The 140,863-nt window shown below is 34.6% G+C and overlaps 16 protein-coding genes and 2 non-coding genes across 41 annotated transcripts in view; 14 read left to right on the top strand and 4 right to left on the bottom strand.

Annotated features, from left to right (window-relative positions):
• Positions 1-31,747: 31,747 nt before the first annotated feature.
• Positions 31,748-36,445, top strand: LOC110640681 (protein DETOXIFICATION 29). 2 transcript variants are annotated; one of them, XM_021792090.2, is made up of 8 exons: positions 31,750-32,191; positions 32,325-32,866; positions 33,965-34,051; positions 34,316-34,372; positions 35,236-35,474; positions 35,570-35,688; positions 35,964-36,050; positions 36,197-36,445. In XM_021792090.2, the coding sequence occupies exons 1-8, from the start codon at positions 31,862-31,864 to the stop codon at positions 36,278-36,280; spliced, it is 1,545 nt and encodes a 514-aa protein (XP_021647782.2). In that variant the 5' UTR covers positions 31,750-31,861; the 3' UTR covers positions 36,281-36,445. The 2 variants fall into 2 exon arrangements, with proteins under 2 accessions (XP_021647783.2, XP_021647782.2); XM_021792091.2 differs by lacking the exon at positions 34,316-34,372 and having other exon boundaries at positions 31,748-32,191.
• Positions 36,446-36,871: 426 nt separating this feature from the next.
• LOC110640682 (uncharacterized) lies at positions 36,872-40,277 on the bottom strand. 3 transcript variants are annotated; one of them, XM_021792092.2, is made up of 4 exons: positions 39,598-40,277; positions 39,352-39,504; positions 39,053-39,258; positions 36,872-37,259 (listed from the first exon to the last, which is right to left on the bottom strand). In XM_021792092.2, the coding sequence occupies exons 1-4, from the start codon at positions 40,051-40,053 to the stop codon at positions 37,052-37,054; spliced, it is 1,023 nt and encodes a 340-aa protein (XP_021647784.2). In that variant the 5' UTR covers positions 40,054-40,277; the 3' UTR covers positions 36,872-37,051. The 3 variants fall into 3 exon arrangements, with proteins under 3 accessions (XP_021647784.2, XP_021647785.1, XP_058005681.1); XM_021792093.2 differs by having other exon boundaries at positions 37,158-37,302; positions 39,598-40,212; XM_058149698.1 differs by lacking the exon at positions 36,872-37,259 and adding an exon at positions 37,335-37,708 and having other exon boundaries at positions 39,598-40,212.
• A 142-nt stretch (positions 40,278-40,419) lies between these two features.
• On the top strand, positions 40,420-61,645 carry LOC110640683 (retrovirus-related Pol polyprotein from transposon RE1). 6 transcript variants are annotated; one of them, XM_058149694.1, is made up of 6 exons: positions 40,420-40,980; positions 41,184-41,208; positions 41,350-41,470; positions 41,735-41,777; positions 43,366-43,528; positions 43,872-45,242. In XM_058149694.1, exons 1-6 carry the CDS (start codon positions 40,780-40,782, stop codon positions 44,288-44,290), a joined length of 972 nt encoding a protein of 323 aa, XP_058005677.1. In that variant the 5' UTR covers positions 40,420-40,779; the 3' UTR covers positions 44,291-45,242. The 6 variants fall into 6 exon arrangements, with proteins under 6 accessions (XP_058005677.1, XP_058005675.1, XP_058005676.1 ...); XM_058149692.1 differs by lacking the exons at positions 40,420-40,980; positions 41,184-41,208; positions 41,350-41,470; positions 41,735-41,777 and adding exons at positions 60,712-60,772; positions 61,411-61,645 and having other exon boundaries at positions 41,793-43,528; positions 43,872-44,008; XM_058149693.1 differs by lacking the exons at positions 40,420-40,980; positions 41,184-41,208; positions 41,350-41,470; positions 41,735-41,777 and adding an exon at positions 41,793-43,050.
• On the top strand, positions 56,091-56,197 carry LOC131181790 (small nucleolar RNA R71). Its single transcript, XR_009150267.1, has one exon. It is a non-coding gene; the product is annotated as a small nucleolar RNA R71 (small nucleolar RNA).
• A 1,345-nt stretch (positions 61,646-62,990) lies between the features above and the next one.
• On the top strand, positions 62,991-70,309 carry LOC110640688 (uncharacterized). 5 transcript variants are annotated; one of them, XR_009149982.1, is made up of 5 exons: positions 62,991-63,551; positions 63,797-63,844; positions 64,548-64,947; positions 67,551-68,932; positions 69,864-70,309. It is a non-coding gene; the product is annotated as an uncharacterized LOC110640688 (transcript). The 5 variants fall into 5 exon arrangements; XR_002492171.2 differs by lacking the exon at positions 67,551-68,932 and having other exon boundaries at positions 63,069-63,551; positions 69,864-70,227; XR_002492172.2 differs by having other exon boundaries at positions 63,069-63,551; positions 67,551-70,227.
• Positions 70,310-70,663: 354 nt separating this feature from the next.
• On the top strand, positions 70,664-75,111 carry LOC110640687 (beta-arabinofuranosyltransferase RAY1). The gene is made up of 6 exons (XM_058149684.1): positions 70,664-70,801; positions 70,881-71,224; positions 71,356-71,608; positions 71,692-72,462; positions 72,866-73,112; positions 73,440-75,111. Exons 1-6 carry the CDS (start codon positions 70,796-70,798, stop codon positions 73,859-73,861), a joined length of 2,043 nt encoding a protein of 680 aa, XP_058005667.1. The 5' UTR covers positions 70,664-70,795; the 3' UTR covers positions 73,862-75,111.
• On the top strand, positions 73,878-75,135 carry LOC110640689 (uncharacterized). Its single transcript, XM_021792104.2, has one exon. The coding sequence runs from the start codon at positions 74,182-74,184 to the stop codon at positions 74,806-74,808; it is 627 nt and encodes a 208-aa protein (XP_021647796.2). The 5' UTR covers positions 73,878-74,181; the 3' UTR covers positions 74,809-75,135.
• Positions 75,136-75,502: 367 nt separating this feature from the next.
• On the bottom strand, positions 75,503-79,140 carry LOC110640697 (inorganic phosphate transporter 2-1, chloroplastic). Its single transcript, XM_021792124.2, has 3 exons — positions 78,223-79,140; positions 76,779-76,970; positions 75,503-76,532 (listed from the first exon to the last, which is right to left on the bottom strand). Exons 1-3 carry the CDS (start codon positions 78,937-78,939, stop codon positions 75,705-75,707), a joined length of 1,737 nt encoding a protein of 578 aa, XP_021647816.2. The 5' UTR covers positions 78,940-79,140; the 3' UTR covers positions 75,503-75,704.
• A 7,497-nt stretch (positions 79,141-86,637) lies between these two features.
• On the top strand, positions 86,638-90,121 carry LOC110640678 (uncharacterized). Its single transcript, XM_021792081.2, has 4 exons — positions 86,638-86,953; positions 87,109-87,786; positions 88,176-88,236; positions 89,807-90,121. Exons 1-2 carry the CDS (start codon positions 86,653-86,655, stop codon positions 87,537-87,539), a joined length of 732 nt encoding a protein of 243 aa, XP_021647773.1. The 5' UTR covers positions 86,638-86,652; the 3' UTR covers positions 87,540-87,786; positions 88,176-88,236; positions 89,807-90,121.
• A 2,644-nt stretch (positions 90,122-92,765) lies between these two features.
• On the top strand, positions 92,766-96,936 carry LOC110640666 (uncharacterized). The gene is made up of 9 exons (XM_021792056.2): positions 92,766-93,064; positions 93,165-93,274; positions 93,387-93,505; positions 93,583-93,680; positions 95,215-95,302; positions 95,387-95,521; positions 95,704-95,815; positions 96,134-96,276; positions 96,397-96,936. Exons 1-9 carry the CDS (start codon positions 93,003-93,005, stop codon positions 96,439-96,441), a joined length of 912 nt encoding a protein of 303 aa, XP_021647748.2. The 5' UTR covers positions 92,766-93,002; the 3' UTR covers positions 96,442-96,936.
• Positions 96,937-98,173: 1,237 nt separating this feature from the next.
• On the top strand, positions 98,174-105,194 carry LOC110640693 (uncharacterized). Of its 7 annotated transcripts, none has more exons than XM_021792117.2 (12): positions 98,175-98,320; positions 99,782-99,853; positions 99,965-100,354; positions 100,486-100,700; positions 100,827-101,156; positions 101,315-101,522; positions 102,301-102,393; positions 102,498-102,589; positions 103,087-103,204; positions 103,364-103,449; positions 104,025-104,076; positions 104,260-105,194. In XM_021792117.2, the coding sequence occupies exons 2-12, from the start codon at positions 99,845-99,847 to the stop codon at positions 104,782-104,784; spliced, it is 2,118 nt and encodes a 705-aa protein (XP_021647809.2). In that variant the 5' UTR covers positions 98,175-98,320; positions 99,782-99,844; the 3' UTR covers positions 104,785-105,194. The 7 variants fall into 7 exon arrangements, with proteins under 7 accessions (XP_021647803.2, XP_021647809.2, XP_058005665.1 ...); XM_021792116.2 differs by having other exon boundaries at positions 98,186-98,931; XM_021792112.2 differs by adding an exon at positions 98,874-98,931 and having other exon boundaries at positions 98,202-98,320; positions 99,782-100,354.
• A 370-nt stretch (positions 105,195-105,564) lies between these two features.
• Positions 105,565-106,038, bottom strand: LOC110640709 (RING-H2 finger protein ATL39). Its single transcript, XM_021792149.2, has one exon. It carries the CDS (start codon positions 106,036-106,038, stop codon positions 105,565-105,567), a length of 474 nt encoding a protein of 157 aa, XP_021647841.2.
• Positions 106,039-108,020: 1,982 nt separating this feature from the next.
• Positions 108,021-109,902, top strand: LOC110640711 (non-functional NADPH-dependent codeinone reductase 2). Its single transcript, XM_021792150.2, has 4 exons — positions 108,021-108,597; positions 108,798-109,041; positions 109,163-109,342; positions 109,468-109,902. The coding sequence occupies exons 1-4, from the start codon at positions 108,269-108,271 to the stop codon at positions 109,690-109,692; spliced, it is 978 nt and encodes a 325-aa protein (XP_021647842.2). The 5' UTR covers positions 108,021-108,268; the 3' UTR covers positions 109,693-109,902.
• Positions 109,903-112,102: 2,200 nt separating this feature from the next.
• On the top strand, positions 112,103-113,823 carry LOC110640685 (non-functional NADPH-dependent codeinone reductase 2). Its single transcript, XM_058149678.1, has 4 exons — positions 112,103-112,685; positions 112,806-113,049; positions 113,128-113,307; positions 113,448-113,823. The coding sequence occupies exons 1-4, from the start codon at positions 112,357-112,359 to the stop codon at positions 113,670-113,672; spliced, it is 978 nt and encodes a 325-aa protein (XP_058005661.1). The 5' UTR covers positions 112,103-112,356; the 3' UTR covers positions 113,673-113,823.
• Positions 113,824-113,965: 142 nt separating this feature from the next.
• On the top strand, positions 113,966-117,034 carry LOC110640686 (non-functional NADPH-dependent codeinone reductase 2-like). Its single transcript, XM_058149680.1, has 4 exons — positions 113,966-114,970; positions 115,433-115,676; positions 115,801-115,980; positions 116,661-117,034. Exons 1-4 carry the CDS (start codon positions 114,645-114,647, stop codon positions 116,883-116,885), a joined length of 975 nt encoding a protein of 324 aa, XP_058005663.1. The 5' UTR covers positions 113,966-114,644; the 3' UTR covers positions 116,886-117,034.
• Positions 117,035-132,535: 15,501 nt separating this feature from the next.
• Positions 132,536-134,156, top strand: LOC110640710 (ethylene-responsive transcription factor ESR2-like). Its single transcript, XM_058150500.1, has one exon. It carries the CDS (start codon positions 132,556-132,558, stop codon positions 133,891-133,893), a length of 1,338 nt encoding a protein of 445 aa, XP_058006483.1. The 5' UTR covers positions 132,536-132,555; the 3' UTR covers positions 133,894-134,156.
• A 4,105-nt stretch (positions 134,157-138,261) lies between these two features.
• LOC110640679 (uncharacterized) lies at positions 138,262-139,096 on the top strand. Its single transcript, XM_021792082.2, has one exon. It carries the CDS (start codon positions 138,581-138,583, stop codon positions 138,902-138,904), a length of 324 nt encoding a protein of 107 aa, XP_021647774.2. The 5' UTR covers positions 138,262-138,580; the 3' UTR covers positions 138,905-139,096.
• Positions 139,097-140,826: 1,730 nt separating this feature from the next.
• The window catches only part of LOC110640701 (BTB/POZ domain-containing protein At1g67900), a 5,686-nt gene continuing 5,649 nt past the window's right edge, over positions 140,827-140,863 (bottom strand). For all 6 annotated transcript variants that reach the window (XM_021792133.2, XM_058149677.1, XM_058149676.1 and 3 more), the window contains one exon: positions 140,827-140,863. This exon is cut by the window's right edge and continues 696 nt beyond it. The gene's annotated coding sequence lies outside the window, so the exon portion shown is untranslated.

The following is a 140,863-nucleotide window of genomic DNA, read 5'->3' as shown; positions in this document are numbered from 1 at the left end:
CGAAAATGCATAGGGATGATTATTGGTGGCTGCTTCAAAAAGAGTTCTGAAGGAAAAAAAGAAAAGTAGATATGAAAGACAGAGAGAAAAAGAGAGGACATGAGAGTTCCATATTTATTTAGTTTATTAGTTCTTTACTAATCGTAACAACAATGTTATGTTAGTTTTAACTATCCAATTTTAGTTAACAGAAAGTTATTAATTTATTAGTTACTTTGTAAATTGAATAAAAACTCATCTCTTCAATGTTTTGAGAGTGTTTGATTTAATTTATAAAAAAATTAACTTATAAGTAATGCTTATAAGCTAATTTGAGTTTATAATCATTAAAAGTTATATATTATTTAAAATGCTTATGAATAATTAGTAAGCAGTTGATGTGTTTGGTAAAAGATAATTTACAAGTACATTTATTATTAAAATGATTAAAAAATATATTAAATGAAATATGCAGTGAGGTTTTAAAGATTAAATGAGGATAACATATTGAAATATTTAGTCAAATTAACTTATAAGTATCAAAATAAAAAGTTAATTACTCTAGCAGGACGGAACTGCATTTGTGTTGGAGGAGCCATGGCCTCCCCAAAGGTTTTTAAAATGAAAATTTTGCCTATAAAATTTAGTATTTTCTTAAAAAAATTATTGTTTGCCCCCCCAAAACTTTTAAAATTTAAAATTTTACTTATAAATTTTAGTATTTTTTTTTTTAAATTACTATTTGCCTTTCCAATATTTTTATTTTTGTTTTAACCTTTGTATTTTCATTATTTTTTTATATTATCTTATTTTGATCTCGTAATATTTTATATATTTATTTTAATTCTTATATTTTATCAAGATTTTATTTAGTTTCTTTTTAATATTAAATTTTGGCTCTCCAATCTTGAATTTTTAGCCCTTGACCCCATCTTATTTTTTCAGCTTATAAGCTTATATAATGTTCTAAACAAATAGGTAAGCTTAATTTTGATCAAATCAGTTTATAAATTATGACAAACACTCTCTTTGCTTGAATCTTTATTATAGTTACTAGTTTGCTCATGATATCAGAGCAACAACTTGCCTAAGATCTGTTGAAGATCTTACTTCTTCTTCATTTGCTTTTGTTCTCTGGAATCTATAATTGATTTGCGAAGGCTGAGGTTGTGGAGTAAATGGAACCACAGAGAATTCGTGGGAGTGAGAGCTCAGATTTGGGCAAATGGAGATCAGAACTTTAATGGAGATCCCATGTTGGTGCATAGCTCGATCGGACAATCCTTTCATGTAGAGATGATAATGAAATATTAGCTAAAGATTGGAGAATGACCAAAGAATTAAAGCAGTTGATCTATAAATCAAACTCAAAATTAATAAATAAATAAATAAAAATAATGGTGACCAGTTGCGTTGTGGAGCAAGATAGCTGATTCTTGCCTTTAAATGGTTCCAAATTACTAGCCACTTGAGAAAATTATTCCATTTCACAATTGGCATGAAGCTTACTTTTAAAATTCATTAATTGACAAATGCAGTCCACTACATACATTGACGGGAATGTCATTATTTAATATATTTTTTAAAATTATTTCTCAAATTATTATGTTAAGTCCAACAAATTAAAAAAAAAATAGTTTTCAATAAATCTCGTCGAAGAGAAGATTTTTAGTGCAAATGAGACGATTTGAAGGCCTTCTTTTTGGTCTAATCATTTTGATCAAATATTAAAAAAATATATATTAATGATATTATTTTGAATTATTATTTATTAAGTTAAATATTAAAATTAATGATTCATATTTTAATTGAACAAGTAATCCCAATTTTAATTTTAAAATGACACAAATTTTTTATATTATTTTTTAAAATAATTTTATTGTTCATAAATCAATGCTTAAAGAGTTTTATATTAATAAATTTAAGTTAATGGATAGTGTGCGTATTTGCTTACTTACTTATAAGCTATTTGATGTATCGTGTAACATACATGCTTCAAAAAATTAATATGAATAAAGGGGTAAACTTTTAAATAAATATTAATACCCTTAATTTTTTTTATATTATTTATAATATTATAAGTTCTCAATCTAAATTTACAACATGACTATTAATTAAAAAAAAAAAAATCTTGAATAGCTTATAAAGGAAAATAAAAATTTATCCAATAATAAAGTGTTGTTCCAAAATAGTCCAAGAGGGAGGTGAATTGGACTTTAACAATTTTTCGGCCCTTGCTTGTAGCCTAATGAAAAATTGTGGTTTTGTTCAACTAGGTGCTTTTCTATATAAAATGAAAGTAATATATGCTTCAACAACGTGTTCCTATGTTGCAATTCAAGTCTCAATCAATGTATATAGCAATGTTTGACAAAGCATCCATCATACAATATACAACTAATTTTTCAAGTCACTCAATATGTCCATAAGTTTATCAACTCAAACTATTTAACTAACATTCAAATATCATGTATATAAAGAAAAATTTAAATTGCACAAAAGTAAAGAGGTTAAGGTTAGAGAGATCAAACACAATGATTTTTATAGTGGTTCGGCTTAACTAGCCTATATCTATTCTCTCAAAGAACCCTCTTTGAGTTTCTCTCCACTATTTGCTCTTTTGAAGGCAAGAGACTAAAAGCCCTTTACAACTTTTCAACACCAAGCTTTTACCAAGGTAGCTTGAAACATTCACAAGTGCTATCACAAGCACTTTCTCTCTCAAGCTTCAATAGGTGCTTGTACAACCTCTCTTAAATGCAATTCAATGTTGTAACACTCACTCTTACTCAATACAAATCAAACTATAAAGAAGAGATGAGTTGATTTGCCAATGGTAGCTCAAAATCTTTAAAGCTCTTGAATGAAAGCAATAAATGAAAAATCAAAGTTGTAGTTTAAATGTAAGCTTTCATCAAGTGTAAATGAAGTAGAGAATGTGTATTTATAGTTCCAAATCATTTTAGACCGTTTGAAACCCTTTTGGAACGTTATACACACTACCTAAGACAAAATAGCCGTTATTTTGTCCTTTTGTGCGAAGTTGAGCAGCTCTGATAAATTAGCAAACTAATGAAATTTTAGTAGCAATCAGTAAGCTGGTTAGTAAACTAAAGTTTTTAGCAAACTCATTAGCAAACTAAAAAATTTAGCAAACCAGTTAGCAAACTAAGTCAACAGCTGCATGTCTCAACTTGCAATGTAAAATGATTTAGACCTTAAAAAATATTTCAATAGTAGTATCCAAGGTCATGATGAGAAAAAGTAATCAGAAAATAAAATTTCATTTTTGAGCTCCATATGACTAAATTCTCATCCATTCTTTTCACAAAAAACCTAAGACTCAATCTCTAATACTATGCCTTTCATACCTTTTCTTTGAGTCTTGGCTTCCATAGTCTTGTTCTTTTCTCAATTTGGATTTTATCTTGAAATGCCTTTGAGTATCCTTTCTCCTTAGATGCAACCTCAAAGATACTTTAGGAATAAGATAAAGAATCTACACATCACTTTAAAGTTGGGTTAGATAGATTCTCTTTGAGTTTTGTTATCATTAAAATCAATACTCATTTTGAGCTACACGGGGTCAACATAAAGAAAAATAAAAATTATAGTTAAAATAATATAGTACTTTTTTTGTTTGAAATCAATGATATGGTACTTAAAATTGTATAAATTTAGAAATTCGCTATCACGAAAAATTCAAGGTGAAAGGGTTGTTTTTTATAATTTTTGAGAATTTATCTATAGATATATAGTAGTACTTTTTAATGTATATAGGAAAATATTTAATTTTTAAAAAATATATAAAATAATAAAAGGATAATATTTTATTAAATTTAATCTACATAAAAATATTTTTATCACTTATGAAAAATTATTATTATTATTATTATTATTTAAAAAAATAAAAAAATGCACATCTAATATGCATGTTTTAAATATAAATAAAACTTATGAATTGATTGCAAAGTTTATTCTAAATGGTTTGACCAAATACATGATTTTTTTTTCATAAAATCAAATATATTATTTAAATCAATATTTATTGAGAATACATATTATAACCATAAGTAATAAAATTAATAATTTTGATTCTAATAAAATTCTCAATCTAAATACACCATGAATATTAAAAAGAAAAAAAAATCTCAAATAGATTACATAAGAAAATAAAAATATGTCCACTAATAAAGAAAAATAACAATTATAGTTAAAAATACACATAAAATCATAAATCGTAACGTCTCTGTTCTAACCACTAGAGGAATTACTAGAGGAATTACTACTAGAGAAATTATCCATTTTGGCCCACCCCATCTTGAGTCTCACCGTTTTGTCCCATAAATGAAATAGAAAACTTTTCAGGTGATTACCCATCCTAGGATTTCTCTCAAGCGAACACACTTAACTCAATAGTTCTTCTAACTCTCCAAGTCATTCCACTAAAATGTGTCTCTAATAATTAGTTTTTCCCATTTTAATATATGATTCGGTTCATTCATGCTCTCAATTTGGATAAGGGCACCAACGAGTCTTGCCCTACCAGAGGACCGCTCCAGCCGAGGACTTCCCTTTTCACACGGGATGTTACATAAATAGTTTTTATCATTGATGAGAAAATATTAATATTGTAATAAATATTTAAAATACAAATAGTATAATAATAATAATAATAATAATAATAATAATAATATTATTATTATTATTATTATTATTATTATTATTATTATTATTATTATTATTATTATTATTATTATTATTATACTATTTGTATTATAGTTGTTTTTTAAAAAAAAAATCAAAAGATGCAAATTTAATGTGCATGTTTTTAAATGTAGATAACAAGAAGCTTATGGATTGATTAAAAAGTGTAATCTAAATAGTTTTATCAAATACATGAATTGTTTTTTTTTGATAAAACCCAAATGCAAGATTTAAATCAATATTTACTGAGGAATACATATTACCATAACTAATAAAAATTATATAATTCTAATTCTAATAAAATTCTCAATCTAAACCTACACAGTGACTATTAATACAAAAAGAAAAAATTGAATGGCCTATAAATAAAAATTTGTCTAATAAAAAAAGAAAATTAAAAATCATATAGGTTGAGAAATTTGCTATCACAAACAAATCAAGGTAAGAGGAATACTTTTATAATTTTTGAGAATTTATTTAATAGATATATTACTTAGTAGTAGTTTTTAATTAATCTAATATAGGAAAATATTTAATCATTAATAAAAATATATAGAATAATAAGAATAACAATATTTTCTCAAATTTAATCTACATAAAATCATAAATAATTTTTAACACTTAATGAGAAAATATTAATATTATAACAAATATTAAATATTATTATTCATATCATAAATATTATTATTGATTAAGAAAATCAAAAGATGCACATCTCATGCACATATTTTAAAATATAAATAATGAAAAACTTATGAATTGATTAAAATTATATAATTAAATTTATATGTTACCTCTAATTGTGAAATTAAATTTTTATTTATAAAAATTTTACTATTGGATCCTATTTGATTTGCAATTGTGAGTTGTTGACTTTATATTTAGACAATGATTAATATTATCATAAAGTTTAAAATCTATTCAAATCAAATTTTTTTTTTTATTCTTGTAAATCTTTTTATTATATAAATTAAAAAATTAATTTAAATTTTTCTCTCTATCCTTGTCATGACCCAACCTATGGGCCGGACCGGCACTAGGACCTGGGCCAGCCTAAAGCCCCCGAGGCCCGTAGTAAGCCTAACTGTTCATTAACCCAACTCTAAGGCCCATTTGGGCCCAATATCAAGAAAACAAACGGACAGAGTCCGGCCATAAAATGGACTTTCCAACGGGGAGTTTTCGACTCACCCGACTTGTAAACATAATAAATACTCAATTGGGGAGCTCAGCTCACCCTCCACATACTCATAGCATCATAAAAGAAATGGGAGCTCAGCTCCCTCATCCAATCCATCAAACAGACATAGAATATTAAGTTTACAGGTCCCAAAATAATAATTTAGTTTACAGACCCAAATCAAATAAATATTTCTAACACATGCGGAAATTCTAAGATTTAACCAGTTTATACAAACATTAGTAATTGACCTGCGAGGGAGAAAGCAGGTTAACCTCAAAAAATATCCTCCTGTGGCCTGTAAAAATTTTTGAACAGGAGTGAGCGTTCGACTCAGAGAGTAAAATATCAATTTTAACCATAATCCCTATAACTATCTAAAACTAATGCACCCTGTAGAGTGAAATGCAACATCAACAACATTTTCACGTCATAACATCAAAAAGGTAATTTGGAGCACTCACACACCCTGTAGTATCAATCATAACATATGGGAGCTGATCTCCTATACAGCTCTCTTAAATCCAACCTGGTGCCAGCGAATTACTCAGCTCGGACTTCCACTTAATAACCAAATCGAGGGTCCCAGCGAATTACTCAAGCCGTGACTACCCCTCGAAGGATCAAGTCCCAGCAAATTACTCAAGCCGTGACTACCCCATCCTATCCATGTCCACATCACATCACACGCACGCCAACGCACGCACACTGCTCCAAATTACCACAACAACATACATGGCACTTTCACAGTTATGAATGCAACATAAATCGTGCTTAGAGTTTAACTACATAAATATATGCATATAAGTGATGCATGGGCATGCTGAACATATAATAATATCGAAATTACAATTAAAATTAATATTTTACTCACAGACTTGACGACAATCACTGTGGCGGCTGGGCGGAGGAAGAAGGTCATTCGGCTCACCTGACAATTATATTACAATTATTTAATACAATCTGACTCAATACAAACAAAGAAAAAGACCAATACGTCCTAAGTCGTGCCGAAAATCCGGCAGAGTCTCCCCTATACCTAGGACCTACCCAACCTGCAAAAGGGCTCAAAATACACTTCTATACTCACAATCCATATATCCACAACTCAATCACATCACACAGCCCCTCCTGGGCCCATCAAATCAATCATCCATCACAATATGTAAAATTTCAATTTAGTCCCTATAATTGACCATTTTTGCAAAAACTGCCCAAATCAGCTCTAAAAATTCTAAAACTTTGCCCCGCGGTCCTTAGCAATATTACTAAGCTATTGCAAGAAGAATCATAATTTTCTAAGCTACCACGAATATTTTATGGATTTTTAATCCTATTTAAGCACTAGAAAATTATGAAAAAGCAAGGTTCGGGTTTACCTTTGCCGATTCCGACTTCGGGAACGCGCTCGGGACGTCTGACAATGGGGGGCTAGCCAAAACCTCGGTCCAATTCGGAGACTTTTCCGGTAACGGGTCTGTCTGGCCGGAATTTCACAGACCCGGTCAACTGTCGAATTTCCGCGAATCGAGGATACCTACACGAAGCCCATAACACGGGGGTTAGTACATAAATTTTTCAGAATTTTCTAAGCTCATTAAATGCTCGGAAAAACACTACGGTTCAGAGGACCCACCAAAAAGCGGTCGAAAAATTTGAAATTTATGTCGTGAAGCTCTCGACGAATGGAGCGTCTGGTAGCCTCGGTTTTTCGTGGATTCACTTGCCGAGAAATCTAGCCCAAAAGTCGAAATGGGCTAAAAACTTCCCGAGCAAAAATTGGACAAACCGCTTAATGGATTTCGGCGTTCTTGGTGTCTATGAAAAGCTCTCGCCGAGTAGATGATTTTAGACATAAGACCCAGTCCAATTGGTGGCCGGATCGGCCGGATTTGGCCGGGGAAGCCGAAACGCCAAGGCAGGAGGGGCGCGCGCTTTCCGCCGCTTGGGGTCATGGCCTACCGGGATACCGGGAGGCGCGCGAGGTGGGGACGCAGGGGAGGCGGCTGGCCGGCGGCAGGGGAGGGGAGGAGAGAGAAAAGAGAGAGAAAAGGGAGAGGGAACGTCGCGCGCGGGGAAGAAAAAGGGAAGAAGGAAAAGGCCGGTCCGATTCGACCGGTCCGATCCGGTCTGGTTCGATTCGGCCGGTTCGATTCAGAATACAAAATTTTGAATTTTTACTCTGCTTCGGGACCAAAAATGAGGTCCAAAAATTCCGAAAAAAATTCCAGAAAACTCAGAAAAATACATAAACTCCAAATATATTTTTAGTTTTGCCACGTGGTCTTTAAATTAATTTTTAAAAATCATCAAAGTTTATATTTTCGGAAAATCGAACCCGATTTTTAAAATCCGAAAAATCTCAAAAAAATTCCTAAAATTTAAATAAAATTAAAATACCAAAAATGCTCATAAATTTAAAATTTTTGGGGTGTTACATTCTTCCTCCCTTACAGAAAATTCGTCCTCGAATTTTACACAAGGCAGAATAAAGTACATGATTATACATTGAACAAATAAGTGTACTTGCTACGCATGTCCCGTTCTGACTCCCAGGTGCACTCTTCCACTGACTGACTCCTCCATAAAACCTTAATCATAGGGATCTGTTTGGATCTCAGCTGCCTCACTTGGTAGTCCACTATGGCTACAGGCTGCTCCTCAAATGTCAAGTTCTCTTTTAGCTCTATCACATCCAGCTGTAGTACATGAGAAGGATCTGGAATGTATTTCCTGAGCATGGAGATGTGAAACACGGGATGAACATGAGAAAGGTTGGGTGGTAGCTCCAACCGGTAGGCAACTGCTCCAACTCTATCAGTAACCTCAAAAGGTCCGATATACCGAGGTGCCAACTTGCCCTTCTTTCCAAATCTCATGACTCCCTTCATTGGAGAAACCTTCAGGAATACATAGTCGCCCACTGCAAACTCCACATCCCTCCGTCTGGGTCCGTGCATAACTCTTACGCCTCGAAAGTTATTTTCAGTCGTTCTCTGATTAAAGGAACTACCTCTGAAGTGTACTGCACTAGGTCTACATCATGCACCTTCGCTTCCCCCATTTCTGTCCAACACAGAGGAGACCTACACTTTCTTCCATATAGTGCCTCATAGGGTGCCATCCCTATGCTGGAATGGTAACTGTTGTTGTAGGCAAATTCCACCAAAGCTAGCTGCTCATCCCATTGACCTCCAAAATCCAAAACACTCATGCGAAGCATGTCTTCCAGTGTTTGGATTGTCCTTTCGGACTGTCCGTCTGTCTGAGGGTGGAAAGCCGTACTGAAGTTCAACTGTGTGCCAAGTGCCTCCTGCAACTTTCTCCAAAACCGAGAAGTGAACTGGGGCCCTCTGTCAGATATTATGGAAGCCGGAACTCCATGCAATCTGACTATTTCTCGAATGTAGAGCCGGGCATACTGTGCCTGATGCATACATTTTGCATAGTCATTTAGGTCTAATTTCATAACCATTTTATTTGATTATTAGTCATTTTTAGCTAATTTCATTAGTTAATTAGTTAGTTTTTCATAATTGTCGATTTTGGATTAATTTGTAATTTTTACTTTGTTTTGTAGGAAAAATAGTGTTTTTGAAGGACTGAAGAGAAATTTGGCCACTGAGGAGTGACTTCTACAGCCAAAGATGTCAAAAACAAGTTTTCAAGCTGAAATATGCATTGATCAAATTGTGCATAACTTGCCGCATAAGCTATGCAGATCTGCATAAGGAGAAAGATCACTGTTCCAATACCTGCCGAAATGTGCATAAGGAGACTGCATAGCTTATGCACATTCTCGCCTCCCTTATGCACCTTCACGGAATTGTGCATAGCCTATGCACCAAGTCATGCAGTTTCGCATAAGTGACTCAGAATCAGCCGAAAACTGCATAAGGGACTGCATAACTTATGCAGTCCACTTATGCAGTCCCATAGAAAGTTCATTAATGAGCTGGCAGGAGATTCCCTCAAATAATTCCTCCTAGAACATACCATTTTAGGGCTCCATGTCAGAAAAATGCTATAAATAGTCTCATTATCCCATTTTAGAGATAAGAAAAAAAAAAGGGAGCAGAAAAGGAAAGGAGGGGCTGAGCAGAATTTGAAGAGTCACTTCCACCTTCCACACCATTTTCAACCAAGATTTGCAGATTTCTATCTTTCCTTACATTTTTCTACATTTCTAGTGTTTAATTTCTTACTTCTTAGCTTAGATTAAAGCTTTATTTCCATTTAAACTCATCATATCTTGTAAGCATTATGGATAGTGAGTAGTTTACTTTTGATTCTGGAGTAAGGGTTGTAATATTTGAGATATTTTGTGGATTTTGATTGGGTAATCCATATTTTGTGGTCTTAATGAGTTTTATTCATTTCTTGTATGCTTAATGACATGCTTAGTGTAGGATCCCATTAAGTGATGTTCTTAATCCATGGTTGAAGCACCGAAAAGAGAAGGCCTTGTGATAGATAATCAAGAAATTGGACTTAATTAACTTAGACCTAGAAATAGGCTAAGGATTAAGAGGATTCACAGATTAATTAAAGAACTTAATGGGTCTTAATTAATTCTAACTCCACGAAAGTAGGATTAGTTTGATTAAGGCACTCTTTGTCTCACTCGAAAGGGAATTCAAAGGATTTAAGAATTAATCTCCTTAAAACCCATAGGTTTCATAAGATTGGATAACCAATTTAAAATTCCAAAATAGCTCGAATATGAAATCCCGAACTCCGGAATCGCCTTTTTACCATTGTTAATTTTCAATTGAATTTAATTGCTTGCCATTTTCAATATTGCCATATTTGAACTTGCTTATTTCAATTTTATGCAATTTTAGTTTAATGCAATACATTGTTGAATAGAATATTGATTTTGCACGTATAGATTTCACGCTCCATTACCCATCAATTCATTACTTTAATTTCATAAATACTTCGATTTAGTCAACTTTTATATCAAAAATTCAATCATTAACACGACTCCTCGTGGGATCGATATCTTTTCTATACTACTTGTACGACCCGTGCACTTGCGGTAGGGACGCATCAAGTTTTTGGCGCCGTTGCCGGGGAGTTGTTTGTTTAAGATTGAATTCTTGATTATTTTAGTTGTTTTTAGTTTTATTTTGTTATCTTTTCATTTTGTGTTTGTTTGTTCTTTTTCAGGTACTTTTAATCTTTTATGAGAAGAGCTAGAAGCGCAAGTGATACATCCTTATTATTCAACCCTGAAATTGAGAAATTTTGTAAGGCCAACAAGAAAGAAACCAGAAAAAGAAAAGAAGCTTTGAGAGAAACTGAATTAGAAGCAGACATGGCTGATGAAAGAATTAGAATTGGTGTTGGTAATGCTGGAAATGGTCAAAACAATGAAAATGCAGCCCATGGTGAAGAAGTTGTTAATGCTAATCTGCCTAGGGGAAGTATGATGGATCATGCTTTTCCTCGTTTTGATGACTTGAGAGAGAGCATAGCAAGACCAAGAATTGATGCAAATAGCTACAAGATGGATTTTGGAGTTCTTCAAATGATTCAGAATTCTCAATTTGGAGGACATCCTTCTGAAAATCCACACACTCATCTAAAGAAGTTTGCTATGATCTGTGACATGCAAAAACAACCTGGAGTGTCTGATGATGCAGCAAGACTGAAGCTATTCCCATTCTCTTTGAAAGATAGAGCATTGGATTGGCTTGATTCTTTACCTCACAACTCCATCACAAATTGGGAGCAGCTCACTGATGCATTTCTTGCACAATATTTTCCACCTGGAAAAACTCAAGAGTTGAGGAATCAAATGATAGCTTTCAGACCAAGAGAGGATGAAACTCTATATGAGTCATGGATGAGATGGAAGGAATTAGAGAGATTATGCCCACATCATGCCATTCCAAAATGGATGATAAATCAAAATTTTTACACAAATGTCACTCCTGCAATCAGAGGAATTATTGATGCTCAAACAGGAGGAGAATTTATTATTAAGCATGAAGATGAAGCTTATGAGCTATTGGAGAAAATCGCAAAGAATACTCATCTTTGGAGTAGTCCAAGAGGACCAGCTCCAACTCAAAAGAGGCAAGCTGCTGGAATGTATGATCTTGACCCATTCAACATGATTAATGCAAAATTTGATGCACTTACTAATGTTTTGGCTAAGAAGATGGAAGACTTGAGTATGTTGGTTAGTTCAACATCATCAGCTGGAAGTTCACAACAAGTGGCTTATGCAGAGGAAACTACCAGCTGTGGAGTAGATTATGGAGAACAAGCAGCATATGTTGGTAATTATGGAAATAAGCAAATGGGGAATCCTTACTCTCAAACTTACAATCCAAATTGGAGGAATCATCCCAACTTTTCATGGGGAAATCAGCAAAATCAAGTTCAAAATCAGAATTTTCAACCACATCAGCAACAAGGAGTTCCATATCAGCAAAATAGGCAACCACTGCCTAATTTTCAGCAGAAAAATATGAACCCTCCACCAAAACAGCAAGAACGAAATTCCACCACTGAAGCTTTATTGCAACAGATTCTTGCTAACCAAAATAAGCATGATGAGGAGATGAGAGAGATGAAAGCAAGGCTGGAACAGATGCAAACACATAATATAATGTTTGGAAAACCAGATTGCACAACAAGCATCTTCCTCAAGTGCTAAATCTTTTGGAAAACTGCCAAGTCAACCAGAAAACCCAAGAGAGCAATGTCAAGCTATTACTTTAAGAAGTGGGAAAGTTATAAATGATGAGAAGAGTGAAAATGATGAGAAGAGAGAAAATGAGAAAAATACTGATGAGAGTGAAAAACAAGAGAGTGCAGAAAAATGTAAAGAGGAAATTGAAGAGAAGGAAGAGAAATATATACCTCCTGAACCCTACAAGCCACAACTTCCCTTTCCACAAAGATTTCACAAAGCCAAGCTTGATAGGCAATTTGGGAAGTTCTTAGAGGTTTTGAAGAAACTTTACATAAATGTGCCTTTTGTTGATGCTCTTTCACAAATGCCCTCTTATGCAAAATTCTTGAAAGAAATTCTCTCAAACAAGAGGAAACTTGAAGATGATGAAACTGTAGCTTTGACAGAAGAATGTAGTGCTATCCTCCAAAGGAAACTTCCTCCAAAGCTCAAGGATCCAGGGAGTTTTTCAATTCCATGCCACATTGGAGAGTCTTGTTCTACAAAAGCTTTATGTGATTTAGGGGCTAGTGTTAGCCTTATGCCCCTCTCCATTTATGAAAAGCTCAATATGGGAGATCTAAAGCCAACCCATATTTCTCTTCAGTTAGCTGACAGGTCAATTAAGTATTCTGAAGGGATTTTGGAGAATGTGCCTTTGAAGGTTGGGAAGTTCTACATACCTGTTGACTTTGTCATCTTGGACATGGAGGAAGATTTTAATATCCCAATCATCTTGGGAAGACCCTTTCTAGCTACAGCAGGAGCATTGATTGATGTCAAGGGAGAAAAATTAACTCTTAGGGTTGGTGAAGAGCAATTGGTTTTCCATATTAATAACACTATGAAAAAGCATCATTCTGAAGCTGATACTTGCTTGAGAGTTGATATCATTGATGAGCTGGTTGAAGAACACTTCAGAAAGAAATATCCAGAAGATCCACTTGAAAATTGTTTGGTTCATGGAGGAGGCATAGACTATGACAACCCTCATGTAGCTGCATATGCTCAACACTTAGAGGGAAGTCCACCATTCACTTCTGCTCCAGTTTTTCAACTCACACAAAAGGAAAAAGTTGAATTTAAGCAACCATCATTCAAGGAAGAAGATGCACCTAAGGTAGAACTTAAGCAACTTCCTTCTCAGCTCAGGTATGAATTTCTTGGCACTAATAACACTTATCCAGTAATTGTAAATGCAAACTTGAGCACCTTAGAGGCTGATAAGTTGTTAAGAGTGTTGAGGCAATTTAGGAAAGTTTTGGAATACACCATAGATGACATTAAGGGAATAAGCCCACACTTTTGCATGCATAGAATCATTTTGGAAGAAAATTGTAAGCCATCTATTGAACATCAGAGGAGGTTGAACCCAAATATGAAAGAAGTTGTTAAAAAGGAAATTTTGAAGTTGCTTGATGCAGGGATCATTTACCCTATCTCAGATAGTACTTGGGTGAGCCCAGTACATGTTGTCCCAAAAAAGGGTGGAATGACAGTGGTCAAAAATGAAAATAATGAATTAATTCCCACCAGAACAGTGACTAGTTGGCGAATGTGCATAGATTACAGAAAATTAAATGTTGCCACTAGAAAAGATCATTTTCCACTTCCCTTCATTGATCAGATGTTGGAAAGACTAGCTAGGCATTCTTACTTTTGCTATTTAGATGGATATTCAGGTTTTTTTCAAATCCCTATCCATCCAAATGATCAAGAGAAAACCACTTTTACTTGTCCATATGGAACCTTTGCTTATAAAAGGATGCCATTTGGGTTGTGTAATGCACCAGCCACTTTTCAAAGGTGCATGATGGCAATTTTCTCAGATTTCATTGAAGACATAATGGAGGTTTTTATGGACGATTTCTCTGTTTATGGATCTTCATTTGATATATGCTTGGCTAACCTTTCTAAAATTTTGCAGCGATGTGCAGATACTGACCTTGTGTTAAACTGGGAAAAGTGTCATTTCATGGTCCAGGAAGGGATAGTGCTTGGACACTTGGTGTCTAACAGAGGAATAGAGGTTGATAAAGCCAAAGTTGAAGTGATAGAGAAGATGGCTCCTCCTACCAATGTTAAGGGAATTCGAAGTTTCCTAGGACACGCCGGGTTCTACAGACGCTTTATCAAGGATTTTTCTAAAATAGCTAAACCTTTGTCTAATCTGTTAAGTAATGATACACCATTTATATTTGACCAAGAGTGTTTGGATGCCTTTTGCAGGTTGAAGCAAGCTCTTATCACTGCACCAATCATGCAACCACCTGATTGGAGCCTACCCTTTGAAATTATGTGTGATGCTAGCAACTATGCAATTGGAGCTGTTCTTGGTCAAAGAAAGGACAAAAAGGCTTATGCTATTTATTATGCTAGTAGAACACTGGATGAGGCTCAAACAAATTATGCAACAACTGAAAAGGAATTTTTAGCAATTGTCTTTGCATTAGAAAAGTTCAGACCTTACATTATTGACTCAAAGGTGGTTATATTTTCAGATCATGCAGCCATCAGGTATTTGCTCTGTAAAAAGGAAGCTAAGCCTAGGCTCATTAGGTGGATTCTGATGTTACAAGAATTTGATTTGGAGATTAGAGATAAGAAGGGAGCTGAAAATGTAGTTGCTGATAATCTTAGTAGGTTGAAATTGGATGGTGAAGAATTGGATGAAATCCCTATTGATGAGTTTTTCTTGGATGAACAACTTTTCTCTCTTGTTGCTAAACTACCTTGGTATGCAGACTTTGTGAATTATCTATCTTGTGGAGTTTTACCTCTAGGTATGACATGGCAACAAAAGAAAAAGTTTTTGCATGAGGTGAAGTTTTATAGATGGGACGATCCTTTACTCTTCAGGAGATGTTGTGATGGTTTAATAAGGAGGTGTATTCCTGAAGAGGAGACACAGAGTATTTTGCATCATTGCCATGCTTCAGATTATGGAGGACATTTTGGAATCTCTAAAACAGCTAGTAAAATTTTGCAAGCTGGTTTCTTTTGGCCAAATATTTTTAATGATGTGAGGAAATTTGTGCTGGATTGTGATAAATGTCAAAGGAGTGGAAATTTGTCAAAAAGAGATCAAATGCCCCTAAATAATATTCTTGAAGTGGAATTATTTGATGTTTGGGGAATAGATTTTATGGGGCCATTCCCTCCTTCATATGGTAATAGATACATCTTAGTTGGAGTTGACTATGTGTCAAAGTGGGTGGAAGCTATTGCAACTCCAACTAATGATGCTAGAGTGGTAGTGAAATTCTTGAAGAAATTTGTCTTGAGCAGATTTGGAGCTCCTAGGGCTATAATTAGTGATGGGGGTTCCCATTTTTGTAATAAGCAATTTGAGAGCCTAATGAGGAAGTATGGTGTAGTGCACAAGATAGCTACACCATACCACCCTCAAACTTCAGGACAAGTTGAAATTTCTAACAGAGAGCTCAAGCATATTTTGGAGAAAACAGTGAACAATTCTCGGAAAGATTGGTCTATCAAACTAGATGATGCTTTATGGGCATATAGGACTGCCTACAAAACCCCTATAGGAACTACTCCCTTTAGGTTGGTGTATGGTAAGTCTTGTCATTTACCTGTGGAGCTAGAGCATAGAGCATATTGGGCCATTCAAACCTTGAATTTTGATCTTAAGCAAGCTGGTGAGAAAATGTTGTTACAACTTAATGAGCTTGAGGAATTGAGGATGGATGCTTATGAAAGTGCCCGTATTTACAAAGAAAGAACTAAAGTTTGGCATGATAAGCATCTAAGAAAAAAGGAATTCAAAGAAGGTGATTTAGTTTTGTTGTTTAACTCAAGATTGAAATTGTTCCCCGGAAAACTCAAGTCAAGGTGGACTGGTCCATATAGAGTTTCTAAATTTTTCCCTTATGGAGCAATTGAAATTTGGAGTGAAAAATCTGGGAATTTCAAGGTCAATGGGCATAGATTGAAACATTACATAACTGGAGACCTAATAATAGGAGCAAGTTGTTATAAGCTCTCCAATCCCTCACCTCTTTTCAGTGAAATTCATGAAGAGTCCAGCTAAGAACTATAAATTATCCCAAGTCCTTTTATTTTGCTTTTGCTAATTTACTCTCATTTTCATTGATTTAGTTTTTATCTTAAATCTCCCCAAATTCAATTTTTAACATTGTTAAATCTTGTCCCTTGTAGATGTAATTCCATGAAGAAAGGCTGGTGAACTGTTGGGGAAGTAATTCTTAACTTGAGAATTTTGTTCTTCAAAAGAACTGATTTGGTTTTTGCTGCATAACCTTTGCAGGAGCTGCAATCTGGTTTATGCAGAGGAAAAGTACATTCTGCAGCAAAAAGGGTGTCTGCAGCAAATGGCTTGTGTTTTTGGTGAGGTTGGGTGTGTAACTTTTTAATACTTGTGCTTATAATGTTAATATGGTGGTAAGTGAGTCATTTTTGCAGTTTTGAGCTTCTTTGGGTTATAGGATACAAGGTAGAAATGCTGCATTTTCTTGGCAAAACTTGGAGAGTTCATTTCTCATTTGTGGTTAGATGCAACTTCATGCAGATTTTATGGAGTTTTATGTGCTAAATGTTGATTTGCAGAATTTGACTTAAAATGGCATAGTTCTCAAAGGTCTTTTATGTAGGATCCATTTTTACATGCTTGTGTGATGCCTTTTTGATACACTTTGTATATATTGATGTGTTTTTAGTGAAAATTTCTCATGGTTTATGCTTCATGGAATTATATTTCTTCATTTTAGGGTATTTTTCACACTTGCAAATCATGTTCCATTGCAATCTTAATTTTGTTGAATTGTGCATAAGCAACTGCATAACTTATGCAATCCTGCATAACCACAATTCTTGCCATTTTCCACCTTTATTGCAAGTGCATAAGGAGAGTGCATAGCTTATGCAACTCTGCATAACCTCATTTTGTCAAATTTCATATCTGTCAAAACTTGCATAAGGTGAGTGCATGACTTATGCACATTTGCACAACTTCAAATTCTGCATTTTCTCTCTCTGCCGAAGTCTGCATAAGCAACGTGCATGGCCTATGCACTTCTGCATGACCAGAAACTCCAAAAATTCAAACCTGCCGAGGGTGCATAAGCAGAGTGCATAACCTATGCACTTCTGCATGACCAGAAACTCCAAAAATTCAAACTTGCCGAGGGGTGCATAAGGAAGGTGCATAACCTATGCACTTCTGCATGACCAGAAACTCCAAAAATTCAAACTTGCCGAGGGGTGCATAAGGAAGGTGCATAACTTATGCACTTCCGCATAACCAAAAACTCCAAAAATTCAAACTTGTCGAGGGGTGCATAAGCAGAGTGCATGACCTATGCATTTCTGCATGACCAGAAATCAGAAAATTTCAAAAGTTGCCGAGACCTGCATAAGCAATGTGCATAGCTTATGCACTTCTGCATAACCAAAGATTCTGAATTTCAAAACCCACCGAAGAGTGCATAAGCAGAGTGCATAGCTTATGCACATCTGCATGACCACCAACCCAAGTTCCAAAAATTACCGAAGAGTGCATGAGCAGAGTGCATGACCTATGCACTTCTGCATGACCCGATTTTCTGAAAAACCAATTCTGCCGAGAGGTGCATAAGGGGAGTGCATGACTTATGCACTCCCGCATGACTTCATTTCCCAATTTTCAAAAGTTGCCGAGACCTGCATAAGCAACGTGCATGGCCTATGCACTTCTGCATGACATATTTTTCTGAACTTCAAAACAAGGCAACACTTGCATAAGCTGGTGCATAAGCCATGCACATGCACTTTCCCCTTATGCAGTCTTTCACAAAACCCATTTAAATCAAATTTTTTTCCTTTTTCTTTCCCACCTTCACCCCGATAAACCTGTTCACTGCCCTTCTTCTCTCACGATCCTCATTCCGGCATAACTCCTCCTCACGCCTTCTTCTCCATTTCGATTCTCACTACATTTGCCCTAATTCTCATTCTTCTTCGATTTTCTTCTTTCCCCATTATCTTTTCCATCTTCTTCATCGGCAATGGAGTCACCTCCCCACTCCCGTCCAGCTTCTCCTCTCGAAGTCTCTACATTGTCATCGATACCCCCTGCTTCCAATTCTCCTCCACAAGCGACACCCCCACCACCTCACCTAACCACATACAAACGTAAAATCCGGTCCAAATCTGTGCGACCCATGTCCTCTGCCCCTCCTCTGTCCAAACGCAAAGACCCACCCACCCCATTGTCGGAACCGCCACCCAAAAAGCCAAAAGCTCCAGCCTCTATACCCTCTTCCAGCAAAAAGACAATTTCGGCAGCCTCACATGTATCAAAGCTACCCTGGCCTCTTCCTGATACAATTCAAAAGGCAGCTTTTAAGCGACTCAAGGATAGGAGGGTCCAACCCACTAGGTATATATCTGCCGATTCTCTACAATCCCTTAGTTTATTTGACAATGTAGTTGCATATCTTGATGGGATGGGTTGGATGGAATTTGTGCATAAACAGGAGATAGTTTATCCAACTCTAGTTTTGGAGTTTATTTCTTCATTCTCTGCTACCCTTAAATTGCATGATGTAGACCATAAACCAATTATGAAATTTAGATGCTTGGGGCAAAATAGAGAGCTGTCATTGGACCAATTTCATAGCATTTTTGGTTTTGCTATTGATGGGTTATTTAGAGTACCACATACTGGAGTAGAGGTAGCCAACAAGGGCATTTGGAATGCTGCCCAATTTTGGAGAATCATCACAAACCAACCTCAAACTTTCTCTGCTGGAAGATCAAAAACATCCCAAATACTTGACCCTGCACTTAGGTTTATTCATAGGCTGATTGCTAGCACAATATTGGGCAGAGGGACTAGTTCTGGTGCTGTAGGAAAATCTGAACTCTTTATGTTATGGTGTGCATTTCACAAAGTTAAGGTTTCTCCTGGTTATTTCTTTTGTGAGCATGTGCTGCATATTGCCACCAAATCCATAGGTGACATTGTTTTGGGTGGCCTCATCACTGTCATAGCCAAGCATTTTGGTTTTAATCCTACAGAGCACTCAATACCAGCACTTGTGGACACTTTATATTTTGATACTGCACACTTAACCAAAACAGGGTTCAATTTGTCATATTTTGATACTGCCCACCCTGCAGCAGAAACTGAGCCTATTGCACAACCAGAAACCCAACCTTTCACATCAGTCCCACAGCACCCTACTACACCTACCCCACCCCCTCAGCCTGCTCAGGACACCCCAGCAGCCTCTGCTCAGCCCATTCCTCCTACAGCTGAACCTACCTCATCCACAGCCCCTCCTGCATTCAACACTAAAGCCTTATTCACCTACCTTGACAGGCTTAGTGATGATATCTACTTTGTGGATAGGAAGCTTGACACTGGTCTTGATACACTCAAGGATCGTCATGATCACCTATTTGACCTTGTCATGGAAACCAGGGACAAGCAGAAAGAATTGAAGGAAATGGTGAAGCAACTCATGATCTTTTTGGGCATGCCACCCCCACCTCCATCACCTCCTCCAGCACCATCATTTCGACGACCAGAAGACCACCAGTTCTTAGCAACATCCTTGGACAAAGGCAAAACAATAGACATAGATTAGCTTCTGTTTTACTTTTGTTCAATCTTGTAGGACCTTTTCTTTGTAAATATGTTCAAACATTTATAGTTTGTTTCAAATTATGTTTGTTTGTTTTGAATTAGTTTGTTTTAAATTCTGTTTTTCTTGAAGTTTTATTGAATAGCTATTACATTAGTCTTCTTTAATTTTCATTGCACTTATTGCCCTTTTGTACATATTTGCCCATACTCTGTATATATTTCAATACTTCTACTGCTGGTTGTACATTTCCCTTGCCAATTCCCATGCAGCAGCTTTTGTATACACTGCACAGGTTATATTTCCCTTATGCAACTGTTTTGCATAGCCTGTGCAACCCTTTCTGCTACTTATGCAGCCTTTGCATGAGTTGTATTCCCCTTATGCAACTGTCCTGCATAGCCTATGCAACATATATTGCCTCTTATGCAGCACCGCACGGCTTATGCACCTTACTTATGCATATGCTCTGGACAGCACTTAACTCTGCAAAACCTGTGCAGTTTCTTATGCATCCCTTTATCTTGAATTCTCATCTGCTACATACCAGGTAACTCTTTCTTTTTGCTCTTAATCTTTACAATTCCTGGTAATTACCATTTACTTTGACTTTTGATAACACATTGTATGAGACATTGAGGACAATGTCCAATTTTGAGTTTGGGGGTGCACATTCTGATTTTTGCTTAATTTTTGCTTCATTTTTCACATTTTGAGTATAGGAGCATCTCATCCCATTTCATTTACATATATTGTAAATATTTTACATATATTTCCACACATACATATACATAACACATTTACACACACATTATACATCACTTAGAAATTGTACACATTGCATACAAATAGACTCCCTCCATTTAGTTAATGCATTACTCATTTTAGGAATCATGCACCATGCATTAAAATCTTTTGCCAAATCCCTTGAGTTTTGAAAAGTTACCTATGAGAGTGATTTGACTCACCCTTTAGTTGGGTTTGTGGATTGAAAGTTCCTAAGAGGTGCAAAGTTTTGAAGTGTTATCCATTGCCTATATCTTCTTAGCCAAAAAGCCACCCAACTAGTCATTTGGAGATGGAAGTGTTTAGAGGGAGTTATTGGATATAAGGTAGTCAAATGATGTCTCACCAATCCTAGAACAAATTTTCTAAACCTTTCAAGGCGAAATACCAGCTTATACTTGAAAAGAGAAATGATTAAGCATTCTTTGATTTAAACCCTCTCATTTTAAACCTTTGGCCTTTTTCCTAATTAAAATTAACCCTTGCAAACCCCTTTGAACCTTTTTATTCCTAATTTTTCTTGAAACCCTTATTGCTACCTAGCCAATGAACCAAACACTCCAACCCTTTTTCATGAGAATAATATTGAATATTAGGTACACTTTCTAAAAATAATAGAAATAAAAATAAAAAAAGAAGAAGAAAAAAATATACAATAAAAGGGAGAAGAAATGCTTGTCATCTTGTAAAAGTGCTAGTATATGTGCTTTTCACTATTGCCATTCAAAATGAAAGAAACCCACCCAAAGTATTAAAAGAAATGAGTTTGGGGGTGGCAAATTTTAGGGACAATCATCAAAAGAAAATACAAAATGCAAGTTTAAAAAATCAAATGTCCCTCATTTTTATGTGTTTTGTAAACTATGCTAGCACTTGACAATTCTCATTGTGTATTTCTCTCCTCCACTTATATATATATAAAAAAAGAAGAGAAAAAGAAAAAGAAAAAAAAATGTAATAAAATAAAAAGGTGTACCCTATGTTGTCAAAATTGAAAATATTCTCATGCTTTGAACCCTTTTTACCCATTTTTCTTAGCCTCATTTTGAACCCCATGGCCCCATTACATCCCTAAAAAGACCTTTGATCTCTTGATAGTACTTGCTACATTAGTGGAGATGGGAGTAGGGAATTTGCCTATGGGATTGGAAAATTATTCATTCATTTATTCAACTCCATCATTCTATATAGAGACACTTTGGTTATTGATTGTCCATGAATTCCTTTTGAGCATGACTCTCTCTCTTTTGATTGGTTGGTTTGGGGATTTTGAATGATAATTGACTTGATGGCTAAGCGGTGAAAGCTTGGATAAGCATTAGATTCTTTGCATTTTGAAGGATGGGTATATGGATTGTTGGTATGGCTAAAGGTGTGTTTAGCTACTTCAATTGGTAATTTTCATAGCTCTTTGGACAAGGCACCCCTAAAAATTTTGCACCACATTTTAAAGTTTGCTTGAGGACAAGCAAAAGCTTGAGTTTGGGGGTATTTGATGCATACATTTTGCATAGTCATTTAGGTCTAATTTCATAACCATTTTATTTGATTATTAGTCATTTTTAGCTAATTTCATTAGTTAATTAGTTAGTTTTTCATAATTATCGATTTTGGATTAATTTGTAATTTTTACTTTGTTTTGAAGGAAAAATAGTGTTTTTGAAGGACTGAAGAGAAATTTGGCCACTGAGGAGTGACTTCTACAGCCAAAGATGTCAAAAACAAGTTTTCAAGCTGAAATATGCATTGATCAAATTGTGCATAACTTGCCGCATAAGCTATGCAGATCTGCATAAGGAGAAAGATCACTGTTCCAATACCTGCCGAAATGTGCATAAGGAGACTGCATAGCTTATGCACATTCTCGCCTCCCTTATGCACCTTCACGGAATTGTGCATAGCCTATGCACGAAGTCATGCAGTTTCGCATAAGTGACTCAGAATCAGCCGAAAACTGCATAAGGGACTGCATAACTTATGCAGTCCACTTATGCAGTCCCATAGAGAGTTCATTAATGAGCTGGCAGGAGATTCCCTCAAATAATTCCTCCTAGAACATACCATTTTAGGGCTCCATGTCAGAAAAATGCTATAAATAGTCTCATTATCCCATTTTAGAGATAAGAAAAAAAAAAAGGGAGCAGAAAAGGAAAGGAGGGGCTGAGCAGAATTTGAAGAGTCACTTCCACCTTCCACACCATTTTCAACCAAGATTTGCAGATTTCTATCTTTCCTTACATTTTTCTACATTTCTAGTGTTTAATTTCTTACTTCTTAGCTTAGATTAAAGCTTTATTTCCATTTAAACTCATCATATCTTGTAAGCATTATGGATAGTGAGTAGTTTACTTTTGATTCTGGAGTAAGGGTTGTAATATTTGAGATATTTTGTGGATTTTGATTGGGTAATCCATATTTTGTGGTCTTAATGAGTTTTATTCATTTCTTGTATGCTTAATGACATGCTTAGTGTAGGATCCCATTAAGTGATGTTCTTAATCCATGGTTGAAGCACCGAAAGGAGAAGGCCTTGTGATAGATAATCAAGAAATTGGACTTAATTAACTTAGACCTAGAAATAGGCTAAGGATTAAGAGGATTCACAGATTAATTAAAGAACTTAATGGGTCTTAATTAATTCTAACTCCACGAAAGTAGGATTAGTTTGATTAAGGCACTCTTTGTCTCACTCGAAAGGGAATTCAAAGGATTTAAGAATTAATCTCCTTAAAACCCATAGGTTTCATAAGATTGGATAACCAATTTAAAATTCCAAAATAGCTCGAATATGAAATCCCGAACTCCGGAATCGCCTTTTTACCATTGTTAATTTTCAATTGAATTTAATTGCTTGCCATTTTCAATATTGCCATATTTGAACTTGCTTATTTCAATTTTATGCAATTTTAGTTTAATGCAATACATTGTTGAATAGAATATTGATTTTGCACATATAGATTTCACGCTCCATTACCCATCAATTCATTACTTTAATTTCATAAATACTTCGATTTAGTCAACTTTTATATCAAAAATTCAATCATTAACACGACTCCTCGTGGGATCGATATCTTTTCTATACTACTTGTACGACCCGTGCACTTGCGGTAGGGACGCATTAGTGCCACAGAGTATGTAGTCTTTACAGGTAAGAAGTGAGCTGATTTGGTCAAGCGGTCTACAATTACCCATATCGAATCATATCCTCACGTGGTACGAGGCAACCCAGTCACAAAATCCATAGTGATCATTTCCCACTTCCATTCTGGGATAGGGAGCTCTTGCAGCTTCCCTGACGGTCTCTAGTGTTCAAACTTCACCTTCTGACAAGTCAAGCACTTGGACACAAAGTCTGCTATGTCTCTCTTCATGCCATTCCACCAATAGCTATCTTTCACATCATGGTACATCTTGGTGGAACCTGGGTGGACACTGTATAGTGTGTAGTGTGCCTCTCGCATGATTTCATTCCTGAGGTTGTCCACATCGGGCACACATATCCCAGAACCTTGCACTAGGGCGCCATCATTGGCAAATCCAAACTCACCACCTTCACCTTGCTGTACTCTTTCTATAATCTTCATCAGTTGTTGGTCTCTGTGCTGGGAAACTCTAACTCTGTCCCTCAAGTCTGGCCTCACTGAAAAGTGAGCCAACAATACCCCCTCATCTGAAAGATCTAGGATTAAACCTTGATCCATCAACTCATGTACCTCCTGAATCAATGGTCTCTTCTCTACTGAAATGTGCGCCAAACTGCCAGAAGATTTTCTGCTCAAGGCATCTGCCACAACATTGGCCTTTCCAGGGTGGTACTGGATGGTGCAATCATAGTCTTTCAGAAGCTCCATCCATCTCCTCTGTCTCAAGTTTAAATCCCTCTGTTGGAAGATGTACTTCAAGCTCTTGTGGTCGGTGTATATCTCGCACACTTCACCATACAGATAGTGTCTCCAGATCTTTAGTGCAAAGATTACAGCCGCCATTTCCAAATCATGGGTGGGGTAGTTCTGCTCATGCCTCTTCAGCTGCCTTGAAGCATAAGCCACTACCTTTCCATTCTGCATCAAGACACACCCTAGGCCAACTCTGGAGGCGTCACAATACACGGTGTATCCTTCACCACTCACAGGTAGTGTCAACACGAGGCGGTGGTTAGACACTCCTTAAGCTTCGAAACTCACCTCACGATCATCTGTCCAAATGAATGGAACATTCTTCTGGTCAACTTAGTTAGGGAGCCGCTATCACGGAGAAATCTTGTACAAAACGCTGTAGTAGCCGGCTAAACCAGAAAACTTCGCACCTCGGTGGATTGTAGGCCTAAGCCAATCGATTCTGACTTCAAGTTTCTTGGGATCCACTTGAATGCCGTCACTAGAAACCACGTGTCCCAAGAATGAGATGCTTTCTAGCCAAAATTCACATTTTGAAAATTTGGCATATAGTTGGTGCTCCCTCAACGTCTGCAACACCATCCTCAAGTGCCACACGTGTTCTTCCTCACCGAGAGTATACGAATGTCATCTATGAATACGATGACAAAGCGGTCCAAAAATGGCTTGAACACCTGTTCATCAAGTCCATGAAGGTCTTTGGTGCATTAGTGAGTCCAAAAGACATCACCAAGAACTCATAATGACCATATCTTGTCACGAAGCCGTTTTGGACACGTCCTCATTCCCGATTCTCAAGCGATGGTAGCCCGATCGCAGTCTATCTTGAAAAGAATCTAGCTCCTTGGGTGATCAAACAAATCATCGATCCGAGGAAGTGGATACTTGTTCTTCACGATCACCTTGTTCACCTGTCGTAGTCAATACACAACCTCAATGACCCATCTTTCTTTCTTACAAATAGCACAGGAGCGCCCCAGGGTGAAGTGCTCGGGCGTATAAAACCCTTGTCCAAAAGCTCCTGTAGTTGCTCCTTCAGCTCTTTCAATTCTGCTGGTGCCATCCTGTAAGGTGGCATTGATATGGGGTTTGTACCCGGCACAACATCAATGCAAAACTCTATTTCCCTTCCTGGTGGCAACCCTGGAAGCTCCTCTGGGAAGACATCCATAAATTCTCTGACAACAGGAACATTTTCCATGCTGACACCTTCTATAGATGTATCTCTCACCAATGCCAAATACCCTTGGCATCCACGCCTCAACATTTTTTTGGCACTAATTGCTGACACCAAATTATATGGAGCCACGCTCCTGTCACCATCAAAGCTAAACTCTTCCACACCAGGTATGTGAAAATACACCTTTTTGTTCCTGCAGTCTAAAGTGGCATAGTGAGTTGACAACCAATCCATCCCCAGGATTACATCAAAATCCATTACTGGTAGAGGAACCAAGTCTGCTGGGAGGATCTTTCCATCCACTACCACTGGGCTACCCGGAAAAACCATATCTACATCTATGTTGTCACTAAGTGGGGTAACTACTGACAAAGGGCACTCTAAAGTTGTAGGGTTTCTACCCAACCTCATGGCAAACACAGGGGAGACAAATGAGTGCGTAGCACCCGGATCTATTAAAACACGAGCCTCATAAGAACAGACCAGAAGAATACCTGCCACAACTGCATTTGAAGCTTGAGCATCCTGGTGGGTCATGGTGAAAACCCGAGCTTGACCCCTACCCTGAGTGGCAGAACCTTGATACTGACTTCTACCTCCTAATCTGCCTCCAAATCCACGTCCCCCTTGTCCTCGGCCCTGTTGTACTTGGCCCACTGCCATGTTGGAAGTACCCGGATACAACTGGCGAGGAACATTTGCAACAGAACCCTGTGACCCATCTGTGGCTCGCTGAACATGGGGCATTCCCTAGCAAAGTGACCTGGTTGGCCACACCTGAAGCATACTCCTGACCCCATCAAACAAGGTCCTGAATGTCCTCTTCCACACTGTGCACAAGGTGCCAAGGAGGATCCTGAACCAAACCCAGAACTGCTGTACCCCGAACTGTGACCACTGCTGGATCCGTACCCTAGTCTGAATCCTCGTGGTCTGTGTCTAAAACCACTTCTCTTGCTCCTACCCTTTCCTCTGTAATTACTCTGGCCACCACTATCCGGAGTACCCATTTGGGGAACACCTGAAGAACCCTCTGCTCTGTTTTTCTTTGCTCTTCCATTTGTCATCCACAAAGATAGCTAATCTCAATCTGCAGCTCGATCAACCACCACATCAAAAGATCGACTGACATCATGGCCGGTTGCATACCTCTGTCAAGCCCCTTTAGGAACCTCTTCACCTTCATAGTTTACGTAGCTCTGCTGTAGGGGCATATCTGCTCAATTCGAAGTGCAGAGCATATTCATCTACAGACCTGCCATTCTATCTTAGGGCCTCAAAGGCCCACTGTTTCTGATCTCTGAAACTTTCTGGCACAAACCGATTGATGAACAGTTCCATAAACTGAGCCCATGACAAACCCTCCATCCGAGGTAACACGTAGTTATTCATCCATTGTTTAGGCATAGGCCCCATGACATGCTGCATACACTCTATCAGTCTCCTATCAGTCAACTGTAATTCTGTTCCTGCCTGTTTGCAGGAATCCAAAAACCGATATGCATCGTCTGACACATCATAAGTTCCAGGCACCAACTTCTTGAAATTAATTATCTGTTTATAAGGTTCCCCTTTTGGTGCGGTAGACTGCTGCTGCTGTGGAGGGTGTACCATATATTGCGCCATCATATCGATGGTTCTCTGCAGACCAGCTAGAGTAGCTGCCATGGGGTCCATGGGACCCTGTGCCATAAAAGACTGATCCTGTACTGGTGGTAGCTGCTCTTCTACTTGAGCAGCTCTAGGCCTCCTACCCCGCCTCCTCGGGGCAGGTGCCTCATCCTGTGCCGACACCTCGTCAGGCACATCTGGTTCTGGTGCAGTGGCAGCTCTCCTACTTCTACGCATTTTCCTGAAATTCAGCAGCATTAGCCCACAAAATTCAAAACTGCACATTACACAGCTCTATAGACTCATATTTACACACAATATACGAAGCAGAAACTAGAAGCAAAGACGACAATGCAAGACGAATGTGGACCCTATTTTTCCGCATGTGACTTCTAGTAGACTCTTCCCAACACTTTAGACAAACATTCCCTAAGAATCTGGAGCCTAAGCTCTGATACCACATTTGTCACGACCCAACCTATGGGCCGGACCGGCACTAGGACACAGGCGACCTAAAGCCCCCGAGGCCCGTAGTAAGCCTAACTGTTCATTAACCCAACTCTAAGGCCCATTTGGGCCCAATATCAAGAAAACAAACGGACAGAGTCCGGCCATAAACTGGACTTTCCAACGGGGAGTTTTCGACTCACCCAACCTGTAAACATAATAAATACTCAATTGGGGAGCTCAGCTCACCCTCCACATACTCATAGCATCATAAAAGAAATGGGAGCTCAGCTCCCTCATCCAATCCATCAAACAGACATAGAATATTAAGTTTACAGGTCCCAAAATAATAATTTAGTTTACAGACCCAAATCAAATAAATATTTCTAACACATGCGGAAATTCTAAGATTTAACCAGTTTATACAAACATTAGTAATTGACCTGCGAGGGAGAAAGCAGGTTAACCTCAAAAAATATCCTCCTGTGGCCTGTAAAAATTTTTGAACAGGAGTGAGCGTTCGACTCAGAGAGTAAAATATCAATTTTTACCATAATCCCTATAACTATCTAAAACTAATGCACCCTGTAGAGTGAAATGCAACATCAACAACATTTTCACGTCATAACATCAAAAAGGTAATTTGGAGCACTCATACACCCTGTAGTATCAATCATAACATATGGGAGCTGATCCCCTATACAGCTCTCTTAAATCCAACCTGGTGCCAGCGAATTACTCAGCTCGAACTTCCACTTAATAACCAAATCGAGGGTCCCAGTGAATTACTCAAGCCGTGACTACCCCTCGAAGGATCGAGTCCCAGCGAATTACTCAAGCCGTGACTACCCCGTCCTATCCATAGTCCACACCACATCACACGCACGCCAACGCACGCACACTGCTCCAAATTACCACAACAACATACATGGCACTTTCACAGTTATGAATGCAACATAAATCGTGCCTAGAGTTTAACTACATAAATATATGGATATAAGTGATGCATGGGCATGCTGAACATATAATAATATCGAAATTACAATTAAAATTAATATTTTACTCACAGACTTAACGACAATCACTGTGGCGGCTGAGCGGAGGAAGAAGGCTGTCCCGGCTCACCTGACAATTATATTACAATTATTTAATACAATCTGACTCAATACAAACAAAGAAAAAGACCAATACGTCCTAAGTCGTGCCGAAAATCCGGCAGAGTCTCCCCTATACCTAGGACCTACCCAACCTGCAAAATGGCTCAAAATACACTTCTATACCCACAATCCATATATCCACAACTCAATCACATCACACAGCCCCTCCTGGGCCCATCAAATCAATCATCCATCACAATATGTAAAATTTCAATTTAGTCCCTATAATTGACCATTTTTGCAAAAACTGCCCAAATCAGCTCTAAAAATTCTAAAACTTTGCCCCGCGGTCCTTAGCAATATTACTAAGCTATTGCAAGAAGAATCATAATTTTCTAAGCTACCACGAATATTTTATGAATTTTTAATCCTATTTAAGCACTAGAAAATTATGAAAAAGCAAGGTTCGGGTTTACCTTTGCCGATTCCGACTTTGGGAACGCGCTCGGGACGTCTGACAATGGGGGGCTAGCCAAAACCTCGGTCCAATTCGGAGACTTTTCCAGAACGGTGCGTCGCCTAATTTCACTGACACTGTCAATCGAATTTCGCGAATCGAGGATACCTACGAAGCCCATAACACGGGGTTAGTACATAAATTTTTCAGAATTTTCTAAGCTCATTAAATGCTCGGAAAAATACTACGGTTCGTGGGACCCACCAAAAACGGTGTCGGAAAAATTTGAAATTTATGTCGCCGAAGCTCTCGAATGGAGCGTCTTTGGTAGCCTCGGTTTTCTCGTGGGATTCACGGTTTTCGAGAAATCTAGCCCAAAAGTCAAAATGGGCTAAAAACTTCCCGAGCAAAAATTGGACAAACCGCTCAATGGATTTCGGCGTTCTTGGTGTCTATGAAAAGCTCTCGCCGAGTAGATGATTTTAGACACAAGACCCGGTCCAATTGGTGGCCGGATCGGCTGGATTTGGCCGAAACGCCGTGCGCGCAGGGGAGGGGCGTTCACGCGCGTTTCCGGCCGTTTGGGGAAGCGGCCTACCGGGATACCGGGAGGCGCCGAGGTGGGGACGCAGGGGAGGCGGCTGGCCGGCGGCAGGGGAGGGGAGGAGAGAGAAAAGAGAGAGAAAAGGGAGAGGGAACGTCGCGCGCGGGGAAGAAAAAGGGAAGAAGGAAAAGGCAGGTCCGATTCGACCGGTCTGATCCGGTCCGGTTCGATTCGGCCAGTTCGATTCAGAATACAAAATTTTGAATTTTTACTCTGCCTCGGGACCGAAAACGAGGTCCAAAAATTTCGAAAAAAATTTCAGAAAACTCAGAAAAATACATAGACTCCAAATATATTTTTAGTTTTGCCACGTGGTCTTTAAATTAATTTTTAAAAATCATCAAAGTTAATATTTTCGGAAAATCGAACTCGATTTTTAAAATCCGAAAAATCTCAAAAAAATTTCTAAAATTTAAATAAAATTAAAATACCAAAAATGCTCATAAATTTAAAATTTTTAAGGTGTTACAATCCTGACCAACCCTTCTCCATTCTTTTTTCTTGCGACCCAACCTTCAATTTCCTTTAATTGGGCCTTCCATAAGTCGAATGACATTTTGATTTAATTCTTGTCATTCTGTTGTTGATTTATGATATTGGGTGACAAATCCTTTCAAAAATAATGACGAATGACAAATATAAGCAGTGGAACAAGACAGAGGAGAGAGAATTACATTTTAATGAATAAAATATTATTTTTAATTTTAATTTTAACTAATTTGATTAGTTTATTAGAAAAATATGAATTATGTAATCTCAAATAATTTATATTAAAAAATATTTTATTATTTTAATATTTTATGATTAAAATTTATTAAATTTAATTTTAATTATTTTTTAATTTTATCTAATTAACATATTTAAAAACTAATAATTTTTTCAATAATAATTCTAATAATAATACCAAATAAGTTCAAACAATATAATAAGACCACATCTCCATTGTGGTATAAAATCAAATTGATTTAATTTAAAATTAAAAATTATATTGAAATCAATTTAAATCAGGTTAACTAAAATTATATAATTTGATTAAATTTCAGATTAAAATTCAACTTTTATATTTGATTTAAATCCAATTGACTGAAATTAAAATAAAATTAATTAGAATTAAAATGAAAATTAGATAAGCTGTAATCTGACATTAGTGAAACAAAACCACCAATTCTGACTAGGAACCGGGGACCATGGCCAGTGATGCATATCAGAATTTTAAATACTGTACATCTATACGCACATTCTTATCTTAGTCCTGCATTTTTAACCGTCCAATTTTCTTCATTGGAGACAAAATAGAAAATTTCACCAAAACAACCCCAAGGGGTGAGGTAGAAGAGTAGGGTCCTTTCTCTTTAATTGGTAGTCTCCAGTTTGAGCCTTACTTATAGAGTATCTTTAAAATTTGGGAAGAAGGGTTTTATCCCTCTGTGAGCCTATTAGACGAGAATTCCAATAAATTTTGGATACGAGTTGTTTCTAAAAAATTATTTCACCGAAACAGAATTCAGGTGGGACCACGTGGGGCTTTATATATATTAGGCACGGTTCTAAGCAATCCTGACTTCATACTCCTCTGTTTGAAAAAGAAAAGAAAAAGAAAACCATCTCTCCCTCTCTTCGACATGGAGGATTCAAGCCAAGACAGAAACCTATACCATCACCAGGATCAAGACGAACTACACTCACTTGCCATATCAACAACAAACCCTAATTCTTCTGTCCCTGATGCCCATGATATCCCTCCTATCAACACCATCCCCGTTTTCTTCAGAGAATTCTACAGGGAGTCCAAGAAACTCTGGTACCTCGCCTTCCCTGCCATGTTCACCTCCCTTTGCCAGTACTCCATCGGCGCCATCACTCAAGTCTTTTCCGGTCAAGTTGGCACCCTGGCACTCGCTGCTGTCTCCATTGAGAACTCTGTCATCGCCGGATTTTCCTTCGGTGCCCTGGTATTCATATATTATTTCTGTAATAAATGTGCATGCATGTTCACTGGAATTTTCATTTGTATATATAGGTAAGTTTTGGGTTACAAAGTTGCTGTAAATTAATCGCTGATGATTTATAAGTGGTAATAAACAGCTTGGCATGGGAAGTGCACTTGAAACGCTATGTGGGCAAGCATTTGGAGCTGGGCAGCTGGAAATGCTGGGAATCTATATGCAAAGATCGTGGGTCATTCTCGGCACCGCAGCCTCACTTCTCTCCATGCTGTATATATTCGCCACTCAAATTCTGAAGCTAATTGGGCAGAAAGCAGCCATATCAAAGGCAGCAGGGATATTCTCAATCTGGATGATACCTCAGTTATTCGCTTACTCAATTAATTTCCCCATGGCAAAATTCTTGCAGGCTCAAAGGAAGATGATAGCTATGGCCTTGATATCTGCAGCCACCTTGGTTTTGCATGCATTGTTTAGCTGGCTTTTGATACTAAAGTTGAGGTGGGGATTGGTTGGAGCAGCGGTGGTGTTAAATGCTTCTTGGTGGTTTGTTGATTTGTCTCAGTTTCTATATATTGTAAGTGGAACTTGCGGGCGAGCTTGGAATGGATTCTCATGGCAGGCCTTTCAAAACCTGTGGGGTTTTGTCAGGTTGTCTCTTGCATCTGCGGTGATGCTTTGGTAAGTTAGTTTCACCTAATTTCAATTTTTATCTTATGTAGTAGGAATGACATGTGTAAGAATAACTCAGGAAAATCGAACACGCGTGGTCGGCTTGTTTAAGTCAGCTAAGCTTCCTTATGGGGAAATTTCATTTTCAAATGTCATCAAGTTCTGTCATTTTTCAAGAATATACATCTAATTAATTTATAAATTAATAATATATTATTTAAAATTACAATAAATTTTAAATATATTATTTTTTATTATAAATTAAGTAAATATAAATTTTTAAAATTTCTTCATTTTTCAATAAATCAAATATGGTGTGGGCTTCAGCATTATTCATTTAAAAGGAAATGTTTGGCAATGCTTTTGTGATGGTTGTTGTTTGCACACAATTAGAAGAGGGAATAAATTAAAGATGCAAACAAATGAATTAATATGCTTATCATCCTTTTAACATTTTTAGTGATTTCCATGCATGGACGGAAGCCCTAATATGCTTCAAAATTAAATCAATTTATGGAATTTGGTGCGCCATTCTCTCATTCTAAGTAATATATTCTTTAATTTCCTATCAATTAAAGGAAGCATAAATAGCGAGAGAGACAGAGTTTTAGTGGAGGTGAATAAGGTGATGAAACACTTGCAAATTCAAATCCTCCATGACAACTCCTGTTATATGCTTATACCCACTTGGGATTCTACCTAAGGAAAGTTGTCTGTCCAATAATTAATAGTTCCTCACTTATTCCCTTTAGAAACCTGCATATTCCTCATAATGATCATGTTGTTAAATAAATTTTTGAATTTGTTTAAAGTATGAAAAAAAATTAAGAATAATATAAAAAAGTGATTCAATACATGAAACATTTTACGCTTGAAAGAGTTGATATACATAAACTGTTTCCATTGTTCAAACCCGTGACTTTCAACTGAAGAAACTTTATCATCCTTGCAATCTTTGTAGGGCAAAATCTAATAATTTGCCTTCATTGGGTGTATATTTAATTATTATATAATACCTTTTTTTTCTTTTTGCAATTGTTTTAGCTTAGTTTACCAAAAGATCATATGCATAATTTTTAATAACTGCATTCAAACCTGTGTGTGCAGCGTAGAAGTTTGGTATTATATGGCATTAATAATCTTTGCCGGATATTTAAAGAACGCAGAGATTTCAGTGGATGCCTTGTCCATATGGTTAGTTTTTTTTTTTTGTTTCTTGAATTTTAATTTATTATTTTTTTTATGTAGCATCTTTGCTTCAAGAACTGTCTGCGAGTTACAAGATGTATCTGTCGTTCATAGAATCATATTTTAGATTAGACTAGATTTCCTCAGAGAGATTTAAAAAATGTTTTAATTTGAAATCATGATGATTTATATATTCCATTTCTATAAGTTGATTTGTATATTTCTATGTTTTAATATATTCATTGGCATGCATGAACCATTGAATTGCAGCATGAACATTTTCGGTTGGACGGTCATGTTGTCTCTGGGAATGAATGCAGCTATAAGGTTTGTTACTGGTTTATATATAACTTGTGCAATTAACTAATACACGACCCAATTTAGAGATTTTAGAATGCTTTATTTTTATTCACATGGATTCATTTTCTATAATTTTTGGAAGGACTCACACATGAGAGTATAAAAAATACATATCAAATGATGAATTTTTATATATAAGGTGTACATGCACGAGTTCAACCACATGATAGGTGAATCTCATCAGCGAATCGATGCATATGTAGACCCGCTCATATACATATAACTGAAAAATCTTGTACGCACTCGAGTGTATATATCTCCGACCAATAGAAAGTGAATAAATTATAAATATAAGTAGCAGGCCCTATTATGATTTTATGTTTATGGCATTTATAGATATATTGTGTGTACACTCAGATGCCCTTAAGTATTTCCTTGTATACCCAACTAATAAAAAGTGAATAAATTATAATTTTACGTAGGCTCTATCATGATTTTGATCACTATAGTTAAAATCCTATCTCTTTTATTTATATTATTCAGTAATATAATATTTACACTAATATTTAGAGGTTGGGAGAGTGGTTTATTAAAAGTTACTCTCTTAATTTTCAGAGGTTGAATAAACAGTTAACCACTAACAGCTTATTAAAATAGTTAACAGCTATTAGAATAACTAATATTGACGAACATGGCCTTTATATAATGTGTCATTTATAGATTAATTGAGTATATGTAAGTCTTATCTATGCATATGAAAAATGCAATAACTGTAATCCTTCTTAATTAGTACACCGAGAGCAATGAATGAATTCCCAAAATTATTATATGTGCAGAGACACAGCTAGCTATTTCATAATTTATGATATATAGGAAATATGTTGATGCAGTGTAAGAGTATCAAATGAACTAGGCGCAGGTCACCCAAGAACAGCAAAATTTTCAGTAGCAGTGGCTGTTATATCATCCTTCACGATTGGTGTCATCATCTCTGTGATTCTCATCCTCACGAGAAACAAGTATCCATCTTTGTTTTCCAAGGATTCTCAAGTCAAAGAACTTGTTAAAAAGCTAACGCCACTTCTAGCTACTTCCGTTGTTATTAACAATGTTCAGCCTGTTCTTTGTGGTACAACTCATTGCAATGAGCAACTTGTTCTTATTATTTAAACTGTGGATTTCTTTTTATTATTTTTAATTTCTTTTTATATATATATATTTAAGGTGTGGCTATTGGAGCAGGATGGCAAGCTATTATGGCATGTGTGAACATAGTTTGTTACTATGTGTTTGGGATTCCTCTGGGTCTTATATTGGGTTACAAACTTGATATGGGTGTTCATGTAAGTGTTTTCCGATTTCTTACTCTTTCTTTTATGCTCAATTCTTTGAATTAATACTGTTGATAATTTATTTAGTTTCATGAAGACCAAAACTTGGAGAATGCCAGAAGGAAACACATTAAAAAAGAAGAAAATAAAAATCCATTGCTACTTGTTTTATAATTTTTTTATTGTTAAAAAATATATTAAACTTAAATTTAATCTTTGATGTCTTTTAATTCATATATTTAAAATCAATCCTAAATCTGATAATTTTGTTATTTTGGGATTTGCAGGGAATTTGGTTTGGAATGATGTCAGGGAATGTGGTACAGACTTTTGCCCTTTTCTTCATCGTTTATAGAACAAATTGGAGCAAAGAGGTAACTTCCACATTTTACAGTGTAATTCATTTTCATTTGTCTGTACAGTATTTTACATTTTGAAGCTCTGTTGTTGTATATTTATATAATGAATTAACAAAAAATTAAAATCTATTTAATTAAATTTTTGTGTGAAATGAATGCAGGCTTCTGTTGCAGAAGATAGGATAAGGAAATGGAAAGGACAGGTAGTTTCCATAGAGAACAATACTGAAACAATTTTCGCCTAGAAGTGTGAAGGGAAACGCAAGAATTGAAGAAAAAGGAAGAGTTGTCAATGACTTTTAAGTTTCAGGGGAATTATACAATATTATAGGTGTATCAGTTGAACTAATTCCAACCAACCGAAACATTAGTCCTTCTAATCTAGTTGCAGAAAAATTTGGATTCTATAAGATTCTCACAAGGTAAACAAAACTCTGGCACCTGAAAAGCCTATCCCCGCCATAAGAGGCCTGATAAGACTTGAACATAAAACTTTATAAGAGCTACACATAAGCTTTCTACATTTTCAAAATAAAGGCAACTCCAAAAATTTTAGTATATTTAATTTAATGTTAATGTGCATAAGTTGTCTATGCTTTTAATTTTAATATGCAACTCGGATTTTCAATCTCGCATTTACGAATGTTGCAAAACATAGAAATAGACTCCATGATAATCTGGCTAAAGCGGGGCAAACACGAGCTCCTTGACTAATTAAAAAGTAAAAAAAAAATTAAAAAAAAAATTTTTCTCCATGGGAAGGCAGGTTAATGCAGAGCATGGCATAAATAACAATTATAAGTGTGCAGTCCCATCATGGAGGAGTTCATAGCAGATGAACACAAAAGAAAATTACCTTAAAATAGAGGTTCAGGTGTAAAACTAATCAACGACATTTCTTTCTGCTTTATACGTATGGCTTAATGATACTTTGACAACACATAAACAATCGAATGGACACATTACAGCCAACAATTACAACCAACAATTACAATGTAGCGTCTATTTTGTACGATTCATCTTTGTAGAAAGAGGGCAGCTCCAACTAAGCCCATCCATAATGTTAAAGCTAACCAAAACGTTCGGTTTTTCTCAAGTCCAGTTGGAGGCCGCCACACCAGAAAGTCCCCTAAATAGTCCCTTGATGATGGAAGTTGATTGGTTGTTGATCCACTTCTCCTTTGATCCTTGTCCTTGTGTTTGCCACTCCATGTTGCTGCGTAGCTGCAGTATATAAATCCGCATTGCCATTTCTCAATCAGATAAACTGAAGGATATGAGAATTAAGGGTTGTTATTGTTATTAAGACATGGAGAAAAAACAACATAAAACTAAGAGACTAATGCTAGGCAAAACTCAAACCGCAGGAAAGGCAATATGAAGCACAGGCTCTAGGAATAGGAGGGTGCATAGCATAGCTATTAAGAAAAGAGATGAACCATTTGCAACTTGCAGGTGCTTTGAGGCTCTTCAAATGAAATTGAGAAATTCTGGCCTAAACATATTTCCTCCATTGCAGCAGATACATGAAAAAATGGATTTAGAGTTGATGCTGATTTTAGAATGCATGGATCAACAGACAATTCATCAAAAAGCACCCCCGCATCCGTCATTTATTAGGACTTCATAATAGTTTCTAGGCATATCACAATCTGTCTTGCTTTGGAAAAGTCCTAATATGCAATATGTGAAATCAATTCCAACAGCATGATAGCAAACGATGAAGCTACAAAAATACCTTTAAGGCAAGCCCCAGTGAACTATAAATGTGGCGACCCAAAATGACCAAGAACCAAAATATGTAAGAGGGCATAACAGAAAATATGAAAATGGAAAACAAACTAATTATATAAGGCAACATTAATTTGATGCAAATAGATAGAAATCAAAACGGGAAAATTGACCACCACTTGAGTTGACTAGATAAGATGACCGGAACAACAAAAAGAGTAAGAATCTTATATTGTTGAATGCAAAACTATCAATTAAGGTGGAATATATGGGAAAATGGATCAGGGTACTGGAGAAAAGCCCAGGGAAAACAAGTGGAACGTAATATTCTGGAAGAACCAAGCAGCAACACATAGGCAGGGAAATCTCTCAAATACAGGGAGGCAGATCCTATAATAACAGAGAGCAAGGAATGAAGAAGGCATGGCAGTTTGTATTTAGAATTGTTAGCAGCAGCATAGCTGTGGAAGGGTATTTGTCTAGTAATTATCTTGTATTGGAATTATTCTGTTTATGAGTACTGACTAGTGTTTTGAGCGGCTATAACACTGGTGACTTCCTTATTTTTCTGCAGTAATAGCATTGAGATTTGCTCTTTTCCATTTCTATAATCAACTCATAAAATCAGCCTCTCTAGATTCTTTACTCTATCAGAATACTTTAAGCAGTGATTATTCTCTCTATTGAATCATTGGTTGTGTCCAAACAGATGTGACCATGGAAACGTAAACACCCACATGAAGATCACAACCATAAACTAGTAGCAGTTCAACAGCCCCACTTGGATACCAACAAAATTAGACAGGACAGATATCACACCGTCGGCATCCATAGTAAGCGAAAGAATTTTAATATAGAAAGCAAGACCCAACTATGTGGCTCACTCAACAAGCAGTGCAGCCCTCATTCAACTGAAAGGCAAACATAACATTTCTGCCAGCGTTGATAAAAGGGAACTATCGACAGCCTGAAAAGAATTATCAATCTACCACAACGCAGTCTACATAAGAAACTACACGGGAGCTTAAAGATTTACTAAGTGCTGGTTCGGTAAACAGTGATATATTTATAGTACTTCGATTAATATTTTGTTTTATTGCCTTCCACCAAACATGATCTAAGAAGTTGCTAGGAATCTTCAAAATGTATAAATTAAACTGTTTTTAATTCATTTATTATCAATGTGAACAGAGAACCCACTATTCCAGGAACTTTTTAATTCATCCAAACATCATAAATTTAGATGGTTGAACAAAAAAAAAAAAAAAAAAAGCAGCAAAATTCACCTGTCATAACTCGAACCAATCAGCGGAATGGTAACCATCTCTTCCTGGGATATCTTGAGCTTAGGTGCTTGCAAAATGTAGCGAAGATCCGCAGCTTGGCGTCGGATACTGACACTAGGGTGCTGCTTTTCTAATTGCTGATAGAGAGCAATGCAATCTGCATGGCGGTTATTAGCCTCATAAGCCATGGCTAGCCATATTTGAATCTGAACAATCACATAATAACAAAGTTCTCTGATTTAAGTCTGTGATCAAAATATAGTAAACTGTGAATAGATATCGGTCGTTAGAGATCCAACCTCACCACCAAAAAAAGTGGACCTTGGAATGATTGTGAGTGCGGCTTCAAGAAACTCAATGGCCCGTGAATACATGCCCTTTCCATAAGCCTTTTGCCCCAATTCAAACATCAACTGAGCTGTTGCTCTCCTTTCTGCCTGCTCCTGAGCCACCTGCTCTCCCATAATCAACCAAAATCAGCCAAAATGAACTATATTATTATTATTTTTTGTTAAAAGACGATTTTGTATGGATAAAGAAGGAACCTTTTCAAGCTCTTTTCTCACTCTCATCTTCTTCTCTTCTTCAGTCTCCTCTCGATCCTCACTTTCACTGTCCTCCGCTTTGCTTTGCAACTCTTCCGCCTTCTTCTCTAACTCCCTCATCTCCTCAATCTCCTTTACTCTCTTCCTCATCTCCTTCTCCCAATCATACTCCTCTTCTCCCTCTCCGTTCCCATTCCCGTTCTCTTCATCGCTATCGAAATCCACGCCGTTCACTTTGGAATTCGCTTTTGCTCTCGCCACTACTCTTTGACTCCTCGCTTCGCCATCTGATTCGAAGCTCTTGCCGGCCAGAGAAGCAGCATAGGTATAAGGATCCCTCTTCGGAAGGTTCAAAACAACGTCTATAGCTACCGGGCGGGTTTTCCGGTCCGGAATTACGGGTCGAGGCGAAACCACTTCTAGTAATAAAGCTAAATTTCCAAGAACCATAGCCATGGTGGCGCCGCCGGAGATGATAGGAAGAGAGAGGAGAAGTGAGATATGAGGTTCTTCAACGGACAAGACTCCGGTTTAGATATTTAGCGTGTTTTAAATGCGTGATGACTAAAATATCCTTGCCGTAGCCGTAATCATCTAGCGAATCTAAGAGGGTACTTCCGTCTGGAAGATTGTGAACGTGGCGTTATGTAGACGAGAGCCGTATCGGTAACTTGTCGCCGTCCGTGCATTGGCTCACTGAGGCCGAACGTTGATTTTATGTACTTGTGTCAAACACGTCACTACGATATTCTACGGGCTAAACAACGATGCCGTTTCCTCAACTAATCAGGCTGATCAAACAGTTTGCAGTCCGCACCACAGGCACAGGGAGCAGAAAGCAGAGGAGAAGAGAGCAGAAAATGTCGCGCCTCTAACTTTTTATTTATGTAACAACTTGAAGCCATTTGCTTCCTGCTTGTTCATCTCCTCAGAATCCATGGCTCTGCTGCTGTGCAACACACTAGCACAGCGTCACTTCTTGTCTTCGCTTCAGCGCAAAAATCAATAACCTCTCGTCATCCGCTCAGCTGCCAATTCCAAACTCCGATTTTCTCCTGATTTTTCTCGTAGCAATAGACTACGTCGTTTCTGTCCTCTGAATTCTTCTTCAATTAATGAATACTCCGTAGCAAAAAAGGATAATGTATATCATTTTCGAGGAGAACATGCGATAAGGTTTGCATGAGAGAATTAGGAAGTTTTTTGAGTTTCTTCCGTCAATTTTGCCCGGCGGAAATTGATGGAGCTTCTCTGAGGATGTGGAAGTCAAATATTTTGGCCAAACCAGTGACAATGTGGCGGGCGCTTGGTCGGATGTGGCAATTGGTGACCCAGGATCGTTGGGTCATTTTCGCCGCTTTCTCTGCTCTAATTGTTGCAGCAGTGAGTATTCTTTGTGTCTTTGTGCTATGATCCAGTTTTTGGTAATACCATTGAGCCAGCAACTTATAATAGCTGAATTACTGCATATATATATATATATATATATGTATATAATTTCGTTTTCTTGAAACATATGCACCGTACTGGATAGGTTAAATTTTTGGTTGGGTTGAGTAAATTAATAGCTTGCTGTTCTTCTTTAGCTGCTGATGCTGGACTTGCATTGGGGTTCGTACTGCTGAACTTTGAACTAACTTGTGTGGCGAATTTCACTTGGAGATAATGTGTCATAATATAGTTTTCTAGTGATCCCCACTTTTTTTTTTTTTTTTCCAATTAACTTCTTTATTCGCTTGTCTCGGGTTGCAGAGATCTCAATACCACATTTCTTGACAGCTTCCATCTTTTCAGCCCGGAGTATTCAAATTGCCGTAGTCCACCGAAACGTGTGTCTCTTGATTTTGCTATGTCTTATTGAAGCAATATGCAGGTATGGTCAAAAGTGCCCACTTCATATAACTTGTAAGCTACACAGAGTGATGTCTAGGAACAATTCTTTTTTGCTTAAAAACCACTTAAACTTGCTATTTTGCTAAAAATGTAGAACAAGTTAACTTTTATACGCAATATCGTATCATTTTCTGTTCATCGTTTTGTACTTGTGCCGCAAATGAAACGTTTTAAGTTGTCTATCCTTCTTAATGAACTTTGTGACAGCCGTACTGACCTTGTAATCTCTTCGTATGAATTTCAGCGGTCTACGAGGTTGCTTTTTTGGCATTGCATATATGATCCTTGTGAGTTGCACTCTTGTGTTTTACTTATCCAATTAATAGAATTATCATGTGTGTTAGCATAATTACAGTAATTAGTATGATTATAAGAGATTTGTATAGCATAATTACAGCAATTAGCATGATGATAGGAGATTTGTGTAGCATAATTAAAGTAATTATTATTCTTGTCTAAATTAACTCATATTCTCATGTATAAATAGATGTAATATCTCTGTAACTAAGATACAGACAAATACACAATCATTTCTTTCACAACTTGTTCTAGTTTCTGGGGTCTCACTTCTCTCTTTACAACCTGTTCTGGTTCATTCTTTTATTCTTGTTATTATACCATTTTTTTTTTCTTCTCCTCATCTTGTTATCAATGGAGAAATCTAATATTTCAAAACCTATTGCAATAGTTCTGACTAGTTCCAACTATAATCTTTGGGTTCAAAGAATGAAAAGTTTTTTGATAGATCGCAAGCTTTAGCGTATTGTTACCGGAGATATCACTACGCCGACAAGAGAGAACGATGAAACTGATGCAAAATTTGCTGACCGTCTTGAGGATTGGAATAGTAAAAATCATCAGATCATCACCTGGTTTCGCAATACCTCTATCTCGTCCATCCACATCTAATTTGCTAATTATGACTCTGCAAAAAAAATTTGAGATTTTTTGGCTAATGGATATCAGACCACTGGACTTGCCCACTATTATCAGTTGTGGACTACTCTTCATAATCTGAAATAAGAAGTAAGTCAATCTGTGAATGATTTTCTTACCCAGATCCAACCCATTTGGAATCAAATATCTCATGCCAAAATCAGTGAATATCATCTTCATCTCATTCAAGTTCTAATGGCTCTTCGATCAGAATATGAGGCCGTTCGAGCGTCCCTTCTACATCGAAATCCACTCCCATCATTGGATACTGCTATTCAAGAGATTATTTTTGAAGAGACTCGTCTCAGTTTGGATAAAACTCCTCAATTTGAAACTGTTCTTGCAACTACTCGATCCTCACATCAGAAATCTGGCAATCAACTTTGTAAGAATTGTAATCAAATTGGTCATACTTTTGCATATTGTCCTACTATAGAATGCAGATATTGTCATGGTTATGGTCATATTCTTGAACATTGTCCCACACGCCCTCCAAGAACAAAAGGAGGGCATTCTAAATTCAAGAATGTCTCAAAGCCTGGATCTTCCTCTGTCACTGCTGTTGCTGCTACTGAGGGTTCTACTGTCATCACCATGAGTGATCTTAAGGCACTATTCAAACAGGTTATCTCTTCTAATTCTCCTGCTGCCATGTCTGCCACTCCGGGTAATTCTTATTGGCTTTTTTACTTTGCATGTTGTAATCATATGACTACTAATATTAAATTCTTGTCTTCTGCAAAACCTGTATCTTCCTTACCACTAATCCATACTGCAAATGGTACTAAAATGAACATCACACATACTGGTCATGTGTCTACCTCAAATCTTCATCTCCCTGACACCTATTTTATCCCTAATTTGGCACTCAATCTTATTTCTGTTAGTCAGTTGTGTGAAAAAGGACTAAATGTTATTTTTTCTCTCCATGGTATCCAGGTACAGGATCCACAAAAGGGACAGATTCTTGGGGAGGGTCGCAGAGTGGGTCAATTATTTGAGCTTGCATCTTTACATCTTCCTCAGAGATTTGTGTTTGCAGCTACAATCCCTAATTCCTCCATTCACCAATGGCATCTTCATCTTGGTTATGCTTCTGCCGGTAAAATTCAACCTTTAATTTCTCGTGGATTATTAGGATCTATTAAGTTTGAGTCATTTAATTGTTTAAATTGTCAGCTTGCAAAACAACTTGCATTATCTTTTTCTTATAATAATACTACTTCAGATACTCCTTTTGGTTTAATTCATTCTGACATTTGGGGTCTTTCTCCTATTTCTTCAATAAATGGTTTTCGTTATTTTGTGATATTTATTGATGATTATTCTCGGTTTACTTGGATATATTTTTTTGAAACATCGATCTGAGTTATCACAAATTTACATCACATTTGCAAAAATGATTAAAACTTAGTTCTCTTGTGACATTAAAATTCTCCGAACAGACAATGCCGTGGAATATCGAGATTCTTATTTACTTCAGTTTCTTAGTCAACAAGGCACCGTTGTTCAACATTCTTGTCCTCACACCTCTCAACAGAATGGGCGAGCCGAACGCGAGCATCACCATATTTTTGATTCTGTACGTACTTTTCTTCTTTTTGCCTCATGTCTAGAAAAATTTTGGGGAGAAGTAGCTCTTCATGCTGTTTATATTATTAACCGTCTTCCTATCTTGGTTCTTCATAATTTATCTCCTTTTAAAAAGTTGTTTGGACAATCTCCTGACTATTCCATCCTTAAACCTTTTGGATGTGTTTCTTTTGTTCTTTTACAACCTCATGAACATACCAAATTAGAACCCCGTGCTCGTTTATGTTGTTTTCTTGGTTATGACATTGAACACAAAGGGTATCGTTGTTGAGATCCTGTTTCTAATAAGTTACGCATCTCTTGTCATGTTACCTTTTGGGATAATACTATGTTCTCTTCTCTTTTCAAATTTCATCACTCTGTCAATACTGAATCTCTATTTTTCACTGACTCCTCCAAAGAGCTGTTTCCAAGTCCTAATCCAGGTAATTATGATGTGCTTAATATTAGCCTAACTACACCTGCCCCTGTTGAATCTGCACCAGTTGTTGATCCAGTACCTGCGCCTGCATCTCCTCCTAGCACTACTCTTCGTCGTTTTACCCGTGTAAGAGAAACTTCTCATTATCTTTCTGATTTTCACTGTTACTCTACTATTGTAACCCTTTATGAGCTTCGTTCTTATCATGAGGCAAGTACTGACCCTCTTTGGTAGCAAGCTATGACTGACGAACTTCAGGCTTTAGAGAAAACTCATATTTAGGATTTAGTTGATCTTCCACCAAACAAGACCCCTATTGGTTGCAAATGAATTTACAAAATCAAGACCCGTTATGATGGAACTATTGAACGCTACAAAGCTCGCTTAGTAGCCAAAGGGTACACTCAAGAGTATGGTATCAACTATGAAGAAACTTTTGCTTCAGTGGCCCGATTAACATCTATTCGCAGTCTTTTAGCTATTGCTGCAGTTCGTAAATGGAAACTTTTCTAGATGGATGTCAAAAATGCTTTTCTTCATGATGATTTAACAAAAGAGGTTTATATGCATCCTCCTCCTGGTTATCATTCTCCTCATAAGGTTTGCAAACTTCGGCGAGCCTTATATGGATTAAAACAAGCTCCCAGGGCCTGGTTTGCCAAATTTAGTTCCACTCTTGCTCAACTTGGTTTTCTTTCTAGTCCACATGATTCTGCATTATTCACTTGCCGAATTGACAGTGGTATTGTCCTTCTGTTGCTTTATGTTGATGATATGATAATAATAGGAGATGATTCATCTGGTATTTTGGTAACTGTGTTGTGTATCCGTAAGTGCACGGGTCACAGTAGTATAGCTTTAAAAAAAATGATATCGATCCCACAGGGAATTGTGCTTAAATTGGAAATAAAAGTATAAGCTAATTAGAGTGATAAAATTTAAAGATGTAAAATGAAATTTGGAATTAAAATTGGTATTTAAGGAATTAATGCTAAATCAAACAATTAACTAAAATTAATTAAACTAGATTACCAAAAATTAATTTGAAATTTCTATTTATGAAATTAAGAAGAATTAAATCTAAAAAAAAAATAAAGTAATTCTAGATATTGGATTTAAATTGAAATTGCTATTTATGAGATTTGGAGGATTTAAATCTAAATTCAATGAAAATTAAATTGATTCTAGAGATTGGATTTTCAATATTGTTTGCATGTGGTTTATCATTAATTTAGCCAAACACATGAGAATTGCAATTTTGAGGGAAATCAATTCTTAAATTTTTGAAACCTTTTTCAAGCATCTCAAAATTGGTTTTCATTAAATCAAACCCTGTTTTCACGGTATTTCAAATCTAACAAAAACCCAACTAATGCATAAAATTGATTTTTGGAAAATTCCCCTTAATCTTCTTAGCTTATTTCTAACACCAAGAAAATAAAGTTTATTGCAAGATTATCCATCCCCAATATTCACTTTTCAGTCCATCTATTAAGGATTAAAACTTAACTTAATGAGGGCCCATTCATCAAGCAAGGCAATAAGCACACAAGCAATAAATCAAAATATAGCAAATCCCATTTAAATGGCTAAATCAGTTCAAAACCACAATACAAATCAATATTTACAAACCCATCTCTAGAATCTCAATCAACTACTCACAAATCATTGTTTAAAGACAAACCCAAATGAAGAAATGAAGAAATAATGGAAATGTAAGCTAAAGTGGTAGACAAACCAAAGAAATTTGCAGCAGATTCTCACGCACAAAAGTGCGTAAAACGTGATCTGCATTCTTTGGAAAAAGAAATGCAGAAAGTGCTCCCTTCTCTCTTTCTAATCTTGCCAAAAATGCTTCCCTTGCTCTCTATATCCAGATAATGATAAAATGAGACTTTATATAGGCTAAGGGTCTGCCCTAGAATGGGTAAAAGGGGGAAGGTTCCAGAGAAAGTGAGGTAAAAAGCTGGAGTAACGGAAATGCCACGTCAACAATTTCCAGTAAAAACGACATAAGCCGAGTCAGTTGTGTCGCGGGTTGTGTCGCTCTCGGCGTGAATATCTGACGATCGACACAACCTGCGACATAAGCTAATTCGGTTGTGCTGCAGGTTGTGTCGCTCTCGGCCATTTTTTACTCAACTTCAAAATTTTTGCAATTCGACTTTAATCTCCTCCAATTGGCTACTCTGATCAAAATACATCAAATTTCTCCAAATTTACCCTACAAAACAAATAAATTCCAAAAATTAAACTAAGAAGTGTGAAAATTATAAAATTGACTAAATATATACTATTATCTATAATAATAGTTATGAATAAGGGTAAATTATGTGCAAAAATTACTCCTAAATGATGATCTAAAATGCATGCATCAAATTCCCCCATACTCAAACTCTTGCTTGTCCTCAAGCAAAATTTCATTGAAACTCATTTGGAAGGGAATAGAATCAATCTTTGAAAACACAAAATTCACTAATCCAAACTACCAACTTACCTCTAGCCACCAACATTCCAAATTCCCACCAGCAAAAGCACAAAGAATGAAGCAAGCACTCTCAACAATTACAGAATAGCTAAGAATTAACCAATCAACCCAAGCAACAAATACCAACTAGCTACAAGAGTCAATTGTGCCAAAACAAACCTAAATGAAATAGATAGCCAATGTGTCTCAAATAGATGGTGAGTAATGTATGGAAGATTATATTGCCAAACCCATATGCAAGCATAAAAGATCTAACTCTACTAATGTAACAAGCATTTTTCAAAGAATCATTAGGTCTTTTTAAGGGTTGTAATGGGGTCTAATAGGGTAAGATTGTGGTTAACAAAGAAAGGGAATAAGGTAAACAAAATATGAGAATAATATTAATCATGAAACTCAAAGTGCATCCATTTTTTTTTTATTTTTTTATTTTATTTTTTAAATCAAGAGGAAAGAAATTCACAATGAATTTTAAGTGCTAACACAATAAAGGGACTACTTTTATAATATATATATATATATATATATATATATATATATATATATATATATATATTTTTTTTTTTTTTTTTTTTTTTTTGTATGTGTCCCTATTTCACGTCACACCCAAAATTACCTTTGGGATATTTTGGTGACCTTTTCAACTTTTCACAATTACTCTAGCACTTTTCAAGATGTTTCAATCCTCAAAATTTTTTTTTTTTTTTATTTTATTTTATTTTATTTTTATTTTTATATCATTATCATTTTTTTTATGCACTTAATTGCTAAAATATTATTCTCATAGATAGGTGGTAGTGTTTAGGTTTAATGGCTTGGTAAATGATTTGGGTTCCAAAGAAATTAGGGAATTAAGGTTCAAGGGGGTTTTGCAAGGGTTGAAATGAAATTAAGGTAGGTTAAGGCTAAATGTGAGGTTTAAAATATGAAGGAATGCCTAAATTATATTCTTATCAAATGCAAGTTAAAAATTTCGCTTTGAAAGATCTAAAATGCTTGTTCTAGGAATGGTGAGACCACAATGACCATTTTCTTTCTTAAAGGCTTATCCAGACACTCAAAACTCAAAATAATTAATCAGAATCTGTATACCTAGATGAATGTATTAATTTTCAGCTATTAAGTAAGAGAAAGAATAATGCTTAAGACTTTGTACCCAGCTGGAACTTTCATTCCACTAACCATCTAAAGGCAAGTTGGATTGCTTGAATAAGTGGCTTATGGAATTCAAAGACTGGTTTAAAAATCCAAAAATTTTAAATGAAATGCATGAGTGTAAATGTCAAGTCAACCTATATGCAACTAAATATGCGTAACTAAGTATAAGAGGCTATATGCAAGTGTATGTATGTGAATATGTACAAGTATGAGTGTGTCGCTAAATGAAAAAGGAAAAAGTAATTTTTGCAAAAAATTTACCCTCTCCCCCATACTTAGAATGAACATTATCCTCAATGTTAAAAATGTGCAGAAAATGGGTAGCTGATATGTGCATAAAGAATTATTACCATGTTGCATAAGCGAGAGCATAACTTGTGTTGACAGTGACACAAGCTGAGATGAGAATTGTTACCTCATTGAAGTGCAGCCAATTTAATTAGATAAAATTTGGACATTCTTTGCACTCATTGCAAAAGAAACAGTGCAATGGAATCCATTAATTAAATCGATTAATCTCAAAAATTTGGAATAGGGAAGTTAAGCGCAGAAAATATAATTATCAAGTGTAAATTCTGAAGGAGCATATTAAAGCAAGTGAGCAATGTACGAAAGACATAAAAGAAAAAATGTATTTTATGAGGAACTAAAAAAAAACTGAATAAGTAAAGGGTTGAAGTAAAACAACACAAGCAAAATAAGTTCAAAATACTAAGTAATTAAAGACATGAAATGTAAATGGAGAATAAAAGCTGGTCAGTCGGGTACGAGAAGTCCTTTGCCCTTGCCATCTTGTGGAGGCGGTGCTTGTGGTGGCTGTGGAGAGATGATGCTCAAAATCGATGCACGGTTTGTTTCGATCTTCTCCAGCTTAGCTCGCATGACTTTCAATTCATCTTGCATTTCAGCACTTCGATCCAAATATATGTCAGCTAAGTCTCGCAGTGTCTGAAAATTAACATCCGTCATTTGCCGAAAAGAATAGATCTCATCACTGAGATTCTCCATGAATGTCAAAAGAGTTGCTATGGATGGTCCAGAAGCAGGTTGAGCGGCTGGTGGAGCTCGTCTTGGAGGTTGTGTAGAAGGTCGCACAAATGGTCGCCGTAGTCCGAGGATGAACTAATGGCGTGGGAGAACCGTGTGGTTTGTCCGTTAGTGCAGGAATCTCATACTGCTTAGTAGCTTCATTTTTGATACAAAATTTTTGGTTGGCCAGATGAGGTCCATCCAAAAATAACAAACCAGTTGGAAGAGCAGGACACTTGTGCATTTGAGGATTAAACCCAAAATAATGTGCAATAGGTGTGACCAAGCCTCCAAAGACAAGACTACCAGCATTCTAGTGGTCCGCGAATCACATGGCGTGAAATAATAACTGTGGGAAGCCTTTTGCCGCTTTTGCACACCACAAAAAGAATAGATCATACCGTGACATTGTGCCAACACTGGATCCTCTCGCCTTAAATTGTATTTGCAATTAGGCGTCAAGCAATCTCAAGGCATGATTTTCAATTTTGGAGGCCTTACGTGTCCTCGGTTTGAAGTTACTCTTGAAGGGGCAATGCGCTTCAAAATTCACATGCATTATAGTCCCATTGGTTAGTAGGTATTTTGAATGCACCATCAGGTGGAAAGCCAAATATATGGTGAAAATTATCCATAGACAGCACCCTATCTTGTCCAAGGCATCTAAAATGGATCGTCAAGTCATTGTCCAAAGCAATTTTATGCTCATTAGTGGACAGGGAGGCCAGAAATTCCTGCACTAAAATGGGGTAGACCAGTTCCTGTTTATGTGCAAATCGCACCCAACCTAAAGCATCTAACAGAGACTGCATTTCATCATAAATCTTCAAGGTTTTAAGTGTAGACACATCCAAATACCGAGTTTGAACCATTTGTCGGGTTGCAACTTTTGCCTTATTTTTCTTCATTTCGGCAGTAGGTAATATCCAATGTATAGCAGTAGGCGAAGAGGAAGGGAATGCAAGGTTACCTTTAGATGTACCGGGACGCTTAACTGCTGATTTCGGAATGCCACGTCGGCCAAGAAAAGGCCCGCATTGGAGGCGGATTGGGGTTGTTTTGTGGCTTGCTCGTTGTTTCCGCTTGACGCCGCCCGTCGATTTGTGAGGTTTGATACTTTTCGCCTTTTTCTTCTTGAAGGTGGCGATCGGAGCGTCACCAGAATGGGCCGGCGATGGGTCGGCTTGCATGGGTGGCGTGGTTTGGGGTTGTGGCGGCTGTGAGGAGTGGGGAGGTGAGTTTTCGAAGGATAATGGGGAGTCGGACATGGTGAAATGGAGGGGCGTGATCGGAAAAGGAGAAATATGAGAAGAATGGCGCGGTGAAGGCGACGGAAAAATGAAGGTTACGGCAGGGAGGGTTGTGTCGGGGCGATGTCGAGAGGAAGATGAAGGTAATGGGCTATCGGGTTAGGGTCTTTAGGTTTGGGTTGTGGGCTTGGGTATAGGCTTTTGGATTTTGTTTGGATTTTAGGTTTAATTTCGGGCTTGGGCTGGTGGGGTACGGTTTTTAGGGCTTTGGGTTTCTTCTTGGCCCATTCCTGAAGGGAGTTTTTATTCCAAAAAGGTGCCCAGCGAACACAAGCGGCGATACAAGCAAAACCCGGTTATGTAATCTGCTGCCCAATTTGACCAAATTTCATAGCACCTAAAAAAAATTGAAACAAATTAGATTTCAAATAATTAAACCTTCATAACATGAATTCTAATTGTCCAACTTGTTGTGTTCATCAAATACTCGCACAAAATAATTTTTTCAAACACCAATTCACACACCCATATTCAAATAATTTTCTTGTTAAACCAAGATGTTAAAATTTGGAAAAATTTTCTCTTAAAATTAACCAAAAGGGCAATGAATCCAAAGAATATGAACCAAAGAAATATTCAACAAAAGAGAGATGAAAATTATAAGTGAACAAATTAAAAACCTAAAATTTAAAGCTAAAAAATAAAATTTTTATTGCTCATTTGCTTGCAATGCATTGCATCCCATCTGCACAAGGAAATTAGAACAATGTTAGATTCTGAGTAAGGAGTATAGAAAAGCTTAAAATAAATATATAAAAGAAATAAAGAATTAATGGAAAATTATGAGTTATGTACAAAAATGCTAAGTTTAGGTCTTTAGCTTGACCATACTCACTCAAAATTTCATGGAGAATGAGAAAGATAGCAAGTTGCTATTTTCTCAATTGGCTCACCAGCTAAATAATGCCTCAATCTTTGTCCATTTACCTTAAAATTATCAGATTTTTCACCAAAAATTTTCACAGCACCATGAGGTAAAACTTTCACAATTTTGAATGGACCGGACCACCTTGATTTTAATTTTCCTGGAAAAAATTTCAACCTTGAATTGAATAAGAGAACCAAATCTCCTTTTTTAAAGTCTTTTTTCTTGATATGCTTATCATGCCATTTTTTTGTTCTTTCTTTATAGATCCTAGCATTTTCATAAGCATCAAGTCTCAATTCTTCTAACTCATCAAGTTGCAAAAGTCTTTTGTGTCCAGCAGCTTGTAAATCAAAATTGATTGCTCTTATGGCCCAATAAGCTTTATGTTATAACTCTACGGGCAAATGGCATGATTTCTCAAAAACTAACCTATAAGGTGTAGTTCCTATGGGGGTTTTAAATGCTGTTCTATATGCCCAAAGAGTGTCATCTAATTTAAGGGACCAATCTTTTCTGGACTTATTGACGCTTTCCAAGATTTGCTTGATTTCTCTATTTGTGATTTCTACTTGGCCATTTGTTTGAGGGTGATATGGTGTGGCAATCCTATGCTTTACCCCATATTTTCTCATCAATTTTTCAAATTGGTGGTTGCAAAAATGGCTACCACCATCACTGATTATGGCACGTGGGGCACCAAACCTGGTCAAAACAAATTTTTCGTAAATTTTACCACAACTTTTGCATCATTGGTAGGTGTAGCTATAGCTTCTACCCATTTAGATACATAGTCCACCCCTACCAAGATATATTTATTCCCATAAGAAGATGGAAATGGCCCCATGAAATCAATTCCCCACACATCAAACAATTCAACTTCTAATATGGATTGTTGAGGCATCTCATCTCTTTTGGAAATGTTGCCTACCCTTTGGCACCTATCACACTTGCTTACAAAGTCTCTCACATGTTTAAACATTTTAGGCCAATTGATAACTGATGTTATGACTTTTTCAACAGTTTTTGAGACACTAAAATGACCACCATATTCAGAGGAATGACAATGGTAAATAACATCATGCATTTCTTCCTCTGGTATACATCTCCTAATTATTCCATCATTGCATCTCCTAAACAAAAGAGGTTCTTCCCAAGAATAAAATTTAACATCATGCAAGAATCTTTTCTTTTGCTGCCAAGATAAATCAGGTGGCAAGACACCACAAGACAAGAAATTCACAATATCAGCAAACCATGGAAGTGCAGATTTCAACACATACAATTGCTCATTCATGAAAAACTCATCAATTGGCACAATTTCATCATCTTTATTTTCAGTTTTTATCCTAGAAAGGTGATCAGCCACCACATTCTCAACACCTTTTTTATCTCTTATTTCCAAGTCAAATTCTTGAAGTAACAAAATCCATCTAATCAACCTAGATTTAGCTTCTTTCTTGCTCATTAAATACTTTATTGCTGCATGATCAGTGAAAACAATTACCTTTGAGTTGACCAAATAAGAACGGAATTTATTGAGTGCAAATACTACCGCAAGGAACTCCTTTTCAGTTGTAGCGTAATTGACTTGAGCTTCATCAAGGGTTCGGCTTGCATAGTAAATGGCATAAGGTTTTCTATCTTTTATTGGCCAAGGGCGGCTCCAACAAAGAAACTCGCTTGCATCACACATGATTTCGAATGGCAAAGTCCAATCTGGGGGTTGCATGATAGGAGCTGTTGTTAATGCCGTCTTTAACCTGCAAAAAGCAACCATACAATCTTGATTAAAATCAAATTTAACATCATGATTCAAAAGATTTGTTAAGGGTTTAGCAAGTTTAGAAAAATCCTGAATAAATCGCCAAAAACCCGCATGTCCAAGAAAACTCCTCACTCCTTTGACAAAGGGTTGGAGGGGCATTTTTCAATAATTTCTATTTTAGCTCTATCCACTTCAATTCCCCTATTTGAGATCAAATGCCCTAAAACGATCCCCTCTTGGACCATAAAGTGGCATTTCTCCCAATTCAACACCAGATCATTATCAGCACATCTCTGCAAGATTTTAGACAAATTAGTCAAGCATGAATCAAAATTAGTACCATATACTGAAAAGTCATCCATGAAGACCTCCATAATTTCTTCAATAAAATCAGAGAAAATGGTCATCATGCACCTTTGAAATGTGCCAGGCGCATTACACAATCCAAATGGCATCCTTCGATAGGCAAAGGTGCCATAGGGACATGTAAAGGTAGTTTTCTCTTGGTCATCAGGATGTATTGGAATTTGAAAGAAACCAGAATATCCATCTAAGTAACAAAAGAATGAATGCTTGGCTAATCTTTCTAACATTTGGTCCATAAAAGGAAGGGGAAAATGGTCTTTTCTTGTAGCATTGTTCAACTTCCTATAGTCTATGCACATTCTCCAACCTGTAACAGTTCTAGTGGGTATCAATTCATTATCCTCATTTTTAACAACTGTCACCCCACCTTTTTTTGGTACAACATGCACAGGACTCACCCACTCACTGTCAGAAATGGGGTAAATAATTCCAGCAGCTAGTAATTTTAGGATTTCCTTTTTCACAACATCCTTCATTGTAGGATTCAATCTTCTTTGGTGTTCAATGGAAGGTTTACTATTTGGCTCAAGGAAAATCCTATGCATACAAACTGTTGGACTAATTCCCTTTATATCATCAATTGCATAACCCAAAACTCTTCTATATTCTCTCAAAACTCTCAACAATTTTTCATTCTCAATATTAGTCAATGATGCATTAATTATAACTGGATATGTTTCATTCGGTCCAAGAAAAGCATACCTGAGGTTGGAAGGAAGAGGTTTAAGATCTACCTTTGGGGCATCCTCTACCTTTAATGATGGTGGTTTGATCTCCAAGGTTTGCACTTCTTCAAGTTGAAAAATTGTGGCTTCAGGATGTGGTGGAGAACTCTCCAAGTGTTGTGCAAAAGTAGCCATGTTATGATTATCATCATCAATGCTCCCACCATGGACTAAGCAATTTTCAAGTGGGTCTTGTGGATAGCTTTTTCTAAAATGCTCTTGAACAATCTCATCAATAATGTCTACCCGCAAACAAGACTCAACTTCTTCATGTTTCCTTTTCATGGCTGGATTGATGTTGAATATCATTTGATCATCTCCCACTCTAAGTGTCAATTGCTCACCCTTCACATCAATTAATGCACCAAATTTGCCAAGAAGGGTCTTCCCAATAAGATAGGAACTTTTGTGTCTTCTTCCATATCCAAAATGACAAAGTCTACCGGAATGTAGAATTTCCCAACCTTGATAGGCACATTTTCAAGAATGCCTTCTGGATACTTAATTGAACGGTCAGCCAATGAAAGATACATGTTTGTGGGCTTCAACTCTCCCATATTCAACTTCTCATATATTGAAAGAGGCATTAGGCTGACACTAGCTCCAAGGTCACATAAGGCATTTGCCACACAATTATCACCAATATGACAATGAATGGAAAACACACCCGGATCTTTGAGTTTGGGAGGTAACTTCTTCTGGATTATAGCACTGCATTGCTCTCCCAAGTTGATGGTGTCATAATCTTCTAGTCTTCTCTTGTTGGAAAGAATCTCCTTCAAAAACTTGGCATAACTTGGCATTTGGGATAGTGCCTCAGTGAATGGCACATTGATATACAACTTCTTTAGCACTTCAAGGAATTTGCCAAATTGTTTGTCTAGCTTATGCTTGATGAATCTTTGAGGGTAGGGAAGGGTGGGCTTGTAAGGTTCAGGTGGGATATATGGTTTCTCTCCTTCATCTTGCTCACTTTTGCTTTCTTCTTCTTTTTCATTTTTCTTGCTCTCAACTGAATTTTCTTCTTTTGTGCTCTCTTTTTCTTCTCTCTTGTTTTCACTTTCTTGACCAACTTTTTTACCACTTCTCAAGGTTACAACCTTACATTGTTCATGAGGGTTTTGTGGTTGGCTAGGTAGTTTCCCATAGGAATTGCTTCCTGATGAGCTTGCTTGTTGCGCCAATTGAGTCTCCAACATGCGGTTGTGGACTTGTAATTGATCCATGGTTTGTCTCATGTGTTGCATTTCTTCCTCCAATTTGCTATTCATCTTGCTTTGTTCAGCAAAAAATTTCTCCATCATGTTCTCCAAAGATGGCTTCGGTTCATGGGATGGAAGGGATTCTTGTGCTCTTGCTTGATATCCAGGTTGTGGCTGCCTTGTAGGCTGAAATTGAGGCTGAAATTGAGGCCTATTTTGCTGCATAAACTGCTAGTTATGAGCATAATTTGAGCTTTGGCCTTGTTGAGCAAAAGTTGCTTGTGGTCTCCATGTTGAGTTGTTCACATTAGAGTAAGCATTTCCCATAGGTTTCTGTTGATAACCTCCTGCATAAGCAGCTTGCTCCTGCAAATAATCATCACCATAAGAAGAGTAATCAACTCCACAACTTTGGGTTCCATCTGTGAAGGCAACTTGTTGCATAGTTGTAGGAGTTGAGTTTGTTGCCTTAGTGCAAAAATCACTAAGAAGCTGAGTCAACTGATCAAATCTTGCATTCATGTAGCTAACTGAGTCAAGTTCATAAACCCCAGCTTTCTTTGGCTCAAGTGCTCTAGGATTTCCCCATAAATGGGTATTATGAGCAATTTTCTCTAATAGATCATAGCATTCTTCACTTGTCATTCTCATGAAATCTCCTCCTGCTTGTGAATCAATTGTGTTTCTTATGGCTGAAGTAACTCTGGTGTAGAAATTCTGAACAATCATCCATTTGGGTATTTCATGATGAGGACATTGCCTTTCAAGCTCCTTAAATCTCATCCAAGATTCATACAAAGTTTCATCATCCCTTGGTTTAAAAGCTACCATCAAATTCCTCAAATGAGTAGTTTTCCCAGGTGGGAAAAATTGAGATAGAAAAGCTTGAGATAGCTGCTCCCAAGTAGCTATAATAGCTTGTGGAAGTGAGTCATAGCACTCCAATGCTGAATCCCGAAGAGAAAATGGAAATAAGGTGAGCCGAATCACTTCATCAGAAACTCCAGGCTGCCTTTGTGTACCACATATCATCAAAAATTTCTTCAAATGAGAATGAGGATTTTCAAGTGGACTACCTCCAAATTGTGAATTCTGAACCATTTGAATGAGACCAGTCTTTAACTCAAATTGATTAGCTCCAATAATAGGTCTGTTATCTCTCACATTTGCACATCTAGGAAAAGCATAATCTAACATGGATCTTCTTTGAGGATCATTTTGATTAACCACAGCATTTTGCCCGTTTTGCTCATTTCCTCCATTGTTTCCACCAATAGCTCTATTTTGATTCTCCATATTTTCTATTGTCTCCTCTTGCTCAAATATTTGTTGTTCTTCTTTTTCTGCTTCTTTTCTTCTCTTGTATTCCTTTTTGTTAGCTCGACAGAATTTTTCAATTTCAGGATTGAACAACAATTCAGTGTCGCTTGCGCTTTTCGATCGTCTCATAAACAAGAAAAGTACCTGAAAAACACAAGGAACAATAGTGAAAATAAAAGAAAATAAAAATTCTAATTAGCTTAAAACAATTAAAATCCAACTTAAAACAAACAATTCCCCGGCAACGGCGCCAAAAACTTGGTAACTGTGTTGTGTATCCGCAAGTGCACGGGTCACAGTAGTATAGTTATAAAAAAAATGATATCGATCCCACAGGGAATTATGCTTAAATTGGAAATAAAAGTATAAGCTAATTAGAGTGACAAAATTTAAAGATGTAAAATGAAATTTGGAATTAAAATTGGTATTTAATGAATTAATGCTAAATCAAACAATTAACTAAAATTAATTAAACTAGATTACCAAAAATTAATTTGAAATTTCTATTTATGAAATTAAGAAGAATTAAATCTAAAAAAATAAAGTAATTCTAGATATTGGATTTAAATTGAAATTGCTATTTATGAGATTTGGAGGATTTAAATCTAAATTCAATGAAAATTAAATTGATTCTAGAGATTGGATTTTCAATATTGTTTGCATGTGGTTTATCATTAATTTAGCCAAACACATGAGAATTGCAATTTTGAGGGAAATCAATTCTTAAATTTTTGAAACCTTTTTCAAGCATCTCAAAATTGGTTTTCATTAAATCAAACCCTGTTTTCACGGTATTTCAAATCTAACAAAAACCCAACTAATGCATAAAATTGATTTTTGGAAAATTCCCCTTAATCTTCTTAGCTTATTTCTAACACCAAGAAAATAAAGTTTATTGCAAGATTATCCATCCCCAATATTCACTTTTCAGTCCATCTATTAAGGATTAAAACTTAAGTTAATGAGGGCCCATTCATCAAGCAAGGCAATAAGCACACAAGCAATAAATCAAAATATAACAAATCCCATTTAAATGGCTAAATCAGTTCAAAACCACAATACAAATCAATATTTACAAACCCATCTCTAGAATCTCAATCAACTACTCACAAATCATTGTTTAAAGACAAACCCAAATGAAGAAATGAAGAAATAATGGAAATGTAAGCTAAAGGGGTAGAAAAACCCAAAGAAATTTACAGATTCTCACGCACAAAAGTGCGTAAAACGTGATCTGCCGTCTTTGGAAAAAGAAATGCAGAAAGTGCTCCCTTCTCTCTTTCTAATCTTGCCAAAAATGCTTCCCTTGCTCTCTATATCCAGATAATGATAAAATGAGACTTTATATAGGCTAAGTGTCTGCCCTAGAATGGGTAAAAGGGGGAAGGTTCCAGAGAAAGTGAGGTAAAAAGCTGGAGTAACGGAAATGCCACGTCAACAATTTCCAGTAAAAACGACATAAGCCGAGTCAGTTGTGTCGCGGGTTGTGTCGCTCTCGGCGTGAATATCTGACGATAGACACAACTCGCGACATAAGCTAATTCGGTTGTCAGCCGCAGTTGTGTCGCCTCTACCATTTTACTCAACTTCAAAATTTTTGCAATTCGACTTTAATCTCCTCCAATTGGCTACTCTGATCAAAATACATCAAATTTCTCCAAATTTACCCTACAAAACAAATAAATTCCAAAAATTAAACTAAGAAGTGTGAAAATTATAAAATTGACTAAATATATACTATTATCTATAATAATAGCTATGAACAAGGGTAAATTATGTGCAAAAATTACTCCTAAATGATGATCTAAAATGCATGCATCATATTTCAGAGTTACAACATTATCTCAATCAGCATTTTGAAATGAAAGACTTGGGTTCTCTAAGCTATTTTTTGGGTCTTGAAGTTTCTCAAAATTCTGATGGCTATTATCTATCTCAAGCCAAGTATGCATCCGACTTACTTTCTCGAGCAGGCATCACTGATAGCAAAACAGTATCAACCCCATTGGAGCTCAATTGCAAACTTACACCTCTTGATGGCACTCCTCTTGATGATCCTACTTTATATCGACAGCTTATCGGGAGTCTTGTTTATCTCATAGTTACTCGACCTAATATTTCATATGTTGTTCATCTGGTCAGCTAGTTTATGTCTACTCCTCGCTCAACTCATTTTTCTGCAGTACTTCGAGTCTTTCGTTATATCAAAGGCACTCTTTTTCATGGTTTGCACTTTTCCTTTACCTCCTCCCTAGTATTATCTGGCTACTCTGATGCTGATTGGGCTGGTAATCTGACAGATCGTCGCTTTACAACTGGTTATTGTTTCTTCTTGGGTAATTCTCTTATCTCTTGGCGTAGCAAAAAGCAAACTGTTGTTGCACGTTCTAGCACAGAATCTAAATATCGTGCTCTTGCTGATGCTACTTCTGAATTACTTTGGTTACGGTGGTTATTAACTGATTTGGGTGTTACTCATTCTTCTGCCACAATACTTCATTGTGATAATAGAAGTGCCATACAGATTTCTCATGATGATGTATTTCATGAGCATACCAAACACATCGAAATTAATTATCATTTTGTACATCATCATGTTGCTTATGGCACCACATGTTTGATTCCTGTCTCCTCTGTCAGCAAAACTGCTGATATATTCACCAAAACGCATCCTCCCGCTCGCTTTCAGGATCTCTTAAGCAAACTCAAGTTGGCACCTGTGCTACCACCTTGAGTTTGAGGGGGGGTGTTAGCATAATTACAGCAATTAGCATGATTATAGGAGATTTGTGTAGCATAATTACAACAATTAGTATGATTATAGGAGATTTGTGTAGCATAATTACAACAATTATTATTCTTGTCTAAATTAGCTCATTTTCTCATGTATAAATAGATGTAATATCTTTGTAAATAAGACAAAGACAAATACACAATCCTTTCCTTCATTATTTGTATTCTTTCTTCTAACAATGTGATGTGCTGTTTGTTCGCCCTCCCCAATGCTATAATTGTTTGTATTGTTTTCAATCTTGTTTTACATATCTCCAAGAATCTCTATCCTCTTTACTGTTGCACACTGCTGTCAAGGTTTTGAGTCAGGTTTTTTATGTTTTCTTTTTTAATTCTATAGTTTGTTCTTGATTTTTAAGCAGTGAGCTTAACTGCACAAGCTTTTGGTTCCTGTCTCATCTCAAATATTCAGTTTCTGGACATTAAACAGCTGAACATTAAAATTTTTTACCCTCATTATTAATTGTAATTGTTGATTGATGGCTTCGCTCTTGGAGATGTCTGTAGATGCCTGCTATTTGAATCGCTCTACGTATTTGTTATTCAAGTGGTTGAGGGAAAGAAATGGATATATGGGACAAATCCTTCATTAACTTCTAGCATTAATAGCTTTCTGTAAATTCAACAGTTTTTTTTTTTTTTTTTCTCTAAAAAAGAAGAAACTTTAAACGGGAACCAAGACTTTTCCACATGGATATCAGTTCAAATATTAGATACGGGTGTACGCAAGATATAAGCCAGAAAGATGTTAAGTGGGCTGCCAAGCAGGCATATGCTCATGATTTCATCTCTTCTCTGCCAAATGGTTATGAAACAATTGTTGATGATGATTTGCTCAGTGGGGGTCAGAAGCAGCGAATTACCATTGCCCGAGCTATTCTTAGGGACCCTGCTATTTTGATCCTTGATGAAGCTACTAGTGCTCTAGATGCAGAAAGTGAGCACAATGTTAAGATATCTACTTTTGGCAAATATTCACAACCTCCCCTACTCCCTTTCTATACCCATAAAAAGAAAGTAAAGGGAATTAACAACTTATGAAAAAAAAAAAAAAAAGAATTTGAGAAGTAATAGGACTTGCTGCCTTCAATGTGTAATTTGCCACCATGTCTAGGGCATTCTTCGTGCCATTAGAAGTCACTTGACAACAAAGAGAACTGTCATAGTAATTGCGCACAGGTAGGTCTCAGCTACCCTCTTTCCAGTGTGTTGTGTGAGTTGAAGTTTGACAGGTTCATTTTCTGCAGGCTTTCTGCAATACAAGCTGCTGGCAGAACAGTGGTAATGAACGGTGGTCAAAATTTTGAGGTTGGCACTCTGACTATCCCATTGAAATTCTTAAATATCTATTCCATTCCTAACTCTGTCCATTTTTATTTAACATAATTTCTGCATCCAAAGTAATATTCACAACACATAATGCTGCTCAAATAAGCATTATGCTTTACCCACTTGAGTAAAAGAACCTTGAAGGCCTTTATCCTACAATATCTCTTACGGTATCGTAGAGATTTTGTTCTTTTTCTTCATATAAATTGTTGATGTTGGGCCTCACGAACCCCTTGTAAGTATAATGCACACACTTCAGACCTCTGTAATATATGGCCAATAACACAATAGCAGTGGCTTAGTTCCTTTTGTTAATTGTGTTATAGGAATAAATTGCATTGCTTTTTCTTAGATCTTAGGGGAAGGGTCTGGACCCTGGATGATGAACCCCATTACCCCACTTGCAATTACCTTCAAGTGTACCCGACTGACCCAACATTAGGTCCTTAGCTTGTTATATAGTTTTCTGTCTTGTTACGCTGAAATGTTGTAATAAGGGAACCTTGATATGTTGAATCTGGGTGGAAGCGACTGAAAACCTGAAATATTTGCCAAGCATACTTGGTGATCTTAGCCTGAATTGTGTATGAACATAATTTTCCTTTTACGCCACACAGGTTGGCAGTCACAGGGAACTACTTCGTCAGGATGGCCTGTATGTACAATTGACTAAAAGACAGGCTGATGCTATGGCATGATCATATACTGCTTTCACATGTTGATATTCTTTCCTTGAATTCATCTCTTCGTATATAATAGTATTGGGGTTGAAGGAATCTTTTTAACTGCTTGCTTATGCATTCCTCATATGAAATGAAATGTGTTGGAATGAGAAAGGTGACAACAAAGAAATCACTGAAGCAATTTCTGCATTCTCTATGTGATGATTTACTCTTTTAATATAGGGGTAGGTGTCATCTTTCATTATCAAATAAATACTTTACTAAAGCTCAAAGCTCTTTCACTGTACCCATTAATTCATTACATTTAAGAAATTCCACTCAATAAAACAATATTAGTTTATCTCTCTCATTATCCTTTAAATAAATTATATATTTATTATTTTAGCCTCTCAATATACCATGACGTTGTCCACGCTATATGGACAGTTGTCCGTAATAATGGATAAGAATAGGGGTGAGCAATTGGTTTAAATCGAATCGAATCGAATTAAATTATAAAAATCAAATCATCAATTTTAAAAATCAAATCGAATCGAAATTGGTGAAAAATAGAATCGAACCAAATCATTTTATTTCGGTTCAGTTCGGTTTAAACCGATCGGTTTGATTTTTGAATGATTTTTTAATTTAGACTTGATTTTCAAGTTATTTGATTTAATTTTAACTTTGGTTTGAACCTAATAACTATTAATCAATGAAATTAAATAATTAATATATATATAATTAAATATAATTCATAAATTTTTCATAAAAATAAATTAATTCAAAACTCGATTCGGTTCGATTTGATTATATAAATCACTATTTGGTTCGGTTTGATTTAATTGATTTTTTTCTCTTCAAAATCAAACCGAACTGAAATAACTAAAATTTTTATAAATTAAAATCAAATCGAATCGATTAAATTTTAAAATCGAACTGATTGAATCGAATTGATTCGATTCAATTTTTCAGTTTGAATAGAATTCTACTCAGCCCATCGAAAGATTAATATTATTTATTAAAAAATTGAGAGATTATAAAGGAAAATAAAGATAATTAAAATAAAACAAGTTCCCTGCAATTAAGGAAAGACATAAACTATTAAATAAGCAATGTTTATTAATAGGTGAAATCTTTTATTTTTTAATAAATACTTTACAATTTACTTTTTGAAATATTATAAAAGCTATAGCTTAGTTCTCAAGATATATTGTTATTACTAAAATAATTATTTTATTAAATTTTATTATTAATTAATTATGAATTAAAATAATCAATTTAAATTTAAAAATTAAATTATTATAAATATTAATATTATAGAGATTAAACTATTAAAAATAAATGTGATATGCAAAATTATTATAATTTTTAATTAATTAACAAAAAATTTTAATAAAATAATTATTCTGTTATTAAAAATATATTTTAAAATTAATTTATTTTTTCTTAAAAATAAAGATATAAATTACCATGAAGTCCGATATTTGTACAATGCCCAAGCCCTTGCAGGCATCAGGTTATTGAAGAATGGTTACGATTCTAAATATCAATCGATTCGCTGTAATAGGCCTCACCGGGACTGATATGCACCCTCGTCTAGTCTTAACAGAAAATCTTTGTCAAATGTCAAAAGGCCCAAACTCTTTGCATTACTCGTAAAGATCAAAACCCACACAGAGTCACGGGCCGCTATGGATGCTTACCAACAGCACCATGGATACATGAGACCACCGCAACTGCCACCTGCGCCTCCGTCGACTGCGGATCCCCACCACTATCTCCGCCACCAGCCAAGACCACTCGTCCCTCCGCAAGCCACATGGTACTCCAACCAATTCCAGTAGCACCCATCACCACCATCTTCGCACTCTCCATCTCCTCCACCTCCTCAGCAGTGGGTGGCTTCTCCGAACTCCGACCTTATCCCTCCTCTTCCTCCTCCTCCCTCCTCTTCCTATCCTCCCCCACCACCTGTACATCCTTATCCTTCTCATGTTCCTCCTCCACCCCACCAGTTCCCTCCTCCTCGCCCTCACTTGCCTGCTCCTCCTTCCCATTCTCAGATTCCCCAATCTTACGCTCAGGTTAATCAGGTAATTTTAATTTTCTCTGTCCCCATTTTTTTTTCTGTTTCCTTGATGGAGTTGCCTATTAGTATTTGGCGATATTGATTTTGTTAGGATCTCGATTTTGCTTACGGGTTTCAATGTTGATGATTGATTCATGTAGTTTGTAGGACTAGGGTTACTTGCATACTTGCATGTATTTTGTTCTGTCGTTGCATTGTTTTAATTGGCTTTAATTTGTGACTAGTTGCTTAATTTCTTGCTGTTTCTAGGAATGGCGAAATTCGAACTGGGGAAGCACCAAAGCTGGGACTGCCAAGGTTTGTTGTTATATATATGCCCATTTTATACTTGAAGTTTGTTTCATGACTCTAATGACAAAGTGTTAACTGGATATGCAAATTTTTTATGTTGGTTTCCGTTGAATGATAATGAATTATTTTGCACCTATCTATTTTTCATTATTTGCAAGTGAACATGTTTATTAAAGGGAGATTATTTGTTTTCTTTTAACTAGCGGCTTAATGATGGTCAATTTGTGATTCAATGATGAATAAGAAAGCTGATGACAGCTTCACTCAGGGTAAGGACTTGGAACGTGAAGGTTTCTACCTACCTGTGGCTTTTTGGCAGCTAAACTATTCTCCTGTCAACTTTCATTCTGTTAATTGCCATGGCAAACAAACATTGTTTCAGAGTGACAGTGCAAATCCAATTCCTGATGCCTGCTTCTCTAATTTATATTTGGAAAGTGGCCCTGTGCATTTCCTGTAGCTGCTGAAGGTGAAAAATTACCCATTGGTGGCTCTTATAGTAGCATTGATCTTTACATTGAGTAGTTTGACCTGCAATCTGGGAATTACTTTCTATTTTTCTGTTTGCTGCTTCTTTTGGGAGCACTTTCTTTTTTTTCTTCATGCAGAACATTGCTTGCTTAGGTTTTATCTTAATCCAAGTACCACTTTTTATCTAAAAAGTTCTAATGGCTATTGGGTTCTTTTGTGATGATATGTGTACTGGCAGCTCACAACAATGTAGAGGAATGGGCTGCTAGAGCCGGAGCATGGGCAGTTCAAAAAGCTGCAATGGAGGATCACCATCCTCAGTCCTAATTTACAAAAGTTGTCAGAACAGAAGAACAAAACCAGTTTCTGCAAAATGTTGATTCTCATTATCAAGATGTTCAGCAACAGCCATTTCCTGCATCAGGCTATCAACAGTTTCCAGTTTCAGCTGCACCTTTGCCCCAGCAACCAGTAGCTTATTTGCAGGAGAATGCATCTTTCAACTCAGGGGAATCTTCTAATGTTCCTGAAGGGCATATACCTTACACTGTTGGTGGTGGAATTTCAGCTGGAGCACCAACTGCAAGGTCCATCTGTTCTTCAGCAGGACGTACCTTCTAGTTATTCTTCTGTTACAGGTAATAATTCATTTAGAATATTGTACTTGCATGCGAAACATGTATTCAAGAACTACTCCTGAGTAGGAAACTTTTCTGCTGTTCTTTTCCTCAGGGTGGCACCATTTGTGGCTTATTTTGCTGTTTTAATGCTTTTTTCAATTACACTTTCTCTTTTATTGATTTGGATACTAGTTACCAGTTTCTTTAACTCATGTGGCTTTGACATATGAAAATTATTTTCCTGAAAGTCCCATTGAATCATGTTTACATTTAGTCAATTGATAATTTCAGTTTGGCTATTTTGTTTCTCTCAGGTACTACTTTCTCACTGTTTACAATGGTAGCGGTGAATTGAATGACAGAATGAGGAAACCTGTGTTTACTTTTGGAATTATTAGTGATGCTCCTGAGCTCTAAGCTTAAGATAATACCATTTTAGGACAATGAAAACTTTTCTTGTTTAATTCTTGCGACATGGAAGTATAATATAGTTGAAAAGCATGTGTTGGAATGAGTGGGAAATTGGGATTAAACCTGACGCGATGCTAGACTTCCTATTTTGGACAATGCAACAGCTGAAATCTTAGTTTGGATATTTTCCTATTCTAATTAGGACTTATTTATTGTTTCCTTTTCTATTTAGAACTTAGTTTATTTTCCTATTCTAATTAGGTTTTAATTTAGTTTATCTATTTCAACTAGGATTAGTTATTTTCCTATTTTATCTATATTTCTTATTTTATTTTAGTTTATCTAAAATTCCTAAATAGTGATTAATTTTCCTACTAGGTCTAGGAGATCAAAACTCTATAAATAGCCCCATATATTCTATGTGTTTTCAGTGTTTGAGATTTAATTATTAAAATTACAATAGAATTATTCTCTGGAACACATTGTGTGCTATGTGAGTGTGTATCTTGTGCTCCACTCTTCATCAGGTGATATCAAAGTTAGAATGGCAACTGGCAGCGAAGGCAGTGGTTCCAATGATGGTGGTCGGCGAGCTAGAGCCCTTGAACAAAGGGACAATGCATTGCAATGTTTGGAGCAATGTCTAGAGCAACAAAGGGACCACAAATTCGGGCGTTTGGAAAGATTTCTAAAGAAATTGTTGACCATCTCGAGGCTGTAGAAACCAATGCAAACAGGGATCGGGTGGATGATAGAAGGCCAAGGGATAATGCAGCCCGTGGGTGACCCTATTGAACTGCCAATTACTACACGTAGACACCCCGTCTACGATGAGGACTTGGAGGAAGATGATTATGAACTCCATGATTTCCCTAGATACCAATGGCAAGGAGAGTATGGGAGAGAGGTGCTCATGGTTACGATGAGTGGGCAAGCAAGGATTTTCAACTCAAAGTTGATATTCCCAACTTCAATGTAGTCTCAGCATCGAAGGTTTCTTGGATTGGATAGCTGATGTGGATGAAATTAGTGAGGAATTCTTGGGAAAATGGGAGAAACAGCAAGGGAAGAAGCGAAGGAAGAAAAAAGGGGCAAAAACAGGGTGTTCCAGCAGGGTTAGCATTTTAGGACAGTGCAGTACATGCCCAGGGTGTGTACCAGGTCCCTAACAGACGTCCAGGGCATGTGGTCTTTTGTCCAAAGGTTGCAGCTGCGTTTTTGGGCCAATTTTCATCTCCAGCAGTCCCAAGTCATATGGGACTTCTTGTTTTGCCATATTTTGACTGCAGAAATTAGTTAAAATTAATTTAGGAGTTTTCCAACTCTAGTTATAATTTATTTGTGTTTTCCTACTCTAGCTAGGATTAGATTAATCCCTTTTTTATTTCGATTTGCCCATGCATTTAGGTTTATCTAAACTTCCTAATTAATAGTTTCCTATTCCTATTTTGTTTAGGGGTTTTAAATTCTGTAAATACCCCTAAAATCTATGTATTTCTGTTAGCATTCATTAATAAAATTTCTGCAGAATTCTTTTCTTCAAAATTCTCACTCTGTGTGTGGAGTGAGTGTTTTCTTTAAGCTACACTGTGTCAAAAACCATCTTGACCATCTGTATGCTGGAGCCAAGATATGCACCCATGAAATCAATAGCTTGTAATGTTTAAATTGACTGACTGCAGACACTATTTATGATATTTGTTATTATGCGTTTTTCCAATATATATAATGCAGACAATGAAGAGTTGAAATTTGTTTTTAATATTTTGGGAACTCATCAACTTGTACTTACAAATCCAAATTAATGACAAACCTACTTCTAATGACTGCGAAAGAGATGGAACTGTGATATGTTTCTTACGTCTTTTTTATGTAATATGTTGGACAGTTGCTTTGTATTTGATACAAGCAAGATGAAATGGCTGTTAAATAAATTGCAATTATGATAAGTAGAGATTTTTCTTTCAACCTAATTCACTAAAAGCAGTACATACAAGAAGATCAAAACTCCTACCTGTTGAAGTTTTTGAAGAATAAATTTTCCATTCTTATAGTCATATATAAAATATTTCAATATTTGAAGTTTGTAAGTTCTTTAGAATTGTGTATAAAATTGAGTTTTGCTTTATAATAACCAAGAGTGAGATTATTTGTGGCCAAGTTGAGCTTCTGTTGGTCCTTAGGGTCTTTTTGACTTTCCTATATGACAGGTAAAGAAGAGGCTATGGATCAAAAGGGTCAGCTGTACAAATCATTAACTTTTAACTTCATGACATGTAGATTGTGTTTGGTTGAGTAGATTCATTGAATGTAACAATTTCATTATTGTAAATAATTACCTGTTTGAGTGTGAATTTGAAACGCCTACGATAGAGATGTAATTTCAAATGCAATCTCAAAATTTAGATTAAGCATGGGTTTTGCTTTCTTATTTACAAATATTGATATTAAATTTTACAATTTGAAGTAAAAACTTATAAATCCTTTAATCTCTCTTTCCAAATGGAGCCTGAATTCTTTTGAAACGAGCTTAACTTTTGTGTGACTAAGTTAATATCCTATTTTATGTACTTTAGTCAATAAAAGTATATATCCTATCCCTGTAAATTGTTTGTGGCTTCTGTGGTTGGTTTTGGTGAACCTGATATGGTTGTTTGGGCATAGCTTGTTGTTTGGTCAATGCTGAATAGTTTGATTTGATACTTTCTCATTTCAAATCTGTATCATTTTTTTCTCTTCCTGGTGGAAATTTTGAATTTGTTTTCTTGCTATACTGTTTTTGTTTCCAAATGCATGCATTGAAAGCTACTTGCCACGCTCATCCTTTTTGAACGCACAAAACAAATATTGGTGGAAGTGCTTGCTGTGCCATGGGAATGAAATTAGCAGTTTGGTGAAAAGTAGATGTGCTTTACAATCCATATGCATTTGGGTGGCTGAGCAATTTGATTTTAAACTTGTTTTCCATATTTGTTATGAACGCTAAACATGCATGAGCCAACATTTGGTGCAAGGATGAGAGTTACCAAACAATGGCAACATGATTATGGGTAGTTTTTTGTTTCTTCTGTGTACTTTATTTGCATTAGCTGTGAGGACAAGACTAGGTCTCTTTTTTGTATTTGCAAGATACATGACCAGAATTTCTCTTTGGATCTCTTAAAAAAAACCTTTTCAATTAACTTCTATTTGTATGTCTTAAGCGGCCTGATCTTTTTTAATCCCTTTTCTCAAGCAGTTTCTTTTTCTGTCTTTGTATCTACATAAATAGGCTGGCCTTTCTGTTTATCCGTGAATTGTTACATTCGCAAAATTCTGACAGTTGAAGAAATTCTTAGCGACAGATAAACTGAACTAGTGGTAATCTGCAGTCACTGCAGGCCATAGGCCTTTTTCCCATTCTGGCCCAACAGCTTCTGTGGTTCAAACCACTTGCATATTATTTTTTATTATATCACGCGTTTGTCAAAAAGCACACAAAAAGTCCTTAGTATCCTAATTTTAGTTTTCCTAGCTTTTTTCCCCCCCTTATCTTTATGATTCGGAAATTATGTAATAGGTTGATAAGAGGTATGGTAACTCGAAGGTCAAGGTATGGTTTAGCTGCTAGCAACACCTCCATTCTAATGAGGTTTTGAATTCAAATCCTCACATCCCAAACTACCTAAAAGAAATTACAGCGATGAATGTATTATGCATGTGTCCTTTCATATTCTGTGAAGCACTACGTTTGTTCCATGGGTTTGGTTACCTGAGTATAATATGTGTTGATACTTCATGAATAAAATTTCACTTTTATTTGGACTGAATTCACCAATTTGGATACTTGGTGGTATTTGATAATGTAGATCCTTTATTATGCAATTAGTAGGAGAGAAATGTGCTCCGGACCATTCATATTAAGTTCGACTCTATACAAGGCTAAAAATGTTCTCTCTTTGAGTTATGTATCTCTACCCACCAAATAAGTGTGATGGATGTTTTCATGTCTTTACAATTTTTGCAGTCACCTCATAGCAAGCATTCTCTCTGCTCTTCCCTTGACACCACCAATGATGTAGGACACAGAGCACTATAAGGGGGAAAAAGAAATAAATTCGCAAATTCTATTAATTCTCAGTTATCAATAACAATACTAATAAGTTCTCTAATAAAATGCCTAGATGGCAGGTATTTTTAGTATAACATTAGTCCAAAATAAGAAAATACCAATCTAATCTAACTAGAAATAAAAAAAAAAAAAAACACTAATTAGGAAATTCTAAATAATTAAAATACGGTTTCGTTATTAAGTTTTCTAAATAATAGAAACCAAAATTTTCTAATTATAACAAAATCTGAATGAAAAATCTTAATTTTACAAATAGAAGTTAAATAAATATAATTTCTAAATCTAGTTCTCTTTTACAATTAAAAATCAAATAAAAATAATTGCTAAATCTAGTTTGGTATATTGCCCTGCATTCTTTAAGATTATGATTGTATTGATGTTTTTAAGACATAAACAATCGAATGCTCAACAGGTGAAAGCATCAGGCTTCAGAATTTCTTGCAGGGGAAGGAGGTCAAGGTCCAAATCATCTGTGAGTGGGCATAGATGATTCTAAGGGAGGACATCTTGGAATGATATTGCCCGGAAATGCAAGACAGACTGGTTGGAGGTTCTTGAAGATCTATTATGGTGTGAAATTATCCAATAGACCCTAAAAACTGGAGATATGGCCTATAAGCAAATTGTAGCAGTGGAAGTACGTGTACATTCTCTGATGTTGAATCTGCACCAGGAGGTTTACTGGGTTCCGCAGAATCATGTTAAAGATTATGAATATGCTCGGGCCAGGTGCCTTTTTGTCTGTTTTACAAGTGTAACATGTGCAGTTGAAACAGCAGGAAGCAGTATTGTTATCTGTTGTATTATTTGGCCTTTGCAAGGAATGAAAATCTGACAGGCTAGCATTTGAGAGTTAAATAGACAGCCGTAATGAATACATATCCGCAGTTTTATCGGTAAATTTTTAGTCTTTAACACACACACACACGTATATACAGATATTAGATTAGCCAATGCCAAATTTTCCATATTAAAGGGGAAATTTGAAAATGTTTAAAGCGGCGTCCGTTAGATGCCTATTAAATGTTAAAATTATAACGGAAAACCGCAACTTCGGACTTCGGCAATAGGAGGCAAAGTTTGATTATTCAAATCTGAAAATGGCGAAATTAATGGAAAGCTGACGTCTCTTTGACGCCAGAACCTCACATCACATGCTCATCACCTTCCTCCTCCTCAGTGATGCTAAACTGCCGCTTCTTGTGGCGGCCTTGTGAGTTTGTTATTCTTCCATTTCTTTTCTTCCTTTTCAGTTAAAGTTTCACTCTCTCTCACGCATAAAGCTTTCCTCTCTATTTCCAATATTAACTTCAACACCATATCTTCTTTCTCAACTACTCATCAATGAAGGTCCCTTCTTTTTCTCTCAGTTCATCTCTTTTCTTCTCTCATTACATCCTCTCATTTCTTGTTTTAATTCCATTGGCAGGTAACTCGAGTGGGGCTCTGGTCGATTTGGCTTTATGGGTTTGTGTTCATTGCTTTCTCCTTGTATGTTACTCAGAGGTTACCTTCATTCAAGGATGAAATCCAGAGATTGCCCAATTTCAATCACAACGATTTCCCCAATTTGGGCAATCCCACAATCACAATCTTCTCAGCTCCTGTTCCTTTTACTGGTTCAGCTGGGGCCAGGCAGAATCTCGCTATTCGGTCTTGGCTTGCTTTGTCTCCTCAAATCACGGTGATTCTTTTTACCCAAGACCCTTCTTCTGCGTCTTTCGCCCATCCCTATGGTTCGCGAGTTTTGGTCGATCCCAGTATCGATTTCACGTGAGCATTCCATTTCTTGCTGCCTATTTTGAATTTATTAATTTTTTATTTCTGTACTTATGTCATTCTTTGTACAATTTACCGTAGGAGAACATCATTTGTGCTGTGTGTTCTGTTTTGGGTGTTTATAGGTTTCTTGGTACCCCTTTCTTTCATTCCATGATGGAAAGATCGCGAGCATTCACAACAGACATATCGGTTTTTATCAATCCAGAAACTGTTCTTCTGCCTGATTTTATTTCCGTCTTAAATTATGCCTTTAAACTTGACCACGATTGGCTTCTCGTGGCTTCTTCGCGAAATGTTTCTTTCTTCCCATTTCACTTGGATGATTCTGGGAAACAATGGCTGAGAGAGGATGGCAAGTGGATCAGAACCCAGGAGGTATGGAGGAACCTACTACTCGAGACTGAAAGTTGATCGCCTATTGGGGACAACACCATTGACATCATTCTTAATTCTATCAGTTGCAGGAGATGCTCGGTCAGAATTTTCAGTGGAATCATTGTGATGATAGGATTTTTATGGCATGGAACAGCAGGAATGTACCTTTACATAATGGAGTGCTTCCTCCTTTCTTGTACGGCAAGGGGATTCACACTCACTGGGTCATTAATGAGGCTGTGTCATCTGAATTCAGGTTTGTGTTTGATGCAAGTTCGACCATCTCAAGTTTCTATCTGAATGATGACGAACATCAGTCCAATCAGTCAGTGAAAAGCTCCATCTTTTCAGATGTTAAAAATAGAAGCTGGGAGAATGTTGGCAATTTCCATCTTGGTGCTACTTATGGGTCATTCTTTTTCCATGAAATTAAGTATTCTAGCCTATTAAAACTAATTAAGTGTGATGGGCAATATCTATTTGTTGACTTCACAGAAGACATTGCTTATAGATTTACGGAGCAGGGACTGAACCTATGGAATAGAAAGGTTTTGCATTCCAGGACAAAGAAGAAACATATGGCTTGTGTTCACTATGTTAAATCACAAGAAAGAATATTAGATTGCTCTCTGAGAGATCAGTTAAAGGACTTGGCACGATTAGATTTTCCATTTTCCTTGGAATCACTTCTTTCAGGAACTGCAGATAAGAATAAAACAATCGTGCTTGCTGTTGCTGGATATAGTTACAAGGACATGCTAATGAGTTGGGTGTGCAGATTGCGCCACCTCCAGGTTTCAAACTTCTTGATTTGTGCTCTTGACCAGGAAACATATGAGTTCTCTGTGTTGCAGGTATTTTTGCATTATTGCTTTTTGTTTCTTTTTGAGTTTCATTTTCTGTCCCAATTGCAATTAAATTTGGGCTATTATCAGTTGTACAATTAATGAATAATGAATTTAATAATAGAGTACTATATGTATATTTCGGACTTATTTAAGGTTTTGGTAATTGGTAATATTATAGGATGATGCTAAATGACTCAGACATGGCCTTTGTTTAGACTCTTCTTTGTCTACAGTTTGCATTCCCTGATGAATCTAGCCTGAACATGTTTGAATGACTGGTAGATGCATTTGGGCCCTTGATTTTTGCAGATTGCCCTTGTATGTCTAACAGGATTTGATTTTGGGACTCCCTCTTCCCCAGTGAGCTCTCTTTTTGTCTCTAAACTAAAGTATTTATGTTTTCTGCTAGGGCCTTCCTGTTTTCTATGATCCATCAGCTCCAAAAAACATTAGCTTTGATGATTGCCACTTTGGAACCACATGCTTTCAGAGGGTAACAAAAGTAAAGTCCAAAATGGTTCTGAGAATATTGAAGCTGGGGTACAATGTACTTCTGAGTGATGTAGATGTGTATTGGTTTGCAAATCCATTGCCAATACTTCGTTCTTATGGTCCTGCTGTTCTGGTGGCACAGTCTGATGAATACAATAAAGCAGGTGTTACTCTAAGCATGAAGCTATTAATAACTAAAATACAATGGCATGGAATTATGGACTGCACCTCTGTTCAAGGATTAGAAGCAAAACAGATATTAAATCTCAAGGACATCTTGTTGAAGTTTGATGCAATTTACTAATTCATTATTTCTTTCCCATAATCCTGATCTGTGTTTGATATATGTAGAGAGAGGCTATGTTGCTGTTTTTTTAAGGAAGAAAACAAAATTTAATTTAGGGTTTTCTTGACTCCACTTTCAATAAGATTTCTTATTAATAATGTAACATTGATCTCATAACTCTTTTGTGCTGTTTCCTAATCTGCAGGTCCAGTGAACTTGCCTAGGCGCTTGAACTCTGGCTTTTACTTTGCTCATTCTGATGGTTCAACAATTGCTGCTATGGAGAAGGTGGTGAAGCATGCAACAACTTCAGGCCTATCTGAACAACCAAGCTTTTATGATACATTATGTGGGGAAGGTGGTTCCAATCGCATTAGTGATGATAGATGTGTGGAACCTGAAACAAATCTGACTGTTCATTTCTTGGATAGAAACCTCTTCCCTAATGGTGCATACTTAGACCTATGGCAGAAGAAAAATGTGAAAAAAGCCTGTGCAAAGATGGGCTCTCTCATTCTTCATAACAATTGGATCAGTGGAAGGGTGAAAAAGCTTGAACGTCAGGTTTTGTCAGGTTTGTGGGAGTATGATAGTAGCAAAAGGATGTGTTGCAGGGCACAGTGCTAGATTGACTAGGTACCATTGAGACCTCTTCAGTGTTCTGTTGATTTTTTCTTGTCGTCTTTCCAAAGGTAACTTTGATTTTCTCGTGGATGAGAAGAAAAGCATCTAATTCCCTTCCATGTTATGGGTATCCTAAGCCTCAGTTTCATCTTGGTTTCACTGGGAGAACACTAAATTAGAAAGAGCTGGCCATGAAAAACAAATGTAAAGTATATCCACCTCGGCAACATATAATAATGTTGAAATGCCTCTAGCTGGCACAATACCCTCCCATATTCCCTGCTGCTGGTGTACTGTTATGAACGTTTGGACCTGAGCTTTTGATGCTGTCCATGCTGAAGGCCTGTATTCATTTGTTCGGCCAAAGTCGAGGCTCTCACGAAGAGTCTAGAACGAAAAAAGAATTTGGAAATTCCCCTATCACTGGACATGCGCTTACAGTCAAAAGATTTTCTGTCAGGATAGTTCATGCTGGTGGGCAAGAGGAGTTGTATCAACATGCAGTTCCTGCATCTCACTTGATGGAAAAATATCCTGGGATGTGTGTTGCCCGGCCAGAAGTTTTCAGAAATCCCCAGCAGTCCCTGTTATGCCCAGATGAGAATTTGTTGCCTGGTCACAAATATCTTATAATACCATCTACTACTGCTCGGAAATTGAAACATAAACAAATGGAGAAGGCAAGAGTCGAAGGATATGCTAAAGGTAAAGATGAGATGTCAGATGCAAATATCACTTGGGAAGCGGGTAGAGACATTTCAGAGGACTCTGTTTATTCTGCAAAAGAATTTTATACCTCCAAGGGTAGGTGCTCAAGAGACCCAAAACGTTCTGCGAGGAAGGGTATTAAACCAAGGAAGCCTTTTGTACCCCCTCTCCTAAAGGCAAGGATTTTGCAGGGACCAGGGTGGGAACCAAGTCTGACGTCTGTACAAGAACTTTCACCGTGACTATTTTTTCTACCTCATGGCTTGTATCACTAAGTATTCTGGTATGTGGTCCTTCCAGAGTTATTTTTATTATCTTTGTTCTGAATAGTTCCCAAACAGTCAATTTTGTTCTTTGGTTGCACAAGAAAAGGGATAGCAAGACAACAAATTGAATATATGTTTATTCAGTGTTCTGCTCCCAGGTTTCATAACTCTTTTGTGGTTGTGGAAGCTGCGTAAACTCTTTTTCATTTGCAACTCTTCCATAATCTCAGACTTCTGCTAAAATTGAATATTTCTCTGTATGTTATTACTTTTGAATTTTGAACATTGACACATTTAATAGAACCAACTTGCTCAAGAATGAAATTGCTCAGCATGTTGCCTTATGACTGCAGTTTTCTTTTTCAGTGCTATACATCAGTTACTGTAACAAATTTACTGGAACTTGTAATAAAAATGAATTATAAGGCCTTGTGAATGCAGTACGGCTGTCGGGGTTAGTTCATCCCTCGTAACACAGAATTTACAGAAGTCCCTTTGGCAGTTTCATAAATTCAATCGCAAGAGAAGACAGAGCAATCTTCTCTCTCCCCCCCCCCCCCCACCGGCCTTTTTTTCTTTTCTTGGCCTCTTAAATGAGTAATATTTGTTCATTTTTCTACTCTTAAACAATTTCTCATGTCAATATCACAAATTAAAAGTGAAAAAAAAGTGAACTTCCAAACGCATACACTGCAAAAAATAATTTATTTTTTGTTCTCACTTCCATATGCATTGTGAATTCCTCTCCGAGGAAATCACTCTAGCTCAAACAGTCGCAATCATCCCATGAATTCTTTTGAGAAAAGATGAGTGATTTTGATTAATCACATACATCAAATGGTTTCATTAATTTTAATCATGTAAATGTTTTCTCAAAATATGGAAGACAAAAGCTTGGTCAAGATCCATGTATAGGCAACTGAGAACCCAGCACCAGCTGGAATTGTCACAAGCCATGAAGCCACAATCTCTCTCACAGTCCCTGCTCTAACACTGTTTAGCCCCCTCGCAAACCCTACCCCCATGACTGCACCCACCAAAGTGTGCGTTGCTGAAATAGGTAGACCCAGCTTCGACGCAAATAGAACCACAGAAGCTGCAGCAAACTCGGCTGCAAATCCTCTAGTTGGTGTAAGTTCGGTGATCTTCTTTCCAATTGTTGCTATCACTCTATAACCCCACATGGTCAGCCCTGCAACTATTCCGAATCCTCCCCATGCAAGAACATCAGTTGGAATAACAATTTCTGCTCCACTGGCACCACCATGAATGATAGACAGTGCAGCAGCCAAAGGACCTATTGCATTGGATACATCATTTCCACCATGGGCAAATGACATGAAGCAGGCTGAGAGTACTTGCATGTATCCAAAAACCCCATAAACTAACTCCAATTGGGTACCCTTCGGTCCTGCAAAGTCAGAGAGAAATCCAATATTTTTGTTACGGATAGTACTACTCTCCTGTGGCTCAGATTGCGTTGAAGTAGCTTTCGCAAGGAGATGACCGAGCTGTTTGTGGATGATTCTTGAGACTAAGAGTGCACCAGCGGCACCACAGGCTAAAGCCTGTGCCAGAGCCAAAGGAAAGGTCTTGCTTAGAGGAAAGGCTGCAAAAGAGATTCCTGTTACACCCGCAAAGACAGCAACTGGTGCAGCTGCAGCTGCAGCTTGCCCTGGATTTGGAGCACTGTACACAAACTGAAAAAGTAAGGATGGTGAGAACTAGGAAATGTGCCTCAATGCCAACAACTCAGGAAATGGATGTTTTAAGAAGTTAATCGAGGTGGATATATGATCATGAGGATCAAGCATTAGGTGCCTAGATAGTTCCACCATGCCTATGGCATATGATTTTTTTTCTGGAACCTAAAAGCAATTCTTTAAGCAAAATGTATGTATTAAGCTTTAATGCTTAAAAGTCTGAAACAAATGGTAAGAACATACCCTACGGATGCATTTGTAGACAAGGAATGACACTACTGCTCCCATTATCGGTGAGATCACCCACGATGAAGTTACCCTTGCCAGTGAACTCCAGAAGACAGCACCAGCTCCTCCATAGACAAGACCAAATCCAACCATTGATCCTACTATACAGTGCGTGGTAGAAACAGGCCAACCATAATATGATGCAACCTGGTTAACACAAGATAATACATCAAGAATCAATGTGAAGAGAATGCAAGATTGTATCAGACAAGGAAATCGGGGAACAACCACATTTAATTCAGGGCATAAAAACTAGAAGGAAACACAAAGTGTTTCTCTTGTTGTCCATCAAGAAAGTGCATATGAATATAGACTTTTGTTATATCTGAAGAGGTTGCTTTCATGTTGTGATCAGAATTTTTCACTAGTATTATAGCCTTCTCCTAAATTTTAACACTGAATAATGCTTTCCCTAGATTATGAATATATTCTTGATATGGTGGGAGACTCTGATGATGTTGTTTACAAAGACTGGACAATATTCATGAAGGTACAGCAGTTCCAAAAATCATCAAACAGAAAACTAGGGAATGCTTATGCCTAAATCGAGTGAGACGAGACCATATCTCAAAATACATTGCTCACTGGCTGCAAGGCAATTACTTGACCACTAAGTAGGCCAATGACTATCCTATTTAAGGGCTTTTTCCTATTATGAAAATTTAATTAAAACTCAAAAAGCTCTCTTCTTTTTTTTTTTTTTTTCATGCTTTCTTAGCAGAGACTTACTCGCAATTAGCAATTAGCTTCTATCTATATATTCTCATTTTCATTGGGCATAATGGAAGAAACTTCTAACAATTAGCTTCCCTTTTATCTCAAATTGGCAGTAGTTCCACTTGTTGAGCAATTATAAAAATTTGACACCAAAAAAAATACAACTTGATATGCAAACTTGCAATCCAAAAAGTTTTCACTGTGAACAGATTAAATTTTCTGATAAAAATTGAAATAGGATCCAAGAATTTTTGCATAATTGTCCCATCATCCTTGCATGAATTCGGTTCCCTGCTGACGTTTCTTGTTATTACCTTCCCTTTTGTCTCTCTTATAGGTATCTAATTCAGGAGTGAGTTAGCATAGAGTGACGATCAATTAATGTTCTGGCAAGAAGAAAACAAAACCAATCAAAGTAAATTAGCGGCAAACTGAAATATTACATTGCAAAGAAAATGGAAATATAAGACTATAAGAAATAGCCATCGAAGACTGATTTATGTTTGAATTTGTTCTGTGCGGCCTTATCAGTGGAAATGAAGAATGTCTTCAGATAAAAGTAAAGGGAGGTAGAAGCCATTAACGTTGCTTATAAAGAGAATAATTGATTCTAAATACACCCGAATGCAATCCAGATCTCTTAAAATTCTCAAAACAAGAATAAACGCAACAGAAAGTGCACCTGCAACCAAGTACCAGCAGCAGCCAAAGAAGAGAGCAAGCCAGCAAACAACAGAGTATCCTTCCCCTGAAACACATTAGCCACAAGAATTCCCTTCTGCATTGTACTGGTCACATGGGTACCCATCAAAAATGCTCCTGAGAACTCCAAGATAGCAGCAGTTACAACCGCCTGCCGGAGACTTAATGCTCCAGACCCCACAGAAGTCCCCATGGCATTAGCCACATCATTGGCCCCTATATTCCAAGCCATATAGAACCCAAATAACAGCGTTGCATATGATAGCAACTTGGTCTTTAAGCCCAAACCTTGTCCCAGAGACTTCATAAAGAAGGGAAAAGTAAGAGCAGCAAATGCTATGCATATGCTGATAGCAAAGGACGTTCTTGAAGATATATGAAAGGCCTGAGCCATTCCAGGCAAGTCATCTTCATTGTTTTTCACTGTTCCTTGATGCTTCTCAATCTGGATTCCTTCTTTGCGCCCTTCTTCGCCTCCAGCTTCAGCGAAAGAGGATATACTGGCAAAAGGGTAAGCGAGTTTAGAGTTGTCGAGTCTCAAAATGGGAAGAAAATGCTTTAGAGGTAGTTGGTGAGGCTTGAAAATATTACTCTCTCTATGCAAGCGGTTTCTGGAGAGACACAAATGAGAATTACGCAAAACAGTTTGCGGAGTGACAGAATTTCTTGTAGAAGATAGGCAATAAGAGGAAGTCATGTCTAGAAGAGAGAGTCAAGGGAGTGAAGATGAAGAGAAATACTATGGATAAGGTATTATTCAGGTAGATTCTTGGCCATGGAAGGGAGTGGAGCAAGGAAAGGAGTAGGTGGCGGTGGAGGAAGAGGAAGTGCATATTAGAATTTTTGGCTATTTCGGGTGGAAAGGAAAGGAAGGTGAGAATCGATTTGGCAGCTTGCATTGGTCGATTCAAACGAGTGGTGGCTGTGCTTCTTGAGACTTTCTACACGTTGCACCCACAAAATTTCTTGTCATTAATAAATTTCAAAAATTATCAAATTCTAAATACACCACCAAATTACGCTTTCCCTTTCGACCTCTTATGGCCAAATCATGATATTGTATTAATTTCGTGCCTAAAATTTAATTTTATAATAATTTATTATCTTTTAAAAAAATTTAATTTCAATATTTTCTATCAAATTAAAAAATATATATATTATTATTATTATGATATGCAAAAACTTGACCTATGTCATGACTTTATCAAAATATTAATTATATAAAACATTTTTCAGAGCAAAGAGATCATTTTCTTTCATATATAATCATATGTCATCTACAATAAAATTTATTTTATAAATTTAAAAGTATGGTCCAAATTAAGTAACAACCGGATTTAAAAACCTTAAGTATAGTCGAATTGCATTTAAGAGGAGTATTAAAGTCTCATATTGAAAAACGATAAAAAATTAAAAAAAATAATTAAAAAATAAAATTAAATTGATTTAAGTTATTTTTATAGAAATAATGTTGAGCTTAATAATTGAATAACAGTTCAACATTTTGTTAGCAAGGCCTTACAAAGTATTTAATTACATATAAAAGTTAAAAGTAGGGGTGAGCATTAGGTTCAAACCAAATCAAATCGAACCGAATTAAATTATAAAAATCAAATTATAAATTTTAAAAATCAAACCGAAATGGGTGAAAAATCGAATCAAACCGAATCGCTCTATTTCGATTCGGTTTGGTTTAAACCGATCGGTTTGATTTTTTATTGATTTTTTAATTTAGATTTGATTTTCAAGTTATTTGGTCTAATTTTAACTTTGGTTTGAACCTAATAACCATTAATCAATGAAATTAAACAATTAATATATATAAAATTAAATATAATTCATAAATTTTTCATAAAAATAAATCAATTCAAAAATCGATTCGATTTAGTTTAATTTGACTATATAAATCACTATTCGGTTCGGTTCGGTTTAACTGATTTTTTTTTCTCCAAATTATAAAAATAACCGAAATTTTTATAATTTAAAACCGAACTGAACCGATTGAATTTTAAAACCGAACTGATTGAATCAAATTAATTCAGTTCAATTTGATTTTTCAATTTAAACTGAATTCTGCTCGGCCCTAGTTAAAAGCGGGGTGGTTGTATACTTGATTCAAATTCCAGTTCCCTTCTTTTATGGCGTGAGGACATGGACCCCCAAGTCTCCAACAGCCAACAACCACCTCAAGTTAGTCCAAGTCTCCCAGCAAGACTTTAGCAGATGAAGAATCCATTTAGGAAAGTCCTTAGGTGATGGGTTGTTGCCACCTAATCTTGAATGTTTGGATCGTATATTGTTAGAGAAGAATTACCCGAATCACTTAATATTCTATTTAAACATCAAGACGCTTAAACCTCTAATACCATATTAATGAAATGGACATCATAAAAAATATTTCATATTAATAAATGTTGATTATAACAGTGAAATTATTACGCTTGTAAAGAGATAATTCAAATTTAATTCTTAAAGAAGATATTATTGAAAGGAACAATTATAAACTACGAAAAAAATTATTCTTATATGAATCGTAAACATAGAGGAATAGAGGAATACCATGATGAATAAAAATAAAAATAATTCATGAGAGAGAGATTATCAAGACATATAAAGCTTGTTTTTCTCAATACCAGCGGATATGGGACTTGACACTTGCCAAAAAGACATGGATCACGTTGAAAACGGAAGGAGCTCCATGCTTCCAGCCCAGGCTCCGGCTTCACAGTACTAGGCCCTAATCCAGTCCTTAAGGCCAAGAATTGAGAACATGGCATAGGAGAAGCGTAAATTTCAAATTCGGCATAAATATTAATTATAAAATTTAAAATCATTTTAAATTTAATAGTATATTATCCGAATGTCTTATTAGAATTAAATGGAATATTAAAAATAGTCCAACCTTTCCCATCCTAGCTTCAAAGTCAGTGGATTCTTGTATTGGTTTCCCTTTTCCCATGTTACGGCCGAAAGTCTCGACTTCTTGGAGCATCAAAGCACCGAAAATTCACGAGTCCATGCTCCTGGTTGGATGCGGGACCATCACCAATCTTCGAGTTTGGTCCCCCTCCCCTATTTCGTTATCTAGGATGGCGAAACCTATCAAACACTCAATGGGTTAAGGTCCATCCTGCCCATCTTCCACGTCAATGGGAGATTAGGACTTTGTCAAGTCCATCAATGTCCACAAGCGTAGATGCCTACAAAATTGTCCCCTCAATTTTATTAAGAAAAATCACAAGTCCCCTTCTAATATTTTCTGTAATATACTTTATTTATAAGAAACTTACAAGTTCAAGAATCATAAAACACCTTACATACCGCCTTCAATGGAATTGGGATGGGAGAGTTGAATGGAATTTTATTCTATTTACATGGTGTTGCAATGAAAAGAAGATTCTCCTAATTTCCTTACCCAGCACTCCGATTCCATTTATATAAAAAGTAAAGTAGGATCCAAATTACCCTAATAAATCAGAATATATTGCCATGACCATTGATAAACATCTTTTCAACAGTACAGCCTTACCCTTAGGGCTTAACCACAATGTCAGACTAATTTATTTTCTTTAATATGAATATAATTATTCATGTTAAAGTTATGATCGAATCTTAATTAAATTCAAAATTAAAAAAAAAAACATATAAACTCAGACAAGCAAATATTTTTCTAATATTAAAATATATTATTTCAAAATTAATTTTTTAATATAATTAATTTTAATTAAAATTTTGACTCAAAACTTCATAATTTTAAAATTATTATAATATCACCTAACTAGAGTTGATTGATTCAAAGTCATTTTGTTGAACCATAATGACACTTTGAACCGTATAGCTGGGACTTATCAATAGTATTTCATTTGCTTCGACATTTTTTATTACTAGGTAATTGACTTTGAAATACATCGCTTTTAGTCATATGCTAATCGATAAATTTTTTCTTAAATTAGATTTATTATGAATTTAAAATATAATATTTTATTAAAATAAATTTCATATAATTACATATTAAATTTATAATAGATTTTATTTAGACAAAATAAAATCTATACTCACAATATCTTAACCGTAATTAAATCATTTAAAATAGATTGGTGGAAACCATATTAAAATGCTAAAAAAAATTAAAAGATAATATAAATAAGGGTTTAAATTATTTTGATAGAGATAATTTTAAGTAAAACAATTGAGTTTTATTTGATAATAATTATTTTTATCAAAAATTTTTAACTTTAAATTATTATATAAATAATTATTAAAATAATTAATAATTATTATAATAATTAATATTATCAAATAAATATAATATTTAATAATTAAGAATTAATGAAATAATTAATAATTATTTTGATGACTAATATTATCAAATCCAACTTTTTGTATACAATGGAATAAATTTTTTTTTTCTGTAATTGAGTTTTAGTTGTGATTTGCAATTGTAAAATCGTAATTTTTTTAGTGACTTTCTTTTAAATAAATTTTTAAGTGACTTAATTTAATAATTAAATATATTTTCTATAAAAATACGAAATTAAAAAACAGACAATAAACCATATTAATGAAATGATTTCAAAAATATTTTTTAAGCATTTGAAGTTTGGAACTGGTAAACAAATCGCATCAGTTCCGGTTTACGAAACTCAAATCGGACGTTGATGGAAGAGCCCACGCAAACCCGGCAGGCCTAACAAGAGTCATGTGGAAGGTTAGGAAAGTGGGGCCAATCGTGTCGGCATCATCATGATCAGAAATAAACCGAAAACCGCACGCGCTAATGTTTAGTTACCTATAACACACACATTATCATATTTCCACCACACAAGATTCCTCACTCCCGTCCCAATTCTCAACAGGGGCATGAGATTCCCAAAGCCAAATGGAAGTCGGAAGACAACTTGGCCTTTGTGTTTACACGTATGCAGTCACACGCTTTTGAAAATCCCACAACACGACAGCCGACCCTCTTTAGCAAGCAAATTTGGGTGGATGCAATGACAAAGCCAAAGTTTTAGTTCAGATGGCCCGATTAAAATTCATAATTTATTAATAAATTATTTATTTAGATATTAATTAAAAAATTAAATAATTAATAATAATTATTATTATTTTATAATTATAAAATAAAATTTATATAAATCGACTTATTAAAAGAAAAATTGCTCTTAATAAGAATCGGAACCGCAACTTTATAAAAATGTCCACCAACTCGGGTCAATTACAATTCCTAGTCTAGGCGGCAGCGAAGCGAAGGCCTCTTGAAAAGCGGGCGAGTTGGGTCCATGCCACATGGAAAAGAGATTCTATGGTCACCCATTTTTTTAACCGCATATGATGTGCAGTCATAATATAAGGTAAAAAGCGACAAAAAGAAAAAGTGTTTATTTGAAGAATTGGACAAGGGAAATGAGCATATAAAGAACATGCCTATAAATAATTCCATGGAAAATATTTTTATTCTCTACTATTAATAATCATTTCTTTATTCATACAATTTCTTCCTCAGTTCAATGACGCAAACATCATTCATTGGTAGGACTGCAAATTGGGTTGAATTAATTCAAAACTCGAATCGTTACGTGTTGGGAAGTTTTATATTAATCTTTATGTGAGTTTATCAATAATTTTAAACTCAATTTTAATTTAAAATAGTACTTGAATTAAGATGAATGTAGCTTAAAGACAAATTCAGGCAACTACAAAGAACTTTAGCTATCTAACCCTACTCAAATTAGCTCTAAATCATAAAATAATTATAACTTGTATTGAATAAACCATTCGAAAACAAGACTTGATAAGAAAATAGAGCAACGTTGGTAGCGATACCAATTAAGCTACCACTGTTGATCATTGAAGACATCATTTTTTTTTTATAAGCAAGATATTTTATTAATTAATGAAGGCCGAAAAAGAATTTAGTATAAATAATTCGACTAAATTCCAATTAATTAATCTCTCATGAATAATCAATTTATAATAATTTATGCTTAGTGGAAAAACTTGACAATATTAGAAAAAAAAAAAAACTAAATAGGACGAGAAAAAACCCAATAAAACAAGGAAATTTCAAGGCACAATAGCCTGAAAAGACAAATGTATTGTGAAAGGCAATATTTTAAATAAAAATTAACACATCAGAACTCAGCAGACCCCATAGCAAAGGCGAATGCTGAATTATCGATTCCAAAATAACATAGACAACCCATCCCATAACCACTCTAGACATCATCTAAAACCAAAATTGGCAAAAAAATAAATTAGCCATGCATGGCTTAGATTCCAACCGAAGATCGAATAATAGCCTCAAAGCTATTGACATCTTCTGGAGCTTCAACGTTTTAAGCAGTTGAAACTAACCCCTAACCAAATAAAAGCAGGAACTCTCTCAAAGCATCACAAATCTGGCGGAAGAAGGAGATGGCAGGGCTCTCAATGATTCATTCACGCCTCACAACGGAGGCAGGAAAGGAACTTAAAGTCAGATCAGAGAAAGAGACTTCTCCTGTCCAAGCCATAGAAAAAAAAATGAAAAAAAAAAATAAAGAGAATTCTCTCCCTACAAAATATAGAGAGAAGTACAACGTAGGGTTTCCAGATTATTTGATTATTGCTAATATGCAGATGGGACTGTAAAATAAAGCTACATAGGACATATGTTTTGTGAATGAACCAAGCAAAGCCCATGATTCCCTCATCAAAAATTCAAAAGGATAAGATGATTAAAAAAAAAAAGTTTGGATATGCTCAGCAACTTTTAAAAATTAAGCAAATATCTATATATATATAGGGAATTTTAGGATATGCAGCTTTGAACCAAAAAGTATGACCCCATTGCCCATCTTCTTTCTCTCTTGTGTTATTTCATGACATAACTCACGATAATGACAAAAATTAATCAAGTGTATGCTTAGCTTACATTAGCTTCGTCTAAACCCCGAGAGGTTATCCTTAAAACGCAGCTAGCTCAAGAAAATCCCATTAACTAATCACATTTGACACGTCCTTGCAACTTAATTGCTCTAATTGCAATTTAATATTTGATTAGTGATTAGTTATTTAAGCAAGCATGTGCATGAGTAAGTTGATTATGATGATTATTAATATATTAACAGAAGATAAGTTTTCTCAGTGTTCTAATCCTGGTCTCATTAGCTTTCTTATTTTATTAGTATTTATAATATATTATAAGGGTCTGTCGTGATATGAAGATATTGCACTTCTCCATGCAAGAGGGACCACATAAGGGTCCCTCCAATGTGTAATCCAAACCCATGGTGGAGACTGAAGAAGACATTATTAAATTTCTTATCCAATCATATCCTGACACCTGGTATCACTATAAGGGCCCCAGCCAAACTCAGTCTTCTTTCTATTGTAAGCAAAACTGGGTTTCCATCCCATACGGCTTGATCATGGCTGGAGTGGAGCCTGGAGGGCTGGACAATAATATAAGCTGCAGTTGAACGAATGTGGATGCAGGAAGAAGTCGTTAGAAAAAAAAATAATATTTAAATATTCTTGAATATATTTGGTGAAGTTGAAAGAAAGAAATTTGGATGGGTTTGGGTATGAATAATTTTCTTTGGTGTAGAAAAATGCTTGCTTATTATCATCTGGCTATGGCTGTGAATTTTTACGATGCCTGAATTCTTAATCAATTGAAAATATCAACAATTTCTGTGGTGGAATCCGATATTTATGTTCACACAGTTCTCTCAGAATCAAGATATTTTTGGACCAGCTGATCAATTCTAAACGATAAATTAATTACTATTACTATTATTCAACAGAGTTTCACTTTAAACAAAATAAGGGCCATTATTCACCTTCTTTTCGGCCATATATTTGAATTCACACACTTTTGAGGTATAAAGTGATAGGGGGGACCAGAAAAAAAGAAGGTAATTAATTAAAGAACGAATTAAAGTAAAACTAATTAAGCATCAATGTGGAAAGCAAAAGTAACATTTGGGAAAAAAAAGTAGAATAAAGAACGAATGAAATGATTTTAAAAAATAATTTAAAATTAAATTTAATAAATTTAATTATAAAAATATTAAAATAATAAAATAATATTTTTTAAATTATTTTTTTCAATAACATGATTTTTTTTTTTTAATAATTTCTACGCTTCAAATACAACCCTAAACAGCACAAAAGCTATCTATTACGATTTTGAAACCGCAATGTCTAGTGCTCTGTTAGGACGCCACTGGTCCGCTGCAGGTTTACGCAGACAGTAAATATTATTAACCTCGTCATCATCTTCATCTCTATTATTACATCCAAGAGGTTGGGCCAGACTGGGAATCTAACTGACGTCAGCTGGACCCCAACCCATTTTTCACTGCCATCTCTGCGCTGTAAAGCGTAAAACCAGAAGCTCTATAAATAACGGGCGGAGAGGACCATGCGTAGGCTTGAAGAGGCAGCTCCAAATCTGCTACCGAGCCTCTTCTCTTCTGAAATCTTCTCTTCTTTTACTTTTCTATCTCAAAATCTGGACCCCATTTCTTTTTTACCCAAAAACAGCATGGTTGGACCTTCCCTGGACAGCACCAAGCACCATCTCAAACCGCCGTCCTCCTCTACCATCAAGTTCCTTTGCAGCTACGGCGGCAAGATCATTCCCCGTTATCCTGACGGCATACTCCGTTATCATGGTGGCGAAACCCGCGTCCTCGCCGTGGACCGCTCCATTTCCTTCTCCGGTATGTCAGTCCTAATTGATCATCTGTTCTTTTTCATTTTGTTAATTGTGTAAGATTGAATGGGTTACATGTTAAGTATAAAGTGTGCGTGTGTGAGCTAATTTGATTATAGAGCGTGATTTGGATTGGAATTATTGGCTGTGTGGTCTATACAGAGCTGTTGTTGAAGCTTGAGGAGTTGTGTGGGAAGAGAGTGAGTCTCCGTTGTCAGTTGCCAAAAGAGGATCTAGACGCTCTGGTATCGATCACCTCCGATGAGGATCTAGCTAATCTCATCGAGGAATACGATCGAGCTGCAATCCCAAAGATCAGGGCCTTCCTTTGCATGCCTAAAAAAATATCTCCTCCTGTTTCCTCTTCGTCGTCTTCATCATCATCAACATCATCATTATCATCACCTTCTAATAGCTACGTTGCCACTGTTGGTTCAACGGCTTCAACTTCTACACCGAGACGCTACCATCAGATCTCGAAGCCTGTAGCGTATCCTGTGAAGAAGATTCTTCCTCATCCTCACTATGGCTACCATGTTCATGGACACCCTAGCCATGCCTACATGGTTCACAACGGGAATCATTGGCAATAGCTGTTCCGGAACTGAACTGAGACATATGAGAAGATGAAATATAAATACCAAATAGTAAAAAAAAAGGGGGAAAATATATTTAAAAAAAAAAGAAGAAGAAGAATGGAGCTATCGGAGATATATATCCATATATGAATTGTAATTTGAGGACTGTAGGATTTGCTTTTGGTGCGTGGAAATTAATGAATTTTCAGTCCAATTTCCCAATTTGGATGCCCAGGGAAAAAAAAATCCAATTATTGTGATGGTGGGTTATTTTCTTTGGATTTTCCCATTAATTTCCAGATTCCGCGTAACTCCTTAATTTTCCATCGTCATCGTCTCCATCCGCGAAGAACAGCAGATGTTTTCTCTCTGTTGTTATTTGCCAGATTCCTCCATCATTGCGTGCCACATATTCTTCTTCTTCTCCGTTACCCTTTAGGTTGCTCAAACGCGTGCCAGTCATATGAAGGCTTATGCCTCGTACACTTTGTTTTCAGATACCTCCTCCTCATTTTTCTTCTCCATCTTTTGTTTTCTTTGTTTAGAGTGTATTGATGTGTTTGTTGTTTAACTAGGACTTGTTTTGTATTTGCTTTATGCGTTCCTTTTCTTTTTTCTGCCTAATTTTGGTGTTAAAATTTTGATTTGCAGGTTAACGAGGAGATTCTGGTGGATAAACCTGGAAGATGATGGAGAAGCATATGCATTCAAGGTGGTGAACTCCATACATTTCCTTGCTTAATGATACTAGTGATTTCCATTTCTGATTTATTTACGTGCATTCCCTTCCACAAAACTATGAAATTGATTTGGAAGCTCCTGAGTAGATGCCCACAAGCCTTCACACTATCATGGATTCTTTCTCATTCCATCTATGTGGTTGGTGCATGAACTTTTTGAATCATTGTATAAAAAAGGCTCTTTAAAATTGTCCATTATTCACCAATTATCCTTAAATTCTTTCTCCTTTTTTTTTTTTAGAATGTCTACTTTCCCACCTTTGTTTGGGGTAGGAGATTGTGTTTATTATTTACGAGTCTGCAAGGGATGACATACTATAGAAAGAATCGAATCTAGGATATAGAATGTTTTACACGAGATGATGTTTAGAGACTTCTCTCTAAGACATGGGAGTGTAAGGTTCAGCTTCAGCATGTCGCAAGAGGAGGGAACTAGTGCGGATTTTTCGGGCCATATCCACCATGAAGAGAGTGTTGGAAATCCTGCATGGGAAATGTATGAAATGAAAGGGCAAAGTATATATGGTTGGATTATGGATAAAACAATTTAATTACTTATATACCTATATTAAAATAAATTAATATTTAATTTATCTAGGACTCTTTCCGAGTTTAAAGAGAGCAAGTAGTTCTTACCCATACACAGATCCCATTAAGAAATTTCAATTGAAGATGATACTTTCATCTGCATGTTACCCTTGTATTCAATTACTTCTATGACTTGAATTTTTGGATTTTTAACTGAGGCTTATAATAGGATCCTCGTAGTCTCTGTTTATAATTCTCTCAATCCTTTTCCTGTTTTCCGTTAGTCTAAAGCTTGCAACACCCTTTTTTGCCTTCCTTATCTTCCTAATGCCTTACAGCTTTTCAGTGCTAGTGATATGTCTCTTTTGTTCTTTTAATGGCGTTACACTCATTTTGTCGCCCAACCTGGAGAGAGTTACCCCATTATGTGGGTCTTCTGCTGGGCTATGCGATGATCTGCTTTCAAAGTAGTGCTATATGTGGCGGTAATTCAAACAAAGCTTCAAAGAGCATGGCTTGACTTGCAGATGTTATGCTTTAGATTTGGAGAAGAGTAATACGGGCGTAATGGTTAGAGGCCATTGAAGATTGTCTTTCCCTCTTATTGTCTTGGCTTATAGGAATAGCTGCTCATCTCATCAAGTGGACATGGATTGGAGATCCATCTCAAACCCTACTCTTAATAACACCTAGGATGTCATTTATTCTCTGCTTATGTTGGAGACTTACATTGAAATATGTTGATTTGTTTTACTTTCGATGTTTTTGAGTCCTTGATGTGTTTTGTCTTTATCATCTACATCTATATTCTGATCAAACGAAATGATATTTATGTTTTTTTTTTTCAAATTAAAGGCGATTAATAAATGGCTAAAATTGGATGGAATCATGATATTATTATCCCATGTTTGTCTACCACATTTATGATTTATGCTAATTTTTTTCTCTTAATTTATTTGTGATGGAGAGTTATGGGCTTTGCTAACTGGTGTTGAGTGGCTTTCTTTTGACCAGATACCATCAATCACTGAGCTAGGAAGGGCATGCTGGCATTGCACATACCAAACCAAAAAGCGCAGGTGGTTTTCGTTAATAACGAGTAGATAATTCCAGAAGTGAAAGTTATGAAATTGGAATCATTTGGTGGGACCGCTGTGCATCAATTGAGGCCATGTCTTCCGGAATTTATTGGCCATGGGAAAGACATACGAAAAGAGGACTAAATCACGTTTTGTATCTGGAACATCATGATACTGGGAATCATAAATATTACAACGTGAAAAATAAGATAATTACTACTACAGAAAGGAAAGAGACCGTTTTGCACAAGATAGTCATCGTGATTTTTTGGTTCATAAATGAAGGCTCTCCGCTCACTTAGCCGTCAAAGGGAAGATCCCCTTTGCTATCCCTGATTTTGAGAGATATTAGAATCAGACTGAAATTAATCAACAATTAAAACTAACAATAAAGAAATATAGTTAAGCATTGTTATCTACTGAAAGATAACGACAAAAGTGAATTACGGTTATGCTGTGCCATCTTTCTTTTATTTCTTTTTGCACTTGTTCATAATGGGGGATGTCACTCACCCGGGAATGAGATTTTCGCACAGAGAGGAGGATATTGATAATCAAGGGTCAAATCTCATGGATCCCACACAGGCTGCGTAGCGTTCAATCCGTGTTTTAGGCTGTAAGGTCACTGTTTAATAAGCTGCCAGCGTTGATGTGGGGTTAATATGGAAAGCATCTAAGATGAAAGTGATGAGGTTTAGGTGGGATCACTGTTAGGGGGCCCCTTGAATAGTGGGTTTAATTCTAGAGATGAAACTAAAAGCAAGAGAGAATATATATATATATATATATATATATATATATATATATACACACATATATAGGACAAACTTCAGTGTTAAAATATTCCTTTAGAAGGCGGTGCTCGCAGGGAGGGTTTGTAAATTTTATCTGAAAAAGGATATTGCCAATTGCCAAGTACTCCAATTTGAAAAGTTATTAGATTCCTTAAATTTTATATTGCTTACTATACACCACTTTTTAAAATTAATCTCCACTTATGGATTGTATTTTAATTAATCTTTAATTATTATTTTTCAAAGAGTGAGTTCTTATTCATATTATTTCTAAGCAATATCAAAATTGCTCTTTTAAATAAAAATAAAATAATGAATATATAATTTGACATCTAAATTTTATTATAAAATTTTGTAGTACATTCAACTTATAATCATTTTAAATCTTATAATTTAATTTTGCAACCAATAAATCCTTTGTTGAATAAATTTCCATCATTCATCACACGCGTCCTAATAAAATAAAAATACTAACGCTAATTTTTTTTTAATTTTTAATTTTTTTTTTATCATATCTCTCATGTATCTTTAACTTTCAAATGATAATTTTTACCTGTGTTAAAAAAGAAAAATAAAAATAGAAATTGAAATGTTTAATAAATTCAAATATACAATATTTTTATAAATTTTGAGCTTTTATGGCTTCGGAGCTGCAAAGATGAAGTTATTTAGTCTCATAAAAGTAGGAAAAAAAAATTATTTAAGAGCTTTTTTTTTTTATTTACTATAATAAATATTTACGTTTGTTATATGGTCCATATAATTTTTTTTTTACAATATTTAACTGTATTTCCTAATAATGCTTTGCCCTTCGAGGATCGAATTTAAATTTTTCTCTTATATACACAATAAACCTTATCATTACACCAAATACTTGGTCATCTAAGATTTTTTTTTAATACTTGACAAACACAAATAATAGATTTTACAAAATTAATTTATAAATTTAGACTTGTTATTTTTCAAATTTTAAAATTATTAGTTTAAAATTTCATATTTAAATTAGTCATTTTGCCTGTGTATTGAGCGTTTTATTTATTTTTTATTTTAATATATAATTTACTATTTATTTTTATAAAATTTTATATTTTAAAATCATACTATAAAATTTTGTTCTTAGTGAATTATATTAAATACAATTAAAATTTTGAATAATTATGTTCCTATTAAAATTAAATTAAATTTTTATTTTTAAAATAATTATCAATTATTTTTCTCTAAATATTTCTTCATAAAAATGTAACAATATGATATTTTTACAATATAATTGCGTTTAAAAAGGTCTTCTATTGTAAATAGTTTGTTCATAATAATTATAATAATAAATATGTTAAAAATAAAATCTTAAATATTATGGTAATATTCAAGAAATGATGATGATAATAAAATGTCAAATAATTTTTTAATTTATGATTTGTATTTTATTTCTCTCTTTTTTTTAAGTCTTAACTTTGTTCTTTTAAATTTAAATTTTTTATACTTCTCATAATTGCAAATCTCCATTATTTAATTTTTGTATAAAATATTTTATATTTTTTAAAATATAAAATATCTAAAATATTTTATATGATTAATAGTATATCTCCTTTATTTTAGTCATCTGATTTTCAAACTCTATATCTTTTATAAGAATATTTATTTTTTAAATTATAGTTTATAATTATGCACACAATAAAAAGAATTTGAAAAACAATTTATTATTATAAATATAATGAATTTGAAAAATAAAACACAATAAATAATTTAAAAAATAATTGTGTAAATTTAAAAATATAAAATAATTAAATTATTACTATAAATGAATTAAAAAAATAAGATTTTAATAAGTTATATACTTAATATTAAAGAGAAATGATAAATTAATTTATTTTATAATATTAATAAATAAATTATTTAATAATAACAGATATAAGTATAATTTAATTTTGAATTTTATATTTTGATAAATAATTTATATTATATTTTAAATTAGTTTTTATATAAAAAATAAAAATAAAAATATTATAACTTTAAAAGAAGTAAAAAAAAAAAAATTCTAAAATAAGGGACCGGGAACAATTACCCGCCGATGAACAGATTTAAGTGTAATCTACTGGCATCTGGAAAACGACAGCGTTTCCGTATGTTGGGTTTTAGGGTAAAACCTCCAGCCGTTACTCCCATTCGAAGAGGCAGCTGTTGGAGCTTTCCTCGCTTGAATCACTGCTATACTTCACCTGTGTTTGAATCAAAGAAACTTTCAAATAGCTAAAACCATTGATTCCGACCCAGAGAAATCAACAACTAACCATTATCTAGAAGAACAAGAAGTGAATATTTTGATTATCTCATCAAAAGATGCAGCACGATGAGGTTATATGGCAGGTTATCAGGCACAACCACTGTAGTTTCATGGCCAAGTAAGTCATTTTCCCTAAAGCTATTATTGCTTTTACATTCTTGGCACTTTGATTTTTGTGGGGGCTTCTGGAATTTGATTTGTTTCTGTGGGTTTTCCAGAATCACGACTGGGAATTTCTGTAGAAACCCATACAACGTGACCGGGATTTGTAATAGAAGCTCTTGTCCTCTCGCTAACAGTAGATATGCCACCATTCGTGATCATGATGGTCATTTTCACTTACCCTTTTTATCTTATTTTCTTGTCGTCGTTTAGATTTTGTAGTTTATCATATTTTCTATGACGTTAATTTTCCGTATGGTGGTTGTGATGCTCTGCAGGAGTTTTCTATCTGTATATGAAGACTATAGAAAGGGCTCACAAACCAAATGAATTGTGGGAAAGAGTTAAGCTTCCCAGAAATTATGAAAAGGCTCTTGAGATAATTGACAAACATCTGGTATGGAATGTTAGCTGCTTGACATTAATCCGATAACTTTTTCCATTCCTTTTTTAATTCCCTATTTCAATTGACAGACTTATTGGCCTAAATTGTTGGTACACAAAATAAAGCAACGGTTGACGAAAATGACTCAGATGCGCATTCGAATGAGGAAGCTTGCTTTGAAGACAAGGTTAGCCCCATGCTATGCTATGAATCGTTTCTTCTTTCTATCATCAAATTTTTCTGAAGTTTGAAGTATATCCTAAAAATGGACTGTATCAGGGCAGCATCTTGTTTGTCTGTCCTGGCTACATTGTGGAGTGGTTTTGGATTATTTTGCAGCATTTTAGGTTCATATTATGATTCACTCTCAAACCTCATGTACTTTTTGGGTTGGTGTTACCATTTAACTTTGGACATGATCGTTACACGTTGCTTTTATTTAAAAATGATAGTCCTTAAACCGGGAAAATATCTAGAGCAAGTGAGGTTGTTTTTCCTCTTTCTCATCTAGTGACAGAATTGTGTTCTTTCTCTTACACCCGTTGCCAACTCAAAGAGCCTCTTCATGGCCATTATTCTGGAGTATTACCTTTGACTCTTGAGCTGAGCACCTTTATGTCTAGTTGTTGATGATTTACATTTTTTTTCCTTCTTGTCAGCGTTGATAATTGGCATTTAACTGGAACTGGATGAGTATCATTCTCTGAAAAGATGCTTATGCTAAAAGATTTGGTAGATGAATTTTTGTTATGGATGACAGAACATAAAAAATAGATTGTACCTCCAAATCTTCTACCTCATCCTCCTTGTTATCAGATTTTGTTTCTTAGTCAGGTTCAATCTTCTGATCATTTGTGAGAAGTAGTGCATAGGTTATTGTAGTTTTTTTTCCAGGTTAGATTGTGTTTCCTGACTATTTGTGAGAAGTACTGCATAGATTATGGCAGGTTTGCTTTTCTTGGTTAGCAATTCAATTAATTTTAATTTCTAAATGGCTTAGTTCTATAAGAACTTGTGAAAGTTGAAGTAGATGCATGATTAGTTCCTTCTTATTTGAAAAGATGACAATTAATTGACAGGATGTGAAATGGTATTATTCAAACTTCAAACCCTTTCAATGGATTTAGCACATATGTAATTTTCACTTCTCCAATTTGCTGGGTAATCTGCAAAAAATAAAAAAACCTAATTCTTTGCTTTGGACAGATATTATTATTATTACTTTAATGCCACTCATATTCTTAATTATGATTCCCCAAATTGTAGTGGAGATTGATTTAGTTGTGACTCCCTTAGACTTAATGGTGTTGGTTAGACTGTAAGCAAGTTGATAACTCAAGAGCTCAACTTGTCTCTATTTAATGATGACTGATGGCCAAGCTCAAGCATGGGGTTAAATAGCGAACAAGTACAAGCTCAGCATTAAAGCTTTGCAAGCCTAGCTTTATAAATGCAATATATATAGTTTTTTTGGATGTAAATCATAAAATTTTACATACAGAGATGGTGAAAATCTTTTCTGGTTTTTTCTCAACTGATCATTAGAAGAATTAAAAGTCTGATTAAAAATTGATGTGAAGTTCAAGCCAGGCATGGTTTAAGTTATGAAGCAAAGAAAGTGAAGCCTGTTTTAAGCGTTCCATTAGGTTTATTGAGCTGAGGTTTTGCTCACAAATACTTGGTCCCATTTTTACATGACTATTATACTGACTTTTCTACAGGGAAAAGATCATGACAACGCCAAGAAAACTGGCAAAGAGGGAGGCTAGAAGAGAGGAAAAGGCTGAAAAAGCAGCCTTGTTGAATAAGGTTACGCTTCCACCTCATAGATTTTCATTCATACAATTTTGTTTGAGCGACTATTTGTGACCCAGTCAAATCTTTTTCCTGCAGAGTATTGAGAAAGAATTGCTGGAACGCCTTAAGAAAGGAGTTTATGGTGACATATACAATTATCCTGCTGATAAGTATAATGAACTACTTGACATGGATGAACTGCAGGTTGCAGGTGAAGAAAAAGAAGAGGAGGTAGTTTTTTAAGAAATTTGACTGTTTGTTTATTTGATGTTGAATGTTATGTAAAAGGGAAAAGTTTTGAAAGACTAAAATTTTCAATTTTTATTCTTCATTATTATTATTTTTGAAAATGGCATAACAAGATGTACTCTTTGATTGTTAAAATTCCTTGTGTTTATAAATGGAATAAGCAGGAACCTGAGGTTGAATATGTTGAGGGATATGATGATCTTGAAGAGGAAGATGATATAGAAGATTTTGTTGGGCTTGGAATCAATGGCTCCCATGCATTTGATGGTGATAATGGTAAATATGTTATTGGATGTTTTCTTTGGAGTATTTTCTTGTGAGTAATATGCTCGAGTCTGGAAATAGAATATAATCCTATCTACTAATGGATTTTCTCAATTCTTGGACAAGTATCCTGTTTGTTTTCCACTTATGTAAGGGTCATTTAATTTTTAGCATGTCATCCGTCATTTTTGCCATTAGTATTTATACCTACAGATAAAGAATCTTGCATTTCACCAGGAGAATGGCGCCCTTGCTTTTTGTTAATAGATGCCTCTCATAAAAATGAGCCTATGGACTCATGGATTAATGTCTAAGTGCTTATATATACAGTTGGATTGGATGATGATGATGCTGAAGCGGCAGAAAAAGTTGATTGCAAGAGAGGGAGAAAAGAATCTACTTTGGCTTCAAGAAAGCTGGAGAAAGATGAATCTGGTGCTAAATTGAAGAAGAAAGCAAGGGTACTTGTTGAGGTGAGGAGGGCTTGCAGTAATTATGGTTTGCTATGGCATTTCCTATTACGCAGGATGTCTGCCCCTCCTTCCAATGCTAATATCTCAAATTTGTCTCAACTTACTTTTTTGATCTGTCAGGTTGAGAATGAAGGTGCTTCCGAAAGGCAAAAGGCAGTCTATTGAGTGCTAAAGGATGGTTTTATGAGTCAAATACCCATATTTGTCAGGTTGAGTGTAGATTATGATGGTGAGAAGTGTACTTGGCAGAGACGAAGTTGCTTGAAGCCATGCAAAATTTTGAATGCATCCAGCACCCTTTCTTCACTGTTCTTCCTTCTCCCCGTCAGAATTTTTTTTTGTTTAACTCGGGAGACATTATGTTAGAATCAGTTTTGATACATATATATATATATATATATATATATATATATATATATATATTTTTTTTTTTTTTCTCATTATAGATAAGGTTTTATGAGTTTTTTTTAACCTTCTTTGGTACAGTGATTTTGGCTGATATCTATATCATATTCCAATTTAGGAATAGAAACCACTTATTTTGTTTTGATTTAGTGGTTATGGTGAGGGTTGGAACGACAGCCATTGAAGTAGATGTTCTACCAACTTTAAAGCTCCACTTTATTCGTACTGGAATGAATAATGTTTTTGGCTGGGAAATATGTGCTTGCCTTATAATTACAGAGGTTTCATATTTTCGCGGGTTGTGTTTAAAATATAATGGGGAAAATAAGGGAGGAAAATAAATGTGGAAAGAAACTTTTTAGCCTTGGGGAATGGAGAAGTGGGGATTCGAGTTTGACTTTATTAGTTGGGTAATATGCTTTTGACCTTGAACGTATCAAATAATAAAGGGAAGGAAAATAATATTTTTAATTCCCTATAATATATTTTTTCAATTTGAAGAAAAAATAGCACAAAATAAAAAGATAAGTTATTATTTATTTTAAATTTAAATTTCTAATTTATTAATTTTATGACTTTTAAAATAATTTATTTATTAAAAAAGAATTAAATTAAATTTTTATAATTACGCTTTTTTATTTTTTTAAAATAAATTTTTTAAGTTAAATGATTTAAATTTTTTTATTTTAAATATAAAAATTGATTAAAAAAATTAATTGAATTCAATTCTTATAAGATTTTAATTTTTAAATACGGTATGGGAGATTATTTTTCCTTTTCTCTCCGTTAATTACATTTCCAAAACCATTTAATTTTTCTTATGCTTAATAATATTTTTATTTGATTAATTTTTTGAGTATTCTAAACTAAAAAGTATTGTGATATTTTCATGAAATAAATAGAGTTCATTTATGAAATTAGTAAATTAGATAAAAATATTCAATTAAAATTTAGTAATAATCAATTATTAAAATTTTAACCCATTATTATCCGAAAGATTATATATATTTATCACATATAATTACTAAAATATTTTTTAAAAATATAAAGGGCAAAATTGTAAAATTACGTCTCATTTTCCTCTTTTTGTAAATAAGATAGAATATTTTTATTTTTATTTCATTTTTATTTCCCTCTATTTTTCTTCCATCTAAATATAATATTATTTTCTCTTTCTTATTTTCTTTGTTGAAAATAAATAAAAAATTCTCTGTAAATATAATATAATCTGTCGAATGATGAATCAAATTATTGATTTTGATATAACGAACAAATTATTAGTTATATTATATGTATTTTTATTATTTTTATAATATTATATTAATTAAATTTTAATTCAATTAGTTTTCTATTTATAAATTGAATTTGATTTTTTAATATATCGATTTACTTTTCGTTATAGATTGTTAAGAAATTCAGTTTTTTTTTATTTGATTTTATTAATTTAGTAAAAAAATTAAATTAATTAAATCGAATCGATTTTTGACCCAATGATTAAAGTGCTGCCGTTTTGACTGCCGGGTTGTTCCTCTCTTTGATTTTTTGGTCTCACTCTCACAGTTCCCGGGCGCCCAGCAGCCGACCATCCTCTAAGACTCACAGCAGGCAGCACCGACTACCTCCCTCTCTTTCCTCTCCGGTTCTCCCTCCTACCACTTTTTCTTCTTCTTCATCGATTTCTTCTTCTTCTATTTTTTTTCTTCGGTTCTTCTTTCTTCTTCTCTTGCCCTGGAGACTTTTTTTTTTTGCTGTTGTAGTTGCTTGAGATTTTTATTCTTCTTCGAGTTTTCAATCTGCTGTTGTTGCTGGAGGCTTTTTATTTTTGGTTCCTTCTCATGTAGCTGAGATATATGCATTTTGTTGTTGGATTTTGATATGATTTGCAGGCAGGTTTAATTTTTGGCGTGATTTGTAGTTTTCGCAGATAGATTGTGAGAAATTGTTTTTGCAACGTGTATTGCAATTTGTAAATTGAAATTTTGGTGTAATTTGTGGTTTCTTTTAATAAATTGATTAATTAATTGAAATTTCTTGCATCTGGATTATATTTCGTTCTAGCTTGTTTAGTTCTTTTATCTTCTGATTCAATCTGGAATTTGTTTCTGTTCCTTCGTTTGCAAAAGTTGATGATTGGGTTCTATTTTTTTTGTTTGATTGATATCTTATGAGCGTTCTATTCTTGATTCTGGAAGCTGTTTGATTGCTGAATCGGAACTGATGAATCCAACTGAACCGATTTTTTCTTGTTCGGTTAGGTTCTTAAATTCAATTTGATTCCTTTTTCATATAATGAATTTTTATTTTGATTTCAGGTTGGTTTGAAACTGAACCAACCCACCCATTGCACACGCAAGCTGTCTTCACAAGACTTAAATTTCGGCTTCAAGTTCATTGAAAACTCAGTTTATCTTTATGGGTTTTATTTACTTTCATGCATTGTCCTTCCAAATTTGCATTAGCTATATAGCCTATGTTACATGTATATTTGTTTACGCAAGCTTGTTAATTGTAATCTACACTTGCGGATGCATGCTTGTTTGTATGGATGGATGTATGTGTAAAGGCGTGTAGTTGGAGACCGTGTTGTTAAGTTGAAAATTATTTTGCTTATAGTTTAATTGCAGTAGATATGAAATATTTACCCTGCAGAATGCATATTGAACATGTGGTCCTAGTGAGGAGTCAAACCAAGTTTGAGAACTCCTATATGTAGTTGATTCTTAATCGATGAATTGCAAAGAGGCTTGATTTCCTTGGTTTTTCCCCAAATTTTCAGAATAGTGTATTGAAAGCACTTTCTTGTGCGTAAGGGCCAGCTGATAGTTTTTTATCCTTAGCCACTATGTTCAGTTACATGGACCTTATCTTTTTTCTTGTTAAATTTCTTTACTTCTCATTTTCAAAATTTTAAATTTCAAGCATTGCAATTGCATGAAGTGCCCTTCTTTAATTGGCTTCTAATTCTGTGCCCTTTTATCCTTAAATTGGAATGTCTTTACCAAGCATATCATGTACATTGGAATGTCTTTACCAAGCATATGATGTACACTTTGTCATTTTTCAGTTGATTGATTTATGGTCTTGAACCTTATCTTTGCAGGTAAACAGTAAAGAGTAAGTTTGTGATTCTGACAGTGTAATTTTTTTTTTATCGTATTTCTCCATGAAGTTTGTAAGTCTCTCTTTCCCCTCTCTTTTTCTCATTACTGCAATCTCTGTGCATGTACACAATCCGTGTATTGATTCCCAATTTAGATACTTATTTTTTGTCCTTTTTCTCCAGACATGCTTGAATAAAGGGAATGGTTTTCATTTGCCCCCATGTTATGTTCTCCATGTGAGTGGGTTTAGGATATTGCTTGATTGCCCACTGGACCTTTCAGCTCTCACAGTCTTTTCTCCTGTTCCTGCTGATTTTTGTCCCTCGCTGCTTGATGAATCTTCTAATTGTTCATTCCATGAATCTTTGAATATGGAATCAAAGAGTGCAAAGAGGCATAAAATTGAAAAGCCCCTTGATGCAAAAGATTTAATATATGCAGAGCCATGGTACAAAACTCTAAAGAACTTGCACATTTGGGATCCTTCTTTTATTGATATTGTATTGATTTCAAGTACAATGGGCATGCTTGGGCTACCATTTCTTACTCGAAGTAAGGGCTTTTCTGCCAAGGTGATAGAAAAAAAAACAGAACAACATTCCTCCTTTTTTTCTTTTTTGTAATTAACTTAATTAGGATATTATCATCATTTGACTTATTTTGGCATTGCTTTAATTCATCAATTGGTATTTGGCTGGGTCAGATATATGCAACTGAAGCAACTGCAAGAATCGGTCAACTTATGATGGAGGATCTTGTCTCGATGCATATGGAATTCCGGCATTTTTATGGTTCTGAGGAGTCTGATTCTCCTCAATGGATGAAGTGGGAAGAGCTTGAATTACTTCCATCTTTTCTCAGGGAAATGGCCATAGGTCAAGATGGATCAGAGCTGGGTGGATGGATGCCACTGTACAGGTAATTGACACTGCATTTCTTTAAGCTGGAATCTACTTGCTTAGATTATTCATTTGCCTATTTAGTTTTACATATTACCAAAGTTTGTTTGATATTTCATTCATTAAACACTTAAATGTTGTTCAGTTCAGTGGATGTGAAGGATTGCTTGCAGAAGGTTCAAAAGCTGAAGTATGCTGAAGCAGCCTGCCATAATGGGGCATTGGTTATAAAGGCATTGAGCTCAGGCTTAGACATAGGCTCTTGTAATTGGACTGTTGAAAGCCCAGAAGGAAATATTTCATGTTTGTCAAGCTCTATATTTGTGTCTGCTTGTGCGATGGAGTTTGACTATCGTGCTTTGCAAGGGGCTGATCTGATCTTGTATTTGGACTTCTCATCTGAGGATGTGATAGAAGATGTTGAACATCATGATAACTATTCTTCTCCAACTACTAACAATTTGTCAACACTCAGGTAACATTGCTTTATTTGTTATCAAGAATGTTTTAAATGAGATATCAGTCAGATTCCTTACTGGACTTCTTGAATATCTGGAATTCATTTCTATTTCACAATATTTTAGTTTCTGGAGCAATGCAATTTGATATCTGTTGTTTTAACTGGTGTTGCAGTGATGAAGATAATTGGAAAGAATTGAATGAATGCTTATTGAGAAATGATGAGAGCATAGAGGAAAGCAAGAAACTAGCTTTTATATGCTCATGTGTTGTGGATTCTGTTAAGGCTGGTGGTTCTGTCCTTATTCCCCTGAGTCGACTTGGAATTGTTCTGCAGTTGCTGGAGCAGATACCAATTTCCCTTGAATCTTCAGCTGTAAAGGTAAATTATGAACTTTTCTTTTTTCCTTTTCCTGCATGTATATGCAGAAAGTTAAGAACACTTAATAGTGAGTTAAACTTTATGTTAGTTTGTTGTTTGACTCTGTAGTGAATTAATGGCTTAAAACAATATTGAAATATTGCAAAATAAGCTCCAAGGAATGAGGTCTGGCCTCTGTTATCTAGGGCAGGAAAACTGCTTGTCTTTCTAAATTTAAGATTGTGTTCGCTTGCAATTTTTATGTTTTGCATGTCAATGGAGGTGCTTTAGGGTTCACGTAAAAAAAATGACTGACTTATATGAGCTTGGAAAAACTTCTGACTATTTTTTATTGCAAGTCCAAATTGCTGCATTCCATCTTAAAGTGCTTTAGGTTTAATGAGAGTAATGGAGTCCATATTGCCTTCTCCACATAATTAATCCTTTTATGTTTAGTCATCAACTTTTTGCTGTGCATGCTAATTGTCAAGTATGCCTTGCTTGTGATGCTTTTCTCTCTTGTCCAAAAATCATGAGTAGGAATAGAAAGCTTTACTGTTGGGTAGGGAAAGAATTCCTTCCATACTGACTAGCATTATTATTATTTTGCTTACTTGACATTAGTTTTGTAGGAATAACTTGTTATATATGATGCATATTGGTTCTGTAAAGATTCAGTTGCCTATCACGATCAAATATAAAATTTATCACTGATTGAATTCTTTTGTATACATGTAAATACTCTGGTCTTAATTGGCTCTTGTTTTCATTTTCAACCAATGCATTTATTGTTCCCTAGGTTCCAATATATGTTATCTCTTCTGTAGCGGCAGAGCTACTGGCGTTCACCAATATTATACCAGAATGGCTTTCCAAACTCCGGCAAGAGAAGGTACATAAGTTTGGAGGCTTATTGGTTTATTGTGTGGAACTATATTTCATTTGTAGTACTATTGCTTGCAAAACATGTTTGATTTTCCTTTTGATGTCTGACAGCTGTTTTCTGGTGAGCCATTGTATTCGCACATCGAGCTCATGAAAGGAAAGAAGCTATATGTGTTTCCTGCTATTCATTCACCCAATCTGATGTACGGAATATCTTTGTTATGCAAATATATTTCTTGCAAATGATTCATTCTTTTATAGGCAAATGTCAGTAATTTTTATTAAATGTATCCTTCCATGACTCTGACAGACTCTTCTGTGTGGGGAATACTTTGAATTTGTTATATCATCCAAACTTTGACTTCCTTCTTGGCCTAGAATAATTCTTATTCTTTTGTCTATTCGCAAATCTATTTTAACACTTGTGGTTTATTAGAATTTGGTGCTATGCTAATGTTCATTGAAAATATAGTAATTGTTGTTTCCTATCACATTGTCAGACATGGTTTGCTTGAAAGTAGTGCTTTTCTTAAAAAAAATTTGCTGAGGTTAGTACCTAAATAACTGTCTCTTGCAATAATTGAGAAAGAAAGGATATATCAACAAAAAGAAGAGTTCTTATGGTAGTGCATTATCAATGACCTTGCAATGATAGCTGAACAGTAATTTTCACTTCTCAAACTAACATTTTTGTGGTTAGAGCCAATTGGCAGGAACCATGCATTATTTTTGCTCCTCACTGGAGTCTGCGGCTTGGTCCTATTGTTCATTTGCTTCGTCGTTGGTGTGGGGATCGAAACTCTTTACTTGTTTTAGAGGTGCCCAAGTACTCTATATTTTCTAATGACTTACGAAATGTGTTTCCTAATTACATTCTTAGAGTTAGAATTCTCTTCATTCTTCTTAACTGAAATTAAAGGTACAATTATTTGTTGTTGTTGATTAAAGAAATGGCTTAAGGAATTTATAATTTGCAGGATGGATTGGATGCTGATATGGCTCTCTTGCCTTTCAAGCCAATAGCAATGAAGGTTCTACATTGTTCATTTCTTTCTGGAATACGGTAAGGTTATATTTTTCTGTTCAAGTTTAGTTCCATTGAATGTATCCAGTTTGTGAAAATTGATGGTGGTGGATAATCGGGCATGGTTTGCTTTATGATGCCATTTCTGTCAAACTTGTTTCTGTTTTGCTCAAGGGAAGTTATTTTTTTGTGGCCTGCATTGCTTCAGAAGCAACATCTATTGCTTTGATGTTGAAGGACCATGTTTCATATGCAGAGAGGAGACCCTGCTGGATTTGATACCCTTTTCTGCAGCTTCCAAAATATATCAGCTTAATAGTCATAAGCATTATTCTATAAATTTTTTTCTCCAATTTCTTTAGTAACTTTTGGGCTATCTTCATCCTGCAAAAGAGACCAAAGCACTGAAAAATCAGTATGTTTGAAACTAGAAATAATTTATCCAAGCAATTTGTCTTGTTCATATTAGGACCTTCCCAAAATGAATGTTCTAGTACACATCCTAGTTTATTTAATAATTGAACTGGGGAAAATTGACATATTGCTCCGTTGTAAATGTTTAAACTATTTTAAATATCCTGTTAATGACTTTCAACATGATATTTGATTACCAGGATGACGAAAGCTCAACCTTTGCTGAAGATATTGCAGCCAAAGATAGTTATGGTAATCACAATCCAGTTATCGTCCTCTCTATGTAATGCTATATTAAGTCTCTCTCTCTCTCTCTCTCTCTCTCTCCCCCCGCACACCACGCACCACCACCCCTACACAACCACACACCACACACCCCAACCTTTTAACTCTGTTTATTAAGCTCGTTGTCCTCCTCTTTTCTGCAAAACATAGTTTCCAGAGGTTTTGAAGCAGCAGATCAATGTTTCAAAGTTGAATTCACATTCATTTTCAGTCTTGTACTACAATGAAAATGAAACACTAGATATACAAAGCTTTAAAGACAATGTGGATCTAGAAATTTCGACAAACTTGGCTAATCGATTCTGTTGGAGAAAGCTGGTACAGAATAATATGGATGTCACAAGACTGGAAGGACAGCTACTCATAGATGAGAGCAAACATTGGTTGGTTTCTGGGAACAAAGTGTCAGACACCTCACAGAATAGACCACTACTGTATTGGGGTTTGCTTGATATGGGGAAGCTTCTCACCATATTGTCAAAGATGGGGATTAGTGGATCTATAGAACAAGGCTTGAATGATGCTGAATCAGATAGTGTCGGGATCATACAAATACATGGTCCAAACAAAGCATTGATAGAAGTTAGAGCAACAAGAACTGTTATCACTGCTCCTGATGAGAATTTAGCTGCACTCATTTTTGAAGCTATTAGTACTCTTTTGGATGGCATTTAGAAGGGCATTCACATAAGCTGAAGTAGCTGAAGCTTGGATTGCCTGTGGTCCACAATGTTATGCTAGTTCTAGTTGAATTCTAATTTCTAGGCCAATCCAAACAAGGCTTCTATACGAAAAAAAAAAGCTTCAGTGTGCTCTTAATTCTTATTCTTTATAATGGGCAGCTGATCATTTTTGTCCCCAGGTGATGAACTGCATTGATATATTCAGTCACAGGCTTTGCAGTTTATGATTAACCACATAGATGTAGCAATAACTAAATCTGTTATCTTGGCCCAAGTTGGAATCTCATGAAGCACTTGTAAATTCTTTCTTTTGCTGGTTTCCTATCTTCTGATTTGTTTTGTATGTAAGCTAAACTTCAGATATTGTTTTCTTTTTATATAAAGCAAATTATTTAGTATTTACATTTATTAATTCAAAGTACAGGATAAACAAAGGCCTTTAAGCAAGCAAAAAATTAAAAATAATCACAATATTTTGAAAAAGCTACTCAAATTATAAGTATTAAATCGTATGAATAATTAAAATTATATGAAGTAAAAGGTATAGATACTCAATTTAACAGAAGGAATAAAGAGTTTGATTTTATAAATTTAATTGGATTAAGAATAATAGGGATTAAGTAATAATTTTGTCAAAATATGAGCATCTTTTAGTAATTTATCCAAAAATATTTGTGTAGAAAGAAAAAAAAGAAGTACAAAACCCTACTTCGAAAAATTGCTCTGTAACTAAGCTACTAAGGACTGGCAACAAAAAAAACAACTGAAGCCACTAGAACAAAACGACACGACAAATTGGGCAGGTATTGTCCTTAGAAAGCCATGGATCAATGCAAGCGTCATGGAACATATGGCTGCAAGAATGAAGAAGCATCCTGCACTTGTCTCCTTCTTTGAATTCCTCTAAACAAACTCCACACTCACATCTATCCACGATTTTCCCATGAGCAAAGGTCGGGAATGCTTCTTCTAAGGCCTGACCTGTTAGCCCTGGCTTGGTAGGTGCAGCTGCCACTTCCAGCGCCGGCTGATTAACTTCATTCTGTACTAATCCGCTTTCAATATCACGAATTCCATCAGGACGGTTACTGAAATACCGCAGAAAGAATACAAGGGGCACTAGTGCCACTGCCGCTGGAATCCACCACCATAACCATGTAATGTTAGCCCAGCCATGCAACGACGTTTCTGTAGAGTAGCTGTAAGGTACTTGGCTGTAAACTGAGGAAATAGGCGGTGGCGTCATATTGAAGGGTTGGGAAAGAAGAAGGTGATCGGGAATAATTTTATATATATATATATATATATATATATATATATATATATATGTCTCGATATTTCCACATCCAATTGGGATTCGTAATGGGAACCCAATTAGGAAACACTCATCTCTTGCATTAATTGAGAAAGGATATATCAATGAAAAGAAGAGAGTCCTTGTGGCAGTGCATTATCAATAACCTTGCACGCATAGCTGAACAGTAATTTTCACTTCTTAAACTAATATTAGCAGCATCATGATTATTGATTTTCCGAGAGTAATTAATAGAGAGTTACCAAGCTTGATTAGATATCTATAGGATTTGTATCAATATTTCCACCTCCAATTTGGATTTGTAATATCTCGTTGAGCAGGATATTATCAATGAGATTAACATTAATAAATGATTGTTTATATATGATAATTAATCAGCTAAAATTTTATTCTAAGATATTCATATTTCAAAATTTTTTTTTTATCTTTTTAATTTATTTTCTAGAGATAGATGGATAATGCACGATAAATAATTATTTACATTGCTTATCATATTAAAAATTTTCATGTTATTGGATGAGCCCTCTCTCTCTCTCTCTCTCTCTCTACATATATATATATAAAAGCAAGATTTCTTTTTTTTTTTTTAAATATTTTGTAGAAAGAATATCACAATTAAAGAAGAAGTAACGTTTAAATTGGCCATGCATGAACTTGTTCATTACATGTAACTAACCCTAATTTAAACTTTATGATCAAATCAGACAAAAATTTTTACATTTTGTCTCAATTAATTAAATTCAATTTCTAAAAAATTAATAAAAATAATTTTTAAATAATAATATCTTTTAAAAAATTATAATTTAATATCATGTGGTTACATAATTTTTTAATGTGATTTTTTTCTTGAAAAAATGGATACCTAGCTATTAACAAAATTAGGAAATCATAAGCACCCTCAAATTTTTTTATTATTTAAAAGAAAAGAAAATTAATTTTTTATTGTTTAAAACAACAAAAAAAAAAATTATATATTGTTTATTATTTTTTAAGAAATTGGATTGAATTAAGACGAAAATTTAAAATTTATTTTAAGTTGAGTATAAAATTCAATTTGAATGATTAAGAGCAAGAATGGCCTACTTGTCTCTTAACATTTCGAGAGAGGGAGGTTTTCTCTCGTCTGGTTCTTTTGCTTTTAAGGCTCTCGGCCTCTTGTCTTGTCGTTACTGCAGTCTCCCTTGCTCCTCCGGGCAAGAGGGATATCTCTCTCTGTTGTCTTAGTGGTGGGTCTTACTCTCCCTCCCCGGGTGGGTGGTGTGTATAAATAAAGGTTATGGTTTGTTTGTGATACTTGTGCTTACTGGTGAGAGTTGTGCATAAATATAGGGTCCACGCTCTTGTGAGTGGCCGCGCACTTAACCAATAACTCCTCAATAATTGCCCGTTGTTGCAAATGGAGTTTCCATCATAATTTTATTTCTTCATAAAATAAAATTTATTTTATTAATAATTATTTTTAAATAAAGTAATAAAATTTAATTTCATAATAAAAGTATAATAAATATTAAAAGTATAATCATAAAAGACATTCATTATATTTTGAATTTTTGTTTTAATATATTACACTTTAATTTTTCTTTTTATGATTAATAATCATATGTTTTAACATTTATTATTAAAAATAATTAAATGATTCACTTAATATGTTTTTACTTTATAATAGATTAAATTTAATAACTTATTAAATTTCATAACACGGTTAAAAAATTGAGCTACTAATTCAGTCAGTTAATTAATTTAATATTAATTAAATATAAATCAATAAATTTAATTAGTTAATTTTCATTTTTTAAAATTAAATTTTAACATTCATTTTATATATATTTTTTCAATAAATTGCATGTGCGTGGGATTTTATATGCAATGATTTTTTGTCAAGTAGCGGCGGCGCAGCCTGGCGGGTGGCCTGTCAAGTGGGATCCCCGAGATTATGCATGAATAGTTGAACCCATAATTGTCTGTGCTTTGCATCCGTGCCTCCTGTCTTAGGCAACAAATACCTGGCATTGACCGGCGATTAAGTTTTCAACTTATTTTCGACATAATTTCAGTACTGTGGACAAGCTCGTTGGTTCGATAAATAGTGAGGGCTGCTGGAGCTGTGCCTCATCTCTTAAATTATTGCTTTATTATTTTCTCCGTAGAACAGGTTGAACAAATGGAGACTCAGGTGACCAAGATCCCTCAAGTGAAACTGAGATCATCCTCGGGAAATCGGGACATGCCAGTGATGGGTTTGGGCACAGCTGCAGACCCATTTATCGAATCCGCCATGAAAGCAGCGATCCTTGATGCCATCAGCCTTGGATATAGACATTTTGACACCGCCTCCATGTACGGCTCAGAGAATGTTCTTGGGGAAGCTATTGCTGAAGCACTTAAACTTGGCCTTATAGCTTCTCGACAGGATCTCTTCATCACTTCAAAGCTATGGTGCAGCGATGCACATAGTGATCGTGTTGTCACTGCTCTAAATAATTCTCTCAGGTAATTATGCATTTCCCAGATTAAATCCCATTTACCAGAAATATATATATCTATCGTCTTCTTTTATAGGTTTTGTCCGTGTTTATTGTTATTTTAAGTGAGTCATCCATGACTTAAGGAGGGCTAGAAAAATAAATATTAAAAATAAAATCAATATCATCTATGCCCTTTAATTAATGGTATTACTCATGTACATACAGTAATCTTCAATTGGAGTACGTGGATCTCTATCTCATTCACTGGCCTGTCAGTTCTAAGCCAGGAAGGTATGAGTATCCAATGCCTAAGGAGGAGCTTCAACCAATGGACTACAAGTCTGTGTGGGCAGCCGTGGAAGAGTGCCAGAGGCTTGGCCTCACAAAGTCCATTGGAGTCAGCAACTTCTCTTGTAAGAAGCTAGAAACTATATTAGCCTCGGCTACCATTCCTCCTTCAGTAAATCAAGTGAGTCTTCGCCAGTTGGTGATTAATTGAGTGTACAGTGAACATTTAGTTCATTTCAAAGAGAGATTAATTTATTGGCAGCATATGATACATTGAAGATGGTATATTATTTTTTGTATAGGTGGAGTTGAGCCCAGTATGGCAACAGAAGAAGCTTTTAGAATTTTGTAAGACCCACAATGTCATTGTTACTGCTTTCTCTCCTTTGGGAGCAAAAGGTGCCAACTGGGGCAGCAATCTTGTTATGGACAATCAAGTGCTGAAAGAGATAGCAGAGAAGCATGGGAAGACTGTTGCACAGGTTCTATTCCATATTTTCAATGGGTCCTTTTCTTTGTGCTTTGTATTTAGTTATGGATGATTAATTAATCCTTGATTATATTCTCTCTAAGTGATAATCTTTAAATTTGTTAATGGACAATGCAGGTGGCTCTGAGATGGATAATTGAGCAAGGGGCAACTCTTGTAGTAAAGAGCTATAAAAAGGAAAGGCTAATGGAGAATATGGAGATATTTGATTGGGCACTGACAAAGGAAGATAAGGAAAAGATCAGTCAAATACCACAGCAAAGAATCATGCTTAAAGAGGAATTTATCTCGCCTGATGGGCCATTCAAATCTATTGAAGAGCTGTGGGATGGGGAGCTTTAACGTTAAATATATGAAGTATAAGCATGCACAGAGGGCTATAGTCTTAAAAATAAGATGGTTGTGTTGTGTGGTTGTATTCTATGCTAGTAACGTTGCAGCCTGTAATGCTTTCTATCCTGCTGTTGCTGTATTCTATGTTTTCACGGATGTTCTCAGTTGCTCGGAATTGTTTCCTTATTGAATTTATCGCCAATTTAATGGGTTGTCTTACACATATTTTCAAAGCTAAACTCATAAATTAATCCTTAAATATATAACATATCTTCTCTAAAAAATTGATGAGTTAAATTCACAGGCACTAAAATTCCGAACTAATTGTCATTAAGTTGCAAATGAATTGAATGGCTCTTTAGTGCAATGCGACAAAAAGTAGATGCAGGAATGTAGAGCCATGGCAATTGCCAAACTGCACAAGGCCCTCCAGCTTCAGCGTCAAGATTGCTGGCTGCTTTTAGGGTGCCTCCCGCATGCACAAGCCGTCGATGGCCTTGGGTTGCATGGGTACTGCTAATTTTTCTTGACAACGCAATTTAGAAGAATCGCGACGTCATGGTGGCTTTTTGAGACCAGCATCGTTGCCAGCCTCGCAATAGCTAAGAGCACGTCAGCTTTGCTACACCGGGGCACAGCGTTGGCTACCGGCTAGAGTTCAATTGGCACCGACATGAGAAGCTTGACTCTACATGAATGGAGAAATCCAACTGGAGGAAGAAGAAATAGTTTTGGTTCTTTACTCTCAATTCTCCCTTCAGCAACTAGAGAGAATTTCTCTCTTTAAACTCACCAAAAATTAATGCCAAATCTCTTTGTTCAGTGTTCAAACCTTGGCTTTGATCTCTTAATTTTTGTTGTTTTATACAAATCATTGAAGAGATGAAAATAAAAAAAAATGAGGAAGAAGACAATTCTAGTGAACGAGTTCTGTGTTCCTAGGATTCTTAGGTTAACGTTTTTATTTTTATATTTTTTTTTAATTTTCATATAATAAAAATTTTAAAACATAAAAAAATAATTTTTTTATCATTTAAAACAATAGAAAATTATATATATATATATATATATATATATATATATATATATATATATATATATATATATTATTATCATTTAAAACATTTACATAACAGTGTCTTATGTTAAAAAATAAATAAAAAAATATATATCACATAAGAATAGATAATTTATTTTTTATTTTATTTTTTTTTTTAAAGTGTGGCACTGCCACATAAACATTTTGATAGGAATCTAAACAAATTTTGAAGTTGGAGATTTTAATATAACATTTTCACGTTGTAAAAATTTTGTGATAATAAAATAAAAATAAGAGATTAAAATGAAATACACTCTAAGTTGAGGAACTATTGATTAAAATTACTCACCATTTGACCCATTAACTCTTATGTCACACTGCTACTATCTGTAATGGATAGAGATGAACATTTAATTAATCAAATTGAATTAAATTATTTTTAATTAATTAAATTATTAATTAATTTTTAAAATATTAATTAAATTAAATTAAATTTTAAAAAAATTAAAATTAAGAGAAATTAAAAATATTTAATAAATTATCGGTTATAATCGAATTAATAAGTAAAATATATATTTTATATTATTAATTAATTAATTAATTAATAATAATATGATATTTATAATTTTTTATTTATAAAAATAAATATAATTTGATATTAATAAAAAAAATAATTATAAATTAAATATTATTATACAACCATAAAAGTAATAATTATAAAAATTTATTGATAATAAAATTATAATTAATATATTAATTAATAAAAATTTAGTAATTTTAATTATAAATAAAAAATAATCTAATTGATGATTAAGATTTTTATAATTATTAATTAAAAATTAAATAAAATTAATTTTATTCTAATAAAAATAATTAAATTTTATATAGATTATTTGATTTTAACGAATAGTGCACCCCTAATAATGATTTTTGAGGTGGGAATCCAAAGCTTTTGCTAGGAAAGTAAAATTGAGACCCTCTTATAATTGGCCGCGCAGTCACCAATAACTCAATAATCGCTCAATAATAACTCAATAATTGCTCCTCGCATGTGGGCCTCACGTTTTGCAAATTGCCTGTTGTTGCTGTAAATGGACTTTCCATCATAATTTTATTTTTTTTTTATAATAACTATTTTTAAATAAATTGATAAAATTTAATTTAATAATAATAAATAAATAAATAAATATTAAAAGTATAAATGCATGAATCCCACTGTTGTCAATGGTCAAGATCGGTCGATTTTTTGGCATGGGGCGGCGGCGCAGCCGGGCATGGCATGCCGAAAGGGGTGGGTCATAAGGCAGGATCCACAAGACTATGTATGCCAGCTGCACTTATCTGTTCCGTAATGCATTAATTATCGGATTGCTTTAGGCATAATGGATGAGACCACCCATCTTGATTGATTGTGCTTTGGATCCATACATCCTTTGAACATGTATGTATCTGAATGTATGTTAGGCCTTAATCGGCGATTATTTTCCATATAATTTCAGTGTGGGAGCTAAATGCTTCTATTCATGAGATATTTTTAATCATTGCAGGAGTATAAATAGTCTGTGTGTGGCTGGCTGCTTTTCTCACTGCCTTAATATTTTCTCTGTAGTTCGAATTCAGGACAGGTTGACCAAATGGAGACTCAGGCGACGAAGATACCTCAGGTGAAACTGAGATCATCCTCTGGAAATCGGGACATGCCAGTGATAGGATTGGGCACAGCTGCCGACCCATTTATTGAATCCGCCATGAGAGCAGCGATCCTAGACGCCATCAGCCTTGGATATAGGCACTTTGACACCGCCGCCGTGTACGGCTCAGAGAAAGTTCTTGGGGAAGCTATTGCTGAAGCACTTAAACTTGGCCTCATAGGTTCTCGACAGCAACTCTTCATCACTTCAAAGCTCTGGCCCACCGATGCGCATAGTGATCTTGTTGTCCCTGCTCTAAACAATTCTCTCAGGTATTTATCCATCTCTCCCATTTATCATATCAACAAAATTATTTCAACAAAAGAATAATATTGTATTATATTTTTTTAACAGAAGTACATTATAGATGTTGGTATTGCTCATGTGTACAGGAAACTTCAATTGGAGTATCTGGATCTCTATCTCATTCACGAGCCTATCAGTTCTAAGCCAGGAAAGTATGAATTTCAAATCCCTAAGGAGGAGCTTCAACCAATGGACTACAAGTCTGTGTGGGCAGCCATGGAAGAGTGCCAGAGGCTTGGCCTCACAAAGTCCATTGGTGTGAGCAACTTCTCTTGTAAGAAGCTTGAAACTTTATTTGCCTCGGCTACCATTCCTCCTTCGGTAAATCAAGTAAGTCTTCGCGCCAGCTTGTGATTAATTGTGGGTATTCAATTTGTTTATGTGAAAGAGAGATTCATATTGTTTTAGGTGGAGTTGAGCCCAGTGTGGCAACAGAGGAAGCTTATAGAATTTTGCAAGACCCACAATGTCGTTGTTACTGCTTACTCTCCTTTGGGAGCAAAAGGCACCAACTGGGGCAGCAATCTTGTTATGGACAATCAAGTGCTGAAAGAAATAGCAGAGAAGCATGGGAAGACTGTTGCACAGGTTCTATTCCATATTTTCAATTGTGCTTTGCACTTTGTTATTGATTATATTCTCTTAGTGCTTTGCACTTTGTTATTGATTATATTCTCTTAGTGATAAGCTTTAAATTTGTTAATGGGCTTGATGGTGGGGCATTGCAGGTGGCTCTGAGATGGATAATAGAGCAAGGGATAACTCTTGTTGTGAAGAGCTATAAAAAAGAGAGACTGAAAGAGAATATGGAGATATTTGAGTGGGAACTGTCAAAGGAAGATAAGGACAAGATCAGTCAAATCCCACAGCAAAGACTCAGGCTTAAAGAGGAATATGTCTCCCATGATGGACCGTTCAAGTCCATCGAAGAGCTTTGGGATGGAGAGCTTTAACGTTAAAACATATGAAAATATAAGTGAGAATTTATGGGCTTTTGTCCAGAAAATAATACGCTTGTAAGGCTGTAGCCTGCAATGCTCTTTATTTTACCGTTGCTGTATTTTATGCTTTTACGGTGTTCTGAGTTGCTCGGAGTTGTTTTCATATTGATTTTCCTTTTTTTTTTTAACTGCCATAATGCATTGTAAAGCACAAGGGCATCAGAAATATGGAAGAGCTTAAAAAAGGTGGAGTGCCTAGCAGCCAGTTATAAGGAAGGTGATCATTAGCCTTACAGCCATACGGATTTTCTTCCCACTTTAATGGGTTGTCTTGCACATATTTTCAAAGCTAAACATATAAATTAGTACTCTTTAATTTTAACTTATTACATTTTTTAATTAATAAATATATTTTTAATTTATTAATTAAAAAATTAAATATATCACTAAATATATTTTCACTTTATAATAAATTAAATTTATTAATGAATTCAGTAAATTGTGCTTATTGATTGAAATAAAAATGAAAAAGCATAATAAATTAAAAATAAAACATTAAAATATAATAAATTAAAATAAAAAGTTATGAATGTAATGAATTTTTGTCATATATATATATATGGCCTATTTTGAAACAAAATATGGAAAGGATTAGTTAATAAAATCAAAGGAAAACAATGATGAGATTCATAAAAAATTAGGAAAATTAAAAAATTAAATTTCTTAAGTGTAAATTATGAAATAAAAAATCTAATTTAAGATTAATAAATTTAATTTTTTAATTTTGACTTAAATTAAATAAATTAAAACTTTAGTTTATAAATTTTAATTTTTAAGTTAAATTAATTTAAAAAGGAGGAAAAAAAAAGAAAAAGAAAAAAAAGAGGGGTTAAACTGACTCTTTCCAACAAGTGGACAGCTATATCGAATATTTTGCCAAAAACAAGAGGAATAAAAAACAGGGCCGCCTCCAAGTTCCAAGCAATGGCCCAAGCACTGGAAATGCCGAAGGTATCTTTAACTTACTCTTCCGGCCAACGGGAAATGCCAGTATTAGGCATGGGCACAGCCGCCGATCCCTTCGATGAAGCCGCAACGAAAACGGCGATCCTGGGGGCGATCAACCTGGGTTACAGGCACTTCGACACTGCTCTACCATACAGGTCAGAGAAACCACTAGGAGAAGCCATATCTGAAGCGCTTGCACGCGGTCTCATCGGTTCTCGAGAGGAGCTTTTTATCACTTCGAAGTTGTGGATCGCCGATAATCATGGAAATCTTGTAATTACTGCTCTCAAGAATTCCCTCAGGTAAGAAATCCAAAAATATTTCCATATCAGCACCATGTAATTGCTTTTGATCCTTATTGATTAGTAATCTCTTAATTTGACTCTTTGTTCACTTCAATAGCGAACAGGGTTCGAATTGAACTAGTATTCCAGTAGTAGGTACAAGGCCATTCATGGTTGAAATCTTTGTTTCCCCTTTCCTTATTTTCTCACAGAAAAATGATATCTTTCATTACACTTGAAATTATTCCCAGAAAAATGACTACTTGATGTTTACATACTCCATGTTTAACTGAATTTGGTGGCTAAACAAGTGGGGCCTGATATATCTTGTGAGGAACCCATTCAGAACAGAACTGATTTATTTTAATGAAAAATCAAACCCAAAATAGAAGGTTTTATTATTTCATTGAGGTTTTCCAAATTCAACATCATTTGATGCTAACCGCTTTAGGTGACTATTTTTTTACTAATTGTGCTCAGAATTCTTCAACTCGAGTACCTTGACCTGTATCTCATTCACTGGCCTATCAGTTGTAAGCCTGGAAGGTCTTCATTCCCAATTCCTAAGGATGAGCTTCTGCCAATGGACTTCAAGTCTGTATGGGCAGCAATGGAAGAGTGCCAACGGCTTGGCCTTACAAAGACCATTGGAGTCTGCAACTTCTCTTGCAAGAAGCTCAATGACTTACTTGCCTTGGCTAAAATCCCTCCTTCAGTAAATCAAGTGGGTTGTCATTTTAAATTGCTCTTACCTTATTTCTGAATGTGCTTTTATTTGTGCGTGTGTGTGTGTGTGTTTGGATATTATGCAGTATTGAAAACCCAGAGATGATGAATTGCATGTGTAGGTGGAGATGAGTCCTGTCTGGCAACAAAAGAAGCTCAGAGAGCTCTGCAAGGCCAAAGGTATAGTTTTGACAGCTTATTCTCCCCTGGGAGCAAAAGGGACACGCTGGGGCACTAATGCTGTAATGGACAATGAAGTGCTAAATGAGATTGCAAAGGCTCATGGAAAGACTGTTGCTCAGGTTTCTGTTACATTAAGCTTCAGTAGTTCCTTCCTTGTATGTTATTCATCAAAGAGATATTATAACATATTGATTGTGTTATCAATGAGAATACCTCTATGAATGTTAAAAATGTGAGAAAATCTACAATACTCATTTGAATTAACGATATAAAATGTATAGGAAATGAACATTAGATATGCAGGCTGCAATGCGATGAATGTAAAAATAGTGGCTGTGATTTTGTTGTAGTCATACTTAAGAGGTTGATAGAGAATGAGCACATAATTTAGTAAGTAGGGGTTAATTATCCAAAAGCTAGCTCAAGTCGAGGAGATTTATTCAAGTCTTGTATTTAGGTCAAATATCTTATTCCAAACCAAGGCACGAACATATGGAATGAGAAGTTTACGGGCAACATTGATGTAGGGTATGCGCTGATATCAATCTTAAGAAAACTCATACCCGCAAGCTAGTACAAGGGAGAAGAAGTGTCCAAGACTTTATAAGGGCATATTACTTTATCCGAAACCGATGTGCGATATTAATGGTATGTGCATGATTTATTGTCCTCTATTATATAGTCTTGTTGATGGAGGGAGCCGCTTAGCAGGTTTGTCTTGAATGAATCAAGCTTGATGCATGATTTTTGGTGTGTCAATTACATTATTGATATGTTGATGGATGAATCACCTTGGCAGGTTTGTCTGAGATGGGTGTATGAACAGGGAGTTACTCTTGTAGTTAAGAGCCATAAAAAGGAGAGACTGAAGGAAAATTTGGAGATATTTGACTGGGCACTGTCAAAGGATGATTATAACAAGATCAATCAGATCCCTCAACGAAGATTACAGCCTAAAGAACTGTTGGTTTCAGCAGATGGACCATACAAGTCCCTTGAAGAGCTATGGGATGGGGAGCTTTAACTCGTGTGTGTGTGTGTGTGTGTGTGTGTATTAAAAACTCCTACAATGTGGGACTAATTTATGTACGGACAATTTCCTAATGTCCTGTTCATTAATAACAAAATATTTTCTTTTGTAATGATAAAAAAAAAAATGCCTTTTTTCTAACATATTCATATCTAATAAAATTTATATTGAAAATATAACTTAAATAAATCGTTCCATTTTTCAATTCGATTGAATCCAAACTACAAAAATGTGTTTGTGAGGTGGGCTCTTTTGGGTTTGGTCCAATGGGGCTTTGTGATGGGCACAAGTTGACAGCAAACTGGCCGCTTGCAGAAAGAAGCGAGCTCACATTGAGTACGGTTTCGGCTCATGGAGTTTGTGCACACAAGCACAATACAAATCCTAGCCTAACGGGCTTTTGAATTTGGATGATTGGGCTCCAAACAATATGTGATGAGCAGATGGGTGCAAATCTAGGCATAGAAAATTAAGTAGATTATACACGAAATTTCAATTTGTAATATAAAAATTTTTAATTTTAATTTAAATAACATAAAACTCGTGTGTGAAATTTAGTAACTAATAATAATCCTTTGAGGCATTGCATTTTAGCACACAATAGGCCTAGTAGAAGCCTGCTTCATCACCCTTTGATGATCCTGATCCATGCCAATAAGATCCATGGTAGTCTAATTTTTCCATGATTCCCCTTGAGCCTCCACTCCCCCCATTTTTTCACTAAAAAAAGCAGGGGGGCATATCAAAGTCAACTATAAATGCTGGTGGAGAATTATTAAGAGCATGGCCATTGCTTGCTTGGGATCAAAAGCTGGAAAGCGTGACATAGAAGATTGGAAGACCTTGGGTTTCCAAGCTTGTCTTTATCTTATAGGAATTAGCACTGAAAAGGGTTCCCTGATTGCTCAATATTTCAGACAAAGAAAACACACGTGGCACATGATTGGTGGAGGATTATTGCAGGCAAAATCATGACAATATATCCATAACAAAGCAACCTGTCTTCACCTTTCCAGCTTTCTGATCCCGACATGGAATTAATATTTGTATTTTAACGCTCATCTTCTGTAGTTTCTAATAATGAAGAGCCTATTCCACATTTCCACTGTGGTTTTCAAAAACCCATGTGTATATTTGGCTCAGTAACTTACCCATTCAAACACATATTGATGGTCTGAACCGCATAGTTAATTCGAACCTGATAATGACTCGGACGACTATATAATTTTGTGTGACTCAACCATAATAAGGTTCGCTAGAAGGAATCTGAGACCTAAGTAAACTCCACTTACCTATTTCTAACAGAATTCTATCACACTTTATTAGTAGTTTTTAATGTAAGATCATCTATTTAAGAGCTAGCGTCTCCCTAGTCAAGTGTTTATTTACCTCATACTTCTAGTCAATTATATTACAGATTATCCTCTCTTCTCTATAACTGACTTAAAATTGAAATATGCACCGAAAATCCTGAAATTTTATTCCCATCAATTTGATCTTGCATAACCCTTGGAGCCTATTGAATTATTCACCAAAATTATCACTTCTTTTCTTCTCTTAAAATGAAAAATAAAAAATATATATAAATTTTATTATTTATTGTTTGGATTGACAGATAGTGATAATTTAATTTATTACGCGTAAATATGAAGGTATTTGGCTTAACTTATAAAAATCAATTTAGTATTTATAAACTAATTTGAGTTTATAAATATTTAAAATTTTAAACAGTTACGTGTTGGATTAAAGTACTTATAAATAACTGATAAGCAATTAATGTATTAGGTAAAAAATATCTCATAAGCACATTTATTATTAAAATGATTAAAAATAATATTAAATAAAATTATGACGAAATTTTAAAAATTAAACAAGGATAATATAATAAATACTTGATTAAATTAATTTATAAGTATCAAAATAAAAAATTGAATCTCCTAATTTATTATTTTGACTTATAAACTCATTTATAAATTTAAAAATTATTAAAAATAAATAAATCAGTCTATAATAAACTAAGACAAACACCCTATACTGCATTTTTTATGTATTTTGATAGTTCCAAGTGGTAGTTGAGATTTTGTGGGGTATTAAATGAGCACAAGATTTGATGGGGAAATAAATTTAATGACTCTTTAATCTCAATAATTTTAGTGGTACGTACTAGCTAGCTGAATTAAAGGGTTTGTCACTTGCAAATACTAGTTCAAATTATAAATGATCAAATGACTTTTATACATGTCAAGGGCCACTTTGTGGTGGCAATCTTCATCTGCGCTTACTTTGCAAGAAATTATCTAATCTACAACGGATTCATCAAAACTATATATGGATTATAACAACATCTATGTAAAATTCATTATAATTAATTATCAAAATAAAGTCATTGTGTATAATTTTTTTTAAAAGTAATTAAGGAGATTAAAAGTGAAGACTCAAATTTAGGTGTCATAAGTGAATAATATGTCTTCCGTCATTGAATTAAGTTAGATTAGGCTTGCGTAATCTATATATACTTACAACCCAAGCTATTATTATAAGCTCAAAATATAATATATATGATGAGATTTTATATAAAATGAATAAAATTTATATATTTATGTTCTGAATATATAAGATTTTGATAAATTTTTTTAAGGAAAATTTTAGATATACCAAGCTGTATAATTATTTTATACATCTAATCAAGAAATCATATTTTGTAATGGGCACACTATATTTTATAGTAAGACTTATCATGAATAATGATGTATCAATTCTTAACCGGATGGTGTATATACTTGGATTTTGGAAATAATCACTCAGTTTTTCAAATGTGCATGTTCTAGAAGAAGGGGGGAAAAAAACACTTGGTCATTTGACAGAAGTGACAGGACAATAAAATGATGGATCATGGAAGCATGCATTAATATGCAGGTTTAGGGAAGAGAGGGTTTAGGATGTCATGTTATTCTCTCTTTCGTTTGGGTTTTCTTTCCCTGGAAGAAAAAGAAAACAAAGACTGGCCTGGAGGGCTATAGCTGCCTTTTAGAGCAGGCTTGTCTAGCAGAGATTTCAGCCCACGGCTTAAAGATTTCTCATTTTTAGGGAACAAATGGGTCAGGATGGTCTGTAACAACTGCGAGTTTTCAGTAGCCTGCTGCACCCACCAAAGTTTTCATTGCTCGTGAGCTTTGTCTCTATTAAATCCGCTGCACTCTCCAGTGTTTTGAAATTAATTATCTCTTCAATAATATAATTATTATTGTCTAACAGAAAATGTTATCTTCAATTCTATTTCAAATGATATAAACAACTACTTACAACTGGGACCATAGACTCCTGAATTATGAATATATATAGAATCATTCATTATCCCAAATTATTAAATTAAACAATATAACAGTATATTATAAAACTTTCCCTTTGCTTCCAAATAACATTAATTTTTCATAAAAAAAGACTTCATAATTAATTGTAGGAAAGGAAAGAGTGTTTTGAAATGAGTTTTAGTTTAGTAAATAAAAAATAATAAATTGGAGCTGGATGGGTGGTTCGGTATTTGGAAGGCAGGTTCATTCAGGAGTGCCAGAAGGTGTTAGAGGGTCCTTGGGATCCTGAAGGTGGCTAAGGGTTGTGTTTACACATTAATTCATTTTAATCTAAACTTATAAAAGTAATTAAATTGTTTTATACATTAAAATAATTAATCAAGTCAATGTTGCAATTTATTCACTTATAATCACCCTTTAATTTTTCTATTTTTCCAATGTGAGATATATAACATTACCTCTCAAGTGCAACCATATGATTGTCGCTTGACAATTAATTAGTATTAACTCAATACAGACCTAATTATATAACTTTATGGGTGGCTGAAATGCACAATCCAATTCAGGTTGTGATATCATGTTAAATTAGAAGAGAGTGTTAAAAAAATTATGTATTAATTCATTTTAATATGAGCTTATATAAATAATTAAGTTATTTTATACATCAAAATGATTAGCCAAATTAATATTGCAACTCATCCACTTATAACAGACAGATATAGAACTATTTTTGAACCTCTCATCTACAAGCTTAAGCTTTTAGGTTGAGTTGTTCCTTTACATGGTATTAAAGTCTCTCCAATCACCATAATTCGAATTCTGGCCACTCCCATTTATTAATTGAATATTCCAGTATAAGGTAAAGTGAGCTTGTGCTTGCTCAAAACTTTAAATTAAGTGATTCCTTAATATTGTCTCGGGGTATGGAAGATTTATCTTATTTTGGAGCTTTCATTGATGATTTAAGATTTATTCTCAACGTATGCGCATGGTTCTCTATTACTTCTGTTAGAAGATAAGCGAATGTTCTCTCTTGCGTGTGGGCAAAATCAAGTAATTTTATGTGTTAGTTTAATGACATTTCCTTTCAAAAAATAATAACAAATAATATATCAATTAAACATATTGATTCAATGGAAAATTGATCTTTAATATTCAAAATTGATAAAGTTCTCTTTATTAAATTTTCTCTCAGTTTCAAGATTATTACACGTGCATATATATATATATATATATATCAAGTGTTTTTGTCTCTTATTTAGGCTACTCTTATAGGACGCACCGACTGTTGAGAATTAATAAATATGAACTTCTTTTTATAGGTTTACAACGATTATTAACTCCTGATTTCAATCCAAGCAATAGAATAATCTAAATATCACGCGAAAGATTGAGAAGATGCCTCTTTGAATCATTAAATGGATGAACAAGTAAACAAAAACAACAAGGGAATAGTAAGTATATATAAAAGCTTAATGCATAGGTACAAGATGATGAGTTAGCACATAGCAGTAGAAGAAGCTAGCTAGCGATTGGAATCCAAGGACAACTAGTGCTGGCTGTATTATAGCTAAATGGTTTGTAGGAGTAGTAGCCAATGCATGTGCTATGAGAGTGACTTCATGGTTCATATACAACTAAGGCTGACCTCTCAATTGCAGCAAACTCTTAACTATATTTACTTCAACTTCATAGAAATATACACATACCTTGCATTTTTCTGCCTTGAGAGATGGGTTGAGGGTGACTTTCCAGAGAGCGACTTCAGTTGCAAATTGCAACAATCCAAAAAAAAAATAACTAAAATCATATGTCGTAATTTGTTAATATAATTTTACGAATCTATGTTATAATTTGAAAGGAAAAATTGGGGATGAGACGGAATCTTGGAGTCCCACTACTTTCTGCATAGTAATTAAATACAAACCTAAATAAGTTAGCTTTAATGAGTCATTTGGATAAAAGGAGATGTGAATTATTAACTTTCCATCCCCATCTAATAAAATTGTTGAAATCTTGCATTTTACTATTTAATGGAATGTTATGAAGTTTGAAATTCTTGGGAAGGCATTCCTTCTGAATAGAAATAGTAATAGTAAAAGTGCACGTCTGCATAAATTTTTTTTTATAATTACACATATTTTTCATCAAAGAGCTTTTTTTAGAATAAACTGTGCATAAAAAATTGTGGATAATGTCACTAGTTGTTCCACGAGACTGAATAGTATTTACCGTATGCCATAAGATGTGGATAGAGCTAGACGCTACCACAGAGTGAAACTGATAATTTGGAGGGGAAAAAACTACGTAAAAATAATTGGAGCCTAGCTAAAAGTTATTATTGGATTTGGGTTAATGCATGCATGCATGGGTTGGTCCACAGCCGCATGTTGAGTAATTAAACCATATTAAATAACCAACCAAATAAGCACAAAATGAGGCGATGTTTATCGCCAGTTTTAGGTTGTCATATTCGCAAGGAGAACAGTTGTTCTACTGTATTGATTACATGACAAATTAAAAAAAGAAAAAAAGGGAGAACCAGTTCTGCAACATATAATATGACTAGAAAGGTAGACCAGAAAAGAAGAAATTTGCAGATCACGGTGGCTAGGTCTTCACTTTCTACTTTCCAGCTCAAAATGCTGCACACGTCCACACACACAAAAACACATATATTGACTGTCCCAACATCTGCCATGCTCTTTTTTGACGTCCTGAAAAGGTTTTTGGACTTCAGAGATTAGATGTTTCTGACAAATTTTGAAACAACTTAATTAATTAACTGCAAAAGCTACTTAACTCACCGTAAACATCTAAACACCTTTTTACATGGGCAAGTAATTATTAATTAGGAAAAAAAAACTAATATTTAAATCTTGCAACTCTTTAGAAAAAAAAAAAAAAGAAACTAAGAAACCTATTTCGATGACTATCTAAAGAAAAATTCTACAAATATTTTCATATGATATTCCCGACCAGTATTTACGATACTGTAAATACTGGTCTCATCCAAAAGATTTTCTAGCTCGCAAAGAGTGGGAGACCAAGAGGATACCTTTCTTCTTCTTCTTCTTCTTCTTCTTTATATATATTTGGGTTAAAGAAAAGAGAGAAGAGGACGAAGAAGAAGGAGGAGGAGGTTAAAAGGATTACCGGAGAGCAATAGGATCGATCGATTGGGATTAATTTGGCTTGACGGTGTTACACGTTAGATGGAGAAATTATTTTAACCCAAAATTATTTTAGAGTGGAGAAAAAAAAAATACATAATTAATTTTAAATTTTTGAGATAAAATTTTAATTGAGTGATCAGATTATATGTTGCAGAGTTTTTCCTTTTTTTTTTTTTTTTCCGAGCATACGTGGTTTTCAAAGTGGTAGTGTTGCCTGCACATTTATGGATCTCGAAAAGGTGTAGATCCTTCAAAAGTAAGATGGCTTTCTTCACATACATCTTCATCACCCATGCATGCGCGCGCGCACACAAGCCCTTTTCCTTCTTTATTTTGTCATGTTCCAATTTTACATTACATTTCACCCATTTTAACAGTTGGTTTGCATATAGTCCTCCCAGATTTATGTATTTCTTATAGAACAGAAAATGAAAGATTAGTAGGTTATCCTATAGTGGCAGAATATAACATTGGGGTTCATGATACTTATATTAACAGAGAAACAAGAAAGTAGTAAGGAATTAATTTATTTTTAGCTAGCTATTTTTGTAAATTAGCTAGCTAGTTCTGTTAAGACAATTGGCAAGTTTGTTATTCACTTACTACTAATTATTCCAGCCGGCAATTAGCTCTTGCTTTTCTTATTTTTTCCGCCTTTTTCTTCCTGCATATCTGATATGCGAAAACACGATAAATATAAGAACACATTGTCTCATGTCAATCTTCAATTAGTAACAATTATACCTGCCTAGCAGGATACAAAGGATATCTTTATACTTGTACGTTATCTTTGAAACTTTTCCAATTGATTTTGTTAATTTACTTTGATTTTCTGTACAACCTTCGGTGTAACAGCATATGTATGAACATTCATTTTACTGTTATTCAATAATAGAAAAGCTCATCCTTTTCACTAATTAAATAGATTTTGGTCATTAAAATTCAATTTTCGTTAATTTTAATAAATTTAATTTTGATTCAAACTTTTAATCTCAAATCAATGTGGGCAAAAATCTACCTAATTGTAATAAATCAAATCTAAAAATTTTAATTAATAATATATATTTTTTAATTTCCCATAATAATTCGAAAGGACTTGTGTTTAGTTTTTTATAAAAAAAGGTTGGAAGCCGTAAGCGTATCTTGATGGACTGGATTGGGATATGCTAATGTACGAAAAAGGAGAATTGATGGTTGCAGTCTTGATTTAAATGAAAGCGTCACATTCCAATACTTCCCTACCTTTCAGTATGCTTCTGTTTAACCCTCGTGCCTCCACTAGCCAGCCAACCCTTTACTCATTTTAATTGGATCATTATGCAACTCTAATTATATCTTAATTTAGTTTTATAAATTAATTATTAATTACATAGTTAAATTGATCTAATGAGATTTTATGGGTTAGATATATATCCAAGAATTAGAAGAAGGGTTGGAGAAAGGCAGATAGATAGATGGCACATGAAAAAGCAGGGGTCTGGTCGTGCAAAAAGCCGAAGAGGGTATTGATTAATTTGGGCTGACAGGATCTCTTCTTGTCGTTAAAATCTTCATGTTCATCTTTTTCTGTTTTGGCGTCTCTGCGCTCCTTAAAACCTAGCGTTCTCCCTCATTACTCTCTCTCTCTCACACACGCCCACATGGACACGCACTTTATTGTTTTGGCTCAACTTGACAACAACTGATAGTTTAAGCTTCTACTGACTGGATAAATGGAGGATCTCTCTCTTCCTCTCTCGTGTCCATTATCAGTAAAATTTTACTAATAATTTTAATATTTGTTGTAATGTAAGAAAGATAAGAAAGAGATGAGAATATGTTAGTTAGAATTGGAAGATGGCTTAGAGGAACAAGGGGAAGTGAACTTAGGGTTTTGTTTCTTCTAGTCAAAAGGGTTTTTTTTTCCAAAAAGAGGTTACTGAAAAAACAAAAAAAAACAAGAAAAAGGTGACTTGAAAAGTATTAGTAAAATGGAGTATTTTTAGGGCCGAGCAGAATTCGGTTCAAATTGAAAAATTGAATTGAATCGAGTCAATTCGGTTCAATCGATTTGATTTTAAAATTTAATTGGTTTGGTTCAGTTCGATTTTATATTATAAAAATTTCAGTTATTTCGGTTCGGTTCGGTTATGAGGAGAAAATCGATTAAACCGAACCAAACTAAATAGTAATTTATATAGTTAAATTGAATTAAATCGAATCGAATCGATTTTTGAATTGATTTATTTTTATGAAAAATTTATGAATTATATTTAATTTTATATATATTAATTGTTTAATTTAATTGATTAATGGTTATTAGGTTTAAACCAAAGTTAAAATTAGACCAAATAATTTGAAAATCAAGTATAAATTAAAAAATCAATCAAAAATCAAACTAATCGTTTAAACCGAACTGAACAGAAATAGAGCGATTCGGTTCGATTTAATTCGATTCGATTCGATTTTTCATCCATTTCAGTTCGATTCGATTTCTAAAATTTACGGTTTGATTTTTATAATTTAATTCGGTTCGGTTTGAACCGAATGCTCACCCCTAAGTATTTTTGCTAACATGGAGGGGGGAGAGAGATGGTAGCTGATATGACAAGCGTCTAATAAATAAAAAATTAAAAAAAATAATTACTAAAAGGAAGCTAAATATTTATTAGAATTATGTTTAGTTGTTGGACGCTATTCTAAAAAGCGTTTAATTACTTTTTGATTTTAAAAATATAGATTAATTATTTTAGAGCCCTTAAAAAATTTAATTACGAAATCATTTATTTATTTTACAAAATATCTCTAAATATTATAATTATTTACAAATAAGATTCTATATTTTTGTGATTAAAAAATTTAAAAATTATACATAAAATTAATAACTATATAGTATAAAAAATTTAAAAATACAAATATTATTTATATTTAAAAGAGCATTAATATTTATTTAGCAAATTAATAAAATTAGTATAGTGAATGAATTCTATTCAATATTTTATAAATATTTAAAAATTGGTATTATTTAGTATTTATTAATTTAACAAAATATTAAATTATGATAACTATTATTAATATGAATTAATAAAAAAAGATATGAATAAATAATTGTTGAAGTAAATTAATTAAAAATAAATAAAATAATTAACAATATATTAAATTAATATTTGTGAAATATGAAATTACAATTCAAAATGAGTAATGTATAAATATTTTAAATATAGTTTCAATATTAAATAACATAAAATTTTGATAATTAGTTTATAATAAATAGCTTTTAATATTTATTAATCAACGAATTACATGGAAGGAAAAAAATTGATAATAAAATATAAACAGAATAAATAAATATTTGTATTATTTATCTTGACATATATTAATATTTAATTTTTTTAATAAATAAACAGAAGTGACACAATTAATGTAGGAAACCATTTATCAAAAAATTTAAATAAAAATATAAAAAATTAAACAAATAATTTGAACATATCTGCAATATCATACAGAACATCACTAACACAGCAGGTGAGACGGTGTTTTGCATTCTGTAGCATAAAAAAGACAATCGAATTGTGGTACTTGATTATATTTTTAATTTATTATGTTTATTTTATTATTTATATTCTTACTAATAAAATGTATTTTTACTAAAATATTTATATATTACTTATATTATTTCTTTTTTCTAAGTTGTTAGCCTTTAGAGAAAAGTATGAATGTCACGACCCAACCTATGGGCCGGACCGGCATTAGGACCTGGGTCAGCCTAAAGCCTCCGAGACCCGTAGTAAGCTTAACTATTCATTAACCCAACTCTAAGGCCCATTTGGGCCCAATATCAAGAAATCAACCGGACAGAGTCTGGCTATAAAATGGACCTACCAACGGTGAGTTTTTTACTCACCCGACCTGTAACCACAGTAAATACTCAATTGGGGAGCTCAGCTCATCCTCCACATACTCAAATACATCATAAAAACATATGGGAGCTCAGCTCCCTCATCCAGTCCATCAAACATGCATATCATTATACGTTTACAAGTCCAGCATGGTAATAATATTACAGACCAAAATCAAATAAATACTTCTAACACATGCGGAAATTATAGGAGTAAATAAAATTACATAAATATTGATAAATAACTTGCGAAGGAGAAAAGCAGGTTAACCTCAATAAAATTCTCCTGTAGCCTGAAAAAATATTGAACAGGAGTGAGCGTTCGACTCAGAGAGTAAAATATCAATTTTAACCATAATCTCTATAACTATCTAAAACTAATGCACCATGTAGAATGAAATGCAACACCAGCAATAATTTCACATCACAACATCAAAAAGGTAATTTAGAGCACTCACGCACCCAGCAATATTAATCATATATATATGGGAGCTGATCCCCTATACAGCTCTCTTAATTCCAACTGTGCTAGCGAAGAACTCAGCTCGGACTTCCACTTAATAACCAAATCGGGGTCCCAGCGAAGAACTCAAGCCGTGTCTACCCCAAAAGATCGGGTCCCAGCGAAGATCTCAAGCCGTGTCTACCCGTCCTATCCATAGTCCACACCATATCACACGCACGCCAACGCACGCACACTGCTCCAAATTACCACAGCAATATACATGGCACTTTCACAGTTATGAATGCAACATAAATCGTGCCTAAAGTTTATCTACATAGATATATGCATATAAGTGATGCATGGGCATGCTTGAACATATAATAATAGTGAAATTACAATTAAAATTAATATTTTACTCACAGACTTGACAACGATCACTGTGGCGGCTGGGCGGAGGAAGAAGGCTGTCCCGACTCACCTGGCAATTACATTATAATTATTTAATACAAATGACTCAATACAAATCAAGAAAAGACCAAGTACATCCTAAGTCGTGCCGAAAATCCGGCAGATTCTCCCCTATACCTAGGAGCTACCCAACCTGCAAAATGGCTCAAAATGCACTTCTATATTCACAACCCATATATCCGCAACTCAATCCCATCACACAGCCCCTCCTGGGCCCATCAAATCAGTCATCCATCACAATATGTAAAATTTTAATTTAGTTCTTATAATTTATAATTTTTGCAAAAACTACCCAAATAAGCTCTAAAAATTCTAAAACTTTGCCTCGCGGTCCTTAGCGATATTACTAGGCTATTGCAAAAAGAATCATAATTTTCTGAGTTACCACGAATATTTTATAAATTTTTAATTCTATTTAAGCACTAGAAAATTACAAAAAAGTAAGGTTCGGGTTTACCTTTGCCGATTCCGACTTCGGGAACGCGCTCGGGACGTCTAATAATGGGGGGGTAGCCAAAACCTCGGTCCAATTCGTAGACTTTTCTGGTAACGGGTCTGTCTGTCCGGAAATTCACAGACCCGGTCAACTGTCGAATTTCCGCGAATTGAGGATACCTACACGAAGCCCATAACACGGGGGTTAGTACATAAAATTTTCAGAATTTTCTAAGCTCATTTAATGCTCGGAAAAACACTGCGAAGTTCCGTGGGACCCACTGTAAAACGGTGTCGAAAAATTTTGAATTTTATATCCCCGCGAAGCTCTTGACGAGTGGAGCGCTCTGGTACTCTCGGTTTTCTCGTGGGGTTCACGTTTTGCGAGAAATCTAGCCAAAAAATCAAAATTGGCTAAAACTTTCCAAGCAAAAATTGGACAAACCGCTCAATGGATTTCGGTGTTCTTGGTGTCTATGGAAAGCTCTCGACGAGTAGATGAGTTTAGACACAAGACCCGGTTCGATTGGTGGCCGGATCGGCCGGATTTTGACCGGGAAGACAAAAGGTCAAGCGCGCGCTGCGCGTCGCTTCTGGAGCCGTTTTCCGGCGTTCCAGGCGGCGGCCGGCCGTGGGGGAGGGCTGAGGCGGTGCGCCAGCGAAGTTGGGTGGCAGGAGAGGGGGCCGCGCGGCAAGGGGAGGAGGGAGGAGAGAGAAAAAGGAGAGAGAAGGGGAGGAGGAGAAACGCACGCGAGAGAGGAAGAAAAGGAAGAAGAAGGCCGGTCCGATTGGACCGGTCCGGTTCTATTCGGAATATAAAATTTTGAATTTTTACTCTGCCTCAGGACCGAAAACAAGGTCCAAAAATTCCGAAAAATTTTCAGAAAACTCAGAAAAATACGTAGACTCCAAATATATTTTTAGTTTTGCCATGTGGTCTTTAAATTAATTTTTAAAAATCATCAAAGTTTATATTTTCGGAAAATCGAACCCAATTTTTAAAATTCGAAAAATCTCAAAAAAATTCCTAAAATTAAATAAAATTAAAATACCAAAAATGCTCATAAAATAATAAAATTTAAAATTTTGGGGTGTTACAATGAAAATTTATGAAAATCTATCTGAAATTCAATCAAGAATCCTCCATTTTTTTTTTCTTCAAATGCAAAATTTTATAAAATCTATATATATTAAAAGTTATTATATAAATTGTGAGATTTCATTTAGTTGCCTCTGCTGCTCCCAGAATTTTAATGTAAATTATAGTTGTGATAAAATTCACGCTCTCTACGAGATTGTGATTGTCAAAACTTGATAAATTATAAATTATCAGTTATAAATAAAGTAGAAAATGAAGAATTAGAAGAATAATTTAATTTTGAAGAACCTTTAAATAATAATAAAATTTATACAGGACCCTATTTTAGAACTAACAATTATTATCCTAGACCTACAACTCTTGATATACAATTTGAAAAAAGGGGTCCGATTGCACAAGCTAAATTTGATGGAGAAACCATTTATGAATAGAATTTGGATGCATTTTTAAATTTTTTATATTATATAGTTATTAATTCTATGTACATTTTTCAAATTTTTTATGTATAATAAATATATTTTTTTATTTTTTATAAATTAATCCTTATATATTTATTAATTATAAAAATATAAGAGTTTATTTAAAAATAATTATAATTTTATTATTTATAAAATAAATTTTTCTCTAATATTTTTCTTTCTCAATCTAAATAAGAGAAAAAAAAAATTATTTTTATTTCTTATTTTTCCTCAATAATTTTTCTTTCTCTCTGAAAAGATCCCCAACGCAATGACAAGTTCTATGGCTCTGTTCATAGACAACTCCGTGTGGGCATCAAATCCCATTGCATTTCAAACTCCAGTAGTTATCCTTCACTTCGATTATTTAATTATAATTTCAAATATTTATTTAATATATATATAAAAAAATAATATCACCCAAATATGGAGGAACAATTTCTGAGCGCCGCCAGTGTAATCATTCAGAATGATAATTACAAGAACCAGACTGTGTAGCTCTCGACTTTCTACAAATTTTAACAAGAAGAAAGAAAAATAACAACTAAGCAAATCCCTTTCTTGCCTAAAATTTATTTATTGCTACATGTTGGATAGAGAATTGCAGGTAAAAATAGATTTTTCTTTTCGAAAAATCCCTAAAAATATATTATTTTAAATATTATTAAAAATTATTTTATTATTTTAATATTTTTATAATAAAATTTATTTAAATTTAATTTTAAATCATTTTTAATATTTCCAACAGTTTCATAATCTTCTACCCTTAATTGCATATCGGAAATAGCTCAATCCGATTACTCTTTACTGATCATAGCCGGCACCGAAATTAAAGAAAGGAAAACTACCCATTTCTCAAACTTGAAAACCGACAAATAACAAATTGGTGATGACATTAATCTTTCATACTATAAAAACCCATGTAGCTTAATAAATAAAGAACATTTTTATTAAATTTAATTTATTATAAATTGACAGCAAATATAAAATTTAATATTTTTCATGATATGAATTTTATATTAATTTATTATAAATTCAAAATAAATATATATATAATAAAATTTATATATAAAAAAATAAAATTTAAATGTTTATATTTTAAATTTATAAGAAATCAGATTTAAATATTTTTTTAAACAAATAATATTAAAATCTTTCAATAGTTACACTAGTAGAAAAAAAGTCGTCATAGGGTTTTGACTTTATCTTTTATGTTGATGAAAGTAATGGACGACGTATAGTACCTTTTCTAGAACAAGTATATGAAAAAAAAAAAAAAAAAACAGTATTTTCCATTCAGTCCGAAGGGCAAAATAGTGTCCATGGGATTACTACTATCTTTAATGGTAATTAGGGCATTATGGAGAGGTGGAGGATGGGCATTAATATCTTTTTTGTTCAGGAATTTAAAATATAATATATATATATAATTTTTTTATTTATTAGATTATTTTTTTATATTCATTTTACTGTCTATAAAAAAATTAATTTCTTTAAATTTATAATTTTTTTTAAATAATGTATTCTTTAAAAATTAAATATGAATTTTCCCATTAAAAATGCAGTGGTGTTATCACTGGCGTAATTTATATCTTGATAATAATGAAAAAGAAAACCCTAGAAATTGATTATAGCCATTTAGATTGAGGACGGCCGGCCCAATTTAAAATCCCAATAGTTAGAATATTATTTACAACTTGTTTGGAATGAATGAATTTATAAAATTTTGTAAAATTTATTTTTAAATCTAAAATTTTGTGTTTGAAAGTAAAAGAAAAAAAATGAATTTTAATTTTGTGATTTGAATTCTATAAAATTAAATATAATTATTATAAATTTCATAAAAATGGAATTTTTAAATAAATTTTATAAAATTTACTGCAAAAATTTTTATGACAAAACTATCCATATTTTCACCTTTTATTTCTTTTTCTTCACAAAACCCATTTTTTCACTCTCATATCATTTTTTCACAAAACCCATTTTAAATACAAAGTTATTATGTTAAATGTAATAAATATAATTATGAATTTATTATTTATTTTACAAGATTATATGTCAATAATATTTTAGGAAATAAATATAAATAAATTTTCATTTATGTATTTATTCTAAACATGATTTTATAAAATTCAATTCAAATATGTATTTATTCTAAACATGATTTTATAAAATTCAATTCAAATATATATGAAATTTTATTTATAAATGAATTTATAAATATTTATTGTGTATTTTTAATTTCAGCATATAAACATGGTGTTAGTGACACTCAACCTATTTTTTGTTTTGGAATTTTGTGTAAAAAATTGCAAAGAGCATCCTTGCATGGCTTAAATCAGTCACTTTCCAAGCGTCCTCTGGTATCTTTCCAGAACTTTTATTACCTTATTATATGTCTACCTATAAATACACTACTCCACAGGGATCCAGGTGCCAAATTCCGAGCTATCCCAGCAAATACTCTCCTTTCTTTTCCTTGTTTTCACTGTATTCCGTCTTCAACTGTCCTTCTCCCACTCCCATAATGGAGGAAGCACTTAGGCGACTAAATGGAATGACCCATGTCCAAAAATCCATCCCACATGAACAACCCATCACCGACAACCACAAAAAGAGCACTAATGGAGCTGCAGCAGCTGCCTCTGCCTCCTCCACCACCACCACGAACAAGAGGTCACTGAAAGAAAGTGGTGGTGGCTCAGGTGGGACCATGAGGTACCGTGGGGTTCGTCGGAGACCTTGGGGTCGCTATGCAGCAGAGATTAGGGACCCTCAGTCCAAAGAAAGACGTTGGCTTGGCACTTTTGACACGGCTGAGGAGGCTGCTTGTGCCTATGACAATGCTGCTCGAGCCATGCGTGGCCTCAAGGCCCGCACCAATTTCGTGTACCCTACGTCTGATCCTCACTCTTCGACAGACCCCTTCCTGCCTCCATTTAGTTTCTCATCAAAAGAATCTCAGGCGTCCATCAGGGATTTTACCTCTCGCCACTGTAACACCAATTCTTCGAATTGGCCATCGTTTGGAAACCCTCATGTTCCATACTGCTTTGGGCCCCAGAGGAATAGTTCCGCTTCTTTTAACATGCTTCTCCTTCGTGATTTCCTTAACCCGTCTTCAGTTTCATCGTTTTATAATCATCCTCAACCTTTAAATGATCAGTTTCTGAACATTAATGGTTCATCTACTTCTGCGTTTAGCACTTTCTCTAGTGGTTCTTTGGTGAATCCCTCCAGTGGTTCAAATGTCTCTGACACTTTTACAGGCTCGTCTATGAGTTCTCTACCACTCAATGAGCATAATCGGAGTTACAACTTTTCTGGGGGCTCTGATAGGACCAATTCTCAAGCTGATTACATGGAATTCTTTCCACAAGAACCTTCTGATTCTGGCTTGTTACAAGAGATCATTCAAGGGTTTTTGCCGAAACCCTCTGACAAGATTGACTCTTCAAAAAGCTCCATAAATTGCACTGGCCAATCAACTGTGGCACCAGTACCTGAAATGTCTGCCTACTCATCGCTAGATGAGTTGAGAAGGAGCATCAAGAGTGAGCACTTGGTTAAGAATGAGCACTTGGGTGTGTATCTTGATCATTATCATGGTGGTCCTGCACAGTTCGAGAGTTTCCAAGGAGTTGATTCTCATGTGGTTCCGTACGGCCATGGTGTGCAAGAGAGCCTTCATCAGATGAGTGCGGACGATATTTTCCAATATCCAGACTTATGAGTGCCTTCGCAGCAAGAGTCCAGAATGCTTGAAGCCTCTCTATTGGTGCAATTTCTTGTTAGAAGATATATGTCTAACAAGCTTTCTGACCAGTAGAAATATATTAAAGCCAATGTTAATTCTAGGGTTTGGAAAATCAGTAGCTAGTTTAAAGTTAATTTACTACCATATGGAATCTCCTCTTGGAACTTTAAATTTGAAGTAACGTGATCTTCCTTCTTAATTACGTACCTAATGATAAAATGTGTTGAAGTTTCCTATTCTGATCCTCCAATTGTTCCCTGTCTATCTCCCTCTGGGCATATGCGATCCACAAAAGCATGCGTTTTCTGCATATATTTCGTCTAACATATTCTGTGTCTGTTTGATAGCTTTTGCGTTGACCTTGGAAGTGAAAAAGTTCGTGTTGTTTTTTGTTCGGCTTATTAGTGCAGTGTAGGTTTCTCTTTTCAAGTAAAGAAGATCAGTAATGGCTAAGGATCTGATTATGATCGTCTACACTCTTTCTTTCTTGCATTCCTTTCTGATGAGCTCCATTATCAAAAGAAAGAAAAAAAAGAAAAAAAAACCCTAATAGGGTAAAGTGAACCTCTTCTTTTTCTGGGGAAGTGATGTTGCCAGGTCTATATAATAAAATTCTTATCTTATAAAAGACAAAATTTCACCCCTTATTGTCCACTGGTCTGCAACTCTCCGCTCTGCATGCGCACCCATGTTTTTATTGCAGTTTGCATTAAAAAAAAAAAAAAAAACTGTTTTTTTATAATTGACTTGAATGCGAATTTGAGATTTTACAATCTTGAAAAGATTCCAGTGATATTAAATTAAAATTCATCGTTAAGAAAATATATAATATTATTAAATTAATTATTAAATATATTAAAAATATTAAAAAATAATATTTTTTTTCATATAAAAAAATAATAATATAAAAAGTAATTTTTTATAATTATTAAAATTAATATATGTGTATTGAATATATTTAATAATTTCTCATCTTATTATTAGTTTTTTTTGCATGGAGGTTAAATGAACCTTAATTAGTTATTGATTATCATTATACAATAACCAGAGTCTATTTATTTATCAATAGTAATTGATCAAGAATCCATAGTCTTACCGTTTTATAATAAGAAGTGACGTCTAATTTAGAAAAAATTAGGGTTACATTTTTTAGCTTTTACAGTTTGACATGGATTATATATATATATATATATATATATATATATATATATATATATATATATACACGTGCATTATTTTGAGAACTTTAAAAACTTCTTTAATTCTTGAAAACCTGATTGCAGGTTGTTGGCGTTTTTAGTCCAAAAGCCCAAAAGTCTCATCGGTTATTCAATTACCTTAGAAGTAGGAACTACTATTATTCTTGTTATAAATGTATATATATACACGTGGTATAAAATTGAATTCTTGGTCTGCTCAGAAGTGAGATGATGAACCAGCAGCAGGCTCTAAAAGCCTTGATATATGGGATATGGTACAATTTTGGCTTGGGTGTGTTCACTGTCAAAGGTGAAATGTCTGTTTGTTGAGCATCACCTCACTGGCCAATTTAAGCAGCTGTTGGTTTATATTAACCAAAATTACAGGAAGTTTTTTCGTTATTAATTGTAAATTTAAAATATAAATATATAAAATTTATATTTTAAATATATAAATTTAATATATATATATTATATTTTAAATTTATAATAAATTAAATTTAACTAAAAAAAATTTAAAATTATATGGTTACACTCATTGATTCATAATAAAAATAGATAAATATATTATTATATGCATAATTATATTACAGAGTGATTGATGTAGTAAACTCTTAGGAAGGTTTGATATATGCAATCGTACTCTTTTTTGCATATAGATTATTTTTATTTCTCGAATTCACGACCTCTAAATCACAAATAAAGTAATTATATGATTATACCGACTTCTTTAATAATTATTAATTTTCAAATTACCATGATAATAATAATAATAATGAAGAAGCTGGAAACTATAATACACCACAAGTTGGCTCACCCCATATATGAAACAATATGCCATTAAATCCAATTGCCAAGAAGGGAGGAGACCCTGCTGGCTAACAGAACAAAGAAAACAAATTATCCTTGATGGGTTTCCCCAGAATTTGAATTGAGCTGAAGGGTTAAGCTCATTGAATTGAAGGTCATGTTAAATTCCACGTAAGCAAATTTTGAGGAATTTCATTTCTCTTTGCATGATGAGCACAGTGTGTCTAGTGGTAGACGTATAATATATAGTCCCGGCCCCTACCCATTTCAATAATTTAACCTTAATTACAGCAACTCCATTTACTAAAGCAGCTGCCAAGCCCACAATGATGTGGGGAGTGGTTCCCAAGTATTTAATGATAATTTATTCTTTTGAGCTTACAATTAGGTCCTTTTGAACCACCTTATTCTGTATATATATACACACACTACTATGCTATAAATTCAAGGAAGCTTTTGGAAATCAGTACCACCCTTGAAGCTCCTACATTTACTAGGATTTTCTCCGATAAATTCACTAGTGAACGAGTTCGTAGATTACAGTGGACAAGCACTCTCCCACAAGAGGGGATCCTAACGTTAATGATGAAGCAGACATGTTAGGGCCGAGTGTATTGACGAGGTCCAATAGTCTCTTTGTACTCTAAATTCATATATAGTTCGGCCCAACAACAACTCATTTTGGGTTCAACAGAATGGGATTCGAAGTTTAGTAAATAGTATTGAATTCGTTCGATTTCAAGTTTTAATTGAAATTAATTGTACAATCAACCAAATTTAAAGTATATTTATATATGCAAAGTAGAATCAATAAATAGAAAATATAATTTAATAAACAGATAATATAAAAAAAAAATTATAAATTTTTATCATCTAAACTTTTTATCCTCTAAAAAAAATTTATGCATAAAAAAATAATTTAATTTAATTTAATTAAAAGAATTACAGGATTTGAATGAATTGATTTACTTATGGTCAGCAATGGAATCATTATTGTTATTATAGGTCGTGCTCTTGTTTGGCCATTATAAGCAACATGATCATTTCTTGGGCCCTTGGCAAAGTTAGATATTAAAGTTGGGAAATTGGACCTACAGTTGATACCCACAACAATACAATAAATGAGAATAATAATATAGATTAGCTGAATTTTTAAATCCCTAATCATATTTTTTTCTTTCATTTCCTTCTTGTTATTTTTATCTCCTTGTGATCAAAATACTATGTCACAAATTTTTTTTTTATTTTACTCTAATTAAAATTTAAATTTAAAATTTCATAATTTTAAAAATAATTTCTAAAGTATTTTTTAGTAAATTTCAGAGTTCCTTAATTGTTATTGACAAATTAAATAACAAAATATAATTTTATGAATGTAATTAACTGCAAAAGTGGTCTTCCTCTCTCGTCTCAGAATAAATATTTTTCCTTTGTAGAAATTTTATACAACTTTGTCGGTTTTAGGGTTTCAATTAATCTTGGCTAAGTTCAATTTTATGAGTATTTTCATGAAAATTATTAAATTTTATTTTTTTTTTCATAAAATTAATTAAATTTTAATTTAATTTCATAGGTTTCTAGATTAATTTATTGAGCTATTAATTATTTTATAAATAAAATTATTTTATTTTATTAATTTTATAAAAAAAATAAGATGTATAAAATACATTTAGTTACCTCTTATTGTCAAATCTCTCTCCTTTTTTTGTTTTTCTTCACCTGCAATCACTAGTTAGATAATTATATTTATAAAATAGTTGATAGGTCATCCGTTAATCTGAAAATTTTTAATTTTTAATCACAATAATTTTATAAAATTAAATTAAAATTTAATAAATTTTATAAAAACAAGTTAAAATTTAATAATTTTTATGAAAATATTTATAAAATTGAATTGTTGCATATTACCCTTAACCTTGGTTATATTATTTAAATTTAGGTGATTTTAATTTTAAAAGGTAAATTGTGGACTGTATTTGCCATTGAGGAGTGCCCTTTCAAAGTCGTTAATGATGATGATTTTGTTGATGAAGGATGAGAAGAGGACACAGGTGCTGATCATTTGGATCATTGCCCTTGACAGTTTAAAAGGTCAAAAGGAAAAGTCCATCAATAACACGTAGTAGATTGGTGGAGAAAACCCAATTTTTAGGGTTTTAATTTTGATGGATTAAATTTTTAGGGTTTCTGTTCTGATTAATTTTTTTTTAATTGATTAATTTTCTAAGAATTTATAAACTAATAGAGTTCCACAAGAATGACTGCTATGATAATGGTGACCCACTCTATAAGAGATTTTTCAATGGCATTTTCGCACTTGAATCATCATTCAAAGTGCAAGAAAAAGAAAAAGGGTCGACTGATGATGAATTTCTTATAATCTTTTTTGAGGGTGGTTGAAGCATTAACAAAAAGTAGTAAAATTTTAGGTAGGACGTTGATGGAGTTGGATTATCATACCCGTGAAAGTAAGTAATCTTATTTTGCATTATCCATAGCCCTACCTTCATCACCTTTCTTATCTTCTATACATAATTCCATCTCTGTGTCTCTATATATCTGTACTTCAATAACCAAAGAAAAGACACCCTCATCACCAAGTCCTTATTGAGGTTCCAGGGCTTTGCAGGACCAAAGAAGAGCAGAAAGAAAGAATGGACAGTGGTCAAATATTCGACAAGACTAATAAGCAGGTGGAGATTCCATCAGAGGCTGAGAACATTTCTGGTGGTGTTACTAAACCCCAAACGACGCCTACTTCTGGGTCTGCTATGCCTCAGCTTACAAGACAGCCAAGTGCTACAAAAAACAATTGCCTATGCTCTCCAACTTCCCATGCTGGTTCATTCCGGTGCAGGCTTCACCGTGCCCCGAGTCTCCAACGAACCAAAAGCATCGACTCGACTTCTCTCAGGGACTCGACCACTGCCACAGCTAATGATCCTGCAGCTAGTAATGCAAACATTGATGAGGCCTAGTAATTCGCATCTGTTGTGCTATGCTGCTCTGTTTATGGTTGTTTACTTTGGTTTATTTACTGTTTTCTTTATCATCTTCTTTTCCTCCCTCCTTGTATAGATTATATAAGTTTAAATTAATAAAATGCATGTGTACACAACACAAGCAAAGTGAAGCTTTTTACCATTTGATTTCAATCTTTTAAAATAAAACTGAAGTTGTTTCTGCAAAGTGCATGGGATTCCTGTGAAAAAAAAAAGTAAAAATAAAGTAGGATTCTTGTGAAGAGAAAAAAGAGGAAGAGATAGCAGTGATCCGATCAAATGGCTTTGAAACCTTCATCTAAGGCTCAGAATCAGTGCCTTATAAATGCAGCTAAGAGCTGGACTTAACCAAAACACTGGAATTGATTGACATGAAGATATTTGAGCTACCACCAAACCAGACCCCACTATCTTTGTTTAGTCATGCTTGCGTCAAACCGACACTTGGTCAGATATTGCATTTGCGTACATCAACCTGATATAATGATCAATAGGTGGAAATATACTGCATTTTTAAGCCCATATTAATTGCACCAACCATTTAGGTTCCTTAGTTGTTGACCACAAAATCATTGAATTTTTTGCATTTGTTCTTCCCAACTGTGTTCCAACACATTGATCTTGTAGGAGGAGAGAGGATAGAATTAGCATAGTGAGGGGTGAACTTTTTTTTTTTTAAAAATTTTTTGATTCACTTTGCTATGCACTAAAATTTAAACTCAAGCGTACCATTGAAGTAAAGTTCATTGATGATGAAGCGATAGCTTTTAATCAAGCAGAAGTGAAAAAGAAAGAAAGAAAGAAAGAAAGAAAGAAAGAAAAGAATTATCTATCTTCCATTTTGTGTAAGAAAAATGGGGTTGAGGGAAGTCAAGAAGCAACATATTTGGTCATAAAATTTAAGGAAATGGAATTCAAAGAACTTAAAGTGACAGAAACACAGGAAGGGTCATACTAGATAAGACAGCTATGGACTTTAGGCAATAAACTAGAGGAGATGCAATTATTGTTAAGGAACACTTTAGTGCAAAATGGGGAAGATATGAAAAGGCAAGAAAGAAAGAAAAATCAAAAGAATCACAATGACACCATGTAGCACTAAAGGAATGGAGTGGCAGAGTAAGAGACATGCAGCTGCTTGTGAACAGGATTCTTTGAGGAAACTTATGATGACTATAATGACTGCAATGATGATCACAACAATGATGGCCAACCCACAATGATGCAAGCCAATGCTCCTCCATAACTGACCTACACTGAAAAATTTTTGGCCAAACTCTTTAGTAGGTACTGAGATTTATATTCCAGATAATAAAGGTTCACGAGTACAACTATCTAGCTTGCAACTAAATAATTTTTAGATTACAAACCAATTAAATTAATAATTAAACAACTCAAAACCACATAAAATTTGAAGAAAATAAATCACCCATTTTCAGTAGTATTAGACCAGCCAAATCCTTTACTGATAACAGAGAAAAGAAAGGAGAGTACTTTTCTTTCAAATGTTGAGTTAGAACAGTAATGTGATTTCTTGTTTATATTATTATAGAGCTTCTCGTATCTGGTAAAGTAAGGAATGCATTAAAGCACTCGATTCTGGATAATCTTCTTTGCATGTGTACCAGTAGTCTAACTGAATAGAAATGCATATCTTATTCATAACAAGAATTTCTGACCAGCAAGAGTGCAGATGAGAAAAGAGACGTGGTGCTATGGAATTCCAATGACAGATCAAATTCTTAGCTCAGAACAAAGGAACAGACTGCGTTATGTCAGACAAAAGACATAATGAAAACTCACTGCAGTGATGAACAAGTGAGTATCCAGGGACATGCAAAGAGACAAAGACAGGTGTTGCAGATTTCCAGACAAATACAAGAACATTGGCCCCACAATTGCAGAACTACACCCAAGAATTATCTTCTATTTCTT

This window comes from Hevea brasiliensis, chromosome 7 (genome assembly GCF_030052815.1).
Source record: "Hevea brasiliensis isolate MT/VB/25A 57/8 chromosome 7, ASM3005281v1, whole genome shotgun sequence".
NCBI lineage: Eukaryota > Viridiplantae > Streptophyta > Magnoliopsida > Malpighiales > Euphorbiaceae > Hevea > Hevea brasiliensis.
Note: the sequence above shows the minus strand (reverse complement) of the source record. Positions and strands in the feature narration are given on the sequence as shown.

What these genes read in the sequence shown, in the direction of transcription:
- LOC110640693 (XM_021792111.2), top strand. Translation starts at nt 99,845, where the DNA reads ATGAAGTTTGTAAGTCTCTCTTTCCCCTCTCTTTTTCTCATTACTGCA. An exon ending in GTAAGGGCTTTTCTGCCAAG is followed by an intron (nt 100,355 to 100,485) that starts GTGATAGAAAAA and finishes TGGCTGGGTCAG; the next exon opens with ATATATGCAACTGAAGCAAC. An exon ending in TGCAGCCAAAGATAGTTATG is followed by an intron (nt 104,077 to 104,259) that starts GTAATCACAATC and finishes TGCAAAACATAG; the next exon opens with TTTCCAGAGGTTTTGAAGCA.
- LOC110640666 (XM_021792056.2), top strand. Translation starts at nt 93,003, where the DNA reads ATGCAGCACGATGAGGTTATATGGCAGGTTATCAGGCACAACCACTGT. An exon ending in CACTGTAGTTTCATGGCCAA is followed by an intron (nt 93,065 to 93,164) that starts GTAAGTCATTTT and finishes TGGGTTTTCCAG; the next exon opens with AATCACGACTGGGAATTTCT. An exon ending in AAGCAAGGGTACTTGTTGAG is followed by an intron (nt 96,277 to 96,396) that starts GTGAGGAGGGCT and finishes TTGATCTGTCAG; the next exon opens with GTTGAGAATGAAGGTGCTTC.
- LOC110640682 (XM_021792092.2), bottom strand. Translation starts at nt 40,053, where the DNA reads ATGGCTATGGTTCTTGGAAATTTAGCTTTATTACTAGAAGTGGTTTCG. An exon ending in TGAGAAAAGAGCTTGAAAAG is followed by an intron (nt 39,505 to 39,597) that starts GTTCCTTCTTTA and finishes ATGGGAGAGCAG; the next exon opens with GTGGCTCAGGAGCAGGCAGA. An exon ending in CCACTTTTTTTGGTGGTGAG is followed by an intron (nt 39,259 to 39,351) that starts GTTGGATCTCTA and finishes GTGATTGTTCAG; the next exon opens with ATTCAAATATGGCTAGCCAT.
- LOC110640697 (XM_021792124.2), bottom strand. Translation starts at nt 78,939, where the DNA reads ATGACTTCCTCTTATTGCCTATCTTCTACAAGAAATTCTGTCACTCCG. An exon ending in CTGCTGGTACTTGGTTGCAG is followed by an intron (nt 76,971 to 78,222) that starts GTGCACTTTCTG and finishes TGTGTTAACCAG; the next exon opens with GTTGCATCATATTATGGTTG. An exon ending in TCTACAAATGCATCCGTAGG is followed by an intron (nt 76,533 to 76,778) that starts GTATGTTCTTAC and finishes TTACTTTTTCAG; the next exon opens with TTTGTGTACAGTGCTCCAAA.
- LOC110640709 (XM_021792149.2), bottom strand. Translation starts at nt 106,038, where the DNA reads ATGACGCCACCGCCTATTTCCTCAGTTTACAGCCAAGTACCTTACAGC.
- LOC110640711 (XM_021792150.2), top strand. Translation starts at nt 108,269, where the DNA reads ATGGAGACTCAGGTGACCAAGATCCCTCAAGTGAAACTGAGATCATCC. An exon ending in GCTCTAAATAATTCTCTCAG is followed by an intron (nt 108,598 to 108,797) that starts GTAATTATGCAT and finishes ATGTACATACAG; the next exon opens with TAATCTTCAATTGGAGTACG. An exon ending in TTCCTCCTTCAGTAAATCAA is followed by an intron (nt 109,042 to 109,162) that starts GTGAGTCTTCGC and finishes TTTTTTGTATAG; the next exon opens with GTGGAGTTGAGCCCAGTATG.
- LOC110640689 (XM_021792104.2), top strand. Translation starts at nt 74,182, where the DNA reads ATGCTGTCCATGCTGAAGGCCTGTATTCATTTGTTCGGCCAAAGTCGA.
- LOC110640681 (XM_021792090.2), top strand. Translation starts at nt 31,862, where the DNA reads ATGGAGGATTCAAGCCAAGACAGAAACCTATACCATCACCAGGATCAA. An exon ending in GCATCTGCGGTGATGCTTTG is followed by an intron (nt 32,867 to 33,964) that starts GTAAGTTAGTTT and finishes CTGTGTGTGCAG; the next exon opens with CGTAGAAGTTTGGTATTATA. An exon ending in AACTTGATATGGGTGTTCAT is followed by an intron (nt 35,689 to 35,963) that starts GTAAGTGTTTTC and finishes TGGGATTTGCAG; the next exon opens with GGAATTTGGTTTGGAATGAT.
- LOC110640710 (XM_058150500.1), top strand. Translation starts at nt 132,556, where the DNA reads ATGTCTACCTATAAATACACTACTCCACAGGGATCCAGGTGCCAAATT.
- LOC110640686 (XM_058149680.1), top strand. Translation starts at nt 114,645, where the DNA reads ATGGCCCAAGCACTGGAAATGCCGAAGGTATCTTTAACTTACTCTTCC. An exon ending in GCTCTCAAGAATTCCCTCAG is followed by an intron (nt 114,971 to 115,432) that starts GTAAGAAATCCA and finishes AATTGTGCTCAG; the next exon opens with AATTCTTCAACTCGAGTACC. An exon ending in ATGGAAAGACTGTTGCTCAG is followed by an intron (nt 115,981 to 116,660) that starts GTTTCTGTTACA and finishes TCACCTTGGCAG; the next exon opens with GTTTGTCTGAGATGGGTGTA.
- LOC110640685 (XM_058149678.1), top strand. Translation starts at nt 112,357, where the DNA reads ATGGAGACTCAGGCGACGAAGATACCTCAGGTGAAACTGAGATCATCC. An exon ending in GCTCTAAACAATTCTCTCAG is followed by an intron (nt 112,686 to 112,805) that starts GTATTTATCCAT and finishes TCATGTGTACAG; the next exon opens with GAAACTTCAATTGGAGTATC. An exon ending in ATGGGAAGACTGTTGCACAG is followed by an intron (nt 113,308 to 113,447) that starts GTTCTATTCCAT and finishes GGGGCATTGCAG; the next exon opens with GTGGCTCTGAGATGGATAAT.
- LOC110640687 (XM_058149684.1), top strand. An exon ending in AGTGGATCAGAACCCAGGAG is followed by an intron (nt 71,609 to 71,691) that starts GTATGGAGGAAC and finishes TAATTCTATCAG; the next exon opens with TTGCAGGAGATGCTCGGTCA. An exon ending in TGATGAATACAATAAAGCAG is followed by an intron (nt 73,113 to 73,439) that starts GTGTTACTCTAA and finishes CCTAATCTGCAG; the next exon opens with GTCCAGTGAACTTGCCTAGG.
- LOC110640683 (XM_058149691.1), top strand. Translation starts at nt 42,622, where the DNA reads ATGGCTCTTCGATCAGAATATGAGGCCGTTCGAGCGTCCCTTCTACAT. An exon ending in TCTTGGTTATGCTTCTGCCG is followed by an intron (nt 43,529 to 43,871) that starts GTAAAATTCAAC and finishes TTCTCCGAACAG; the next exon opens with ACAATGCCGTGGAATATCGA.
- LOC110640678 (XM_021792081.2), top strand. Translation starts at nt 86,653, where the DNA reads ATGCGTAGGCTTGAAGAGGCAGCTCCAAATCTGCTACCGAGCCTCTTC. An exon ending in CCGCTCCATTTCCTTCTCCG is followed by an intron (nt 86,954 to 87,108) that starts GTATGTCAGTCC and finishes TGGTCTATACAG; the next exon opens with AGCTGTTGTTGAAGCTTGAG.
- LOC110640679 (XM_021792082.2), top strand. Translation starts at nt 138,581, where the DNA reads ATGGACAGTGGTCAAATATTCGACAAGACTAATAAGCAGGTGGAGATT.